Source organism: Nothobranchius furzeri, chromosome 16, assembly GCF_043380555.1.
Source record: "Nothobranchius furzeri strain GRZ-AD chromosome 16, NfurGRZ-RIMD1, whole genome shotgun sequence".
NCBI classification, from domain to species: Eukaryota; Metazoa; Chordata; class Actinopteri; order Cyprinodontiformes; family Nothobranchiidae; genus Nothobranchius; species Nothobranchius furzeri.
The window spans coordinates 28,219,438-28,363,616 of NC_091756.1; the positions used below are offsets into that span (position 1 = coordinate 28,219,438).

Sequence of the window (144,179 nt, forward strand, 5' to 3'; positions counted from 1 at the left end):
CCAACATCTGTGTGTGCTTGAGTGTGTGTCGGGTCAGCGAGGTTCCGTCTGGGCGGTAATGTGAAACCGAAATAAAACACTCAGCCATCAGCACATTCCTACGGGCCTCGGCTTTCTTCTGGCTAGAGGAGAAAAGACAGAAAGAAGCAACTAGCTGTAAACATGGCATCATGTTCATGCAGTTGTCCGAACGCCGGTCCGTTATCTCCTCCAGCTCTCATCAGAATTGTAAAAGCAGTTAAGGGTCAAGTGTTGTTTTCGTTTACATATAATGATGTCTTGAGGAGGTTTGCTTTGGGTCTTGTCTGCTTCAGGATGGTGGTTGAACGGCGGAATTTGACTTTCCACAAATACTGTCTGAATATTTGCAAACCAGAGCAGAAGCAGCTGAAAAGCAGTTATTGTTGTGCGGTTGGAAGACCATAAAGCAGTTATTTATAACCCCGTGCAGCGAGGCTTTTGTTTGCGCAAATGAATTTGAAAGTAGAAAGAAAATGTTGAATTGGCTGTCATTTTGAGATGACTTTGGGAAAAGACCTAGATTCTTTCAAAAAGCCACAAAGTTTAGCAAGTTGGCCTCAGCAGACCCAACATAGCTGCTGAGTTTACTCTAGTCAGAAGTCTTTAAAGGTGTGGTTGACTGAAAATCTATTTTTTAATGATTATTTCTGATTATAATCAGCCACGCTGAACATGAACATGCAATGCTAGGATTTGAAAATCCTCACATATCTATGTCTCACTGCGAATTTGCATGGCCTCTCCCTTCTCAGCTTGTGCCCACCCACAGGAAGGCTTTAAAATTTTGTATTATTTTTTTTTGCAGTGAGGAGAGAGACCGGAGAGTGACTTGGTTATAGAAACGTAGCAACATGGCTGAATGCGTTCTGTTAGCCAATCAGAAGTGAAGAGTGTGCATATCATTAATAATGAGTAATCCTGCTGTTTTCAGCCCACCTCTGAGCAAGCAAGCTTCTGCATCTCAGAACAGGAGCATCATAGCTTTTTAAAAATGACTCCTAAGGCATTCATTTACACTTGAGAACACTGCAAATGTATTAAATAAATGAGTAAACCACCCCTTTAACCTTCTCTATAAATACCTATGACAGGCCTGCTTTATCTGAACTATGTTGATTTGAAGAATTGTGAAGGTTAATGTTAAATGAAGTCCACTATCTAAACATTTCATTGAAATTGTAGCTGAGCCAACAGATGAACAGAGGTTGGTTGAGGAGAGGGTGCTGAGGGAGAGGCCCAGCTGCTGTTATTCCTGTATTTCTGCTTTCGTAAGCTCACTCCCTGGTGTCTGCTTAAGAACAGACTGCCTCATTTTCTCCATTCTTGTCTCCACTTTTTTCTGATTCAGCCAGCTTCTTTCATAATCCCACATCCTCTCATGCCCTTCATGCAGAAAATGCAGACTCCACACTAATTATTTTGCTGGAACTACTCATGATGGCTATTCTAGCTGTATCAAATTCATTACCAACCACAGGAGAAGACTGAATCCTCTCCAAGCACGTGTGTTTTATATGCTCTAAGCTAAGAAAAGAACCCCCTGGTTTGATGGTAGAGTGACATCCTTGGAGCAGGAGGGACCTACCTGGACACACCTGAGTGAACTATATTGACCAAGGTTGTCCTTGTCAAAAATGTAGCTCATAATAACAAAACAATGGAAACTGGTGCATTTGGGAAATGTCACTTGAAAGCTCAGACTCTTCCAAAACAGGGATGTTGAGTTGAGTATGTAAATGGTGGTCAATAGGTGCTGCATATTTGTCTCTGTAGCTGCATAAAGGCTGAAGTACACTAGCTTTTTACATTTTGTACATTTACTTCATACACACCGAGTGCCAACATTCTCCTGTGGAAAGCACACCGAATTGCCTCTGTTTATGAAATGTGCTGCATTAATAAAACTGCCTTGCCTTGCCTTTATATAGTCACTGTCATAAGACCATTGTTTTATTTAGGCATTGTTTTCTTAGACAAACAATGTCAACAAAGTTGTTGACCATTACACCATTGCAGATCACACTGGTGCTCCACAGGGACTTATCCTTAGTCCTCTCCATTATATAAAAGCTCAGCAAAGGAATTCTGGCTTTCATACTAAAGTTTGTTGACATTGCTGTTGGTCTCCTCTTTAACAATAATGGCTATGGAAAGAAATTGATGATTTGTGCAACACAACAACCACAGCCTTGTTGTAGCAATGACGGAAAAGATGGTAGTGGACCTTTTAAAGAGAGCTCACACCCCTCTACCCTCACCTATGCAGGCAGAGCCGTAGAGCCAGTGGAATAAACTAAATACTAGGGTCACAAACACAAACAGAATCATTAAAAAGGCTCAATGGCAACCTTATTTTTTTAAAAGGCTGAATATTGCTGACCTCTGTATTGCTGCCCTTTTACTACTAGAGCGCCCTCCTGCTCAATGCCAGAACACTGGTACTTCTTAACTTCGGTCCTGCTGATGTCGTGTGTCAGTTTTGTTCTTCCTTAAATCAAAGCAATCAAAACAAAAACACTCCAGTTACTGCAGGAGAAGCTTAGGGATCTATCTTTATTGATGTTGTTTAACCAAAACAAAACAATAACTAAAAAAATAAAAAATAAAAAAAATAAACCAAAGTCATGTCAGCCAACAATAGAAAGTTCCAAACCATTTTTAAAAGAAATTTGCTTTAGTATTGCCATTAATTCGGTTCATGTTAAAACTTACCTCAGAATTACAAATAAACACAAAGGACGTTTGTTTCCTTCAGTGTCTTTAACTCATTCACTGCCAATGACGACTAAAGTCGTCATTTGCATTTTTTTTACTGTGTGGGCATCGGAACGAGCCCCCGCACAGTGAAAACAAATATCTCAGCTCTAAAGCCGATCTTCATCCGCGTACGTCACACGTCACGTGATCAGGAAGCAGAAAATCCATGTGTTAGGAGATCGTTTTGGGCCGCTGCTGCAAAAAAAGTGAGGCGCGAACCGGAAAAGCTTCTGCCGATCACAATTCAACAGAGGTGGAAAGAGTACTAAAATTTCCTACTTAATTACGAGTACCAATACTTTGATAATTTTTTACTCAATTACAAGTAAAAGTACTTGCCTAAATTTTTACTCAAGTAAAAGTAAAAAGTATCGTAAACAAAATGTACTCAAAGTAAAAGTTACTTAGTTACATTTTTGTCAGCGTAAGGATGGCTACATCTAAGTAGTGCTAAATCACAATGCCAGTTCACAATTCGCTTGTGTGTGTGCGCGCACACACACACTCAAACACGCACGGCTTGAAGGAGGGATTTCTATCCAATCAGTGAGAACAGGACGTGCACATTGATTGGACAAGGTTTTTTTAGGATGGTAAGTTTCAATTGTGATTCAAATTATTCTTTATTTTGAGAAAAAGTAATTTTTTTAGATGCCATCAGCATGTGAGGTATCTCAATGTCCTCATGACAAAACTCTAACATGAGACTGTGCTCTAACCTGTCACATAACAAGCCAAATGCAGTCAAACATTTCAGATGGACCGTATGACAGCTGCTAACGTTGGCCCTGCCTTACTTTACCTCTACATTACAGTTCCTTTATCCATGTCCATCCTAGAGCTCCTCTCTGACATTCATGCTTATTTAGAGCAGCTGATTTTTAAAGTTAGCAGAGTTCATCCTTGGTTGTGGGTTCACTCACTCATTTAACCCTTCACCACTGAAATCAGTTTGTTCATTCCAATCTTCCTAAATAATCCTCCAATCATCCAACTGGAAGCCTTAAGGGTCCCGCAACGTCCATCCTGTCAGAACAGGTCTTGGGAGCCCAGGTGTTACTAGAACTAACGGTGTCTCCTCACCAGCGTGAGCCTCCAAACTGTGAAGGTTGGTTTCCAAACATGAACTTTGAATTCATGCATTTATCTCCTCTTGTAACACTTTAACATGTTTTAAAAGGCTTGTATCATGATAAGTTACACCTCCCAGACCAAAGATAAGATGAAACATTATCATAAACACTATTAAGACGTCATTATGTATGAAATGTTATTTTCCTGAGCCATCACTGCAGCCAAGATATAAGATGCATGGATTTGATGAAACCATGCTGTCTCATACAGTCCTATATGTGTAACACACACACACACACACACACACACACACACACACACACACACACACACACACACACACACACACACACACTGCAGCATGCTAGAATAATGTGAATGACTAATTTAACTACATTGAATTGCTTTAGTAATAATTGAATCTCTTATTCTGGAGTAAAATAAAGAAACAAGCTAAATCATCACATCTGTGGCATCAAGGAGCATCTTCTGAGTTCAAACACAGGGATGGAGCACAATGTTTACACCTGAACAGCATCAGGATGTTTTAACTCACAGAGGCCTGCAGGTCTTCTGTTTTATGAGCAAAGCGCTGAGAAACCGCCTGTTATGAGCGCTAAACAGTATTTTGCCGCTGCCGTGCGGAGCGGTAGGGAAACACATTTCAAACACGGAACCGAGTCTCGCTACCGAACCGAGCAGAATTCTGATGACGTCACACTGGTGCGCGAAGGTGCAGGTTCCAACCCACAGGAGAGGAGGGAGAGAGGAGGCAAACAGCGAGTTGATCGACTGAACTGATGTCTTTGAGCAAAAGTGTACACCCCCCCCGGTTTAGACGTGGCGCTCGTGCAGGTGTCTCTTTCCATTTCGACGCTGCTTCACGTAATATTTTTAATTCATTAAGCCTATAATTTATTTTTACTCAGTAACGGATATGATTTAAAATGTAGCGAATTACAATTCTTTTTAAAAAACTTACTCAAGTAAAAGTAAAAGTACAGATTTTAAAAACGAATTAAAAAGTATAAACATACAAAAAAGCTACTCAATTACAGTAAAGTGAGTAAATGTAATTCGTTACTTTCCACCTCTGCAATTCAACAACGGATTATGAAAGAACGGATAACGCTCGAAACGTGCGGATTCTTCCTGATGTAAGAGGTGAGTCTACCCTTTGTTTTGGTAGTTTTGGCATGGACATCATCCTAGCGCGCAACATTCTGTGACTCTTAAAAAACAGTAAAAATGGTGAGAAACGCTGGCAGCAAATGAGTTAAAAACAATTATTACTTAAAATAAAAAAGCATGTGATGCAAAACTGCACCCTTTAAGTGTAGAAAAAAAACATTAAGAAGGCACTCAGTATATGAACAATACCAGCATTTCACCACATTTTAATCAACATTTTATTTGTATTCTTACAAAGTGAATTCTAACTGGCTGCATGGTTTTTACAGTGTAGCTGAGACGAGCAGTTATGCTGGTAGGACTTCTATGGTTTTTACATGTTTAGCTGTAGAGTCTACACTCTGCACACAGCGTTCACATCAGTGCGTGAACACCTTGTCGATTCTCAGGTACTCTCCTTTATTCCATTGGCGAGTACAATAAATTATATACTCTTAGAACTGCCCTGCAGTTGCAATGTGGTTTGTGATATTGCGGAAATCCTGACATACACACAAGGTCTCCAAAAGACAGTATCAGGATTGTGTAAAAAGTAAAACATGAGACTTGAACCTGATTCCTGGATGCTAGAAAATATGAGTTTCAACCTCCAGTTTCTAAAAATAAAAGTACAACTCAATACACACATTAGATGCTCAACAATCTATGTTTGCAGATACAACCCCCCCCCCCCCCCCCAAAAACATTACACACAGCGGGGAGAATAAATATTTGACTCATCAGCATTTTCATCAGTAAGGGTTTAGTGAGCCATTGACAAAATGTCCACCACATGTCAATATCAACCTAGATATTTAATTTATGCAAATACATCTAAACATTTAAGTCCATTCATTGACTTATTTGTAATAAAGTGAAAAGACACAGGGAAAAATATTAAACGTATGAAGATAACAAAGTGCAAAAGAGAAAACCAGGAGATCACCTGAAATCTGCCAGTATTGAGAGAGAAACCCCGCCCCTATCAGTAGTAACTGATATCAGCTGCTTTAGTCCTAATTGATGTCTTATAAAGGCTTCTCGTTACCCAGGAAGCATACAGAAAATACTTCATGATGGGTTAAAGCAAACTCTAAGCAATGCTCTGAACCGCCATGGCATCCATGCACACTCACTACACAAGACTCCATTATTGAACAAAAAGCATGTTGAGGCTTGTTTACAGTTCGTAAAACAGCATTTGGAGTAGCCTGTGGATTACTGGGAGACTATAGTATGGTCAGATGAAACCAAAAAGGACCGTTTTGGCTGTATCCTACACACAACACTGCCCACCACCCCAATAACTCCATACCAACAGTTACGTTTGGGGGTGGAAGCATCATGGTGTGGGGGTGCTTTTCACCAAGGGGTCCTGGCAGACTTCATATTATTGAAGGCAGGATGAACAGAAATGTACCGGGACTTTCTGGATAAGAATCTGCTGCCATCTACCAGGAAGATGAAAATGAAGAGAGAGTAGACATTTCAGCAAGACAATGATCCCAAACACAAGACCAAGGAAACAAAAAGAAAGAAATCAAGAAAAAAATCAAGTTGCTTGAATGGCCCAGTCAGTCACCTGACCTAAATCCCATAGAAATCTATGGAGAACTGAAGATCAACGTTTATAAAAGAGGCCCAAGAAACTTTAAAGATTTAAAGAGCGTTTGTGTGGAAGAATGGTCCAGAATCAGTCCTGAGCAACGCGGATGACTGGTTTCTCCTCACAAGAGGCGTGTAGAAGCCGTAATCACCAACAAAGGCTTTTCTACAAAGTATTTAATAAAGTGTGTTCAGTACTTAATGCCTGTGTCATTTCACTATAATGACTCAACTTGTGTACTTAAATGCTCTGATGTCTTTGTATGAATTTAATTTTTGGCTTGATGACAACATCTGGTGTAAATTTAGTCAATTGTCCACTTAGAAATACCCTTAGTGATAAAAATCCAGATGAGTCAAATACTTCTTCTCCCTGCTGTACTACTGTAATTTAAGGCCCTGCCAGCATTTATCTGGATGTTGTTGCAGTACAGGTCTGTCATGAAAAGAGGAGCTAAACCAAAGGACAAAGCCCTCAATGAACTAATCGCCTTACACTCCAGCCCTTACCTATGATCTGTGAGGGCCAACAGAATTAGATTGTGAGTACAAACATCTGAAAAGCGTTTTCTTCACTCTCGGTCTGGACAACCCTTCTAGAAGTGGGGAAGGGGCTCAGACTAGAGTATTTTCTCAAAACATGGAACCAGTTCAGGTGGTTTGGTTAGTATATCTTCTGAACACCTTCTAAGAGAGACACGATGCATCATGTTGCAGAGCCAAGACTCACTGAAGAGATTATACCTCATTGCCGGCCAGAGGAAGTCCCCCAGAGGAGCAGGAGAAGAAGATCCTGCTCTTTGTCAGATTGTGCTGTTCCAGATATGCATTAGAAGATGGCTGAACACAAGATGTAAATATTTATCCAAGCTAATTATCCTCTTTCATTGAGAATTTCAGCATCCGTGTTAGAAATATGTGGATGGATCTTTTTTATTTAAAAGTGTGGTTCACTGAAAACCAATTTTTAAAATATTTCTGATTATAATCAGTCACTCAGAGATTTCATGCAGACGGAACATGAAAAAGTCTCCTACACCTATCTCCTGCATTAGCTTCTGATAGAAAATAGACAGTAAAACTCTAGGATTAGAACATCCTGTTAGAACTACGTCACACTGTCACTTAACATTCATGGACTCACCCATCTTGACTCACAACAAAGAAGGTTGTTGTTGGTTTAGCACCCAGGAAACAGCAGAGAACATCTCAGCTAGTAGAAGCTAACTGTTAGCATTAACAACTCCACCACACAGCAGAACTCCTCCAGGCTTGTGTTATTAGTGGATATAAAACGTCAATGTTGCAAAACAAATGGAGTCAGTGGGAGAGTTGTGTTGCCGTTATCCAATCAGAGGAAAGATGTCCAAATATCAGGAAATAAGACTCCAAATCCTGTCGTCTGAAGCTCAGCTCTGATCTGGCAATCTGCTAGTTCCTGAAACTGGTGCACCAGAGCTTTGTTTCCCCAGAGTACGACTTACAAGGCATTTGCCCCTACTAAAGACACTGCAAATGTATCGTAAAACGAGTGATCCACACTTTTAAAATAAGAAACAAATATTTGTATAAAAAACAAAGTAGTGGTGACAGGGCCAAAATTTAACTACAAGCAAAGGCAAAAAGAAAAAACATCCAGAAACCCATTAAAAACATCACACCAGTAAAAATGTCCTCCATTTGACTCTGCTCCCAATGCTCCACACATCAAACCCTCTAATATAACTGCATTATTATTGTTGTAATTATTAATTGAGATTTATTGGTTCAATTTGCTGCTCAGCACCAAGTAAAGAATAAATGTATGTTTCTACCAACAGAACATTAATCAAAGCCATTCTGATGTTTAACACAGCAAAACCTACTCTTCTCACGCCAGTAACAATGACCTAGCTTAGTAGTTTCATACATGCGTTGCTGTCCAGCAACAACCCTCTGAGTTATGACAAAAACAAAAGCAGCATTTACAGAGTCAGACTAACCCAGTCTGTTGGAGTTTGTTACCAGGTTAAACTACAGATGCTTTAAAAAAAATTCTGATTTTTGAGGATTTGCTGTTTACGTTTAGATATGCACAATAACAGAACTCACAAAGTTCTGTTACATTTAACAAGGAGATATTCAAACATCTGCATGTGGTGGCAGACAACATCTTATGACCACAGCCTTCAGAATCAAACTGGTCAAGTAGGGAGGAGGGTGGGTAATATCAATGTGATATGAGAGTGGGCGCACTGGGACGGAGGGAGAGGGCTAGTCTTTTGGATCAGAGTTGAAGGGTGGGTGGAGGACGAGATGGCGGAGGACAGGTAAGTCCAGGGGGTGTACGGGATGGTGGTGGTCCTGGTGGGAGTTGGCCCATTGGGGGTGACCTGGGAGGAAGAGTTAAGGACGTGGGATGGTAGTCAGGGGCTGGTGGTGAAGGAGCGTTGTTGGGGCTGCGAGGTGGAGGCTTGGTTGTTGCTGACTCATCTTTTATTCTTGTGAAGTTGATGCATCGACCCTGCAGGGACAGAGAGAAATCTGGTGTAATAAAGGTAGAGCACGTCAAGCTTGGTCACCTTGGGTTTAGCGGTGGCCAACTTCATCGCTGCCATCATCAGCCTTTAGTGATAGATGATAATGACCCGTACTTACAGCACCTTTCAGAGCCAGAGGACTCCAAAGCGCTTTACCCCACAGTTACACACACACACACACACACACACACACTCACACACACACACACACACACACACACACACACACACACACACACACACACACACACACACACACACACACACACACACACACACACACACACACACACACACACACACACACACACACACGCACACGTTGATGGTGATGAGCTGCATTGTAGCCACAGCTGCCCTGGGTCACACTGACACAGCCGAGGCTGCCGAGCCCAGGCACCACCAGCATGTGAGGTGGGTCGAGTGTCTTGCACAAGGGCACAACAACAGCATTCTCTGCTAGGAGCTGGGGTTGATCCCACAACCCTGTGATTACTGAACAACCCGCTCCACCTCCTGAGCTTCTGCTGAACTAGTGGCACCAAAGGGAGTATAAGATGTTTCCTTAGCATCTTGTTCTGCTGGACGGTTACACAGAACATCTGCTGTCCCTTTCCAGGTCTTAGAACCACAAAGCAACCTTCTGTCACTTCCTAATGTGGTGGCTAAGAGGCACTACAGCAGCAGGTTGACTTAGAGGTAAAGTGCTCCTGAACTGCAGCTAAACAGCCAATCAGCCTAACTCTAACCCTAAAATGGGAAACATTTCCCACCCCAGTACTTTTTCACTGCCTCAGACTGTTGGGCCAAATTGTTACAGGTGTTTACTGATGTTGATGATTCAGGCTTCGGCAAATGGTTCATATTGTGTTTGTAAAACTGCAGAATGCCCTCTTGACCTGACAGCAGACTTCGTTAGGATGCTGATATGACCAAATCAAATAAGCTATGCAGGGATGCAGTTTTCCACTAATCACTGGATCTCCTCTATGGAAGGTTCAAGTTCTCTCTATGGAGTGAAGATGCTTAGAAGGAACTGGATTTAAAGTTTTTCACCTGCAGCATTCAACGTCTTCAGTTTGGTTTGGTATTCAGAAATGGAGGATCATCTCAGATCTATTGTTGCAGCTTGAGAACACAATATAAATAATTTAGGATGTTTAGTTTATAGTGGGTTTGTGATTTCACATCTAAAGGTTTTGATCTTTTTCTTTAACCAGGCTGTTGTGAGACCTGTTGGTTTGATCCGTTCAGAAACGTATCTTTAGATTCTTGATATATTTTTCTTTCCAGATTAGATGCAGATTTGGGACACATGTATCTCTTCAGCCCTGCGGCTTCATTTCAAGGCTCTGGTTTAAACGTCTGAAAGTTGTTTCTGGATTACAGAAAGCCACATTTGCTGGTTTCTTCTCACTGACATCCTCCACTGACTGCAGTCTTCCCAAAGTCGTAAAGTTGTCTGGGCCTGGGCAAATCCATGTCTTGAGAATGAGACATGGTTGGTGGAGACAGACCCTGCTAGGTATGACCTCATCTCCTTCTGCCAGCTAACGATCTCCCTAGAGAGGTTTGTGTTTGAATGAAAGCATTAAAAAAAAAAACCCACAAGGAAACAGTTTTGCTTCATACTGTGATGTCAGACGTGTGGTTTGGTGACACACAATCTCATAATGGCTAACAACTTTTTGAAAGGTAGACACATGAAACTAATTTCTTATTACTTTTATTGTCTAAGTGAGAAGGTAACTAACCCCTAAACCTAATAACTGGCTGTAACAACTGTTTGTGATGACTAATAGTTTCTGACATCACTGTGGAGGAAGTCTGTCCCACTCTGCTTTAAAAATGATCTTTTTTCAGCTACATAGGAGGGGTTTCCAGCATGAACGGCCTATTTAAGGTCAAAGGTCAAACATTCTGCCTCAGGATGTTCTGTAGGACAGCAGAATCCTCCATCAGTTAGAGTGAGTGGTCCAGGTCCTGAAGCAGCAGAGCAGCCCAGATCATCACACTACCACTACCATGTCTGACCATTGTTTTACTGTTAGTTTGACTCCAGATGGAACGGGACACACACCTTCCAGTCATTGACTGTTCGGTCATAAAGGCAGTGCCTATAGATCGTGGGAAATAACTACTTTTTAATGTTCTAGTAGCCTTAAAAATCATAAAAATATATCATTTCTGCTAAATGACAGATCTTTGTGTTGCTTTTCTTCAGCAGATGTTTTGTCCTCAGATCTACCTCTTGGACTATTAGTTATTGCATTACTTGGTTCTTTTTTTAACACAACGCAAGAGTTGTTTTTGCTTTTTTTGCTGATGCTTCGGCTAACACTGTAGCCGTCCTTAGAGCTTTGCCGCTGTTGGCGGCGTCACTTCCTTCTCCGTTTAATCAGTGGGCGCTCTCCTCACTGATGACACAGTCCCATACGTGATCCAATGTGCAGACCCCATCTGATTTGAGCCGTAACCAAGTGAGGGCTGTAGAGCTCTAGATGCTGTTTTGGGTTCCTGCATTTCAGACAAGTTTCTTTTGAAGTGGTATAATCAGGTCTGGGTGTTCATTCTGAATGATCTGGTTTAGGCGCTAACTCAGGGTTTATTATGGAGGATAATCACTAAGGACCATATGGGTTAGGATAGCTTCTATGTCTTAATACACCTCATTTGATAACTACAATTTATACTTACTCAGGTGATCTGATAATGAAACTCATCTTTTTGCTTACAGACTGTAGACTCTTGAGCATTAGATCTGAAACGTGGGGTTCATCTGTTAGAACAAGAGACAAGTTAAAACCCTGCCAGTAAGCTACAAGCATGAGAGCTGTGGATCTGGTGTTTAATGAGAAGCAGCTGTGAGACAGGAACCGGCCCGACAGCCAGCCAGAAACAGGTACAAGCTAACAGGTCATTTCCAGTGAGTAATCGTCACTAACGACATCACAGTTTCCTTTTAACCCGGGTACAAAAACTCTGGCTTTTCTAACCCTGAAGCGGATTATTATAAACTACAACATGAACTCCAAAGGATCTAGATATACTTTGCTAAAGCTTCAGTAAGAAAGCGCTAATTCCTAGTTTAGGATTGGATTTCCCCTCAGTGTACTGCTCAATAAGCCAGCTCATACGTTCAGTCTAGTTACGTGTGTTTTACAAGCCTTGGCTTCAGGCTGAAGGGTTTAAAATATCTTTGTGAATTCAGAAAAAGTCCTGGTAACACTTTACAATAAGGGTCCCTTTATTAATGTTATTTAGTGCATTATTAAGCATTAATAATCAAAAAGTCCCTTTATTAATGTTACCATTATTGTTAAGTATGAACTGTCCTGTATTGTTAAGTATGAACTGTAGAACAAAGGTGGGGTTTGGGTTCTGCTTAGTAATGCGTTACATAACTTTAAGCTTTAAGTTAAGCAGTTGTTAACACTTTATTATTGTATAATAGCTTATTATTGCTTACTAATGCACTAAGTAATGTTAATAAAAGGACCCTTATTGTAAACTGTTACCAAAGTCCCGATGTTTTTCCCCGTTCTGGGAGCGTCAGCGGCGTGGAACATCACTGCTTCAAATTGAATCCATTACAGTCTCTGGGGTGATTCAAACCAGCCGCATTGCAGAAATTCTCAGGCGTCCCAGTAGCGGCGCAACGCTAAAGGTAGGGTCAGGTTCTATTTTTGCAACGAGTCGCTTTTGGGACACGAACATTTCTACAGACAAGATAGGGCTAGACAGGAAATTACACACGGTCTCAGTGTAAAACCTCTGGTAATTTTCAAAATAAGACTTGCATCAATGCCATTTAATATACACTTAACAAAAATATAAACACAACACCTTTGTTTCTGCTCCGATTTTTCACGAAATGGACTTAAAGATCTAAAATTCATTCCAGATACACAATATTACCATTTCTCCCAAACATGGTTCACAAATCAGTCTAAATGTGCGATAGTGAGCACCTGTGCTTTGCTGAGATAATCCATCCCACCTCACAGATGTGCCACATCAAGATGCTGATCTGACATCATGAGTAGTGCACAGGTGTACCTTATACTGCCCACAATAAAAGTCCACCTTGGAATGTGCAGTTTTTTTGCTTTATTGGGGGTCTGGGGACTCAAAACCGGTCAGTATCTGGTGTGACCACCATTTGCCTCATGCAGTGCAACACATCTTCTTCGCATAGAGTTTATCAGATTGTCAATTGTGGCCTGAGGAATGTTGGTCCACTCCTCTTCAATGGCTCTGCGGCGTTGTTGGATATTAGTGGGAACTGGTACACACTGTCGTATATGCCGGTCAAGAACATCTCAAACATGCTCAACGGGTGACATGTCCGTTGAGTGTGCTGGCCATGCAAGAACTGGGACATTTTCAGCTTCCAAGAATTATGTACAGATCCTTGCAACATGGGGCCGTGCATTATCTTGCTGAAACATGAGGTGATGTACATGGATGTACGGCACAACAATGGGCCTCAGGATCTCATCACGGTATCTCTGTGCATTCAAAATGCCATCAATAAAATGCACCTGTGTTCTTCGTCCATAACAAATGCCTGCCCATACCATAACCCCACCACCACCATGGGCCACTTGATCCACAACATTGACGTCGGCAAAGCGCTCACCCACACGATGCCACACACCCTGTCTGCCATCTGCCCTGAACAATGTAAACCGAGATTCATCCATGAAGAGAACACCTCTTCAACGTGCCAGATGCCATCGAATGTGAGCATTTGCCCACTCAAGTCTGTTACGGTGAAGACCCCAATGAGGACGACGAGCATGCAGTTGAGCTTCCCAGAGACGATTTCTGACGGTTTGTGCAGAAATTGTTTGGTTATGCAAACCAATTGTTTCAGCAGCTGTCTGAGTGGCTGGTCTCAGACAATCTTGGAGGTGAATCTGCTGGATGTGGAGGTCCTGGGCTGGTGTGGTTACACGTCATCTGCGGTTGTGCGGCCGGTTGGATGTACTGCCATATTCTCTGAAACGCCTTTGGAGACGGCTTATGGTGGAGAAATGAACATTCAATGCACGAGCAACACATCTGGTTGACATTCCTGCTGTCAGCATGCCAACTGCACGCTCCCTAAATGCTTGTGGCATCTGTGGCATTTTGCTGTGAGACAAAACTGCACATTCCAGGGTGGCCTTTTATTGTGGGCAGTATAAGGTACACCTGTGCACTACTCATGGTTTCAGATCAGCATCTTGATGTGGCACACCTGTGAGGTGGGATGGATTATCTCAGCAAAGCAGAAGTCCTCACTATCACACATTTAGACTGATTTGTGAACAATGTTTGAGAGAAATGGTAATATTGTGTATCTGGAATGAATTTTAGATCTTTAAGTCCATCTCATGAAAAATCGGAGCAGAAACAAAGGTGTTGCGTTTATATTTTTGTTAAGTGTACATGTACATCAATACAAGTGAAATAATGACTTATTTACTCCCAGTATCGTTCGAGAAGTCCAGCAGTGTGTTTTTCATGGCTTTACTTCCCAGCAGCCAATAAAAAAACCCAAGATTATGTCATTTTTCAGCTCAGCACTTCATCAGTCACTTATTTAAGGCCATCTTGTGGTTTCTTGCTTAGTTTACTAACGAGAAACAGCACAACGTAGAGATGATCAATCATAATGCCAGTTTCCCAGAACATAATACCTGTTTTTGAAAAGAAAGACCAATCCCTTACAAGTATTCTCAGATGAATAGATGAAAAACAGTCCTTGTGAACATGTGACCTATCCTTAGATGGATTTCTAAAGATGAAAACAGGGCTGTGGAAGCAGATCATGATCGCAGAGACTTCTGACTAACTGAATCCTGCCATCCACTGGAAGTCCTTCATGGCCAGCAGCCAGAGTAGCAACTACTACAGAAGACAGGAGGAGGAAGATAAATAAGAGTAACTTACGTGGTCACCAGGCTGGGGTCTCATCAGAGAAACCTGGTCATACCCACGGCGAAACAGAGCCCAGATGGCATCCAGTTTACCCTGAACAGGATAGGAGAGGAAAGGTTTCCAAACTGGGATCTGTCTCCTCACCAAACAGATAGCTCTGGTTTCGTTGCATCGACACAAATGTTTTTCAGTCGAGGCCAAGAATCTAGATCAGCAGCTGTTTCTGCTCACGTCTTCCTACTTTTATGAAAGATTGGGGATTAATCAGGAAGAAAACTTGTAACATGTTTGCAGCTTATTAAGATGAAACCCTGAATATTTCTAACAATAAACCAGAGCTATGAAACCGTTATGGTGGAAGTGAATTACTGTTTCTGTGTGAAAGGTCAGTGAGCTGTGTGTTTCAGACATGATGCCTACACAACTAATTCCACAAAATCAAGGCCAAAAAAGGCATTAATCCATGAAAACCTGCTCCACCTGTTTGTTTTAATGCTGCTGATTAAAAATAACTGTGAGTTTGGATGTTTGTAGCTGTTTACCTGGATAGGTGTGTACCACTTCCTGTTTTGAGGAGGCCTCCTGCTGTGAGGTTTCTTGGGTTTGGGTTCGTAGGGTTCATACTCCTGTTCCGGCATCTTCACCACAGCATTCTTTGGCTTCTCCAGCTTAGCCCCCTCCTCGGTCGAGCCCTTCCCCCCCCAACGCACCTGCACACGGCAGATGACGCAGGAGTTCAAATGTGTGGATTTCAGTCTGTTCATCAGTTAGGGTAATTTTCTCACCTCCATTCTCTTGATTCCTCCTATTCCCCTTCCTCCATAATACGAAGCATCCACAGTTGGCCACTTTTTCTTTGGCAGCCCGTCATCATCATCTGACTCCTAAACACCCCCCCCACACACACCCACACACAAATTTTGACCCCTTTCTTAATTTTGTGACGCAAACTCTCAGTTTTCAGAACGTAATCGACTGGAGAATAGACTCCGTTAGTTTACATTTGAAATGGAATTAATGTTAAATTGTGAAAAGGTGTGATTGTGTGTGTGTTGGCTCACCGGTTCAGGTGGGGGAGGGGGAGGTGGCTCTTTGATCACCTGTTAATGAATTAGAGACAAGATCTTCACCTGTCAGAGTAACTATGAAAGTGGGCCTGAGCTCATTATTTCAATACATCTGCAGGGCTCTCTAGTACGAATGAATGCCTTGTGAGTCGTTCTCTGTAGAAAAACAGCTCTGGCGCTCCTGTTTCAGGAGGTAGGAGCTTGTCGGAGGAGAGGGGGAGAAAAACGGCAGGACTACAAGTCTTTTTTCTGTCAGCGGCTATGCGAGAATTAGGTGTAGACCATTTTCATGTTCAGCCTGCATCTGAAGCTCATTGTGAACGATCATATTTTAAAAAGAATAAAGTGGTGGCAGTCTCCCTGGGGTCTCCGCACTCAGGGGGAGATCTCTGGGGCTCGGATCTCCTCCATCTGCCGTGGGTCTTTGGGGGCAGATCTGTGGCCCCTCACACTCACTATTGAGCACTCCTGTAGAGAAACTTTACATAAACAAGTGTGTGTATGCACACAGGTGCTCTCACAAGTATGGACGTGGACATTTTTGACACATAACTTCAGGCTGTGGTTGGCACTAAATGCACTATGAGATTTTATTGTGTGCTTCTCAGCAACAATTCTTACAGTATATAGTATATCCTCATGCAGTTGTTGCAGCGATATTTTAGTTCTGTAGAATTTTTTGTGTGTGTTTTCTCTCTCTCTCTCTCTCTCTCTCTCTCTCTCTCTCTCTCTCTCTCTCTCGCTCTCTCTCTCTCTGCAGATCTAGAAGCAGATTCTTGTACATCCTTTATTGTTTATTTTTGTGACCCCCCCCCCCCCCCCACCTCTTCCTTTCCTCTCCCCTCTTTCTCTTTCATTTCTGTCTCCGTGTCCTTTGGGATTAGCGGTGCTCCTGGAACGGTACGTCCCCTCACGCTCTCTGCGCTCCTCTGATCAGGGCCTGCTAGTTGTCTCTCGCACTAGGCGTCGGACTCGTGGAGACCGGGCTTTTTTATTTCTAGCGCCGTCACTCTGGAACCAGCTCCCACAGTCAATTAGGCAGTCTACCTTTTTTGCCGGTCTTTAAGAGTCACCTGAAAACCCATTTTTTCCGTTTAGCATTTCCTGAACATGCTTGAAGTTGGCTTACTTTTATGTAGTTTTGATTTTTTTGCTTTTAATTCAGTTGTTTTATGTTCAATGCTTCAGTTTCTTTTATCATGATTGTATTTTGTTCTTCAGCACCTTGGCTTCCTGTAATGGGCGAGGAATGCGCTAGATAAATAAAGCCTTGAGTGATTAAAAAGAACCCAAAATATTTCTAATAAAGTGTTGATATCAGGCTGAGTCTTTACTGCTCCGCCTGTGAAAGTAAAACCGTACAGATTGTCTTCAGCACTCAGACGTTGCTTTAAAAAAGAAAAAGAACAAGTGAAAAATGCTTTCTCAAAGAACCTCTACTAACCACTAACAAGAAATAAGTTTACTCTGACGAAGATACTTACGAAATGTTCGTATGCACCTCTGATCAAACTTTTCAGCTGAGTAGTGCTTGAGATGTGTTTCTGTATAAAAGTTTTAACGTTTTCATGTCTTAACCCTTTACAAAAGTTACAGAATATCTTTAGCCGTTAGCTCATCAGTCCCAAAATAATCGTTGTCCCCTGACAGAGGCTGCTCAAAACTCGAACCACAAAGTTAAAATGGGCGTTACCTAAAACTTCTACACAGAAACACCTCAGAATGGCAGAAAATACTTCTGAACAACTCAAGCTTTCTTGCAGCTAGGGTTAGTATTTTCATCAGACAGTTGCTAACAGTTTTTGCTAACTAGTAGCATTTATCAGAGGTGTGGACTTGAGTCACATGACGTGGACTCGAGTCAGACTCAAGTCATTATTTTAATGACTTCTGACTTGACTTGATAAAATCTGTAAAGACTTACGACTTGACTCGGACTTGAATGCCAATGACTTGCAACTTGAATCGACTTGCATCTGTTGACTTGGTGATGACTTGAGCATATTTTATGTTTTAGCACAAAAGTGGCACGACATGGACAAAAATCAAACCCAGAAGTTGCACTTCCTGCTTGTTTGAGCAAATAAATGAAGCTTTAAGAAGCTTTATTTCTGGAATTTATTTATTATCATTGTTATTAAATTGAAGTTGGACAGATGACTTGATTATGACTTGAAAATTCAAAGTTAAGGACTTGAACTTGACTTGGACTTCCACATCATTGACTTTGGACTCGACTTGGACTTGGTTGTCTTTGACTTGGACTTGACTTGAGAATTGATTGGAAAGACTTGTGACTTGCAAAGCAGTGACCTGGTCACACCTCTGGCATTTATGTTGCTAAGGTAATGACAAATAAATGACTGCTATCTGAAAGTCTACATTTTTATAGCGAATGAAGCTAACGCTTTGTCAACCTCTTTTGTGTTAGATAGTTAATCAGACTGGGGAAGCGATCTACGCTGCAACATTGGACCATCAATCGACCTCTCCAGCCATAGACAAAAGGAAGAGACGTGCTGGTAAAAATGTGTATAAACGACCACCCCAGTCGCTGTTTGGTAGGTTTGAGCTGGTTTACAAGCAGAAATTTGCTTTAAACAACTCCTGTTGTGAGAAGAAGAGAATATTCCCGCATCCTCTAAACCAGGGGTGGGGAACCCTGGTCCATCGAGGGCCGCTATCCAGCATATTTTAGTTTCAACCCTGCATCATCACACCTGATTTCAATCAGCAGATGATCAACATGCTTCTACAGAGCTTGCTGAGCTGCAGAACAGGTGAATCAACTACTGAATCAGAAGTGTTGGAGCAAAGTCATGCAGGATACCGGCCCCCAAGGACCAGGGTTCCCCATGCCTGCTCTAAACTGAAACTATTTAGAACTTCAGCAATCTTCACTTCAGCAAACATTTCCTCAACATGCTCATGCTAGTATGTAGTTGAGATGATGCTTCTGTAAATCTGTGGTGAATCACATGATCATGACGATTGGCCCTAACTGCCTGAAACTCAGAACCCTGATGCTTTTATTTCCCTGGTTGGTGAAATCACCATCGTTAAGAACTAATTAGTTTTTTATTCCAGATCAGAGACTCAGAGCTGGACCACAAACTGGTTTCTGCCCTCAAAACCAGAACGTGTGGAGCTCTAGTTTGAACCCTCCACTCTAAAGTTGTTGCGAGTTTCTTACCACAGTGCAGCACAGAGGCCAGAACCACCACATGAAGAGAAGGACCAGCAAAAGGAACAACACCAGCAATGTTATCAGGAGTATGGTCCCATCAAACTGGAAAATTAAAGACACAAACACAGTAATTAACCACCTCTAAACTGGGAAGGACTTCACTTTGAACCCATCAGTGCCAGAACAGCAGGGCTGCTCCACTTTTACAGTAGCCTCAACTTTTCAGTTCTAAAACACTTTTCACTGCTGCTTTGTTTAAAAGCTGCTGTCTGGAGTTTTCCCTTTCAGGAATTATGTATGATTTTTCAGAAGTACGTAAAAGCGATTGTCTCATCTGTGATAAAATGTAGGGAATACGTCTTTTTTTTATTTTATTTTTGCTAAGCCCGCCCCCGTCCCGTAAAGCTCCATGCAATATGAACCGAGCGCCAGTCAGAACTAACCAGTAGCGTTAGAGTACTGCTAGATGTCAATCGTTCAGTTTCCAGTGATTCCTTGGAGAGTTTCAGTAAGCGGTTCATGAGATATTTTCCTCGTCTTTGTTTATCATTTCTTCCAGGGTGGTGCTCCCCCTATCTAGCCACGCTCCTGAACAGACATTCCCCATCACGCGCTCTGCGCTCCTCTGACCAAGGCCTGCTCGCTGTCCCTCGGTCTAGGTGTCGTACTCGCGGGGACCGGGCTTTCTCAGTCCTAGCACCGTCACTCTGGAACCAGTTGCCACCCTCAGTTAGGCTGTCCCCATCTCTGCCAGTCTTCAAGAGTCGCCTAAAAACCCACCTCCTCCGCTTGGCGTTTCCTGAACATGTTTGATTCGGCTCTCTTTTATGTTGATTTTATCTCACAGTTTTCATTGGTTCACTTTTTCCCTTGTTTTACACATTTGTATTCTACTATAATGTTTCACCTTTTTTTGGAATTTGTAATCTGTAATTTGAAATGCTTTTATTTTCTGATTTATTCACTTTCTTTAACTTTGTACTGTACCTTGTTCAGCGCCTTGGGCTTCCTGACAGGGTTGCGGAAGGCGCTTTATAAATAAAGCTTTGATTTGATTTTGATTTGATTTGAGATACTTCCCTCAAACTAGCGAGCATTTCCCAATCTTAGTGAAGACAGAGAAAACACTGCAGCCTGATGTCTTTGGTTGATCCCTGCAGCGCTGCGGGTTCTTATTTGTTTTGATGTAAATCCTGTAACATTTCCGTCTGCTAACAATTTTCTCTCCAAAATGAGGCAGGGGGTCTCCGGGCTGAGTGTGGTCCACATTTACCAACAACAGATGGAGACAGCATGCGGTGATGACCGTCCCTTCCTCTCTGTCATGGAGGGGATCTGTCTAAACTCAGTGGTGGGCTCAACACTCAGGAATCCTTTTGACATCTTCCTATCAACAAGGGGGTAACACTAGAGGTAATCAGCCAGAACATGACAATTATTTAGACGTAGTTTTATAAAAGCTGACTGTCCCAGCATGTCTTTGGCAGTGTTTGGTGTTTGATGATGAGCCACTTGTAAGACATTATAGGACTTCTGACTGTAGATGATTACATTTAGTGACAAGAAGCAGCTAACTGCAGTAATATGTTCAGTTAGGAACTATATACATCACAAACAACAACACAGCAGTTTGAGGTTTTTCATGAATGTTGAACATAAAGAGAATATTTCTAATTGGTCGCCTCGCTGTATGTTCCTCCAGATGTATTTTAGTTTGGTTAGTAGATTTAAATGATGAGGAAATACGTGTTTTAAATCACATCAAAGCTCCTACAAACGCAACCGTCTCTGAGTGAAGACAGAAACTAACAATCAGGAATGAAAGCACAAGAACCACTGAGATATCTCCTGGTCATGAACTCCCGACTGTTAACTCGGTGGGAGACTTTCTGATAGGAACGTGGCTCCTGAGAAGGGGAATGAGATACAAGGGTCACCAAACAGAGTAAAACAGCAGGTTTCCAGGAAACGGGAGAAGGCTGAAATGGATTCTGATTCTTGAAAAGAAGGGAGAAACGTTTCTACTCACACATTCAGTGGTGGTGATGTGGACATTGCTGCTGATGAAAGAGAGACCATCGTTCATGCTCACTTGGAGATAAATCACCCTGAAACAACAGGACACACACACACACACACACACACACACACACACACACACACACACACACACACACACACACACACACACACACATACACACACACACACACACACACACACACACACACACACACACACACACACACACAGGGTTATTATGTTTAACATGTTGGATTGGTTTATTATAGATATTATAGATTAAAGATAATTACAGAAAAGGTTGATTTACCTGCAACGTTTCGTTTGCGGCTGCAAACATCACCAGTCTGATGCATCAGCCTGATGATGTTTGCAGCCGCAAACGAAACGTTGCAGGTAAATCAACCTTTTCTGTGTTTTAAAAAGACCTGAAAGATGGAATTTGAAACTCAACACAGTAAGAACACACCAAAGATGTATAAAGATAATTAGCTTGAACGATTTTCAAATGAATCATTCTAATCTGCAGCCATGCCCTCTTTTATCTGATCTGAGTCTTTGCAGCAGCTGAAATCTTCCACTCACCAGCGGACGTGTTGTCTAAGATGATTCAGCTACTCGTGTGTGTTGTATTTACAAGCCCCAGTTCCCTTGTAATGGACCAAGCTGAACCCAAATGAACCAAATACACAAGTTTTCCAGTGAAAAGGACCAGAACTACCCAGAGGTGTAACTGAAAAATCCTGGAAGCAGGAACAAGATTTTATGCTTCTTGTCCTCTTTTTTGTCTGCAGACCATCGACACAAGCTTCTATCCCAGCCCTGTTTCTAACCACACCTACAGTTGTCTCACCTCCCCTCTGTAATGTCCAGCAATGGTCAGTTTTTAAGTACAGTTTGACCCTTCAATATCTGGTCGACATGGAGACACGGGTCTGCATGTGTTTCCTTTAATCTGCTGGATCCGGCGTCCCATCAGCTGGAGCTCAGAGTCTTTCTGCAGCTCTGAACACATGATAACGTGTTGTCAACAATCATGTTCCCTCCTCAAGGCCTCAAGCTTCCCTTATTGTTCCACAGGACTCTTCATGCCTCTGAATAAGTGAACGCTGACACAGACAAACCTGTTCCTTCAGAACAATTCAGCTACTCATATATATATATATATATATATGTATATATATATATATATATATATATATATATATATATATATATATATATATATATATATATATGTATGGTTTGTTCAGGTTTCAGGTTTCTGTGACCTTGAGGGTTTCTTGTTTTTTACTCCCTGCTGGGAGTTATGTGCCCTATGAACACATATGGTCACAGACATGAAAGAGCAGGCTAGCTGCTGCACAGCTTTGATCAGGCAAATCCAGGCAACAGAACAGCTGTAAGACATGAACGAAAGACTGACAGGCCATGAAAAGGAGTTTGTGAGTAACAGAGAAATAAAAGACAGATACTCAGAGCAACACAGCAGATGGGCAGAAAAGAGAAGCTGAGGTCGGTAAAAGAAAAGGAGCCAGAGAAAGGAGAAAATGTAATAAGAGAATCAAAGATGCTTTGTGAATTATCATATAAAAATTAAAGCCTTTATTAAGTCCAGGTTGTTAAAACCTTTCACCGTTTGCAGAGTCGTTTGCTCTCATTCTGCACCTCTGCCAGCCCAAACACTAGCTGCAAACGTGAGTAATGACGGCCACAGAATCATCAATAAACTCAGTCCTCCTCTTCGGTGTGGGTAAAGTCTTTAACACCTTGTGTTCTGTGGACCACGGCCCCTCTCTTCCCATGAGGACCTCGTTTGTGGGTTGTTGATGTTGGCTTATGGTTGGTATTTAAAGAGAACAAGCTGCCAGCTGACAAAGAGCACTTCTGGTTTCACTGTAAATGTGTCACTGTTATGTGGTGAACTTGAACCGGCTGACATGTCAGGCAACTTCCCCTCACATTATTCTGAGGAAAAATGCTGAGTTATCCCCTCTACAAGCATTACTAGCATATCGTCATAAAGAAAAGGAGCATTCTCAGCAAAAGATTCAGATAAAACTACTTTTATCTTTGATGTGTATAAAATGTTTATTCAATACATTTGCAGTGGCCTCTAGTAGGCCTTGAAAGTTGTTCTAGGGGGAAAATATACCAGTGCAGCATTTTCAGGAACGAGTAGTGACCCACATCACAGCTGAGCTTCAGACGGCAGGTTTTGGAGTCTCATTTCCGGATATTTGGACATTCTTGCCCCTGATTGGATAACAGCAATGCGACTCCATCACTGAGTTGCAATGTTGATGTTTTATCTCCACAAATAACACAAGCCTGGAGGAACTTCCGCCATGTGGTAACGTTGCTAATGCTAATGGTTAGCTTCTACTAGTCTACTGGATGTTCTCTGCGACGTTTCCTGGACGTTAAACCAACAACAGCCTTCCCTGTCACGAGTCAAGATGGGTGACAGTTTGGTGACAGTGTGATGTAGATCTGTCAGGCTTTTCAAACCCTAGAGTTTTACCGTCTATTTTCTATCAGAAGCCAAAGCCGGAGATAGGTGTAGGAGACCATTTTCATGTTCAGCCTGCATGAAGAACCCACCAATTATAATCAGAAATAATCATAATGATTTTCCAGTGAACCGCACCTTTATCCCTCACAGATCGACTCACAAGGCATTCATTCTTACTAGAGACCACTGCAAATGTGTTGAAAAAAAAAAAGACCGATCTTGATCTTTGAAGCTAACATGTTACAAAATGTGTAATGTTCAAAGCATTGGCGGTCCTAGGGGTGGGACAACAGGGGCCTTGACCCCTGAAGTGCCCTTGTCCCGTGACTAATCTCTCCTTTGGTCGATGATCAAATTATAGGTGGATTTATTTCTAAATCCAAACACCAGTGGTGCTAATGAGCCATACAGGAATTTGGATGTTTATTTCCCCCACAGACTGACTTTAAACTGATACTATTTATGGTTTAAAAAAAAACAACGCTGACATTTCTTAAAGACTGTGTGTGTTTGTATTTTGTTTATGTGCAGTAAAAATGTCATGTAAAATTACTTTAAAGCACTTTAAAACTGAAGATTGTGCGAAAGGAAGCAAGACTAATATGGTGGCCCCTTGATTATCCCATAGTCAGAAAAATCCTAGATCCGCCACTGGTATGTTATTGGGGTGGCTTTGAGCGACTAACACACCAAATGTAAAACTGCCACATTGACACCATGCCAGGGTGCACTGAAGAAGTATTTAATGCAAAAGGAGGTACAACAAAGTATTGGGTGTTTCTTTGAAATCTGTCATGTTTCCTGAAATGTTCTGCAAACAAACACAAGCAAAAACATTTAAAATAAATACTACATTTGAGATTTTGAGTGGAAAAATTAATAATTATCCTCCCGTTTGCTTTAAAATGCACGCGTGTGTGTGAGTGTGTGCGTGTGCGGGCTTCTTTGGCAAAAAGAAGATGATTGAAAGATTTTTCAAAAGATTTCCATTAATGAGTTCAATTAGTTTTAAGTCAATGCACCGTCCTTCTGCTTTAGGTTGCCATGGTTTCCACCGTTTTCAGAGGGTAACGATTTGGTCTTTAACTGGTAAATGCTCCACCAGGTTTTCCAGCGATCATGCAGCCATTTTGGCAGAGAAGACCTCTTTCTGCGGCTGGAACTTTTAATGATGTGAGACTGTTTCAGGGCTGTTTCACCGTTGAGCTGATGTAGTGCTTTGATTATTCTCAGTGAAACCCTCTTTCCAGATGAGCACTTTTACTTGGTCTGATCTTTTTTCATGAAAACATTTTGGACTATTGAAGCTTCATAAAGATTCCTCTAACATGTATGTTCTAAACAGCAGGGGCAGAGTCCTGATTCGCTGGTGTCTAACTCGTGGCTCATCACCAGTGCACGCGCTGGCACAGCTACAAAGACCCTATATCTGACTTGGGGTGTAGGAAAAGAGGAATGCGGCCCAAGATAGGGTCATAAAATCAGTTAACGTATGGCAGGTTTCTTCCACACGTGAACACATCCATGTGATTCTTTGACTTTATGTAAGGAATATTTGACCCTGAACTTGAAATGTGAGGAATCATATCGATAAATGATGAAGTAATAAAAATAGGAGCACTTACTTTCCAACTTCATCGATGACAGGGGCTGTGCACAGTAAAAATGTGTTTTCCACACCAGACGGCTTTTCATCTGATGGATAGAAGAAACAACACATCTTAATTCTTCTCATTCACAGTCAGGACTTGGTGAAAAAGGTTGGATTTTAATATATTGTAAACACTTTTTGTCTAACAAACAAGGCTGGGTGTAAAGCACTGCTGTTGCTTAAAACAGTGTTTTAAACTCATCCCTTTTATATTTTAATCTGGTTTCTGGAACAAGACGAGCCTGTGAAGAGAAACTATCTCCCTACACAGCGACCCTCAACAGAAACCCACTTTTTGTACTTATCAGATGGAGACTTGGTATCATAGTAACTTGAAATGCTAAAGAAATCATAATTAAATGAAGCAGCTAAACGTAGCCTTTCTTGAGTGTCCAAATTCTGCCCTCAAAAAAGTCGCCACCAAAAAAAAAGTCACACACTCTAATATTTCGTTGGACCGCCTTCAGCTTTGATTACGACACACATTCTCCGTGGCGTTGTTTCGATAAGCCTCTGCAGCACCACCAGATTTATTTCCATCCAGTGTTGCATTCATGTTTCACCAAGATCTTGCATTGATGATGGTAGAGTCTGACTGCTGCACAAAGCCTTCTCCAGCACATCCCAAAGATCCTCAATGGAGTTGAGGTCTGGACTCTGTGGTGGTCAATCCATGTGTGAAAATGGTGTCTCATGCTCCCTGAACCACTCTTTCAGTTTCTGAGCCTGATACATCCTGGCATTGTCGTCCTGGAATATGACCGTGCCATCAGGAGGATGGAATAACCTGGTCATTCAGGATATTCAGGTAGTCAGCTGACCTCATTCTTGGAGAACATCCTGTTGCTGGACCTAGACCTGACCAACTGCAGCAACCCCAGATCATAGCACTGCCTCCACAGGCTTGTACAGTAGGCACTAGACATGATGTGTGCATCACTTTATCGGCCTCTCTTCTTACCCTGATGCACCATCAGTCTGGAACAGAGTCCATCTGGACTCATCAGACCAGTTTTTAATAATGCATTGGACAGTTCTTAACCCAGTTTTAGTCATTTCTGCATCTCCTTAGAGGTTTTCTCTGCTTGATGCAAATGATCTGACCCTTCTCACACAGACTAACATCTTTTTCATGACCACCAGATGTGTTTTTCTACATGGTTGTTTAGGAAACGAGAAGCAGCTGATTAAACCAGTAACTTGTTGCAGCTGAAAGATGATCACTCATGTAGTAATTATCCAATAGGAGGCTTCTACCTATTTGCTTAGTTAAATCCAGGTGGAGACTTTTCTTGGCCGGGCGTGGTAAAAGAACTTTTGCACCATATTTTAGTTTGGAACTTCTACACAGAAACACACCTGAAAATGTCTTTAACGATGCATGGAGAAGCCCTAAATATTGAAGTAACGTAGCACCTATCCTCACCAGTAGTTCCCTGACAAACCTTTCTGAGTGCCTCCGTGTTAACGTCTTTTCTTCTTATTGTAGAATGAAGCACAGACAGAAACTGTGATACAGGCCTACTCACTGACTGTGATGGTGTCGTTGATTTTGAAACTGCAGAGCACCTGGTCGATGTTTCTAGCATGGAGAAATCCATTCCCTCTGACCACCACCTGAAAGGATTCTGCTCACACACACACACACACGAGCATGCATGTGCACACGCACGCGCACACGCACACGCATGCACGCACGCACAAACACACACACACACACACACATGTGCATTATTATCCTTGATACTTAAGATCAAGCCTTTAAACTTCCTTTTTTTACTATTGTCCACCAACCAAAGGCTAAAACTGCACTAAAGGGTTTCTACGTGACATTTCACCTCCTATAAGTGGAGCCATTTCATTCCCTTAAAGCAGCCTGCCATATCATTCCCATTTAAGTGTCCTGTCCCATTAGACTTCCGCTAAGCGACCTGGATGCCCACATATATGCACATTCATATCTGGATTTGTCATAAAAAAGAAGCAAACCTAAGCACCTCCTAATGAAATGAACACATTTTAGGAAATTATGGAATGATGGCTTTCATGTTGATGACTCAGCAGGGACCCATTTTGATGAAAAGAGTGTTTTTCCCAGTTACTCACCTCCTGCACAGACACTTGAGGGCTCTGCTGCCAAAATTTCAATGCAGGATTTCTTGATGATCTGATGCAGGTAAACACAGCTGTGATTACACAATTCAGTCAGCTTAGGAGAATGTAACTACACTGTTATGGTTGGGAAAAGGAAAAATCCAATATAGCCCTTGTTTGTTGAGCGGTGTGGCAAAGAAGAGGACAACATGTGGCTCAAGGACCAATGATTGTCAAAGTCAGTGATGCTGATGGTCAATTCCCATAAAGTTCACAGAAACCAGACAGCTGCACTCTCGTGTGATTTGATTGCACAAAATAAAATAAAATAAAAAACTGACTACAAAGCTTGCCTAATAAATTCCTGTCATGGAATGCGTGAGAGCAAAATGTGCTACGTTTGTTAAAATCTCTACTTTCTGCCCAGACTCTAACAGGACGATGTTATTGGTCATCAATGTATGAAAACTAAAAGCTAAAACTAAATATATATTTTTAAGTGCTGCAGAATAAATTCCTCCCAACCAGTGGTGGATTTAGCAATTTGGGGGCCCAAGGCGAACACAGACATGTGGCCCCCTTACACTAAATTTTCAACAATTTTATCTTTTACTGGACTAGTGAAACTCTCCCCTCTTCTGACATGAGTTATTTTCCCTTTATATTAGTCCTCCTCTTTTTCCTGTCTTTGCCTCCCTTTGAGTGCCTTCAATATTTGCTCTGCTGTCTTCTTCCTGTCAGTGCTCCTGTGCTTTTGCCTTTGTTTTTTTTTCTATTTTCCTTTTTGGTCTGTTTTCTTTCCTTTAAACATTTTCCATTGTCTTTCCTTTCTGTTTCCTTTTGATGTTTACATAGAAAAACAACGTCACTTTTGGAAGTGAAGATAAAAGTTTTTTAAAGCAAGCTGCTTCTTTCTCTTATTGGAGCCACTAGGATAACTCCATGTCATGCTTCATGTTTTGACTACCGCTTCGAGTTTGTTACGAACGCTCCCGCCTCTCTTCTTCTTCTTCTGCTTTCTCTTCTTCTTCTTATTTGTGGTCTTATGGAACTTAGCAAACAACTATTTGGTGCATTACTGCCACCAACTGTATTGGACTGGAATGACTACCAATCACTTCCTGTTTGTGCATCCAGTCCTAAAGGAATGGTCCATTGTGGCATTAACAGAGGGGTGCCGGCGGTCAGGGCTAGGGGGGCCCCCACATAAGGAGGCCCCAGGCAGCTGCCGACCTATGCCTAATGGTAAAACCGCCACTGCTCCCAACCTTAAAGAGCTTGGTATGTAACTTGTAAAATCTTATTTTTCAGCCAGAATAAACAAACTCATAAAAACAATCAGCTCTTTTATTTACCAATGCTTAAAATTAAAAAAGCAAGAAGTAGCAGTGGGAGAACTGGATGTCTTCATCCTGACTAAACGTTTCACACAGGAGAACAGCAGTGATTGTGTGTGACCTGATGCGTATAACATGTCTGGCTCTGTTTGCTGTGAGCTGACGTGAACTCTGAATACTCTTGTGTGTTCCACGAGTCCAGAAAACACACAGGTACAGTTCTGTGGGCCAAAGCTTCTTCTGCACACTAATACTGTAAATACCTACTTTATGTGGAGGCTTAGACTCTTACTAGAAAAAAGGTTTACTTTTTGGGGTAGTTGGATGAATATAGCTGTTTGTGTAATTTACCGAATCGATGACTCCTCTTAGGGCGTGGAAGCCTCCCAGCACCGGAAACACGTGCTCCACGGTGTCTGCAATGGTCGCCAGCTGAAGACAAAGACATACAGGAAGGAGAGAAAAGGCTAAAAGTTAATCTCAACAAAATTCCTCATGAGTTCCTGGTTTCCTTTCAACAGTCGATACAGGCTCTAACACATTCAGTGGTTGGACACCAGCCACACGCATGTAATGACTGTTTGCCTGTAAAAATGTCAGGAATAGTTCTGAGCTGTTGATCTCCTTACTGCTCTTAGAGTGACACGTTTCTATACGAGGCCACTTCTCCATGGCAAAGCCTTCCAACTTATCTAGACTTTGTGTTCTTCGAGCATGAACTTTCACCTAAAGCTTGCACAGATCTGCCATAGATTGTCAATGGCATTGAGGTCTGGGCTCTGTGGGCATCACTCCTAGCCTAGAACTCTAAACAGACCATAGAAGAAGCAACAGGAGTTTTCCTGCATGTCTATCTACTCAGGCTCTGTCGGGAGACTTGGAAAGAAAAAAATGAATGCAAGTCAATGGGGCTAAAAGCTATTTTCTAATCCACTTTACCTGAATTGCACATTTGTTTCACTTCAATTTAAATGAAAACTAATAATGGGTGTTTCAACCACACCTGTCACGTACTTTGAGATGTATCCGCTTGTAAAAGTTCGTAATTAGCACGACTACGAATCAGACATCTGGTCGTCGCATACAGGTGCTGGCCAGTAAATTAGAATATCATCAAAAGGTTGAAAATATTTCAGTAATTCCATTCAAAACGTGAAACTTGTACATTATATTCATGCAATGCACACAGACCAATGTATTTCCAATGTTCATTACATTTAAATTTGATATTCATAAGTGACAACTAATGAAAACTCCAAATTTGGTATCTCAAAAAATTAGAATATTCTGAAAAGGCTGAATATAGAAGACACCTGCTGCCACTCTAATCAGCTGATTTACTCAAAACACCTGCAAAGGCCTTTAAAAGGTCCCTCAGTCTTGTTTTGAAGGCACCACAATCATGGGGAAGACTTCTGACTTAACAGCTGTCCAAAAGACAATCATTGACACCTTGCACAAGAAGGGCAAGACACAAAAGGTGATTGCTAAAGAAGCTGGCTGTTCGCAGAGCTCTGTGTCCAAGCACATTAACAGACAGGCGAAGGGACGGAAAAAATGTGGTAGAAAAAAGTGTACAAGCTCTAGGGATAACCGCACCCTGCAGAGAATTGTGATGACAAACCCATTCAAAAATGTGGGGGAGATCCACAAAGAGTGGACTGCAGCTGGAGTCAGCGCTTCAAGAACCACCACGAGGAGACTCATGAAAGACATGGGATTCAGGTGTCGCATTCCGTGTGTCAAGCCACTCTTGAACAAGAAACAGCGCAAGAAGCGTCTCGCCTGGGCCAAGGACAAAAAGGACTGGACTGATGCTGAGTGGTCCAAAGTTATGTTTTCTGATGAAAGCAAGTTCTGCATTTCCTTTGGAAATCAAGGACCCAGAGTCTGGAGGAAGAGCGGAGAAGCACAGAATCCACGTTGCATGACGTCCAGTGTAAAGTTTCCACCGTCAGTGATGGTGTGGGGTGCCATGTCATCTGCCGGTGTTGGCCCACTCTGTTTCCTGAGGTCCAGGGTCAATGCAGCCGTCTACCAGGAAGTTTTAGAGCACTTCATGCTTCCTGCTGCTGACCAACTTTATGGGGATGCAGACTTCACCTTTCAACAGGACTTGGCACCTGCACACAGTGCCAAAACCACCAGCACCTGGTTCAAGGACCATGGTATCCCTGTCCTTGATTGGCCAGCAAACTCGCCTGACCTTAACCCCATAGAAAATCTATGGGGTATTGTGAAACGGAGGATGCAATACGCTAGACCCAACAATGCAGAGGAGCTGAAGACGACTATCAGAGCAACCTGGGCTCTCATAACACCTGAGCAGTGCCACAGACTGATTGAGTCCATGCCACGCCGCATTACTGCAGTTATTGAGGCAAAAGGAGCCCCGACTAAGTATTGAGTGCTATACATGCACATTCTTTTCATGTTCATTCTTTTCAGTTGGCCAACATTAGAGAAACAAACATTTTTTCATTGGCCTTTAGAATATTCTAATTTTCTGAGATACCAGATTTGATGTTTTCATTGGTTGTCACCTATAAATATCAAAATTAAACGTAATAAACATCGGAAATACATTGGTCTGTGTGCATTGCATGAATATAATGTACAAGTTTCACGTTTTGAATGGAATTACTGAAATATTTTCAACCTTTTGATGATATTCTAATTTACTGGCCAGCACCTGTATATGATGTCACCCCAGAGTCCCCTCTCCCCTAGCGTAGCTGCTACTTACCACATGGTGAACTTTATTGTGGTTCTTTCCTCCTGCAGGAAGGATTTAAAGTTTGCGGAACTTAAAGCCGTTTTTTTCTCTGCTTTTCTCCGTGTCTGGTTTCATGATGTCAATTTGGCAATGCACATTTGTAGTCCTGGATGTATTTTTGCACAAATCCTAAAATCACTTTTCCCCGCTTTCACAGTAAGCACTTTAGTGGTGTCAGAATGTGTCTATTATCGGACGTCCTATGTGAAATCCATGGCTCATAACAAACGAGGCTAGAAAATTGTGTTTTTAACTAGCATTCATTTTTTCGTTCTTCTGGGGTCCCATGATCCGGAAGTAGATGGGCGTGACTTATGGCACTTTCACACAAGCATCAGCTCCACTTCGCATGGACTGGGTTGGGAGTGTTCTTATTTAGGTAGCCTTGGATTTTCCCGTGCACAACAGGACGTCTTTTCAGCCCTCTTCCTGATGCCTGGAGCCGAACAGGGCCGACACACCCACTGCCGGCTGATTGGCTGGCTCAAAATCAGCATACCATTAGGGCGAGCCTCTGATTGGGAGATAGAATCAGCCCGCAGGGGCTTCTGGTTTGAGCAATTTATTATCATTCTGGATGCTGTGGAGTTGAAGAGCCTCTGACTGAAGCCATTTTTATCTGTCTCTTACTGCTATGAGGAGCACACACACACACACGCACGCACACACACACACACACACACACACACACACACACACACACACACACACACACACACACACACACACACACACACACACACACACACACACTGAGGCTCTGTGCAGCAGGGACATTTTTGGATGCAGACGGCACACGGAACAGAACCAGAACCGCTCAGATTCTTGCTGCAGCACAGCGAATGTTTTATAAAGGTAATCCAAGGAAGTTCTAAATTGCACACGGCCACTTCTGCCTTTGATTTTCTCGTTTTGCACTTTGAACATTGGCACTAGACTAAAGGCTTGTTAGCTAAAAAGTTAGCTTAATGGAGTTGCCTGATCCTATAAGGCAGGCTCAAATTAAGCTCTAGCACTAATGACAGTTATCCTCGTTTGAATGCAGTGAAACGCCCAGCTGTGCCTCTGCGCTGTGAACCTGTTTCCAGCTTCACAGATGACAACCTAAGTAACGTTACTTACGAAGCTAACAGCCCAGATGAAGCCATCCAAAATCTGCAGCATCGGGGTTTCAAGGCAGCGGAGTCCCAGGAACGCGCTAACGCCACATCTCTACTGGACCAGCTGGAGGGAACATTAACATGGCAACACTTCCGGCTTCAGAGATGCTCACGTTTCTTTTAATCATATAGATTTTACACCTACTACACCACTATAGTCAGTCGGTCTTGTAATGTTTTTAGCAACCATGACTCAATCCTGACTGCGGCAACCTAGATAGGCTCTAAATAAATCTGCAGGAGAGGAATTTTAAAACCTGGAAATCATTTCCCTCTGAAAATACAGAAGTAATTCTCTTCTCCAGCATACTTGGTTTGTGTCAGCGGCGCCATTCCCTCTCATCTGCCTCATTGCAGCGGCGGGCCCCTCCCTAGCCCGAACACAGGTGCCACTGGTCCCTCCACTGCCGGCAGGCAAGGTGGGCTGAGTGTCGTTTTTCAAGGACACAACAGCAGCGTTCGACTTTGCAAGGAGTCAGTGAAGTCTCAGTGTCTTTTAGGTATTTTCCATTCGTACAAATGAGTAGATGTGGTTTGGTTTGTTTTCACAAACAAAAGTCTTTAGACTTGGTTACCTGTGTCTCGTTGAAATCTTTGACACCAACACAGTACACAATAGCTCCTAGAGATCTGGCCTCCTCTGCCTGTTGGCAGATGAAGCCATGTGAGTACCAGACAACCATATTTAATGAGGTCAAACCAAGACAACTGGGTAATCTGGTTGAGTTTCCTACCTGTTGTTGTGCACTAATTAGCTGCTCGTCCTGGAGTTCTCCATCTGTCAGAGCAATGATCACACTGGCTGTGCCTGGAAAACAAGGAGCTGTAAGCCCAAAGTGCAGTCTGCGAGGAAAGTAATCAGACAGGAAGGTGCTTACCAAAGTTCTCCTTATGAATCTGTTCATTTGCCTTAAAGAGAAAATAGTTTTTTTTAATTATCAGAAGAAATTAAAATATGTGCAATATGCTTTATCTCATTAAAATGTGAGCTCACACTCTGCAGCCCAAGGCCCATAAATGTGTCTCCACCAGGTTTCTCTTTCTTCAGAGCATTCAGACCTTTTTTGATGTTCACTCTGCAGAACAGATACAGGTAAGGCTTGATCCAGATCTATAAGTATTTAATTAGTGTAAATCAAAACACAGCTTTTCCAGGACGAGGAAACAGTGAAGTAGAGTTAATCACATTGAAGGGATAAAATACTCCTCTTAACAATCAAACCCAGCCTGGAGTACCTGTTCTCTGTCAGTTTCATGATGGTAGTAGATCTGGCGTTGAATGTTATGAAGGACATCCTCAACATGGGACTGGAAAGAAAAAGGAAAAACACTTATATCACTTTAAAATAAGGTAAAAATCATGATGAGGAATATTTATTACATTGTGGTCTGAGCTGTGTTTATTTCCCAAATTCAGGTGAAAACAAACCACCATGCTGTGGTGTGGCTTGCTAAACATGAGCACACACTCACCGAGCAACAATTTAGGCTCCAATTAACCTGACATGAATTCATGAGTTATGAACAAATGTATACTAAGATTTCCAACATATTTTATTTTTAAAGCACAACATTTCTTTTGCAATTGTTTCCTGATTATGTGAAGTAGGACTGGGCAATTTATCGTTATCGAAATTTCTGACTCTTATTGAGATAATTTTTTCCATGTCAACACAGACGATGACAAAAACTTTAAAGGTGTGTGTAGGTTGGCAATGTTCATATGCCTTTAAGAAGCTGTACCAACTTGAATTACGTAAAAATGTGACTCAATGTAAAACTTGTGACAGCCCCATCTAGTGGACAACTTTTGTTTCTGCGCATACCTGTAGTTATCATCCATTTATCGCTATCGAGGTGAAATCCTCAATATATCTTGATATTGATTTCAGGCCATATCGCCCAGCCCTAATGTGAAGCCTAAAATATCTGGAGTTCACATTTTAAGAAGACTCAAGTAAATTTTTTCTCCAATGCTATAAAAGTGGAGAAGAGCTGCTATGGAAGCCTGCATGTCCAAACAGGAAGTCAGCACTCATTCCACTGGAAACAGAGATGTGTGGACAAACCTCACTGAATGCTGCACCACGCAGCATGTGGGGGTCACATTTAAAATAATGGAGGCCGCTGATGTGTTTTGGCATTATTCTCCCAAATGAGAGCAATTCTGCAAATTTCCTGATTTAACCTCATTCTGTGCATCATTCAGATGGCACGGACATGGTTGCAAAACAGAATGTGACAAATGATTTTGAACCAGCATGCAGAACTTGGACCTGCTTTGCGTGACAGCAGCACAAAGTCTCAGAATCCTCAGATGTGGATTATGTTTATATATCAGTGAACTCTGCTGAGAAAGGTTTACACACATGTTCAAGTATCTGAGAACAAAGTGTTTTTGTTTGCGGGAGATAGTACCATGAGAATTGTTTATTTGTTGCAAGAACACAGTATGAACAGATCTGCAGACCACAAAGCTCCAGGTGTTTAACATAAAAGTAATGCAACAAGAGAAAATCTGTATTGTGAGGTTTCAAATGCAGAAGTTATAATGAGGTATTGGGGAGGAAGATTAGAGGGTTTTGTATGAGCTTGTGTGGGTGCTAGGTTTGGTTTTTCCATACTGAGCCATGCATGCAATGACACTAAGCTTGTTTGGTTGTTGTGTCCTTTGGATGAACCCGCTTTTGTTTGAGAGTGCTGTTGGGTTTGAAGTTTATTAGAATGTTTTGTTTGGAGAAACTTCTTCAGCGTTTCTCAGACAAAAACTGGTTCATCTAAAGGACAAAACACCCAAGCAAAGGGATGGTGGGGCAGGAGTTAAGGCAGTTCTGAAGGTAAAAGCAGGACCAAACTAGCAGGTGTACCTAATAAAATGACCAGTGAGTGCATATTATATTGCAAACATATTTATGAAGGACCTCTTACCTTTTAAATTTCTCGGCTAAATTCTCCACAAAGTAATATATTTCATCCCAGTGATCTCTCACACTGCCAGACCTGAAACAAAAACAATAAAAATGTCACAAACAAAACTATACAAATCACCCTGACATGCGGTGTCCCACAAGGCTCGAGTCTTGGACCGCTGCTTTTCAATCTCTACATGCTTCCACTGAGCCAGGTCATAAACAATAACAACATCGCCTATCATAGTTATGCAGATGACACCCAGATCTACGTATCTCTATCGCCTAATGAATCTGGTCCCCTAGACTCTGTTCGTGCCTAGAGCAAGTTAATGACTGGATGCAATCAAGTTTCCTCCAGTTAAACAAAGACAAGACTGAAGTTAATGTCTTTGGAAATAAGAAGGATGGGATGCAAGTTACTTTTCAACTTAGCTCCAAAGGAATGAAGACAAAGTCTCCGGTTAGAAATCTTGGTGATACCACTGATTCAGACTTGAGCTTCACTGGTCACATCTCCATCAGTTAACCAGACTCAAAGGTCTCATGTCAAAACAAGACAAACTATGTTATGTTTATTTATTTGGCAGACGCTTTTATCCAAAGCGACTTACAATTTATAACCTATAGGCCATGTTGTGACCTGTGGGGGAAACTGGAGTACCCGGAGGAAACCCAAGCATGCATGGGGAGAACACGCAACTCCACGCAGAAAGGCCGCAGTCGAGTTTCGAACCTGCAACCTTCGTGCTGCAAGGCAACAGTGCTAACAACGGCGCCGCCATGCAGCCAAACTAATGAATGTGTTCATCTCCAGCAGGCTGGACTATTGCAATGGTCTTCTAACTGGTCTTCCCATAAAAGCTGTAAAGCAACTGCAGCTTGTTCAGAATGCTGCTGCTAGAGTCTTAACAAGAACCAAAAGATCCGAGCACATCACTCCTGTTCTTAAATCTCTACACTGGTTACCAGTAAACTACATCATCGACTTCAAAGTGCTTTTACCAGTCTATAAATGTCTCAATGGCATGGGGTTAAAGTACATCTCCTTCCAGTATATACGCCCAGCAGGGCTCTCAGATCCTTGGTAAACAGTCAGCTGGTAGAACCTCGGGTCAGAACCAAACAGGGTGAAGCTGCTTTTAGCTACCATGCTGCACACAGATGGAATCAGCTTCATCATGACCTCAAATGTGCTCCAACTCCAGAAACTTTTAAAACTAAGTTATAAACCTTCATTTATTCATCAGCCTTTGAATAAATGTTTCTTGTGCTGCACCTTCTGCACTGTAACTGCTACCCGTTGACTATGCCTTTTACCTGTTTGTTAAATCTGAAATTAATGTCTTCATTTATTTTCTTGCTTCTGTAAAGCACTTTGAATTGCCTTTGTGTTTGAAATGTGCTATACAAATAAAACTGCCTTGCCTAATGTAATCCTCTGGAGGCAGGCGTTGCAGATTTGCAACGTTAAAACCTACCTACCTGGCTACTCCACATACGTATTTCATGAGCATTTTTTAACTCAGAAGTACCCCTGAAGGACTTAGTTGTTCCTCCTTTTATCAAAACTTATTTTGAGCCTGAGAGGGTTAAATCATTTCCTTACTGCATATTTCTGAGCTGCACCAGATTTGTTAAGCAAGAGCTCACCTAAACATCTCTAATCTGTCTAGCAGCCACAGGCAGCACACACTGAGCTCCATATGTTAAAGCATTCAGGCTTTAAAATTGCAACCATGTCAGCCAAGAACAACCAGGGGGTCAAAGCTTCCCGTAGAACAAGCTGTTCCAGTGAAACCCAACAGTTAAACTTCTGACTTCACTTTAAAATGGTGTCATAGAGCTTCACAGCAAAGAGCTAGCTCAGAAAAAATATTAAAGCTGGATTTTAATTAGATTTCCTTAGCATGTTTCACTTCTAGAGCACCAAGCAGTCTGCATTGCTGTAAGAACAGTAAACCTTTAAAATAGTAGTGGTGTAGTTTAGCACCTTTCTTTAGTCTAAAAAGACCCTGAGGGTGTGCAAATAGGCCCCAGTCTCCCCAGGAGAGCTTCTATAAAACTGAAGCGTTATAAAACATCTCCCCGAGGAGCGTCCTTCATCTTCTCTGTCCAGGCAGCTTTCTGAGCCATATAGGGATAGCTCAGGTCTTTGAACTGGGCTTCAGAGGAGACTTTGTATACAATTATGATCTGTTGTAGGTAGCTCTTTGAACCACCTCAGTTGGAGTAGTTCAAGCAAATTATTGGTATAGCACCTTCTTAGGGTTCTACAGACCCCCAAGGCACTTTACAACACAATCAGCCATTCACACATTCACACACTGGTGGGGATGAGCTACGGTGTAGCTACAGCTGCCCTGGGGTGCACTGACAGAAGCCAGGCCTGCTGAGCACTGGCGCCACCGGTCCCTCTGACCACCACTGCAGGCAAGGTGGGTTAAGTGTCTTGCCCAAGGACACAACGGCAGCATTGTCTGGTGGGAGCTGGGATTGAACCTGCAACCTTCTGATTACTGGACTCTACCTCCTGGGCTATTGCTGTTTCAAAGAGGACAGCTCCTGTCAAAAACAATCTCAAACATTTCTACGTGGATAATGCTAATGCTACTTTATAAAACATTTCCATGGTTACTTATTACTGCCCCCCAAAAAAATGACACTTCTGTCAGTAGTGCCCCAGTTTGCTCCAGAAGGGCTAACTATTAGTTAGCTGCTGCTAATAATCAAGGTACTCATCTGGGTGTGTTGCACAGGGGCACTGCGTAACCATAGCAACAACATCGACTGCTGAAAGAGGTACAAACACACCAGTCAACAGATGATAATCACAGCAGTGATGGTTAACTACAGGTCACGTTCCGTGTCCTTGTCTCCTGTGCCCCTTCACGTTTCCCCTCCTTGTTGCGTCATTCATTTTGATTAGGTATTCTAATTATCCCCTGCCTTTCAGTGTATTCAGTTCCATAACTTTAGGCAAGGCAAGGCAGCTTTATTTACATAGCACATTTCAAACACAGGGACAATTCAATGTGCTTTACAATTAGCATTAAACGACACAACAAACACGAGAACACAAATTAAAAATATGCACAGATAAAATGATAATTTAGAGCTAAAAGGATAACACAGAATTATGGTTGAGCAGTTACATCAGAGATTACGGTGGAGACAATGCAGCATACGAAACAATTCATTTAAAGGCTGATGAGTACGTTAGGGTTTTTAGTTTTGTTTTAAACAACACTAGGGTTGGGGCAGATCTGAGGTCCAGGAGTAGCTGATTCCATATGTGAGCAGAATAGTAGTTTAAAGCATCTTCACCTTGCTTGGTTCTGACCCGAGGTTCTACTAGCTGATTATTTCCTAAGGATCTCAGAGCCCTATTGGGCGTATATACAGGAATGAGATCGGACACGTATTTTGGTCCCATGCCGTAGAGTGATTTATAAACTAGTAGGAGCACTTTGAAATCTATTCTGTAGTTTACTGGTAACCAGTGTAGAGATGTAAGAACAGGAATGATGTGCTCCATTCTTTTAGTTCTTGTTAAGACTCTAGCAGCAGCATTCTGAATGAGCTGCAGTTGCTTCACAGCTTTTTTGGGAAGACCAGTTAGGAGACCATTGCAGAAGTCCAGCCAACTAGAAATAAAAGCATGAATACATTTCTCTAAGTCTGGTCTGGACATGAGACCTCTGACTCTTGATATCTGATGAAGGTGTTAAAACACTAATTTAGTTATAGCCTTAGTCTTTGTCTTTATTCCCCTGGAGTCCAGCTAAGCAATAACATCCATCCTAACCTTCTTATTGCCAAAGACAGTAAGGTCATAAGCATTTTGAGCATTCTGGATTTTGTTTTGACGCTCCAGAATAAACGGATTACTTATTTTTTCAACTACTCGCTCCCTTTGTTGTTCTGGGTATCTGCACTTTGGGTTCAGCTTCCTCTAAATGTGACACTACATATCTGTCCTTCCACCTAATCTTTATCTATAGAAGATGGAAAATTCGCCCACTAAATTAGCCTTGGACATGCATCCCACCTATGGTAAAGGACTGTCTTAATCCAGAAAGTCTGATTAAACAGTTCGATGTCGAAACTAAACATACTTCAAGTTTATATTTCATTAAATTCAGAACATTTATTTCATGCAAAACCCACTACTAGATGATAGTTAAAAGAACTAGTTAAATAAAAAAATTGTTAAAAAACCTTGGATAAAAATGTGCTTGCCAATAACTAATCAAATACTTAATTACCATCAATGTAACGATTTATAAAATGACTAAAGCTGATAAATATAATGTGTTACAATCATGTTAACCATCACCTAACCATGAGATTTTATCATGCATTAACACATCGGCACTGTTGCTCACTGGCTCTGAACACAGAGGATCCCTAGGGAACAGCAGGGCTGAGATCTTCATCACTGTTGGTTGGGATGAAGGTCATCCCACGTTTTAACCAAGGCGATAATTGTGGGCGGGGCTAAGATAGGTATACAGCGCTGAAATAAACAGGAACTAAAATGAAACTTTTTACATGGACATTTTTCTATTAAATCTCCTCTAAGTTTGATAAAATGAAATTTATAAAGTTTCACACAGCTGCAGTGTGTGGGAGGTCCTGTTGTGTACACAGTGGGTACGGAAGTATTCAGAACCCCGACATTTTTCACTCTTTGTTATATTGCAGCCGTTTGCTCAAATCAATTAAATTCATTATTTTCCTCATTAATGTACACACAGCACCCCATACTGACAGAAAAACAGAATTTTTAAAATTTCTGTGGATTTATTCAAAAATATATTCAGACCCTTTGCTGTGACACCTTCATTGGAGTCCAGCTATGTTTGATTACACTGACTGGACACACACCTGTCTATTTAAGACCTTACAGCTCACTATCCATGCCAGAGCAAATGAGAATTATGAGGTCAAAGGAACTGCCTGAAGAGCTCAGAGTCAGAATTGTGGCACAGATCTGGCCAAAATTACAAGAACATCTCTGCTGCACTTAAGGTTCCTAAGAGCACAGTGGTCTCCATAATCCTTAAATGAAAGACATTTGGGATGACCAGAACCTTAGAGCAGACTGTCCGACCTAACTGAGGGTATTTTGTAATAAGTCTGCATACATTTCTAATCTTCTGTGTTCTTCTGTCAATATGGGGTGCTGTGTGTTCATTAATGAGGAACATTAATGATTTTAGCAAATGTCTACAACATCACAGAAAATTTGACATGAATACTTTCCGTACCCACTGTAGTTTTTGAACATCCTGAACAGGATTTGTCATTGTTTTTGGCTGTTGTAATAAACATTTATTTGCATAAAGCACACTAATAAAAAATATATGGTTTATTATGAGTAGATGCATATTTATAATCTGAGATGAAGCATAATAATAAGTAACTTATGTAACTCATGCAAATAATGCGATTAAAACATTTAATCGATTCACAGCCCTAAAAATTCACGCAACTGTATTTTTTAGTAAGTATGCAAGTAAACTCGTCTAGATTACTGTAACACACTCTTCATGTTTTAACAAAAAAGCCCTAGACCCGCCTTCAGTTGGTCCAAAACTCTGCAGCGAGGCTCCTAACTGGAGCAAACAGAAGAGCTCACATCACTCCTATTCTGATGTCTCTACACTGGTTACCCATTACCTTTAGAATCCTCACTCTACATGGTCAAGCTCCTCCGTATATCACTGAACTGTTAAAGCCTTATGCTCCAACCTGAGCCCCAGGTCCACACACCAGAACCTTCTAGAAGTTCCAAAGACCAGATACAAAAGTCGAGGTGATCGCTCCTTCCACACTGTTGCACCTCGACTTTGATCTTCCTTTATCCTTACGTATACTGACAGTGTGGACACTATTAAAAAACAGCAAAAGGCCCTTTTATTCAAAGCTGCTGCTGCTTTTACCTAAACCTTTTATTTTCTTATTTTTAACTTTAATTTGTAATCATCTTTCATTAGTTTAACTTTATTTTTTCGGATGTTGATCTATTTCTGTTTTTAGATCATTACGTTTTATTTAGTTTTGATCTATATAATTAAAAATTACTTACTAATTTTACTAACTTAACATTTTCAAAACTGGTCTTGGCACCACACAAACTAGCCATTAGCTTGTCAATCCGGTCAAAACTTCTAATTGAGGTCATTCATTAAACACCATTCTGTTCATTCTTTGGTAAAATAGCCTGATCTTAGTGGATTAGAGCAGTGTTCTCCAACCCTGCTCTAAGTGATTACAAATGTGGGCTGAACGATCTATCGTTTTCAAACCGAAATTGCAACCTCAGAAAACACGATTTCGGGATCGTCAAAGCTGCGGTTTTTGGCTGAGCAACTAACAGACCCAAGATCAGCTGTGTAACACCACGACTCTCCCCCATACTGGTGTGCAAGCATGTCACTCTTAATTTGTGCCCCTCACTGACTGCTGTGTTAGGGGAGTTGTCATGTGTCACTATGAGTGACGCAAACCAATTAGCTGCTCCGCCTACTCGTTCTCTTGTGCGGCACGTTCTCAGCAAGTAAACAACACAGAATTCTTGTCCACACGGCAATCTTCAAAGCGAGCACGTTGGTCATTTGGGAGAATTTTGGGTTTGAGACTGCAGACGTGCAACAAAACAGGTACTGTGCAGAACCTGTCGCGCTAAAGTTGCAACTTTAACTGGAAACATAACAAACTTATACCGGCACCTGAAAAATCATCACCAGCATTTGCACGAGGCATGCATAGGAAAATCGCAATTCCTGACAAATAAATCGCAATTCAATCTTTTCCTAAAATCGATCAGCCCTATTAGAAATGCTGATTAACTAAACAACAGTTACTTAGAGGATGCTGCTGTCCTCACAGCACGGGCCAAACATCCACATCACCAAGGAGAACAGTCCAGTGAGGCTGACGGAGCAAAAACCAGAAAAAGCTCAAGAAAATCCTCTCAATACAAATAGGATGAGCTACATAAACAGAGACCTTTACCAAAGCCTTGCACTTAGATGCAAAGTTCTGACATGAAGTTTCAGCAATAGTCAAGTTTATGTGCAAGTTGTTAGATTATAGCAACAACAGAATAGGAGCAGATAGTGAGTTGTGGACTGCAGCTTTAGCTGTGTAGAGGATCAGTTTAGAGTATTTATTTAACATGAGGTGAATCTGAGGACTCCTTCCTTTGGTTTTCAGCTGCTTTATCTTGATTTCTGAACCACAGTGCTTCATGTTTGCGTTGGAATGGCTCGATTGTCTGAGGTGGCTTGCAGTCATGGGACCGAAGCCGAACTTTGCAGTTTCACTCACCTGTCTAAACAAGGTTGGGAGAGGAAGTGGTCCATTTCATTCTGTGATTCTGGATTAAAAAAACATTTAACTCCCTTAAAATTTCCTTGATCTAATTTTAATGATTTGAGCTGAGCCCTAAAGTCAGCGGTCTGAGGTTTACATGCACAAAGGAAATATCTGAGGGATGTCACAAACTGCTGAGAAAGCAAGGAAAACCCAACGGCAACACAAGGTTATGTAAGTGACTTCTCACTGAGAACCAGATATATTTGATCAAGTCAAAGACAAAAAGCTTGATATTTTGAAGAAGCCCGGTCTGGACTGTTCTAACCACGATGACCGACACCCCATTTCCAAAGTTCCGTTCAAATCTAAGGATCAGGAGAAAATTGTACATACACAAATTATGGCCCACATAGAAATTCATTATTATATGTGTTTCAATGTGCTTTCAGACCACACAGTAGCACAGAATCTTCATAGTACTGGATGATATCTTAGTTGGGTCTGTGTCTCATGTACTGCTGCTATTAGATCTTTCAGCAGCTTTTGACACAGTCAGCCACCATGTCCTGTTAGATCGACTTGAGTCTTGGGTTGGTCTGTCGGGCACTGCTCCTGACTGGTTCTGCTTCTTCCTGGCAGATCTTTCAGCGTGCAGATTGGTGCCTGTTCCCCATGCTGTCGTCTGTTAAATTGGGGCGTGCCACAAAGTTTTGTCCTTGGGCCCCTCCTCTTTTCCATTTATCTTCTCACTTTGGGAAAATATTTTGATAGGCACGGTATCAGTTACCATGTCTACGCTGATGACTGCCAGATTTATTTGGCTATGAATAGACCAAACATGGACTTATAAATCTCTGTCTGTCAGATGTGAAAAGGTGGTGTAACGTGAGGAAGTGTGGGTTTTCTGTCACAAAGGTGGTGTTGGACTCAGCTGGGTCAAAGCTGGGTCGTTGAGAACTTTCACCCACAGATTAAGACCTGAACGCCAGCGAGTCTGGGAGGAAATCATAACATCTGCCACCTGCAGCTTCGTGCCAGAAGATGTTGTTCCCACAGAAGATGTTGTTCCCATAAAAGTAGTCATAACATAACACGTCTTAAAACTTTGTTTCTTGATTTTAATGTTAGAATAACCATTATTATTTTGCTCATTATAAATGTGTTTTAATCAAATGAATGGTTCTTATGCTTTGGGTAATTATAATGGATTAATGAATCCACACTTAATTAGATAATGTTTGAGGATGTTTGTTACTGACCTTCAGACACACTCAAGCACACAAACACTCACACACACCCACACACAGATTCTCACAGTAAACTCCAAAACACATTTGCTGACGCACACGTTTGTTTTGAGAAGAGAAAGGCCTTTGGTAAATTTCAGTCTTATGATTTCAGTTCGTGCTTGACAACGAAAGAGAGAGGACGTGTGAACAACCGCTAACGGGGGAACGGAGCCCACCGGCTCAATTCCCCCCCCCCCCCCCCCCCCCCCCCCTCACGCTGTTCCTGTCAGCCAGATAGGACAGCTGAATCGCAACTTCTAATGCAGACTCATACAGAGTCTTTGATTTCTGAGTGAACTAAACGCTTTACCATCAACGTGTACCGAGGGCAACTCTGGACCGGTTCCGTTCGACACCTACGTCTCCCCTGTCAGCCGTTGGTGTCATCTGGATGAACCATCACCATCCTCCACGGCCCGGATCCGAAAGAGGGTCCACAAGAGTTCGGTGAGACAGAGCACGGTGTTTAGCGTTTGATGCAGTTCTCTGATAAGACCTAAGTTTATCCAAACCATCACTTCACTCAGACACCTGTTCTTCCTGAAGCAAAATCAGACTCACACACGCATTCATATCACAACATTCTCAATCTTCATAAATTCACCACAAGGTCTATTTGATCATATCAACTGTTAAAGATTGTCCCACAAGTTGCCAATGTTGATTGTTATTTCCTGTTTGTCAATTTCAAAATCATTAGTTTAATTTGAAGAATTAAAACTTTTAATTGTCAAACTGGTTTCCTCATTGAACTGAAACACAGACACACAGATATTATCGCCAGTTTATCGATGAAAACAACCTTTGAGTCTTCTTAACAATATAAAATTTGGTTATTGATTTATTACAAATTAATATTCCGAATTAATACGTAGCATGGTTCCTCTTTCATAAAAGAGCATAAAACCACAACGCTACAATATGGCTGAGCAAGCCAGTTTCTCCTACAGTGGTAAGCTGCAAGCTTCCTAAAGCTGAATGAGTCAAAGACTTAGTGTATTCTTGTTGATCCCCAAATTCTCCTTTGCTGCTGTGTTGTTCCAAACCTTCAAAATGTAGGTCTCAAGCAGTGTCACCAGCCTTGAGGTAAAATTTGATTAATATGGTTGTTAAATATTGTTTCTTTAAATTACGCTGTCTAACATGCCTGACTCCAATTCTGGTGGTCTCATTTGGGATCTGTTATGCATGCCGTTACTAGACTACTAGACTATGCAAATTAAATTCTCATTGCCACTCCTGTTTGAGGCCTGAGTCGTCTGCAGATTGTGCAGAAAGCCGCAGCATGATTCTCGATGAACACAAATAGACGCAGTCATATCACTCTGATTCTGGCGCACCTCCATTGGCTTCCCATCACCTTCAGTGTGAGATTTAATGTACTGCTTGTTGTGTTTAAGGCTTTGAATAGTCTCGCACCCTCCTATTTGTTGGACCTGCTCACACCATTGCATTTATTGACTGTTTTTATCTGTTTTGTAATATTCTCGCATTGTTTTTATGACAATGTCATGTGCAGCACTTTGGTCGGCTTTCATGCTGTTTTTTATATGTGCTATAGAAATAAAATGGTATGGTATGATATTAGATAACAGCAAAAGATAGACAACAAAATATTAAATTAGATATTTTTCTGTTACAAATATAAGTAACTATGCCAGAGTTTTAAACATAAATAATCTTTAATAGAAAGCTGTTTTGTTTTGTTTTGTTTTCTGGTGAAAGAGTATAGTATAGTAGTATAGTAGTATAGTAATAAGCGTGTCCTCCTTTGGAAATATGTTTTATGTCATCTTAAAGCTGAGTTCACTTGGTAATTAGCAACAAATGGACAAATTACAGCATTGTTGTGTTTACAACTGGTTGTGCATCCTTCAAGTTGGCAGATGAGTACCAAAGGTGGCTGTAAATAAGGTCAACACGTTTTTAGAGAAACTATGTGGATTGTATTTGAATGTTCCTGGTAGTTTGCCCTCAATGCCTCTAACTGGCTGATGGCATGTGGGAAAATGCTCCTCTGGTGTGAAATCATAGCCCCTCTGTGCCATTCTCACGGGTAAAAGTGTCAAAAACTAAACCAAAGAAATCCCAAAGAACCCTCTCTCTGCTCCGCTGCGTAGGCCGCCTGCCATTCCAGCTGGGCCGACTCACACCACCCCAGCCTGCAGCCAATGACAGAGCTGGGATTCAACACAGCGGGCACTCGGATTTGTTTGCTTAAAACCGCTAACCTACTTTTACAGCATTTACAGAAATCAAAGTCTTTAGGGGATGGCTGCTAAAGCTAGTGTTGTGTATCTATTGAACCTAAAGGAAAACCTGCTCCAGACGTGTGTAAAAGAATGTCTTTTCATCTTTAGCTGAACTGAATCTGCCCTCTGTGACTCACTTTTTATGAAAGCGAAGAAGTAAACACGATGAATATTAATCCAGTTGTTTTTGAATTGTTTTCATTGAAATGTTCGATTTTACCAACGTTTTCCTGCAGTAAACAGCTGGAAGAGGACAAACAGCAGGAGCATCATTCCACAGCCAGCACCGTGTCCAGACTGGAGCTGAACTTTCCGCTGACTGGACTGGATTCAGGCAGCGTGATTCAGAGTTCAAACACCATGCTAACATGTGGCTACATGAAGAGAAATACCAGGAGAGAATAAAAAAAAAGCCAAAATAGATGTTGAGAGAAAGAATGCCACGCGATAGCAGGTAAAACCAAAAAAAAAAAAAAATGGATTTGCTAGTTCATTAAAAGGATAAAAAGAGTCAGAATTGGACTTCAGTCAGAAGCCCACGTGATCAAATGATCAATAAACTAAACACTCTTGGTTTCATTTATTGATCGTTACACCGACTTCATGTGGTTTTCATTGAGATTGAACAGTGATTGTGCTTGGCTCCAGGACTTTAATACACATAAAACATCTCGTTAGAAAATTAAACATTTAAAACCACAAATGAAGCTTCCGTCGGGCATCGAGCATAGCATCAAGTGATGCCCTGAACACTAGATTGTGTAATATGACCAGGGATGAGTGGGGTGAAAGTCCATGAGTCTAGAAATCTAAACAAACTTTAGAAGAAGCAAAAGATTTTGCTTTGCAGGTTGATCTAGCCACGCTCCATTGTAACCTCGGCAGGTCTACCGTTGACCCTAAACAATTTTAGGTCGGGCCAATCTCAGCACTCTACATTTGTAGCGATGTTGGGCAAGCTTAGTGCCAGAGCTGCGGAGAAAAACAACAAATATGGTGTCGGGTATGAAACAACTTGGTACGATTTAGACTTGAGCTTTTCTTAGACATGAGCGGATAAAGGTACTTAAGTCCTTTGTTTTGACTAAAATAACGTAAGGTGATCAGTAAACAGCGTGCCGCTGGAAAAGTCTGTCAAACCAAACCGCAGCTATCCATGCTGAGTAGTGCTGTTGGGAATACAGCCAAAGGCAGTAGACTGACAATTAGTGGGACTTTTATTGATCTTTGTGAAGAACTCTGTGGTTTTTCTTTCTCTGATAAGCGCTAAATAAAATCTAAGACTATTTTAGGAATAGTGATTTTAAGCTTGCAGCAATTCCCTTTACTCTTGACCCTACTTTAACTAGCTGTTAGCTTATCGATATGGACTAGTGTTCAAAGGCTTTCTTACAAAAACATTTTAATTTTTCGAGACATTTCCATCACTTCTAAAGGAAATGTCTCGTTAAAATTTCAATACTTTTCAGCAGCAAGCTGTTGGTTCTTGCACATGACTTAGTTCCTTTAGTCAAAAACTAGTTCCTGGCACTTGAAGGGAATCTCTTCAGTGACTTGATTTGAGTGGTTTAGGCCTGTGATTGGATGCTGTATGTCTAATATTTCATAAATATTTCTGTGAAACCAAAACGCTACAAAAACCAAGCCCAAGATGTCCTAGTGTCACTTCAGCAGCCATACATTCATTGGCCACCATCTTTACCCTTTGCACGCCAGCCTCTCGTATAAACCCTCAGACAGCACGGCCATGAATCTTCGAGCCACAGTTTGACGTCATCTTCCCAAGTCTGCAGTAAATACCTATTAATAAACCAAAAGCATCTTTTGGTCATGTCAAGATTTGTTTATCCTTCTCCATCCCCCACTCCTTTTCAATCCATCGTCTCTACACCACAAACCACAACCTCAGCGGGGTGTTTTGTTTAGTACTAATTAGAAAATAAGCATGTTAACACATATTAAGCTTAGCGGGTAAACAGGTCTGCTAATCATCACCAAGTTGGTTTTGTCATTATGAGAAATGAACTATTCACGAAGACACCAGCATGGCATTGAAGTTGGTATTTAAAAAACTGCGTTGCCTATTATTTAAAGCAATACTTTGCTTATGTTTTAGACGCATTTGCAGTGGCTTCTAGTAGGAATGAACACTGTGTAAGTCCTGCATTTTTGGTTTTGTTTCAGGAACTTGAAGTGAGCCACATGAGAGGAGAGCTTCAGATGGCAGGATGTGGAATCAGACATTTGGACACGCCACCTCTGATTAGCTAACAGCAACGCGACTTTACCACTGTCTGTTTGCTCTGCAATGCCGGCGATTTGTCTCCATAAATAACACAAGTCTGTTAAATTACATTCAAAGATCCACGAGTCCGGCGTTGTCGACTCGTCTCCTGGCTCCGTGTCAACAACAGCGGACTCGCGGATCTTTGACCGCGGAGGAACAGCAAAGCCCAATAGCCTCCGCTATCCTCGGTCAGGTATGTAGCTCTAGTTTTGTTACCCAGCACCCACACCAACACGTTCAAACCATCTTAGACCAAGCAGTGTTATGGTAAACGCACAGAATTTCCCCTCATTCAACCAGCAAACTATTAGCGAGAAAAGTGTGGCTGAGCGACTCAAAATTGAAGCAGTGTCAACCAAAAGAGATGCTGTGCTTCTGTGGTTTCCCTCAGAGATCCACTAATGACCAGCACGACTACAGCCTCACATTAGAGCCGATGCGGCTGCCCCAGGAATCGGGAACAGCCAGCCGAGTGCTCTAGCAACTGTTCCCGTGCAGGAGACAGGAGAAGCACCCGCTCAAGTTTCTTATCCAGCCCCACTAACATGTTTGACCAAGCAGTTAAATGACACAGTATTCCCCCCATTCAGGCAGCACAATAAAGTACAGAAATACATTTTACTTACTGATAAAAAGAATCAGAAACTGCTTGGATGATCTGTTTGTGCAGTCAATAACCACAGCTTGCCCGCTGTGTCCAAATAATTTCAGACAAACACACAGAAGACAACACTAAAGTTCAGAGAGTCGAAATGGCCGAACATCTATTAACGTGAGGCCCAGGCTGAGGCCGCTCTCCGGAGCTAGCTCTGAAGTCACGTGCCTCTGATGCTCATTATTTATTCAGAATTTTAAGCATTAAACCTAAAATGTTTTTTGAACCAGGCTGTAAACATGTTTGTTTCTGCTGTGAAATTGCTATTTTTAACATGGGAGTCAATGAGGATTTGCTCACTTCTGGTGCTAGCCCCTAGTGGATGAGGATAGAACTGCAACTTTTGCCACTTCCGTGTTGGCTTCAGGTCTGAGAGCCTAGGGGTGTTTCTCAATGCCAAGGAACCTCGCCTTGATGTCTTGGCCCCGCCCTGGTTGCTTAGGAGATACGTCATCGGGAGCCACCAAGACGTGTTCCAGTGTTTATGTTCTACCGAGGCGTGTGTTCTCCGTTTGTTAGCCGTTTAGCTAGCTGAGCGAGGATACACGGGAGGTGTCTTGTAGCCTAGCCTTGGTCAAAATTACCCAGAATACACTGCTGTATTTCCAAAAGGATGGTGGATCAGATGCCGGCAGCTACTTTGCGGGCAAAATTCAAGTTTAAAAGTAAGTCAGCTAATTAAAAATGTTTTTTTTTATAGATCCAGAGGAGTTATCTATAGTTGGTTACTTGCTTAGTAGTTGCAGCTTCGGTGGCTAGCGGGTAGTAACTCACTTATATTTTTAATTTAATAAATATATACACAGTTTAAAAGGTTAAAGGCTCCTTATATATTTTTACTGAAACAAATACATATAAAATATAACGTTATCTCCCGTGTCACGTGACGTTACGTGACCGCCGTGGAAGCCGCAGTCACGTGATGCAAGTCTGTTCCATTTAACTGTTTTCTTTGACCAAGGAAGGACAGTGTCCTCGTAAGCAAGACGCCTGGCCTCGCAAGACATCACTTCGCAAGACCAGGTGCCTTGACATTGAGAAACACCATAGGGTTCCCCCTTGGTTTGATCGTCGGGGGATTAGCAGTTAGCATCAGCATTTCCAATGATTTTGGACAGAATTTTGCCTTAAATATTAAAGTTACCTTAGTAAAACTTTATGAGAGGCTTGCAGGTTATAGAAGCGGGTATTTTTAGGGTTCAAAGGTTTTACCGTGTCCCATAAACAAGCTCAGACCTGAGGAACTGGGATGTGTTATGGCTCCAGGGAGACTGAGACATGTTTTTAATGATCTCCTTTGTAAAGTCCACATGTTAGTGTCATGTTAGTCACCCCCTTCAGAGTGGACACCAAAATACTGCAGAGTACTAATTACAGCATCAAACATTGTGGACAAAAATAAATGTTTCTTTATTTGCACCATGTGTCAGAGAAAATGCCAAATGCAACCCATCTGTTTTTTCTTCTTCTTAGAATTAAATACCAAGAAAAGTTCAAACAGTACAGCAAGAAGGATTATCAGGATTTTGAGGAACAATTTTATCATAAAGCCAGCTGGATGGGATGGTCTAGTTCTCCTGATCAAACTAAGCAGAGGAATATAAATTTTTTCTTTCACTTGGCCTCAGAGAGGAAATGCGAAATCAGGCTTTTAAAAGGTGCTGCGTGCAACATTTTCCTCTCCAAATTAGGACCACATTTTCCATAAACACTGTTGCTTCCTGTGCTCTCGTTCCCTGCTCCCCATTCCAGGAGTTGCTCCAGCAGAGTGAGAATGAGGAGGAGATTCGGTACAGGGATCAACTGAGACTGCAGGTAAAAATTTTCTCCAGGTAAAACAAAAGAGCAGCAAACTTTTCTCTGAATGTACTTGACTCTACCGTGACCAAACACTCAAAAAATAAAAATACATGAAAGACTTAGTGAAGATGCGTGTTATCCTCTTTCATGAGGTCTAGCTGTTTTTGGTAAAATCTTCAACATTACATGAGATCTAGTGTCATGTTGGTACTTGGAGACCACGTTATGGCCCAATCCCAGTACTCGCACTTCCACACTTGTGCCCTTCAGTTGCGCAATCCAGGGGTCAGAGTGAGTGTCTCAGTTCTCAAGTGCGGATGTTGATCACACCCCTTTCGCACCCTTGATCCGCACTTCACCCAAGTCCGCTTCGATGGTTGCAGGTTCAATGGCTCCAGGCAGAGAATTCTGCTGTTGTGTCCTTGGGCCAGGCACTTAACCCACCTTACTTGTTAGTGGTTGTCGGAGGGACTGGTGGTGCCTGTGCTCATCATTCTCGCCTCTGTCAGTGTTCCTCAGACTCATCACTAGCAGTGTGAATATGAGTGTGAATGGTTGAATGATACACTGTAGTGTAAAGCGCTTTGGAGTCCTCTGACTTTGAAAAGCGCTATACAAGTGTGGGTCATTTATCATTATCAGTTGAAATGGGCTTAAAATTAAAAGTATAAAAAAAACCTTGTTTTATTTTATCACATAAGTTATGAAACAAAGAAAAAATAATCAGTTGCTTTTTCACTTTCTGATGGTCAGTTTGAAATAGGACTGCTTCCAAAAAACTTCTTAATAAACTCAATATAATTTATCACTCAGCAATCCTTTCACTACTCATCATTGGGATCTGTACTCACTCGTTAACAGTGGTGGGCAGTCAGGGCCAGCAATGCCTTCTCTGCTGGCCTAAACATACTCAGAAGCGTAAATGTATTTTTTTTTCCTTTGGTAATTATTTAAAAAAAAAATGTTTACTGGTCTATTTTCTTTATAACCTATTATAACCACTTGGCTGCACTGCTTCCAGTGTTAAAATACCAAGGCTGGGTGTTATCCAATCAGATTTAAGCTAGCTTGTGTTTTCAGGCAGATTAAGTCTGCTCTAGGCCTTCAGAATCAGTCGAGAAGCCCACTGTCCGCTGTAAGTGAACGGAGACGGGCCAGTTGCGACAGCCAATCAGCTCACGAGTCAGCTTGGCCCGGGCCAGCTAGCTGGCCTCACGCAAAAGTTGACATGAACGCATCCTGTGATTGGATAAGCAGTAGTTAGAACTTTTCTAGCGGCATGAAGCAAAATATCAAAACTAAACACAGAGATTTGTATCTATAGGCAGCTATCGGTGTATTTTTGAACACATGATGGCTGAAAGAGGAGAAGGGACCGACTTGGTGGCAGATTAATTTGCCGCACCATTTTCGAGACGGACCTTTCAAGAAAAAATGGATCTTGTGAGAACAGGTTGTCTGACTCCAACGCTAGCTGGCTTGTCCCAGCAGGGGAAAGGATTTGTTCGTCATTTTCAGGCAAGCAACTATGAACGGTACCCACGGCTAACAGCTTCAGAGAACCGCTGCAGGTATTCTGCTGGGAATGCCTGTTGCTCGCATCAGATGGATTTGGTAGCATTAAAGCGAGTTAAAACGTACGCCAGAAACACGACCGGGCAGACACGTCTTTCAGCATTAGCCTCCATGTCCGTAGAAAAGGATCTATTCATGGACCTGAAGCGCACAGATAAACTGTACAGAGCCATTGAGGTTTTCCTCAGGAAAGAAAGAAGGATGGATTTTATTTTCTAATGAGCAGGAGAGGAGGAGATCCATGCTGGACATTTATGTTGGTGAGTAGAAACATTTTATTAGTATTTTTTTAATGTTTTGTCATTTTATTTTGTTAATAATCAATAAATGGTAACGAAATAAAATGGCAAAATGAAATTATTCTGTGTTCTGTTTCTATGCAATTTATATTGTGAATGACGTGGTGTGTGCAGCTGCGCCAACATGTTCAATTGTTTCGCGGTACAATTTTCTCCAAAACAAATGCAAATAATGTGTTTGCTTTACTTATTTATTTTATTGTCTCATCTCTTAAACCCGTCTTTCATTTCTGAGATTTGACGGTATCCGTGGTCAGCTTCCTACTCTCAACTGGGAATGCGAGTTTGATTTTAAAGACTCTGGAAATTATGTGTCTTGACCAGCCACTGGTGTGTGTGTGTGTGTGTGTGTGTGTGTGTGTGTGTGTGTGTGTGTGTGTGTGTGTGTGAGGTTTCTCCAGCTGTGATGTCCTATTGATGATATTTTAGGTGTATTAAATTAGATTGGACTGAATAGGAAATCACTGAAGGCCCAGGGGTGGAACGCACCGCCCGCCACTGCTCGTTAACTGGTCATCACTCCATTCCTGCAGGATGTTACATTGGTATCAGTTTATATACGAAACAATCATCGGTAGAACCCCGTCCTATCTTCGCTCATTACTCATCACTTCTAACAACCAGCGCAATTTACGTTCCAGTAACTTCATCTCTTCATGCATTCCATTTTCTACCTTCAATAATTCATTGCAATCAATAGTTTCTGATCAATGTCCCTGCTTCTGAGTACGTAACGATTGTCTTTTTTAATTACTTGTACACATTATATATGAGAACAGTCCTTTGTCTTTGTGTCTGACTGTTTTATCTTGTTTGTTTTATTTTATCTGTTTTTCTTTGACGTGTCTGTTGTTGCTGCTTCTTGCCAGATCGTCACTGTAAACGAGAATGAGTTCTCAATTGACTCATCTGGTTAAATAAAGGTCAAACAAACAAACAAACAAACAAACAAACAAACAAACAAACAGCAAGCAAACAAACAAACAAACAAACAACTAACTAACTAACTAACTAACTAACTAACTAACTAACTAACTAACTAACTAACTAACTAACTAACTAACTAAAAATAGAAATAAAGAATGATCAGCTGTATCTGTTATGGTTGACTCTCAGCTACTATAACACCACATTTCCATATTTGTGAATAATTATGGTTATTTTTGTGCTCACTAAATTACGCTAAGTACGTTGATTAGCTGTATCTTGAATGGAGCTGACTTTACTGGTTAAGCAGCTGTAATGAATAATAATAAAAACAGATATTTGCAAATATTGGCAAATATTCTAAAGCTCCTTTTGTTGGTGGGTGATAAAATAATTAAGTGGCCCGCACTAACAGATCAATAAGACCAGAATTAGTTTTGTTCTGCTCACTACTAAACTTAATAATTTAAAGACGTAGGTATTGTGTGTGTTGAGATGAATGAAGAAACTGATCAGTGTGTGAACCCTGTAGGTATGAGAGGACTGTTAGTCATGTGATTATACAGCATCTGACATTGTTTTCCTATATTAAAGGTTCAGAGTCATACGGACTTGTTAGGGTAGTACCGGGTTGCAAATGTATCTGCCTGGATGATCTGTCAAGACCGAAAGAGACAAGAATAATCTCATTTGCTGATTTCAGAACACTTTTAGTCTTGTTGTTCCTCACCAGCATCGCAGCTCCGGCGGCGCGCTATGTCTGCCCAACATCTGTCTACAAATATAGAGTGCTATGATTGGTCAGACCAGAAATTGATCTGGCCAATGATAGACCTGCTGAGGCTACAATGGAGAGTGGCTAGACTGACACGCAGAGCTACATGTTTCGATACATCAACAGTTTTCCTAGATTTCCTGGCTACCACAATAGCTGAGTGGAATGACTTGATTTGTAATTAAAAAGAAAAAAGTAAAACTCATTCAATTGAGATTCCATTTTTTCATTTTACCTGCTTAACAATACAATATATAGGGAATACTGTAATAAACCCTACAAAGTATTTAGGGTTTGAAAGATATCTGTAAATGTTTGTATAGATGTGTGACAGATAAATGGCATTTAATGTTTGCTTTAAAGTGACAGTGTGTATTGTTCCTGACGATAGGGGGCAGTAGATACCTGAGTTGTTGCAAGCAAGCTGTATTTTTGTGTTGTAGTAAGACTTAAGCAACGGATGCCCAGCAGGGTCAAAAAGCCCTGGGGAGTGCAAACTTCAGCAAATAGACTCGCTTTCATCACTGGCAATGAGTAAAGAGGTAAATGTGTAAAACAACAACGTTTATGAATGGTGAAAGTTTTGTAGTCGCTTGTTACAAATCAGTAAATGCATTTTGTCCTCATGGGCTCCCGTAGAAGGAAACATGGCATCTAATATAGCGTCGCCCAGAGACTTAGATCCACTCCCATGTATTTTAGACCTGATTTTTATGGTTACATGTTACAAAGCTGCCAATATTTTTCAACAACTGGGCATCATTTCATTAATTTTCAACAATATTGTGATGGATATTTCCAGAGATAAATGATAAAAATTACACATTGTCCCTTTAAACCAAGAAAAATTCCCAAATTTCTTGGATTTAAAGGAAAACGGCCTGGATTTGTATTGGTTCTAAGGTTCTACAACCCCCCAAGGCGCTTCACAACACGATCAGTCATTCACCCATTCACACGCTGATGGGGATGAGCCACAGCTGCCCTGGGGCGCATTGACAGGCAAGGCCTGCCAAACGCAGGCGCCACCAGCCCCTCCGACCATCACCGGCAGGCAAGGTGGATTAAGTGTCTTGCTCAAGGACACAACAGCAGAAATCTTAGGTCGAAGCTGGGATGAAACCTGCAACATTTCGAATACTGGACAAACAGCTCTACATCCTGAGCTAATACCATACTGCTGGATCTGTGTTTTTCTTGGTCTAGAGACTAAATGTATTTCCCTTTATCAGCATTAGGAATAAGATCTGGGCCTCTGTTTGCTTTGGTAATGAACACCACTCTTGAAATGCAGTTGCAGGCTGTAAGCCATCCTTCTTTAGATAATGGAGGGCCCAGACCTTTTAAGCATTGTCATTGGACATATTTGGATTTTAGTGATCATAATGATAAGTTGGTTTACAGGAGTTAGGAAAGCACCTCTGGACTCTAAAATCAATGTAAAACATCAGGCACAAGGTAAATGATGGAAAAAACAAGTCATGGAAAATGGCAAGTAGCGTGTTTTTCTTCCAGTTGCAGAAGTCCAGTACTGTCACATAACCACAACATTTTTTCCTATGTGTGGGCGTACAGAGTAGAGAAAATGGGCAAAGAGTAGTCACTCTGCAAACAAGATTCTTTAAAATAAAATAAAAACCTTTTAGGCTTCAAAGGATTGTCTTTTTCTGCCAAATGAGCGACCAAATAGCTGATAACATCAACCCGGACAGAGCCAGATGTCAGTACAGGCCTTTACGTAATCCCTACAGTGTTTTGCTGCATCAGCAAACTGACCTCAGGTCAGCCGGCGTCATGTAAGGCACGCGTGTGCAAATCCAGCGACGCAGTTAGCTAACATTTATTTTAGTAATGAAGGAGTTTTCTCTTCTCATGGAAAAAAAAGTGAAGCTCAAGCTTGCATGCAAATGATTAAACTATTAAAAATAAACTTTTGTCACAGAACTGAGCAGATTAAATATTATTATTTTCTATTTTACCGGGATTTGGTGGGTAACAAGTTGCAGCTAAGGCTAGCTCAAATCCCTTTTCTTCAATCAAGAGTTTTTATTTGGTTTGCCTTCCGTTTGCCTTTACTTTAATTAAAAATAAACAGAAGTGACGATAGCTCACGTGAAAAACAACTTAAATAGAAATTTGAAGTTTATAAGTGAATGATTTGATCGCTTTTCTTCTACTTAGGATGTCTTTGTTCTCAAATGGCACCAAGCTGGTTTCACTTACTTATCAAGCACAAAATACAGGTCAAACGCTCCGTGACAGGAGCTCTCCTCCTCCTCTTCTTCATCCCTCGGCTCCGGCTCCGCTCGCAAGGCTGAAGAAGCAAATAAAAGTAATCCAACCAGAACCAGAAGCAGACGCATGGTGTCCAGAACAAATCTGGCTGTATTTTCTCTTCTGGAGGAAAGGATATTTCCTTTGTGGATAACAAAACCTTCTCTTTCTGTCCTTTTTTTTTTTACATCCCAATGATACTTAGAAGAAACAGAAGAGTGTCTTTGACATAAATCTCAGTTTAAAGCCATGATCTAGCCGATGAAAGCGGGAGAGAATTTCTAAATGATGTCTTGGTTGTCTCAGTTTGCTCTCAGCAGGAAAAAGTAATTAGTAAAAAAAGAAAATCCGATAGACTGAATGGGTATGTGTGTTTGGAGAGAGAAGCCTCCTTAGAGCTGGGTTTGTTCTTTAAAAGTTTGGAGCATCTGCAGAGCGCTGGTAGAACTGGGAGTCCAGTGGGACACATTTGACTGAAGTGGAGCAGGTTTCATGTTTCATCCTGAGGAGGAGAGAGACAGGAGGGAAAAGAGCCCATTTTGCACCTCCTCCACCTCCCGATGCATTTCATGAGGAATTAGTCAAAGATGAGCTTGATAACATCACATCCTTTTCATGTGAATCAGCATTGCCAGCACCATTAAGTATACTTAACACAAGTGAGTTAGGTCATTTAGAGAATATTAGCGCAGTGGGTTGAGTCTCTGGTTCAGTGGGCTGCAGAGTGTCTCAGTGCTTTTTGTGGACAATGTCCTGTTCTCACTGATCCAAGACCTGGTTTGCTGCTGAGGGTGACACAAAGTATCTCCAAGTTTCAGGCCATGGTGTTCAACTGGAAAAGGCTGGACCGCTAAATTAGGTTTTGCTCTAGGTGGAGGAGTTTAGATATTTATGTTGATGAGTGACAATGGAAAAGGAGATTGATAGGTGAGTTTGACTAGTGTCTGTTGTCATGATGATGATGATGATCATGGATGGATGGATGTTTCTTATCCAAGTGACAGTGTTGTTCAGCCGGAGGAGCATCAAGTAGAACTCTGCACATAAGGTCCCTTTCACACTGGATGACTTACCTCACACTCGACAACGTCCAAGGCCAATTACAGTGTGGCTTAAATGCAGCAAATTTGATAAACAAAAACAAAAGCAAATTGCTTCGTTTTCTTGCAAAGACTGTAATGGTACCTTCTGGTTGGCTATGAGTCTCCACCTCAAGGGAAGGAGTTCAGTTATCTTGGTGTCTTGTTCTTGCCTGACTCACTGCAGCCAGGGTCTCTTGTTTCCCAACTGACTGGGAGCAGAAGGCTCTGTAGAGATTTGTTGCATTCTCTGTGGACATTGCTTTGCGACATGACCATCATTTTGGCACTTGAAGCATATAGGCTTACCGTCAGGAGTAAATCGAGGAACTGTTTTGCTCTTAGTTTGTGTCGGACTACTAGTAGTCTTGTTCTGAGTCTTAAGCTCCTTCACAGCTTTAGTAAGTTCAGTGATCACTTTATCTTGCTCAGCAAGCACTTTAAGGACATCATCAAATGAAACTGAGTTCTCACTTTCATTGCATCCTCAAAAGACATCTGTTTTTTTTCTTTTGAGGATGCAATGAAAACGCTTAGCGAACAGGGAGAAATTACTAATCCCACTAAAGCAAGTGAGAACTCAGTTTCATTTGATGATGTCCTTAAAGTGCTTGCTGAGCAAGGTAAAGTGATCACTGAACTTACTAAAGCTGTGAAGGAGCTTAAGACTCAGAACAAGACTACTAAAACAGTCCCCCGATTTACTCCTGACGGTAAGCCTATATGCTTCAAGTGCCAAAATGATGGTCATGTTGCAAAGCAATGTCCACAGAGAAGGCAACAAATCTCTACAGAGCCTTCTGCTCCCAGTCAGTTGGGAAACAAGAGACCCTGGCTGCAGTGAGTCGGGCAATGCAGGGTGACGTCATAGACTCGTCTGAACCTGAGATCACACGTGAGCAAATAATTGAGCGAGCTATAGGAAAATGTCCTGTAGTCGATCTAAAACTGGGCGGCGTAAAAGCTCATTGTTTACTTGACACTGGGAGTCAAGTTAGTACCATAACAAATGAGTTTTTCAGAAAAAACTTAGGTGGTGACAGGAACATGCTATCTACCTCTAGTTGGCTAAAAATAGCTGCTGCAAATGGACTTGGCATTCCCTTTCAGGGTTATGTTGAACTGGAAGTTGAAACTATGGGCTTGAAAATCCCAAATTGTGGTTTCTTGGTTTTGAAACCAGCTAATCCTGTTGTGTCTGAAGCATGCATAATTGGTATGAATGTTATCCGCAGATGCAGCCAGCTGGTGACCACAGAGTTTGACAACACGTTGGGAGGGTCCTTAGACTGGAGGACAGCTTTCCAACAGATGCAGGTTTGCTGCGTCGAGAGGAAGGCCACAGTTAGGGTCGCAGGCAGGGATAAAGTACGCATTCCTGCATCTTCAGTATCCACTGTACTGGGTAAAGGTCACACCAAAACCTCAGGTACTGCCTCTCCATTAATCATAACACCAGTGAACACTTCTCTGCCACCGGGTTTAGTACTTACCCCAACTCTTGTCACAAACACCAGCCACGTGATTCCTCTTCAGGTGGTTAATCTTGCTTCAGAGGATCTGTGGTTGTGCCCCAGAACAAGACTAGGCATAATTTCAAATACTGACTGTCGAAAGTGAGAAAACATGCCAGGTAAATTTTCAACGCATTTCTGCAGATGTTGAACAGGTTTCAGTTGATTCCGAAACAGAACAGAACAATGGTGAGGTGCATGCCATTTTGGACCAACTTGACATAGGAGGTACTCAGGAAGAGCGAGTTGCTCTCTGCACTTTGATTTCTCGTTACATTGATGTATTTGCCGATGATGACGAAAATCTGGGATACACAGACAAGGTGAAGCATGAGATCATGTTGGTGGATGACGTACCCGTTATCCAACCATACCGGCATGTACCTCCTAACCAGTACCAAGAAGTACAAGAACATATTTCCAAACTTTTGAAAAAGGGAGTCATATAGGAAAGTGCAAGTGCTTACGCCTCCCCAGTTGTGGTAGTCCGTAAGAGGCACGGCAGCATACGGTTATGTGTAGACTATCGAAAACTAAATCTAAAAACAAGGAAAGATGCATTCCCATTGCCTCGCATTGATGAGAGTTTTGATGCTTTAAAAAGTGCCAAATACTTCTCTACCATTGATCTGGCAAGCGGGTATCACCAAGTAGCCATGGATGAAAAGGATAGACATAAGACTGCTTTCACAACGCCTTTTGGGTCGTTTGAGTATGTTCGCATGCCCATGGGAGTATGTAACGACCCTGCGACATTTCAAAGGTTGATGCAGGCCACCATGAGCGATTTGATATTTGATATCATGTTAGTCTACCTCGACGACATTTTGGTGTACTCACCAACATTTGAGTCCCATTTGAAAAGGCTGGAAATAGTCTTTAACTGTATGAAGTGCACAGGATTAAAGGTGAAGTGGGAGAAATGTCATTTTTTGCAGAAGGAAGTTAAATTCCTCAGACATCAGATCTCTGCAGGTGGTATCGCAACTGACCCAACCAAAATAGAGGCGATCAAGGACTGGCCTGTGCCTGCCACCTATAAAGAACTTCTGTCATTTCTAGGCCTTTATAGCAACCACAGAAAGTACCGTAAATCCTCTAATATTAGGCTGTATTTAATTAACTGCCGGATATCATATTTTGGCTGGTGTCGGAGTCGGCGGAGGTGAATAATGGCCGTTTTTTTTATTGTGGCCGGGTGGAATGTGGTAACAAGCAAGTACCACAGGAAGGGCGGTTGTGTCATCCATCTCACTTTTGATTTGCCAGTGATAGACCGCAAGGGTAACTTTAACCGTGCGAAGACGAAGAGGAGGCGAAAATTTGATATCAAGTTCAAAGAGAACATGTTGATTATGCTGCAGAACACTCTGGGGAGCAGTAGGGGTTGTATGAACTAGTCACTAGTCGACTTCACCGCTCTATAGTGACTTTTTATGCCTGTCATCGACTAGTCGCTGTCACGTGATAATTACCGGCAAGATGCAGTCCACGGAAAAGACAGCAGCCTGCTGTCAGCAGGTGACAAGCTCCTGCGCGTCGGGAGGCAACGCGCTGTGCCAGAGCGTCGGTACTGACACCCGCCATAAAACGGACATTTGACCGAATTGTGACCTTTACCCTCTTGCAATTTAACCTTCCCCTCACCCCCATCCTAATCTTAACCAGCTTGCGCATGCAAAGCTCTGATTGTTGACACGCTCCAGACGTCTGCGTCCTGAGCACGGCCACAGTAACATTATCAAATCAGGTGACGCCACCTCAAAAACTAATTTAACACGTGGTCATTCATGTCAGCTCATTTCCTTTTATGTTTTCTGTCTTTTATTTGTGCCTGATGCGTTTCGCTGCTGTGGATCGGGGCGCATCACCTGTTTTGTCCTCGGTGACGCACTTAACTGATGTGACCGGCGAGCACTCTGCTGTTTTTGCGGTCGGTAGATCTTTTAGAACTGCAGTTCAAAGGTAACTCATGAGGTGAATATATATGAACCCAGGTAGCTGTCATGTCTCGTGGTGTGTGTTTAACCCAAGACATGCAGTAATCTGACTCGACGAGCAGGTAGGATGAAATTAAAGTCTTTATTTATTAACTGGAACAAAAGGTGCACAGGGAAGTCCTGTGGAGAGGGTGAGCAGTAGCTCGAGTCCATAAACGTTCGGGGAGAACGAGGTGAGGAAGCCGAGGTGAGCTCAAGTCAGTCCAGGGGTGATCAGGAAACAGGTTAGACAGCGGAAGGGATCCAACCAGGCACAGCGGAGGAGGATGGGACGTGGTGTGAATGTCCAGTAGTAAAACAGCAAGTTGAGGCAGGTTGAATGAGATGCTGGAGAGAACAAACAACATCCAGATTTCAGGGTAATCCAAAGAGTAATCAGAGCGGTCCAAGTTCAATAATCCAAAATATCCTATATTCGAGTGATGAGTTCACAAAACAAGAGTGAGTGGCTGGGACTACCTATACAGGAGGAATCATCCGGCGTAATGAGGTGTCACCATCCTCCTTTTATACCCGCGTCCCTGATTGGAGATGTTCTGCAGCTGCGGCCCCCTCCGCGGTCACCTGTGGAAAATCAGTCAGATAGAGTGAGATGGGGGTGATGTCACTCACCTCGGCTCAGGAACATCACAGTAGCAGTTTTTCTTTAGGATTGTGAGGAGATGCAGGAAGATAAACAGGCAGGACAGAAAAATAGTCAAATAGAAACAAGTTTGTTTTTGTACCTGGTGGTTGCAACAAACAGACACCACTGAAGGTAATCAGAAGTGAGGAACAGAAAATGAAATAATTACTTTAATGTTTAGAGCAGCAGGAACTCTGAGAGGCTGCAGGCGCATCAGTGAGTTTGCGGCCACTGCACAGGGGGAGGGGGGAGAGGGCTGAAGCAGAAACTACCGTTGTTAAAAGAAATGTGTTTAACTTTGAAAATGTGGGCGCAATTTTAATTGTCAAAAACTCCAGCGAACCATTAGTTCATTTTGCTCAAATAGAAATTGAGGCCTGCCTCTAATTCTGGTCCTCCTTCCAATAAAGGCCTGGAGCTTGATGAGCTTGAGTCAAATACAGGCCCGGGCCTGTATTAGAGGATTTACGGTATGTTAAACATTTTTCAAAGATTGCAGCCCCACTACATGACCTTGTAAATCAGTGTCATGGTGTTATTAATGCAGCAAAAACTAATCAAAAACTAAGTGGGACACCAACAGTCTGAATGCATTTGACACACTGAAAAATCGACTGGTGATCGCACCTGTTTTAGGGTATGCAGATTTCACGTGTCCATTTATTTTGGAAACAGATGCTAGTGGTCAGGGTTTAGGAGCCGTCTTGTGTCAGCAGCAGGGTGACAAAAAGCGAGTCATTGGGTTTGCAAGCAGGCGACTAAGAAATGCAGAAATTAATAACTGAACACAAGTTAGGGTTCTGTGCTCAGTGACTGAGGTGAGTGCCTCACAAGTGTGTGTGCAACCAAACGTGGTGAAAAGGAGCACGTCTACTTTCTCCAGACCTGGCAAAGCTTTGCCATTGACCATTTGGAGCCAGAAACGGGAAGGGCAAGTCCTGATAAAATGTTCTTTCAAGACCAAATCTGCTTGAAGGTCAACCAGCAGCATCTGACAACGCCAGCTTTTCCTCGTTTAAAGTGCTGTGTGACTTCCTCTGAGAAGCTCCTGACGTCTGTGATGAGAAATGGGCTGTGAAGGAACATGGCGAGCTGTTGCCCGACACTGACGTTGTCTAAAAGGATTACTGAAATAAAAAGTATTATTGTTTCATATTACTATTAGTATTATTTTTATTATTGCCTTGGGGGTAGTAGGATTCTAGATGGTGCTATATAAATACAGACATTTTACATCATCATTAAACATTTGTGAAAAGCAATTGTGATGCAAAGATAACCATATTTTAATGTAAAAGAATCCTATTCCTATATTTCTGCCACTGTTACTCGTGACTCATTGAACAAAAAGGTTTTATGAGATTTTCTAGATGTTTCTAATATCTTTCTCTTCTGGACAGAGATGTCTGGTTTGTACTGAACCTCTTTTATTAAAACTTTTAGAAGTCTTTGGCATTATGCTTCTTGTACTCTAACAAGGCAGATCAACCCCCCTTGTGAAGAAAGGTTTGCACCCAACACCTCCATCCACAGCTGAATCCAAAAGCCTTCATCAGTTTGATCCCCTTTAGTCTTTCAGCTCATTTTACAAACTCATATATAAACGGTTTGATTACAAAACTACTCCTACAGTTATGTCGTAATCGTTCAAAATGTTGTATTTCAAAACACTTTGTTGATTACCTCCTGCAATAATTTATCTCCACAGTGAGACAAGAGCCCTCTGCTCCGTTTTCAAGCAGTGGAACACAAAGCTGGTTGTGTAAGAGGCTAAGAGACACCAAATGTTGCTTGTTACGATGATCTGAAACAGCTTTGCCCAAAAATAATTAAGGAAATGATTTTCATCTGTCGGATGCCTCTTGAGATGAACAAAAATGCTAAAATCACTTTTGTTTTTATTCTTTTATTGTGTCTCTCCACTGGAATTGATACAACCCAAGTCGGTCTACATGACATGAAGCTCACTGCATAATGAACATGCAGCGTCTGACATCAGTAATGAGGACATCACGTACGTGATGAAGCAGGTACATCTCCTGCTCCATGATGAAGCAGGTTAACGTGCAGAATATCTAACATGATGCGGGGAACGCTTACTATAATTTAGCCTCTTTTACAAGTAGATTTGGTATAAAGACACAGCTTTCTGAGATTGATCTTCATTCATCTTCAGGGCCTTTAATTTCCAAAAGTTGAAACGGAAAACACACTAAAAACTGCTGTTTTACATAATAAACATAAGAAGGCCTAAATACTGAAAGAATTAACAACAGATTACACTTTGTACTCAGCTAGATTGTTCTCAGTCAAACTCACAAGACCCTCAGACTGCCAAAGCAAACATGAAATCTGATTAGTTCAGGACTTAGTTCACTGCTGCCCTGAGAAGTGCTTGGTGAGGATGCCCTTCGCAACCTCCAGGGCAGCATCAGCTGAGGTGGAAATGTGGGGGGTAACACCAGTTTTCTCCCAGCCCGGCCCAAGTGTAGTGTCTGAGTGGACTGTAGGGATGGCGAGGAAGATGCCGCTTTCACCAACAGGAAAGACCTTTGGTGGGTGGGAAGCCCCAGCAGTGGTCTCTCCAACTATCATGGCTCGTCCAAGCCTTTTCATGATGTAAACAAACTCCTCCGCTGCACCGGCTGTAGCTTTGCCGGTCAGAATGATGAGGCTCTTCCTGGAGCCGTACCTTGTGCCTGGAGAAAGGTTAAGAGAAAGAGCTGTTGGAGAGCTCAGCAGCCAGTGAGCCTGAGTATGTAAGTACAAATTTGGTGAAATGGATGAAATACGGGAGGGACTGAAAGTGGCGTGCAAGCCTCACCAGTGAGCTCTGGTAAGGTTAGCAGTTCAGTGGTGGTTCCAGACACTCTGTCATAGAGCTTGTCCAGCAGAACCTGCTTGTCTCCATCAAAGAAGTAGGAGCAGAATCCAGCGATGGCTGTTGTTGGTCCACCAATGTTGTTCCTACAAGGCCAAAGAAGACTAACCACTGTTAAAAACCACCCAGTACACTTACATTTGGATTGTGCTTTTCAAATTCAAGGAACTCCAAAGCCATTTACACCACAATTACACTACAACATTCACAGGCTGCTGATGAGCTACACTGTAGCCACAGCTGCCATACACAGACAGAAGCAAGATTTCCACACAATCAGTGCCACCAGCCCCTCTGACCACCACCAGAAGGCAAGAAGGAAGTTGTGTGTTGCCAGAGGACGTCACAACTGTGATGGGTGAAGCCCGGGTTTGAACAGCAACTCACCGATTACAGGGTGAATGCTTACCCCAGAGCCACTGTCTGCCCACACACACAAACCCACAATAAACACTAACTATACTTAGAGGGGACAACTACAATTAGATGTTAATTAAAAAAGACATCTTCATTGAGGTATTGATTATTCAGAACCTATAGAGGTAAGGATAATCACAATTCTCTAGTATCACATGGTCTGAGAAGCTATAGTGGCTTTTTTGTGTCATGATTGTGCCTTCTTCTGGACCCAAAGTGGTGGTGATGGATGCCAAGATCTGATTAGAAATTAGAAATAACTTTAATATTGAATATAAAAAAGCTGACTAGGCAGAAGGAAACAGAACTCGAAGATGCTGGGCATGAGGAGAACACTAGGTGGGAGAGCCTTGAAGGCCACTCTCGTGGTCTGCCTGTATTTGTTTCTGTTCTGTTTTGATTCTGATTCTAATTCTGATTAAATAAAAAGTTGCTAATGCTAACGTTAGCTTCTACTAGTGGAGAAATTTTCTGCTGTTTCCTGGAAGCAAAAACAACAAACAGCCTTCCATGTCACGAGTCAGGATGGCTGAGTGAACGTTCGGTGACAGTGTGACGTAGATCTGTTAGAGTATGTTCATGTTCAGCCTGCATGGAAAACTCAGAGTGACAGATTAAAATCAGAAATAATGATTGAAAATGTTTTTAAGATTACCCACCTGAGATCAACAATCATAGCCTTTGTGTTGAGAATTTTGCTCCAGATGTGCTCGACTATGACCTGAGCGAGGGGCTTGACCTCCTCAAAGTCTCCAAACATGTCAAAACGCAGGTAGCCAATGCTGTCGTCAAACACATCAGTGTGGAAAGAGACTTTGATCAGGTCGATGTACATCTCTGGAGTGTAATTCTGTAGACAGAACACAATCTGAGCAGACATAGCAAACGTGTCTTAAATACAAATAGACATTTTTACTAAACGGATCATTTACACATAAAAGTTTACTATGTCAAGTTCTGCAATCTGTTTTATAGTTATTTTTATCATAACTTTATTTCAATCTTCCTGTTGTGTTACTTCTCGATAAACCTAATGTCCTTTTGCAATGATAAAGTAACTTTATCACCAAGGGTCTTACCACTGGTGGGAGAGGTGAAATGTTGCTGGTGCTCTTCAGGCCCTTGTCTCCAGAAAGGGTCAAAAGGTCTTCAGACAGCTTCGTCTCCAAACCTTCTTTGGAGGCAACCATCCTGAACTCCCCCTTTGTCAGGAGCTCTTTCAGTTTTTCTGCAACATTGGCACCGACGTTCTCAAAAGCGTAGTTGTTAGCAATCAGAGTGGCTGATTCTTCTATAATGGCTGGAACTTGAGCACGGAGGTTGATAATCTTGATTGCGGTGGCGAGAGCATCCTCTGCATTGACGTTCACATCTGGTGTCACGCCTGTGAGCTCCCAGCTAGAGCCTGTTATGGGGTTGATGGACTTGGCAGTTGGCATGGTGATGTAGAAGTCAGTGTCACCCACTTTGAATGTACTAACTTTTACTGAACCTCCAGCGGTCTTCTCACCTACAATGGTTGCTCTCTTCAGGTTCTTGAGGCAGTAAGCAACATCCTCAGCGATACCCTTAGTGTTTTTGCTGGTGAGGATAATTAGAGGCTTGGTTATGCTGTACCTCTGACCCAGAAGGCTGGAAATGGAAAACAGCTCGGTTGTGGTGTTTGAGGGACGGTCGTAAATGGTGTCGATGTGAATCTGAGGCTCTGCTTCAATGAAGTAAGACACAATATAAGAAATACCTGTGATGTCCCCGCTGCTGGTGTAGCGTAGATCAAAGATGAGGGCTGAGGTGGGCAAGATTTTATTCCAGATTAGGTCTACGAGCAAAGGGCCAACCTTGTCTGCAGCTTCCTCTCCGAGGATGTTGTCAATTCTCAGGTAGCCAATGTTGCCCTCCAGGAGATCTAGCTTGATAGCTGTCTGGAGGACAGCAACAAGCTGCTCAGGTGGCAGAGGAGGAATCTGTGGGGGGACAACAGGAACATAGTCTGGCTCATAAGTGACCTTCAGTCGTGAGTCACTGGTTGTAGTTTGGACTCCATCGCTCAAGACGCTGGCTAACTGTTCACCATCTGGGATGTTGAGGACCTCTGTGTTGCTTGAGGCTGCTTCAATATCCTCCTTCATCCCCACCAGCTTCTCTGGTAAGCAGTAATTGTCCATGACAATTTGTGCCATTTCCACAATAAGACTGGGTGGAAATGTGGCCTGCAAAAAGGAAACATTCCCTAAAGCTAGCAGAGAGGCTACAAGGAAAAAAAACTTTGCCATTTTTATCAGTTCTATCCAACAAGAAGTCTATGGACTTGAAGAGGAAGTTAGTGAGGCAAACCTCCTTCTCCACAGAGGTTCTTCGACAAATGGTACAATTTTGGCTGCGAGGTTTCTGATAACTTGTACATAAGAGGATTTAGTCCACAATAAACCTCTAATCACATTATCCCGAGTGTTTCTGTTACAACCTGTTGGGAGTAGCAACAATAGGGTGTTAGTAGAGATTCTAGTCTTTACGCAAAGGAGTCTGGGCAGTTTTTCAAGTTTCCTGTGCCAGATAAACTTATAAAAACTTATATAAAAAGTTTCATAAGTGAGATGTGTCCAGATGGGGGTTAAATAAGATCAAATAAATATTGCTGCTTAGTACGTGTGCCAACTCTATGTTCAACTAAGAGTTTTGAACATGTCAAATGAAGTTAATGGGTTTTAAGATGAAAACTGATCCAAATGTACAAATTTACAGGGGTATTCCACCCCAAAGGGACATTGAAGCTGTTTTTACAGGACCATAGCCTTTGCAAAACGGGATTTGCTGCGGCTCCCTGGGGAGGATTTTGGCATTTATAGTAGCAAAGCTGACGCTAGATAAACTGCCATCAGACACCTCTCAAACCAAGACGGGATAAAGGGAGGTCGCTTGGCGGCCCCCCCGCATGTGACGTACAGGGTCGCGCATTCAGCGTAAGAAGGAAGACACGTCAGACTGATGAAATTTCTTTTTCAGGACCTGTAGCTTTGATGTGACCTGCTTTTTGTCCCACTTCACACCCTGTTCAGCCAGTGTTTTCATCACTCTGTCTCGAACAGTTGGCTGTCTCTCACCATCCCCGTAAAAAGGCAACTAATCTGCTTGTCCGCTCGCACGGCCAAAAGCTCCATGGTCTACGCGTCCGTCCAGTTTGCCATGTTGTAGGTGGTTGAAAGATACTAGTGAGAGGCCATGCTTATCTGTGTTTATATCCCTTCCGGCCGGCACTCTGCGCGCAGTATCCGTCACTAACCACCCTCTTTTGCGGGGGGTGGGGGGGTGGGTGGGTGGGGGGGGGGGCTCCCACAGTGGGTCCAAAGGGATTAGCGGGGCTGACACGCGTTTAGACATCAGAGGCAAGGGGCTCCTGCGGCAATATTACTACGAGGCTAAGCGCATCAGAATCAAATTTTATCACCTTTCCCTTTTGCTCCTTGCCACATTTACGAGACCCACAAATTTGGATTTATCACTCTGTAATGATGCGAAGGTCTGTCTAATAAAAGAGGCTTTCGTCTGTTGCTACATTTCCCAGAGTTGCATAAGTGGGAAAGCATTTTGTAAGCAGCCCAGTCATTCTCCTGGTCTGTCAGTGCTTTGTTAGCTTTAGCTTAGCATAAACAATGGAAGTGAATGGTAACAACTAGCACCACTATGAGCAGCTACTGCAAGGCGTAAGGACAAGTTGCAAGGGGTGTGAGGTTGGTCAGACTTGTCACTTTTACGTTTACTGCATACATTTACAACATTTCACACTAATGACAGTAAATGGCGAGTGTGGCGGTGCCAAGCCCCCATAATTCGGGTCTGGATATGAAGCAAAACAGGAAGTGACAACAACTGCAGTTCCACACTCATCCGCTGGGGGCTGGTGTCAGAAGTTAGCAAATCCTCATTGATTCCCATGTTAAAAATACCAATTTCACAGCAGAAATAAACATGTTAATTCCAGAATATCTAAAATTAGGATGGGAGGCAGATCTTTTAGTTATCAGGCTCCTCTCCTGTGAAACCAGCTCCCAGCCTTAGTCCGTGAGGCAGACACCTTGTCTACTTTTAAGACTAGGCTTAAAACTTTTTTATTTGATAGGGCCTATGGCTAAAATCTGATGTTAGCCTTGATCTGGACAAGTGGGGGAGTAGAGGGAGGTGGAGTGTACATTTGGCAAAGACAACTCTCCCTTGCCCTGCCTCCAACATGCCTCCATCTAAAACGGCAAGGTTATCCAGAGTTATCTCTGTAGTTATGCTGCTATAGGCTTAGACTGCTGGAGGACATACTGACCACTTTTCACACTCTACTGCTTTCTTCTACAATCTGCTTTTTAACTGTATTATTTTCTGCAATTTCAGCTGCTAACTTTATTTTCTCTCTAAGTGTTTTTCTCCCCAGAAGAAGCTACATTGATGTTCTGCTGAGCTGTGGTGGACTCATGGAGGGGGCCATCGTCTAGCACACTGCTGCTAACCACTACACATTCTCCCTCTCCTGATAATAACTTTTTGCTTTCCTTGACGTTGGATGTGCTACTACTAGTTTATCCGTTTAATTATAGATTCACTGGGATAAATACAATAAAGTTTATCTCTCACCAAATAGAATATTTACTAAGAAATCACAATGTAACCATAGAAACACTACTTTGTGTGTGTGTGTGTGTGTGTGTGTGTGTGTGTGTGTGTGCGCATGTGTGTGTGTGTGTGTGTGTGTGTGTGTGTATGTGTGTGTGTGCCTGCTCTGTCTTCTCGATCCCCAGTGAGTCGTGGTGGATGGCTGCTTATACTGAGCCAGGATTCTCTGGAGGTTTCTTCCTGTTAAAAGGGAGTTTTGCTCTCCACTGTCGCTATGTGCTTGCTTAGTATGAGGATTGCTGGAAAGTCACTGACACTAGTCAGTGACTTGATGCAATTTGCTGGGTTCCTTATACAGGAAACATTTTTTATGATTGGCTTAATGAACTGACCTGAATTGGAATGCTTATTATGTGAAATGCCTTGAGATGACTCTTGTCGTGATTTGGCGCTATATAAATAAAATTGAATTGAATTGAAGTTTACAGCCTGGTTCAAAAACATGTTTTAGGTTTGATAGATCTAGTTTACACTCATGACAATTCTGAGGGGGGTGACATTTTTGTCACTCTTCTGTTTAAGTGTATTAAAAGCCTAAAATTCTGTATAGTTAATGAGCATCAGACTCACGAGACCCCAGAGCTAGCTCCGGGAAAAGGCTTCAGCCTGAGCCTCGGCCTTGCCTGAAAACTGTTCTGCCATTTTCAGTCTCTCAACTTAGACCATCAGTTGTAGCGTTTGTGTATTCTTTTTTTGGATATTATTTGTGCAATTGTTGGACAAAATGACTTGCTGTGGCATTAATTGCACTAATAGAGCGTCCAATGAGTCTCCACTTCCTTTTCTTCGGTAAGTAAAATTATATTTATGTATTTTAGGTCACTGCTGCTCTTGCGCTAGCTGAGCTTAGATTTTAACATGTACTGTTTAACCATGAAATTTAAATGTAACACAATGCTGCACTTTAGAAAATGGGTTGAAGTATAACGTTGGTGGAGCTGGGTTCCAACTACCGGCTTGTGGAGCTCTCGGGAGACCGATGTTTTCCACCCGGTTCTCCCCTCCCCGCTGCTCGGCGCATCTCTGTCTGATCGCGGCTTCTGTCTGCTGCGCAAGCTGCTGGCTTGTGGAGCTCTCGGATGGAAACCGATGTTTTCCACCCGGTTCTCTCCAGCGGTAGCTCTGCCTTCTTTTTCATATGAAATGCTAGCTGTTACCAGTCACTTACATTTCTTATGCTAAGCTAAAGCAAACAGATTATGGCCAGATTGAGAGAACGACTGGGCTGGTTACAACAAACTTTTTCTAACTTATCTAACTCTGGGGAATATGGCAACAGACTGAATTTCACTTAGGGGTTAAATATCCCTTTAGGCTCAGCTATTGTAAAAACAATCTATTATTTTACCAGGTGACTCGTTAGAAGTCAAACAACACTTTACATTAAGTTTGGAGTCATGAATGACTTTATTGTTTCCATTACTGTACACATTGAGAATCAGTGGTTCGGTTGAGTAGTGAGGAAAATGCAGGATCCAGTTTAATTTGTTTGGCAAGAGCAGTCTCTGCTGGTAAGTTCTTTTGTCAGGGAACACATAAGATTTGCCCCTTGGACAGCAGGCTGGATAAAAGTGAAATGAAAATCAAAAACAAACGTTTCCCACATGACAATGACAAGTGAAGTAATCATTCAAAATATGTGGAAATGACCATGTGATAATACAACAACTATTTATTTGGCTTTACGCCACCCCTTAATGGCCCAAAATGTTTGTATTTACAACTCTACATAATAAAGTTATGGATTAAAAAAAGGGGTAACTGATTTACTTTTTCTCTCTTCTTCAATTTGCATTACTAAAGATCAAAGGTTGTTTTGTAATTAAATCACCAATAGTGGTATTACAGTTTATTTCGATTGCTAAAACTCAAAAAGCAAAAATGAGGCATAATTTTCACAACCTCTACTTCTGTTCCCAATTGCTTGGCTCAGTTGATCACTACTTAAGATTTCCTTATCATATTAGAACTCTGATCTTCCTCATTTACACGCTGATGTCAATTTCACATTACCTTGCTGTCAAAACACAACACACAATTTTCAGGTTTACAAACACTTCTCACATAAATTCTCAAAGCTTCAATCAACAACACACAAATATTCAATCAATCAATCAATCAAATTTATTTATAAAGCGCTTTTCAAACAAAGTGTGATTCAAAGCGCTTTACAAAATGACCCCAGATTCCCATAATAGGTTAAAAACATTAACAGACATATGCAAGCACACGCACACACACACAGACTCACACACACACACACACGCACACACACACACAAGTAAAAATTATATTAGGCTGAGTCCAGATGAGCCAAGTATGGTAACGCAAGGAAACGCCATCAGAGGAGCCGTCTGTCCCGGCAGCATCAGGTCTTCCACACTAAGTCAGGGCGCTCAGTGGAGGGGGGGCATAGACCCCCACCTATAGAGCGCCCAGGAAGCTACAGTCGACCACCGCTCCCGGGGCAGAGGGCCTCTACAGAGGAAAATACTGGATTAAAATGAGTAAAAATGTAATAAAAGAGCTAATATAAATGACAAAAATTAGAAAATAAGTAATAAATAAAATGATATAGACAGTAAAATAATAATTTAAATAATAAAACTGTGCTAAAATATAATCATATAGAACATGCAACGCAAGTAATAAAATATAATCATGTAAAACGAGAAATAAAACTGTAGAAAATATTTAGATAAAAGCTAACCTAAAAAGATGGGTCTTGAGTCTTGACTTAAAAACATGAACGTTCTCTGCGGCCCTCCAAACTTTCATGTCTGGCGAGCAATTTGCAATCAGGGACTGCAGCATAAAAGTAAGTTTCCACAGGGCTACCCAGGTGTATGAGTGGTTTCAGGACCACCCACGGTTTTCCATTTTATACCTTCCACCTTATTCCCCCTTCCTCAATCCCATCGAGGAGTTTTTCTCCACCTGGAGGTGGAAGGTGTACGAAAGGAATTCAGAGAGCCAGGTTCCACTTCTTCAAGCCATGGAGGAGGCTTGTAGGGATGTGGCCTTTGAGGCCTGTCAGGGCTTCAGGAGGCACTCAACGCGGTACTTCCAGCGCTGTTTGGACCAGGAGGATGTTGATGAGGCCCTCTGGGCAGACAGAGACCGGAGGCATGATGCCCCATGATTATGCTTGAATGGGAGAGGGGGTGGAGGTGGTTACTGTAACTGTAAAAATAAAATGTTTTGTATCAAAATTTGTGTGATGTCTAATGTTTGTCTCAGGGAAAAGTGGGCACTGTCATACATTCAGTGTGTAACTCATTGGGTTCCATTTAGACAATTGTGTTTTCTGTTTTGCTCGTCAGTGTTCTTTCCATGCTTGGTAGTGTTCACCCAAAGGCTACTTGTGTTTAAGCAATGAATGCTATGTGTGCGTCATGTGAAAATGTGGCTGTGTTTACCAAATGAAAACATGTGTTCCATTTTGGGAACATGTTACGATATGTGATCGCAGGGTTTTGTTGCAAAGGGAAGCCACGGTTTAGGAATTTGTGTGTTACGTTTGGGGTTTTGTGTGTGCAGTTTTGAAAGGAACGTACAGTTTTGAAAGACGCTTTTTAGCAATCGAAAAAAACTGTAAGCTAATTAGTAGTCATTTATGAATATAGGGCAGCAGTAGCTCAGGAGGTAGAGCGCGTTGTCCAGTAATCAGAAGGTTGCAAGTTCCATCCCGGCTCCGACCAAAGAATTCTACTGTTGTGTCATTGGGCAAGACACATAACCCATCTTGCATGCTGGTGGTGGTCGGAGGGACCGGTGGTGCCTGTTTATGGCAGGCCACACCTCTGTCAGTGTGCCCCAGAGCAGCTGTGGCTACAATATCACCAGGGTGTGAATGTGTGTGTGAAAGGATGAATGATACACTGTAGTGTAAAGTGCTTTGGAGTCCTCTGACTCAGAAATACAAGTGCGGGTTATTCATCACTTATCATTTCAGCAATTGACCCCAAACATAAGGCCAAGACCAACAATTTAGTTTCAAAGAAAGACAATGAACTTGAAGGGCCAGTCAGTCACCTGACCTAAATCCCATAAAACATTTATGGAGAGAACTGTAGATTAAAATTCATAAAAGAGGCCAAAGATTTAAAGAGCGTTTGTGTGGAAGAGTGGGACAGAATCAGTCCTGAGCAACGCAAACGACTGGTCTCTCCATACAAGAGGAGTGTAGAAGCTGTAATCTTCTACAAACAATACAAAGTCTTAAATAAAGCGTATTCAATACATATTTTCTGTGTCATTTAACTTTATTATGACTCAGCTTATATTAAAATGTTCTGATGTCTTTGTATGAATTCAAGCTATCCTTTATCTGATAAAGAACCTCCAGTTGTTGGCTCTCCAATAATTACGGCTCAATTCATTGTGCGAACAAACACTTCGGCTGCTGGCCCAGTCGTATAACTTATCAGGATGTAAAGGTTTTTGGAGGATCCATATCTTTGGCCCTTTATGTGAGATGATGTGGTGACTTCAGTCAAAGTGTTTGTGGTGCGGTCTAAAATTGTGTAAAGATGTTGTAGAGGCTTAGCGTCAAAGAAATGGGTGCACAAGAGAGGAATTGCACTCCAATATCCACCGGTGTTGTACCTCATATCAATCACAAGGGAATCTGTGTTTGCAATCTTGTTCCAGATTAATTTTACGAGTTATGGCCCAATGGCTCTCACCAATTCAATGCCTGGCATCAGATCAAATCATAGATAGCCAATGTTACCGGGAAAAAGCTCAGTCTTAAACAAAGCATCGGTCATGTATCCAGCTTCTTCTACTGTGGGAATGTTGGGAACATTGTAAAACGATTCAGGTTCAACATCACAGTAGAAGACATGAAGGTGGTGGTCACCTGAACTCTCACCGAGATCTGCTGTCAACTGATATGCCAATGATTCAAAATCAACCACTGACATAATATAATCCCTTTGTATGTTTACTTAACAGCCTCTGACTAACATTTAGTGCCACTTCCTGAATTGCATAGTACTTCTCTAAGAGTTCCCCGACTGCTTCTATGATGGACCCAATGCCTATGTGGAACTTTACAATTTCATGCACATGGTCCATAGCTTCCTCTGCTAACACAATGGCTTCTGGGACCACACCTCCTTTTAGCCAGAATTCCCCATTGTTATCTATGAAATTTATGAAAGGGATGGTTATGGCAATTGCTGTCTTTTCTATTTGAAAGGTCTTTGAGTGCATGAGCTTACCAGAAGTAATTTCCCCAATGACAGTCCCACAATTTAAAGATTGTACCAAGTAAGCAAGCTCCTCTCCAGTGCTTGCAGTGGAGTAGCTGGTCAACGCTTAAACACCACAATTGGAGTCATAGGCAGGGCATGTAATTGTTGGCAGGGATTGATGTTCTGTTGTCCTGTTCTGAATTTGGTCATATCTGGTAAAAAAAAATGAAACTTCTGGGAACAGTCATGTAGATAAGATAGTAAGAGTTCCAAAGCATTAGAGGATCCACCAGTGTATAGCGTAGATCGATAATCAAATCAAATCAAACTTTATTTATGTAGCACTTAATCATACAATGAATGTAACTCAAAGTGCTTAACAAATTATAAAGGCCCCGCGTACCCACATTCCCTCCCATCCCCAGAATTTAAAAACAGTCTGATAATAAAAACCCCTTCACAACACTCATCCTCTGGCGCGCGCGCACACACACACACACACACACACACACACACACACACACACACACACACACACACACACACACACACACAGACACACACACACACACACACACACACACACACACACACACACACACACACACACACACACACATACACACACACACACACACACACGCACGCGCGCGCGCTCACTCGCACACACACACACACACACACACACACACACACACACACACACACACACACACACACACACATACACACACACACACACACATGGAAAAAGCACAATGGACTGAGTTCAGATGAACCAGACCAGCTAAGCCATCAGGGAAGCCATCCACCCCGACAGCAGCAGATCCACAGCAGGGAACCCACGGCAGGGAGGGCGGAGACCCCCCACCTCCACCTAGGCACACCTGGAAAGCACCCAGGCCACCACAGCCGACCACCGCCCCCGGGGCAGAGGGCTCCCACAGAGGAAACACTGGAAAAAGGTTAAATTAAGGTTAAAGTATAAAATAATAAGAGCTAAAATGAAAATTGTAATATAAAAAGTAATGTAGACATTAAAATAATGTCAATCATAAATCTATGGTTTAAAAAAATATGTATAAATAAATAAAAACTCTGTTTAAAAAAATACCATCCATCCATTTTCTGAACCCACTTGTCCACGTAGGGTCGCGGGGAGGCTGGTGCCTATCTCCAGCGGTCAATGGGCAATCAGGCGGGGTACATCCAGGACAGAGAGCCAGTCCATCGCAGAAAAAAGAATACATAAAATAAATACATAAATTGATGAATAAATAACCTAATTAATTAATTTATTTATTTATTGAAAAAGTGATAGTAATCAGTTAAAAGCTAAGGTAAAAAGATGGGTCTTGAGCCTGTTTCTAAAACATGAACGTTCTCTGCGGCTCTGAGGTCCCCTGGCAGCTCGTTCCAGCAGCGAGGACCGTAGTACTGGAAGGACGCTTCACCGTGAATATGAGTCCTGACTTTAGGGATGACAAGGTTATCAGTGTCTTTGAGGGGGTTCCCATACAGTTTGAGCTATGAGTTCCTCTAGTTTGGCCATTGCAGATGTCTCAGCTAATTTGTCAAAATGTAGATAATCAGTATTGCCTGGGAGAACTATCACTTTAAACACTGTATCGGTGTAAGCCTTTAATAATCCAAGATTGTCAGGTACGTTGTACAACTGAGGGTCCTCCTCTGCAGTGGTATCATTTTCTTGCACGTTTGATGATCAGTCATGGATCTTCAAAGACACTCTGGAGGTTCTGACTGAGTCTGACCACTAGATCCTCCTCAGATCCAACAGAAAACCAGTCCGTTGTTTGCAAATGTTGCAAACTTTTGGAATGGCATTCTTTACAGCAAGAAGCGATTTGGCTTTTCAAACAGCTTCCTTGGCCATTACACTTCCCAGCTCTGGCCTAACAAAGCTGGGTTAACAGATCTTGCCACAGGAACTGTTATACAGAAGCCTGTTTGAGCAATTCTAATCTTTAAGACTTTTACTGACCCACCGGCAGACCTTTCTCCAACTGTGATGGCCCTCTTGAGGTTTTTCAGAGTGTATGCTACTGTCTCAGCAGCTCCTACTGTACGTCTACTGGTCAGAACGATAACATCCTTCTTCTTTCCATATCATTTCCCTGTTATTGCTGTTATGGTCCACAGCTCCCTGGTTGTGTTTGAGGGCCTGTCATATATAGTGTCAATATGAATGAGAGGCTCAGGATCCATGATATATGAGATCACAAAAGGAACTCCAGAAAGTTCTCCAGCGGCACTGTACCTCAAATCAAAGATTAGAGAGGATGTCTGCGCAATTTGATTCCAGATGTTGTCCTGCAGCACAGCGGCCACCATTGTTACTGTCTTATCTCCAAAGATCCAGTCTATCCGTAAATATCCAGTGTTGTTTTCCAAGATGTCGACCCTAAAAGAGTTTCTCACCAGCAGGATCAGTTGTTCTTTAGGGAGCGATGACATTATCGGAGGCATGACCGGGATGAAATTGGGCTCATATGACACCGTCAGTCATGGACCATTCAAGGCTCCTTGTTCTCCAGCTGTGAGGACTGCTGCCAGTATCTTCCTGTTTCTAATCTGCAGGATTTCTTCACTGTTGATGGCTTGTTGGCTGGCTTCCTGCACCCCAAACAAATTTTCAGGAAGACAGTAGTTTTCTTGAAGAATCTTGACCATTTCTAAAACCAGAGCTGGCTGAAAGGATGGGTTGACAGATAAGAGAACAGAGGAGAAGCATCCCCAGCAGTGGTGGGGGATGTGTTGCCCCACCGTCAACATCTTCAGAAGAAGTGAAGCACACTGACATCCTTTTTTCCTACTCAGGGAAATTTTATTTATCTGTGTTGGGAGAGAAACAAAGAAAATGTCATTGTCATACTTTTTTGGGGGGGGGGGGGGGGGGGGGGGGGGGGCAGCAACATCCACATAAGATGTTTTTGTCCTTTAAACCTTTAATTGCTTTATGTTTACTGAGTCAGTCAGCACACAATAGCAGGCAGAATAATGTTTGAAAAAGGAATTACTCCTTAATTTGATGTTTGCATCATTTGCCAAAAGTCTTGAAGTACCCCCGCAATTAAACTCAGAGCTAGAATTGAATACGATTCTAGAGGACAAAAAAAAGGAAATCTCACTCCTTTACCTCCTCATTGTTTTTGGGCTAGAAAACTAATTTAAGGTGTATTTTGGTGTTCCAAGAACCTGGTGTGGTCGTGTCTGGATCGCTCCATGGGTGACGTAATAACAGTCTGAGGAAGTGCACCAAATCCTTCTTAAACACACATTCAGGATGAGATTTAGTTGGAAAATAAAAGCAGCAAGAATGTAGAAACAAGAGGCTTTACGGGAAGTTTTTGTTCTTTTTTCTTTTTAATCTGGGCTGATTTGTTCCTGATTTGTGACCTCCTGGGTTTTACTTTGACCTCTCTCTTAGCTCATTTGTTGAAGCAGTTCTGTGTGCTAACATTAGTATAGAGAAACGATTCATGACATTTTTCTTCTCGGGCAACATGTGACCAGCTTACCCCTCTTTCTAAATGGGGCTTAGCCTCTTAGTACAAATTCACTTAATGCAGCTTTAGACTATTCATCCAGTCCAGGGTCATGGGGGGCTGGTTCCTACATCAGCATGCATAAACTATCAGTAGTCCACAGTAATGTCTACAGGTAAAACTCAAACATTAGAATATGGTTCAAAAGTTCATTCATGCCACTAATTCAACTTAAAGGTGGAACTAATACGAGACAGACTCATTACACGCAAATCCAGATATTTCAGCCTTTGTTTGCTATAATTGTGATGATTATGGTCTTGCTGATTTCCACGCTATACGAGCTCAATGCTGGTTACCCCCTCATCACTTGTTTAGTGGACTCACCTGCCCCTTGGTAACCTATGTCTTCCTGGTTATCCATTTATGCTCCCTGTTTTCACTTGTCTTCTGTCAGATCATTGTACTGTAGTGTCTTCACCATGTTACGTTGCTCCTGTTTGTCTCATCCTACTTGCCGTTATTCACTGAAGCCAGTTTTTTATACCTGATCTGCTGTCTCTGTCTCCTGGTCCAGATCCACCACACATGGGTTCACCACCATCTCCACCTGAGCGTGGAGCTAAAGGTGGAGAAGTGTTGTCTAAGCTTGAATGATTTCGATTTCTAATCATGTTTGTATAGTCCAGGGGTGTCAAATATGCTGCCCGCGGGCCAGATCCGGCCCGCAAGCGGGTTAAATCCGGCCCGCAAGATGGTTGTGTAAACTTTATTTTCATACTTTACAATGTAGAGGGAAAATAAACTTATCTTTGTGAGCAAGTTTCCTCTGTAATGAGTATAAATAAAACAAAGCTGCGCTCAAGGCTCACACAAGAACTTGAATCCCATCCTGAAGTTGGCCGCCACTCAGGATGTGACTTGATATGGATGTGCTGGTGAAAGCCAAAAGATGTAAAGTAAAGTGAGTCAAATATACTTTAAGTGCTGCATGAAACTGATCTAGCCATGTGATCTGTAAGCTCTTTGAATCACTAAGGAATGTTTTTTTATTTGTTGATTTTTTTTTTCAAATTTTCAAATACACTTCAGGTGTTATACTTGTACTACACTGTCCTCAGGCTCCAGCCTTGTTTTATATTGATTGTATTAAAACAAAGAAAACAATCTGAAGTTTTTTTTTATTTACCGGTCCGGCCCACTTGGGACTAGATTTCCCTCAATGTGGCCCCTGAGCTAAAATGAGTTTGACACCCCTGGTATAGTCAAATCACTTTTATCTGGGGGCACATGACTTGGCAATTGCTATTTTTTGGGTATGAAGCAGAAAAGTTAGGGAGCCATAGGTATAGGGAGCCTAAGTCACGCCCATCTACTTCTGGACCATGATTCCCGGAAGAACGAAAAAATGAATGAAAGTCAATGGGGCAAAAACCGCTATTTTCTAATTTTGCTTGTTTTGTGCCATGGATGTCCGTGAATTTTAAAGACACATTTTGATACCAAGAACGCACTTCTTTTCAAACTGGGAAACGCTATTTTAAGTTTTGTGTGAAAATAAGTCCAGGACTACAAATGCGCTTCACGAAAGTGACGCCATCAAACCAAACACGAAGAAAACTGAGAGTAAAGGGCTTTAAGTTCAGCAAACTTCCTACAGGAGGAAAAAACCACCATAAATCTGGTCATTTGGTAGGTAGCAGCTACTTTGGGGAAAGGAGATTATGGAAAGGAGATCATGGTGATGGCTATTTGTAGTTTGTAGTCATGGTAATTACAAACTGTTACACTTTACTATTATTTCTTATTACTAATTATTTTTCACTTGTTAATAACAAAAGAAAAACAACTACATTCCATGTCAATACTTCATTAACCTTTTGTTGGCAGTGACAGAGGTCAAACGTTTCTGTAAGTCTTCACAAGGTTTTCAAACACTGTTGCTGGTATTTTGGTCCATTCCTCCATGCAGATCTCCTCTAGAGCGGTGATATTTTGGAGCTGTCGCTGGGCAACATGGACTTTCAACTCTCTCCAAAGATTTTCTATAAGGTTGAGATCTGGAGACTCAGTATTTAGCAGACCCTCCTTTTGCAGAAATAACAGCCTCTGAATACATCCTATAGCTTCCAAAGAGAGTCTGGATTCTGGCTGAAGGTATTTTGCACCATTCTTCTTTACAAAACATCTCTAGTTCATTTATGAGATGTTAATAATATTCAGGTCTGGGACTGAGATGGCCATTCCAGAACGTTCTGCCTGTTCCTCTGCATGAATGCTTTATTAGATGTTGAGCAGTGTTTAGGGTCGTTGTCTTGTTGACAGATCCAGCCCCGGTGCAGCTTCACCTTTGTCACTGATTCCTGGACATTGGTCTCCAGAATCTGCTGATATTGAGAGGAGTCCATGCATTCCTCAACTTTAACAAGATTTCCAGTCCCTGCACTGGTCACACAGCCCACAGCATGATGTGACCACCACCATGTTTTACTGTAGGTAGCAGGTGTTAATCTTGGAATGCTGTGTTCTTGTTCCTCCATGCATAACACCCCTTGTTATGCCCAGATAACTCAGTTCTAGTTTCATCAGCCCACAGCACCTCATTCCAGAATGAAGCTGCTTGTCCAGATGTGCTTTAGCAGACCTCAAGCAGCTCTGTTACTCCCGTGGGAGGAGAAAAGGCTTCCTCTGCATCACTGTCACACACAGCATCTCCTTGTGTAAAGTGCACCAAATAGTTGAACGGTGCACAGTGACTCCATCTGCAGCAAGATGATGTTGTAGGTCCTTGGTGCTGGTCTGTGGGTTCACTCTGACTGTTCTCACCATTCTTTGCTCTGAGATTTTCCTGGTCTGCCACTTGGAGCCTTAACTTGAACTGTGCCTGTGGTCTTCCATTTCCTCAATATGTTCCTAACTGTGGAAACAGACAGCTGAAATCTCTGAGACAGATTTCTGTCTCCTTCCCCTAAACCTTGATGGAGAACAATCTTTGTTTTCAGGTCATTGAGAGTTGTTCTGAGACCCCATTTTGCTGCTCTTCAGAGAATATTCAGAGGAGGAAACGTTACAATTGCCCACTTAAATACTCTTTGTCATGACTGGATTCACATGTGTATGGAGGACATTTTTATTGTAACAACCAACGATTTATACAGGACGGCTGCCCAAACTTTCATATCCCACTGTATTTAGGAATATTGTACATTTATGGGCCTTTAATACCTGGGAATATACAATATTTTGGAACAGTTAGGTCCTTTTTTAATAATCCAAGAGGGTACATCAATAGAAATCATTATGACCCTTGTGACCTTTAAATGCCAGTAAACCGCCCTTCTTCAAATCTCTTTTAAACCTTTGTTGATTTGTTTCACTCAATGTAATCTGTGCATATGTAATTTATTACTCCTAAAATTAAAACTAAAAAATGGAGATACTGATTTATATTCATACAGTACAAATCACAAACAAAATCCATCCATCCATCCATCCATCCATCAATCCATCCATCCATCCATCCATCCATCCATCCATCCATCCATCCATCCATCCATCCATCCATCCATCCATCCACTCATCCATCCATCCATCCATCCATCCATCCATCCATCCATCTATCCATCCATCCATCCATCCATCCATCCATCCATCCATCTATCCATCCATCCATCCATCCATCCATCCATCCACTTATCTGGAGACGAGTCGTGGGGGCAGCAGCCTATGCAAGAGGCCCACACTTCCCTCTCCAGCCACTTGGGCCAGCTCCTCAGGGGGAATCCCAAGGTGTTCCCTGGCAACCTGAGAGACATAGTCCAACATGTCCTGGGTCCTCCTTTAGGTCTCCTCCCGGTTGGACGTGCCCTGAAAACCTCACCAGAGAGGCATTCGCGCAAGCCACCTTGACTGGCTCCTTCTTCAAAATACAAAAGGCAGTTTCACATCTGGGCCAGCACAGAACAAGCTGAATAGTGTCTGTCCGGGTCCCACACTGGTAGAGTTTGTTCACACTTCTCTGGAATAGGAAAATCTCTGAGCATGTGGGCGGAGCAAAAGATGTGCGGAAAAGTCCGTGGTGTCTCCCTTAAACGGCAGCCGTGCAGCTCAAGGTTGCCTCTCTCTCTCTCTCTCTCTCTCTCTCTCTGTGTGTGTGTGTGTGTGTGTGCTCCTCACAGCAGTGAGACGGAGAGACAGAGAGCTGCAGCTTCAGTCAGAGGTGACATTTTTTCCCAGTTTCCAGAATGATAATGACTCGTGCATTGATTCGAGCAGACTGCCTTGGCATGAGGGCTGCAAACCCGACGGATTGAGCAAGGAAAATACAAGACTGCCTTGATGTGAACACTTTAAAAGCTTCCCAGTGAAAGCTTCCCAGTCTAGTCCATGCTGGCCCAGATGTGAAACGGCCAAAAAACTCACAAAATAATTTGTCTCCTCGTCTTCTCATGTCAAGCAAAAATAAACAATTATTAATAAAACAAATTTATTTAAATAATTTTCTGTACCAGAGTAATTCATTGTAGTAATTGTCTTTGAATGTTGATTTAAATAGTTGATCATATGTGTAATGGGAGTTCAATGATTTGGTTATATGCCATTATGACATTAGGTACCTATTCTATTCTATTCTATTCTATTCTATTCTATTCTATTCTATTCTATTCTATTCTATTCTATATACAATACATTTAGCATTGGCAAAAGTTAGATGAAATAGGGGAATGGGAGGGAGAACAGTGGCAGTCACTGGAGTCAAACGACCACCCCATAACCAGAGGGTTGCAGGTTCAAGCCCCACTCAATGTGTCACAGTTGTGTCCTTGGGCAAGACACTTAACCCTCCTTACCTGATTGTGTGGCAGCTTAGCCTCTGTCAGTGGGCCCTAGGAGAGCTGTGGCCACCATGTAGCCCATCGGTGTGTGAATGTGTGTGTACATGGGTAAATGACTGTTGTGTGGACTCTAGAAGTCGTATAAATAAAGGACATTTACCAGATAAAGAGACATCAGGCCTTCTTTGGACTTGAGATCTCTCAAAACAGCTAATCTTTTAAAAATGTTATAAAAAATCTGATCCAATGTGAAAAATAAAAGTTATAATGAGGATTTTAAAATCTGATCCCTTTCAGACATTGTACTGGTCCCATCAAGTGTCTGCCATTTCTTTTATGCCAGTGGATTCAGACCATTTCAATCAATCAATCAAAGCTACTTTAGTAATTGCAGAGGGAAATTAGTAATTCTCTTATCCAACAGGACAGCGTTTCCCAGGACTAGTGGGGTTAATCATGCAAAAACAAACCAAAAATAACAGAAAATGAAAGCATTACACAAAATTTACAAATGTACATATTTAGCACTTTATTTATATTATTGTCACATAATATATTATTAACAATTTTTATACATTTTCATAATAGAGAAAACAAGTAAACAATAAAAGTCAAAGGTAATTTAAAAGATGATTTTATACTCTCTGTGTGTCCAGGTACTACTTAGATCCATGACCCGGGGGTTTGGGACTTCGACTCTACCCTATTGAGTTAGATGTTTGCCATCTTGATCTGTTTGGAATCAAAGTTAGACAAGAACACAGAGCAGTAAAGCAACCATCAATACAGAAATGAATCGGACAAATTACAAATCAACAATTGTTTTTACTTGGTGGCTTTGTTAGAGATATTAAATAAATAATTATGAATCAAAAACTCATTAAGAGGATTTTAACTTTATGACCTTAAAAGTCTGCCATCTGTACTTTTAGTTGGCAGAAATGAGCTTCTACACATTTTTAACCAGGCTCTCTGACTACCTACAGCCACACTCGGCCACCTGCATCTCTTCATACAGGTATCTTATAGTGAGGCGTCCATTTTCCTGATACATGACTGTGATTGGGTCTAGTTTGATGGGGACGCAGCACGCCATGTTGGCCTTCTTGGGGTCTCTGAGGTTCATCAGAGCCTGGATGAGGGCATGCTTTGATGGAGTAGATTCATCGGTCAGTGGGTGGTAGCAAAGTCCTCGACACTCATAGGCATCGTACTCCGGAGGGGCCACAATCCAGCTGTCCCAGCCAATGTCTTTAAAGTTGACTTTGAGTGAGGTTCGGCGGCAGTATTCCATGGTTGCCTTCCTCTTTACCCTTCGTGATTGAGGACCTTCAGGAATATCGTTTGAATGTTGATTTTCTCTGCTCCAGCTGGCCTCTATGTGAAGGAGGGTTTCCTCCTCATGAAAGATCATCTCTTTAAGCTCCTTCTTTGTCTCCCTCCTCCTGCTACCAGCGTCATCAGAGAAGACTATTAAAGCAGCTGAGGCATTATCTCCAGCAGATCTGCTCATTTGTAAACAGCTGTGAGTCTCATTTACTTTATCAGAGGAGCTGCAGTCCATCGTATCCACCACTACATCAAAAACAGAAACACCCTGGCCTGACTTCATCCAGCTCTGGACTGCTGTGGTCACATCAAAGGATGACCAGGTGCTCTGCGGCACCAACAACTCCTTGCCATCCAGCAGATGTGTTAAATTGTTGCTACTGGCTCCATAGACTTTAACAGTGGCTTTGAAACTCTGGGAGGTGACCTTTGACCTGACATCAGGGAAGAAGAGGAGCTGGAGTTCAGCTGTGATAATTTTCTCATGGTTGGGAATGCTGACGTTGAACTCCAGCTGGTGTTTTGACCTTGTGCCATTAGACACAGATAGAATATCTGTTGAAGACAAAACAAAAAGATGAAATTCAGTTTGTGAAACGTGTGTTGTCGTTATCACAGCTGAAATGTTCTTGTTTGCAAATTATTTAGAGATATATATATAGATAGATAGATAGATAGATAGATAGATAGATAGATAGATAGATAGATAGATAGATAGATAGATGATAGATAGATAGATAGATAGATAGATAGATAGATAGATAGATAGATAGATAGATGATAGATGATAGATAGATAGATAGATAGATAGATAGATAGATAGATAGATAGATAGATAGATAGATAGATAGATAGATAGATAGATAGATAGATAGATAGATAGATAGATAGATGATAGATAATAGATAGATAGATAGATAGATAGATAGATAGATAGATAGATAGATAGATAGATAGATAGATAGATAGATAGATAGATTGATAGATAGATTGATAGATAGATAGATTGATAGATAGATAGATAGATAGATAGATAGATAGATAGATAGATAGATAGATAGATAGATAGATAGATAGATAGATAGATGATAGATAGATAGATAGATAGATAGATAGATAGATAGATAGATAGATAGATAGATAGATAGATAGATAGATAGATAGATAGATAGATAGATAGATAGATAGATAGATAGATAGATAGATAGATAGATAGATGATAGATAGATAGATAGATAGATAGATAGATAGATAGATAGATAGATAGATAGATAGATAGATAGATAGAGAGAGAGAGAGAGAGAGAGAGAGAGAGAGAGAGAGAGACTATTTTCTCAGAAGTATCTGCAGCTCTTAAAGGGTGAAGAACAACGTCACTTCCCAAATGAAACATTTGTATGACACATTTTTCATCAGTTTTGTGCCTTTCTCGCCATCTAGTGGTGCGGTGGAGGTGTTTCAGCATTTTATTAAAATGAATTGGATGAAAATATTTATGTAAATGGAGAAAATATGTGGTCCTGTGGAGTAAAGTAGGCAGACCTAAGAATGCTCCTAAACACTAAAACCTCCAAGTGCCAAACCCTGTTCTAGAAAGCCTCATAAACTGACACCATCTGAATGTTAGAAAAATGTCTCATAAACCACAAGATGGATTTTATTAAAGGTCTCAGAAAGGTTTTGCTGGGTGTACAGTCTCTCATTAACTGTGGGCATCAACCCAATTCAAGATGGCCACCATGGCTGATTAACTAACAAACCAGTTAGTAATCAAAGATGCCTTTACATGTAAAAATGACAGGTACAAACAACAATGTAATGGTTAAGAGACATTTATAACACAGTGAGAATGAACATCTGATTGATTGAAGAGCATCTCGCTCTCACGGTATCTGCCGGAAAAAAACTCTGACCCTCAAACACACACTCACACACACACACACACACACACACACACACACACACACACACACACACACACACACACACACACACACACACACACACACACACACACACACACACACACACACACACACTGTAACAATTCATTATACATACAATAAGTACATCACTGTTTTAATTCCTTCTTGTCACAAGGGAAGCACACATTTATTTAATCCTCCAATGTAAATTATATTTTGCCTTTTATTGACAGCTTTTATGACTTAATGTACAAAAATATGTAAATAAATATATATTTTCTACAGAAGGAGTCAAATTATCTTGTGATGTTATCTGCTCAGGACAAGCCAGGATACCTAGGCTCAAGAAATAAGTTATATTACAATCCATCATATTTATTAAAATACACAAATTACACCATCACTTTCCTTCAAACCTATCAAAAACATTTTTCTTTACGTACCCTGGACCATGAAGCTTCGTATGACATCAAACTGAGGGACCACCGATCTGTTCGAGGCGTATTTGTTGTACAGCTCAACCATGAACTGGGGGGGTGAGATCCTACTGCACTCCTGTGGAACATCTGACAGGTTGAGCTGCCTCAGAAAACCTTCCTTCATTGTCCCCAAGATGCTTTCCATTCTGGACTCAGCGTCCTCTTCCTCCAGAAGGTCCTCAGACAACTGTTGGTAGAATTTCTCCAGTTCCTTTTTCTGAACGTGGTTACTGAAAGGCTTACAGGTGCAGGAGTCACCACAAACCACCAGAGTCAAACACAGCTGGAACCAGACAGCTGATGAAGTCTTCATTTTGAGACGTCACAAAGCACCGAGTTAAGTTTACCTCCTGAAAACTGAATTTTTGGTGGTAAGATTTAAAAATGAAGATCCTAAGTGTACGAATCACAGCCCTGATGTCCGCTCCCATGCTCCAAGAGTAAACAGGGAGACTTGTGTCAACCAAAATAGTAGCTCGGTCATGCTTATCGCTGTCGTTGAAGCCTTTTTTAAGGCTTTGTTATCATTAGAAGACGGGTTGCTAATGAAGACACTGTAAACACTTGACAGCGATAATGAGGGAGACCCTGGAGAAAGTGGGGCATCTCACAAAAGTGTTTCCACATTCCCAGTTTAAGGGGGAAACTGAGGCCTCAAAGGCTCATTGACAAGATAGGATATTGGCTAGGAGATCCAACAGCATTTAGATAAAGCTCACTAACTAATAATAAATAAGGAAATCTGAGGGCAGGAACTTTAGCACTGAGGTGAAGAGCAACATGGAGCGTGTTACTGAACAGCTTTGTGGAGTTAAACATCATCAGACACTGAAACCAAAACAGTAATCAGCCTTTCAGATTTGTCCATCAGGACAAATGTGTGTGTGTGTGTGTGTGTGTGTGTGTGTGTGTGTGTGTTGTTGCAGTTTGGTCTAAAGTTTCAAGAAATTGACTCAGAAAACTGGTGTTCTAATGAAGACATGTGAGGTCCCGGATAGATGATTAGTTAGCTGGACTGTACCTTGCATTCCTTTAGCTAATATGTTCCCAGGATTCCAGCCAATCCCAGAATTTAATTTCCCACTCATACAGCCAGGTACCTGCTGGGGTTCATAAAATGTGGGTCTTTCAGGCTCTTGTGGGGTTAGTCAGTGATGAAAGGAAACAAAAACAGCAAATAGTTGAGGTAAACATTAAAAAAACAAAGAGAAATGAGGAGAGAAAGCTGCAGAGAAACTCTGGTCACTGTTTCACTTGGCCTGTGTGGCAGCTTTTCTAGGAATTTCGAGCCAAAAGTTTCACACCCGGATATAAAATGTTATCAAATCAGCACTTAATTTAGGAAATCTATTTATTTATTTTTGTCTAAAGATGTGGTTAACTTGTTTAATCAATCAATTGGCAGTGGTCTCTTGTATGAATGCCTTGTAAGTCATACTCTGGGGAAAAAAGCACTGGTGTGCCTGTTTCAGGAAATCACAGTGAGCCACATCAGAGGAGGAAGTAGCTCCAGATGACAGGATTTGGAGTCTTATTTCAAGCACGTTGAATTGCCTCTGTGTATGAAAATTGCTATGTAAATAAAGCTGCCTTGTCTTATTTTCAACATCTTGCCACTGATTGGATAACAGCACTCAGACTTTACCACCCGACTCTTTACTCTGCAACGTTGATGTTTTATCTCCACAAATAGCACAAGCTGGAAGGCTGTTGTGTGGTAGAGTTGCTAATGCTAACGGTTAGCTTCTACTAGCTGAGAGGTTTGTTGCTGTTCCTGCACGCTAAACCAACAACAGCCTTTCCCGTCGAGCGTAAGGATGGGTGAGTCCAGGAATGTTAGGTGACAGTGTGACGTAGATCTGTCAGGCTTTTCTAATCCTAGAGTTTCACTTTATATCAGAAGCTAATGCAGGAGATAGGTGTAGGAGGCTATTTTCATGTTCAGCCTGCATGAAAAACTCTGATTGACCGACTCTAATCAGGAATAATTATGACAATGTATTATTTTCAGTTAACCACACCTTTAACACAGTGCTTGAAGTGGAAAAAAAGTGCCGGTACTCCCCTTAGGAAAATGTTGCTGGTGTGTGTGTGTGTAAGGTGGAAACTTTACTACTTTGTGTAGATAGATAGATAGATAGATAGATAGATAGATAGATAGATAGATAGATAGATAGATAGATAGATAGATAGATAGATAGATAGATAGATAGATAGATAGATAGATAGATAGATAGATAGATAGATAGATAGATAGATGGCCAGCCTGTTAATTAGGCTTGTGTCAAAAATAACTTACTCAGTGTTAAAGTTTGTTCATTTAAAACATGACTTTCAGATGCAAAACGGTCAAGTATTTGTCATTTATTTCAAAAATATCATTTCAGCTTTATTATTACATTTTGTTCCCATTAAAACTTTTCAACAGCCGTGTTTATATGTACAATTCAGCTGTTCTTTCTGACCATATTGAGCAAAAACATGTCATTACAGCTTATGTTCACATACTCATTAGTGGATTCATTTGTGGAAGTTTTTACTTCAATTATATGGTTATTACTGTACACATCACTAATTATACATGTCTGTCAGAGAGCCCATGTTTATGAAGAGTAAACTCCACAGCAGCCATGTTTGCTTCATTCCACATTCTGGATTTCCTCCAAATATGACCAAATGCCCAGTAGGTGGCAGCAGTGCATTGGTTCTACCCTATGCTGTAATAGTCCTACTGCTTGGCATTCTTGAACCTTCAACATAAAATCAAATGCAAGCTTTTGAGAGAATGTATGAGCAAACTACTGCTAATGTTTTGGTTGAACTTCAAGGAACAAAGACAATGGTGATGATTGGAGCATCGCTTGGTTGGTGTCACACTAAAACTTGACGAAAAGTCAACAAAGCGTGTCTACCAGGGTGGATACCATCAGCTTGACCAACCTTGAGATCTGGAAATGACAGAAAATAGAAAAAAAATGTCGAAATCCAGTTCAAACAACTAATTTGACGAACCATTTGATCCTTTCCTGAGGAGTCTGAGCGGATTCATTAAGCAGGTCCGTGTACATTTTGACCAAGGAAAACCGTTATTACCCTTCTCAGATGAAATGCGTAATAATCCTTTTTAAGCATTGTTTAATAAAAAAATTAAGACAAAAGCGTTTCATGCCTGTTTGCCTGAAGACTACTGGAGGCAGGCACCAGCCCCCCATGAGCCTGCATGGACAAGCAGGTATAGAAAACGGATGGATGGCTTTTCGTATCAATCTAAGGTGTGTGATCTCCCAGCTGGAGTTCTGTTTTGAATCTTCAACGTCCAGCCGGTCAACACAAAGAACTGCAAACACACGTTTGCTTAGGTGAACGTCCTGAGACTCTTTGAAAGAAGGCAGAAAATGAGTGAAAACAGATCGGATAATACAAGTCGACTATACAATCTGTTAGAAAAGCTTAAGGCAACCGGACATGTCATAAACGAAAACAAGTCAAAAGTTCAGAATAAACCTGTTCAGACTTTCTCAGTCGGTTCTCAGTGTGTCTCGCCACACCTCTTCCTCCCCTGACATGTGCCTCCATGCTGCTTCATGCTCCTCCTGAGTCTACATAACTGGTCATCCTCATTGTCTCTACTAGTCCGTTTCCGGCGGCTTGCACAGCCCTACCGACAAGCGCATGAGTCAACAGACATTCCAGGGTAGACCTTCAGCATCAGGTTCCTGTCTGGATCCAGAAAGAGAACACTGAGGGGGCTCATCTTGTCAGGAACACAGCACGGTTCTGGGACACCAGGGACGATACCAACAGCTCTGACGATGCTCTGGATGGTGGCGTGATTGGAGGGTTGCGCCACCTGAAGGAGTGGAGAGAAAGCGATTTTTAGCACAAATATCAATATCTAGCTTTTATATGTTCAAAAATAATTAAAAATATTAAAATATACTATAATATGGAAGGCTCACTTTGGGAATGGGGAATCCACAGGTTCCGGAGCAGTAGTATGCCTCAAAAGACTTTGGTGCCAACACCCATTCGCTCCAGCCAATGTCTGCAAAGTCCACCCTGAGGTAGCGTCTAGAGCAAACCCTGGGTTCGCTCCACTGTCTCCTTCGGGCCTTTTTCATTGTCCTCTCGTCAAAGCTCAGAACTTTGGGCTTACTCGTGCCCTCGCCACTCAGCTGGCCACGTGTCCTCCCGGTTTTCACTGCAGCTTTAGTTTTATCTGGGAAGTATGTGTTCTGCCACAGTTCATGGTTTTTCAGGGTGCTGAAGTGAATCTCTGGGATGTCATTGGTTTGGATCTGGAGGTGGAGTTCCCTCCGGATCCTTGAAGATGCAGAAGAGGTAGAAATGTCCTCCCCAACAGGGAATGGTCCGTACCTCTGGAGTGACATGGCGACACTGTTTGGCTCGTCTATAGCTTGATCATCAGCGTATACCAAGATGTACGGCAGGCTTTCTGCAGAGAGGCGTTCTTTGCTGAGAAGGCCCTTTTGCTGCACCTGTGAAGCTTCAAACCCTGGATCAAACTCCGCCATGATCACAAGCTGTTTCCCAGTCCTGGCCTGTTTAACCACTGATGTTACATCCCTGGTTTGCCAAGAACTTTTCTTGAAATGTGCAAGGGTTATGTTTCCAAAAGCAGAGTTTGTGGAGGATCCATAGAAAATAATCTGTGAGGTATGCCGGAGACCACTGGCGAGGTGGTGAGGTCTTCGGAAACGCCACTGTCTCTGGTGGTGGCGGGGCCGTTTGTAGAGAAAGTGGAAAGAGGCAGAGAGCACAATCTCAGAGCTTTGGATGGAGGACAGGTTGAACTGAAAAAGCTCTTTTCCGTGTAAGACTCCTGAAAGGAATCACAGGATACATCAAAATAAACAAAAACATGTACGTGTGGAATTCCTGGATGAAAACAGACACCATCTTCTCTTTGGTGTTTTCCTGAATGTCACTTAAAACACCTACCTGTTGTCACTTTCCACGCATATTTTGTTGAGCAGTTGCTAAAATGCAAGAATGACCATCAGGTTTGAATGAAATCAAAAACTGCATCCCAAAGATGTCAGGCACAATCTGTTGCTCAACACATTTGATCACAGCAGCATGGAAAACATTAGGCGCTGCACGGTTAAGTGCCCGGCTCATGCATGACTTAAAAACCTCATCCCTGATAGCTATACTCTTGAAGTTCAGCCTCGTCTCCTGCACTTCCACCACAGCCTGAAAGACAAACACCGGGCCGGTCTAGAAGGTCTCCTTCTCTCTCTGTCAGGCATATGGAAGTACTTAATGGAGAACGAGCTCCTCTGATGCGTTTTCTGCAGTGCAGCCGGTGTCTGGCTGTGATAATAGGCGCTTGTCTTTGTCTAACACCTAGGCTGTTACAGCTACTGGGGAGCTAACAGTGTTGGACTCTTTAGCTTTTATAATCACAACACTGACAGAGAGCACCGAGGTGAAGATGTTCAGCCCAAAGGGAAGCACCGTCTGTCTTGTGGCTGACGCTACACCTGCACTCAAAAATACAGAGCTGGCTTTATGTTCAGCATTATTCCCACTGTAAGAGTTAGATCTGAAACTACAGTATTTACAAGGTGGGGATTCAAATAAAACATAAAAAGTAAGATATTGTAAGCCATATTCTGCATTTTAAGAGTTAGATTAATCACATTTAGCATTTTAACAGCAACAGTTAGCCACATTCAGCAATTCGCTCCACTGTGGATCTAGGTTCTCTCTGTGTATTTATTAATGAGCCATACACACAAACTCACACAATCATATTTAACATGTTAACAGTATCCTTTTATGCTGTATTTGCATGTTAGAAGCTACGTTTGGTCACATTTTGCTTCTTGTGACAATCAAAATGGGGTGTGACATTTTTAAAGTATCCTCTTTACACCATTTATTCAGGAATTTTTTATGTCATGCCTAAAAAACATAATTAAAAAAAAGTCTAAATTAATATTTACTACCAAATATGGATGGGATGGAAGGATCGGGGTTTTCTCTGTATATTAATACATGATCTGCAGTAAAACCAACTCACACAAGCTAACCGTCAAAGACACTATGGGATGTAAGGTAGGAGATCCTTTTATCTCACACTTTGTCCTGAATCAGACCGCTTTACCTGTTATCTAAATATTTAAATGAAAACACCACGTTTTTATTTGTTTAAATCTGAATTCATATTTAGTTTAGCTTGTACATGTCATTCTTAAGGTGGGGGTTTTAAATATTTTAATACTACATACTTAATGCTTAAATAGCTGCTAAATTTTAAATATCATTTGGTGCATCTCGCACAAAAAACAAACATGAAGCACCGGAAGAATGGTCCACTTTTGCTGAAAAGATTCAAATCATGAATGAATGTTTGCAACTTTTCAGATCTGAAGTTTAAACATGCAGATGCATCATTTTATCTGTTCATTCCTGAACTGAATCAATAAAATGTTCGACTTGCTCATCGTGTCATCCCAGCACATCTGGTTACTAACAAATGAGGCTGCTGACTGGACGCAGTGGTTCCAGTCAGTCCAGTAGAATATGAACTCACTCGGGACAGCTTTGAAGCTCCTCACGGTGTTTCCCTGCATCCGGCTCTGCGGTTCTTTACTGTACCTCTCATATACTTTAAACATGTTGACGGAGACCACGTCCCGGCTCGCGCTCTCGTGCGCAAGGACGCGCTGATCCACAGCCGGCTGCGCCTCAGCACCACCTTGACGCACGGCTCCGACGTCGTAACCTTCAGGTGCGAGGCGAGCCCAGCCGCACTGAAGCAACAACAGCAGACATAGGATGTGATGAAGCAGGCCCGGCATGGTTGGTGACCTGGAGTTGAAGTCCAGCCAAAAGGAAACAGGAGAAACTAAAAAATACAACTAACAAAACAAACGAGACGCTTCCTGTACTGCACGTTGGTGCTTCCAAAAGACTGGGTCTAGGTCGGTCCACAGCAGCTTCTACAATGGGAGGAGAGTCCGATCAGACTGCTGGATGACTGATGGTGACGCTTCAGAGCGCACAGCCAACGGGAGGCAGGCGGTTACTCTAAGCATCGACCTGCTGCGGAGTCTGGAGCTTCTCGGCACAGGAACATTTATTCAACTTATGTGGCTCCAACATTTAGATCATGTCTCCAACAAGTTCTAAAACTGTTTCAAACTTCACAATACATCACATAAATATAAAATATAAATATGAAAAAAGCATAAATTGAGCTAATTTAGGTGGTTTATTTTCCTTAAATATTGTGGCACTTTAATTATAAGTATCTGAGGTGACAATGTGGATTGATGCTGCATCGTGCTGCGTTGGTGCTTGGCTTCTCTCGCTTTCTGCATGTGTATTTACCTGTACTTTGTGATAATTAGTTTTCATTTTACTTTTATCTAAGAGCACCAGGCTAAAGCCTAAAGTTGACAGATCATTTGCTGCTGTGGCCCCAGACTCTGGAGCTCTCTCCCTCTGAGCCTGAGATCAGTGGACTCAGTGAACTCCTTTAAAAAACAGCTGAAGACTCACTTGTTCAAGCTGGTTTTGGTGTGACCTTCATCACCACCCTCCACTTCTTCCGCCTTTGCCCGCGATCCACTGATTTCCTTCTTTCCTATTCATTTTCTCTCTCCCTTTCCTTACAATATTATTTTTGAATCACAAATTATCTTATTTTTTCTTATTTTAAACATATTTTTAATCATTTTTTGCACTATTTTTCATACTTAAATAAAAAAAATTGTGAAGGGCCTCATGATTTTTATCTTGAAATGCACATTCTATTCTATTCTATTCTATTCTATTCTATTCTATTCTATTCTATTCTATTCATTTATCCAACCAGATACGTTGATTGAGAACTCTCTCATTTAAAACAACGATCTGGCCAAGAGACGGCAGCAACAGACACATAGTTAGCTTTACATCAAAGAAAAACTGGTAAGATAAAAATATATACAAGACAAAAATAAGATAAAGCAATTAGACATAAAGACAAAGGACTGTTCTCATATATAATATGTACAAGCAATCAAAACAAACCTAAAACAAATTTTAAGTACTCAGAAGCACATTCATCTGAAACTACTGATTGCAATGACTTATTGAAGGTAGATAATGGAATGTAGGTAGTGAGCTTCAGTGATTTTTGCAGCTCATTCCAGTCGTTGGAAGCAGCAAACTGGAATGACGAGCGGCTAAAAGAGGTGCAAGCTTTGGGAATTACCATAGAGATTAAGTTACTGGAATGTAAATTGTGTTGGTTGTTGGAAGTGATGAGTAATGGGTGGAGATATGTTCTACCAATAATTGTTTTGTATTCAAACCGATACCAATTTAACATCCTGTGGGAATGGAGTGATGGCCAGTTAATGAGTGAGTACATATCGTAATGATGAGTAGTGAAAGGGACACCAATAACCAAGCGGATTGCCGAGTGATGAATGACTTGAAGTTTATGAAGAAGTCTTTTGGAAGCAGTCCTATAAATGTCACCGTAATCTAAGATGGGAAGGATTGTCATTTTGACCAAGGTTGCTTTGCAGAAGGAGTAAAGGATGACCTGCTGGGGTAAAGAAACCCAGTTCTTGACATGACTTTAGAAAGTAATTAATTAATATTGATTTTCTAATGAACGTGTGATGTCAAGCCCGATACCCAGATACTTATAGGCACTGACAAGTTGTAGTTCTGTACCATCCAGGGAAACAATACTAGGGTAAAAAGTTGATTGCGGTAAGTTACGGTTGAAGATCATGAACTTTGTTTTACTTGTGTTTGAAGATGAAGGTTGGAGAAGGTGTGTTGAAGACAATTAAAGTTGTGCTGCAAGGAGGACAAAGCTGCTGCAAGGAGGACAAAGTTGCATTCAAGGAAGAACTGCATGCATATAAAATGGTTTCATCCGCATATAAATGTATACGAGAACTGTCAACAGTATGAACAATGTTATTAATGTAGATTTTGAATAAGGTTGGGCCTAGTATTGACCCTTGAGGAATGCCCATAGATAGAGGTAGATGAGCAGATTGGTCTACAGAGTCAACAAACTCAGCCACTCTATAATACTTATTCTCAAGGGCACATATGATGTCATTTAGCACTTTAAGTGTTGCAGAGACACATCCATGACCAGCTCTAAAGACGGAGTGTATGGGGTAATAATACTGCTGGATTCAAAGATAGTGAGTTAGTGGTTTGTTGACTAACTTTTCAATGAGAAAACTTTTCAAAGAGATAGGCATAACAGCTTAGGTCCAAATGATCTCCCCCTTTAAAAGTGGAGTAGCAGGTGCAAATTTCCATTCCTGCAGAAATGCACCAGTTTGTATGGACAGATTAAATAGATGGGTAATAGGTACAGCAACAACACGTGCTGCTATTTTCAGAAAGAAAGGGTCAAGAGTATCCAGTCTGGCTGATTTATGAGGATCTAACCAGAGTAAATCATCAAGTACCTCATTTATATGAAACAGTTTAATGGAGAAACAGGAACTGGTTGTGGAGAGGGAATCATTGCATATATTCTATTCTATTCTATTCGAATGTGCAAAACTTCTGTTTTTGTTCAACCAACCACATTTAGTGTTAATATGTTGTTGTGTATGTGCTGCAATTCATTAGATTGCAAAGGAGCTCTGGGTTGTGGTGAAAGGACCCAAAAGCAGGTTAACTGGAGGTGTTTTCAAGAACAAGCTGGATTCTTTAATTATTTAACCAAAGCAAACAGTCGCCATGGCAACATGAACAGTGTCTGACAATGGTTGGAGGGAAACAAGAGGTAGAAACACAGGAAAACGGATTAGATCATTCAACACCTGGTCTAATCTCTAAAAAACAGTCATGCGGTGAGAGAGTATTGTGGCATACTCAGCTTTGTTTGATAAAAATCAGCAGTGTCGAGAGCTTCCTTTTGATGGCAAGTAAAGCTTCTTCTTAAATGCTGTTTTATCTTATTGATCTCTGATTTGTGAGATAATGTGAGACACACAACATCTCAAGCAGGATTTATAAACACCAGCTGGGGAGTTTAAAAGAGCTGACAATGTTTATTAGTTCCATTCAAACTGTTTCCTCTGAAACCCTCAGCTGTGAATATTGTGGCATTTTGACACACTTTAACTCTATGACTAGTAATGATGCTGATAACTCATGACTTGGTACAATCGAATAGATAGCCTCTTGCTGAGTATATACATATATATATATGTATATAAACCAAAGCAGCTAACTTCTGGTTACTGGTTTGGCAGAGGTTTCCCGTGAGACAAGGGTCTTCTGCCTTCCTGGGTCACACAGCCATTAAAATAGCTCAGGTCTAAAGGGGATCACAAGGTGCTCTTTGACACCACTGTGTCCTACATCAGAGATAAAAGACAGTGTTGGGACCAGGATCCTCTTCAAGGCAAAAAGAGTGTCTTGTTCGGAGTCCAGATAGCATCAGTCTCCTCCCAAGGAGTGATCAGGACCTGTTATCACTCAGCAAGAGGCTATCTATTCGATTGTAATAGGATAAGAAAAACAAATGTTGCTCTTGTGATGTTTCTTTTGATGATTTTCTGCATTTGTTTGCGGTTTCGAAATAAACTGACAAGATTTAAGAGGCTTTATCAAGTCAGAAGGACCGTCACTTCCCCAGAACAAAACCAAAGCATTATTCACTGAATCAGACACTGTAAGACCCACAATTGTTGGAATAAAAAGGGCTTTCTGCCAGAAATTAGGCTAAACGTTGCCAAGGCTGGATTACCAGTCAGCCTCTGAGGATTTGGTGCCCTGAAAGTAGCTTGATGTTATAAAAGTGTAAAGGAAAATTCTGAAGGATGAGGTCAGTGAAGATGAATGTGAGTTGATATCAGAGACTCAGATCCTGTCTACGACCAACTGCTGGGATGTGGTTATTTAAACAAATAATCACTGATCTTTACCTGGTGGTTTTAGGTGCTTAAATTGAAGGATGTCAGTGAACAGCCCTATGGTTCAGGCCTAATAACGGTGGATGGACCTGAGAGTTATTTATGATACTTCACTAAGGAGTGAGAATTTTGTGGAAGGTTGAATATTTTATTCATTCATACAACCAACAAACTTTAATTTTCTTTAAATGTTTACCTTTTGACATTTAAAAATCAGCATTTTAAGGAAATATTTTGCCAATTCTGAACAGGGTTTATGTGTAAAAGTTTAAAATGATTACTTTTTTTACAAACTACTGAAAAAGTTCTGGCATGATGGCACTTATGGGCTAACTTCAAGCCGAACAGCATAAAACTTCATAAAGGAGGGAGGTTTGATATGTGCCATTTTTATATCTATATCTGATATAACTCTAACTCTAAATGTCCGATAATAAAATAAAACGATAAATGTGAGTCACCCACTATTTTAGGTAACATCACAAATCCTCCTGTCATGCATAAACATTCATCTTTCTGCAACTACGGTACTTCAATCCAAAGTTAGGACAAACAATAATATGTCAAAAACTTTACCTCAGATGTGTCTTATTTTGACAAGTTACTGAAGAGTTTGATGTGCATGGCATGTAACAGTTGTGTCATTAAAATATGAAAAACTTATACCGATAACTTCCAGTATTAGATAGATAGATAGATAGATAGATAGATAGATAGATAGATAGATAGATAGATAGATAGATGATAGATAGATAGATAGATAGATAGATAGATAGATAGATAGATAGATAGATAGATAGATAGATAGATAGATAGATAGATAGATATATAGATAGATGATAGATAGATAGATAGATAGATAGATAGATAGATAGATAGATAGATAGATAGATAGATAGATAGATCGATGATAGATAGATAGATCGATGATAGATAGATAGATAGATAGATAGATAGATAGATAGATAGATAGATAGATAGATAGATAGATAGATAGATAGATCGATGATAGATAGATAGATCGATGATAGATGATAGATAGATAGATAGATGATAGATAGATAGATAGATAGATAGATAGATAGATAGATAGATAGATAGATAGATAGATAGATAGATAGATAGATAGATAGATAGATAGATAGATAGATAGATCGATGATAGATAGATAGATCGATGATAGATGATAGATAGATAGATGATAGATAGATAGATAGATAGATAGATAGATAGATAGATAGATAGATAGATAGATAGATAGATAGATAGATAGATAGATAGATAGATAGATAGATCGATGATAGATAGATAGATCGATGATAGATAGATAGATAGATAGATAGATAGATAGATAGATAGATAGATAGATAGATAGATAGACAGATAGATAGATAGATAGATAGATAGATAGATAGATAGATAGATAGATAGATAGATAGATAGATAGATAGATAGATAGATAGATCGATGATAGATAGATAGATCGATGATAGATAGATAGATAGATAGATAGATGATAGATAGATAGATAGATAGATCGATAGATAGATGATAGATAGATAGATAGATGATAGATGATAGATAGATAGATAGATAGATAGATAGATAGATAGATAGATAGATAGATAGATAGATAGATAGATAGATAGATAGATAGATAGATAGATAGATAGATAGATAGATAGATAGATAGATAGATAAATAGATAGATAGATAGATCGATGATAGATAGATAGATCGATGATAGATGATAGATAGATAGATAGATGATAGATAGATGATAGATAGATAGATAGATAGATAGATAGATAGATAGATAGATAGATAGATAGATAGATCGATGATAGATAGATAGATAGATAGATAGATAGATAGATAGATAGATAGATAGATAGATAGATAGATAGATAGATAGATAGACAGATAGATAGATAGATCGATGATAGATAGATAGATCGATGATAGATAGATAGATAGATAGATAGATAGATAGATAGACAGATAGATAGATAGATAGATAGATAGATAGATAGATAGATAGATAGATAGATAGATAGATAGATAGATAGATAGATAGATAGATAGATAGATAGATCGATGATAGATAGATAGATAGATGATAGATAGATAGATAGATAGATAGATAGATAGATAGATAGATAGATAGATAGATAGATAGATAGATAGATCGATGATAGATAGATAGATCGATGATAGATAGATAGATAGATAGATAGATAGATAGATAGATAGATAGATAGATAGATAGATAGATAGATCGATGATAGATAGATAGATCGATGATAGATAGATAGATAGATAGATAGATAGATAGATAGATAGATAGATAGATAGATAGATAGATAGATAGACAGATAGATAGATAGATAGATAGATAGATAGATAGATCGATAGATAGATGATAGATAGATAGATAGATGATAGATAGATAGATAGATAGATAGATAGATGATAGATAGATAGATAGATAGATAGATAGATAGATAGATAGATAGATAGATAGATAGATAGATAGATAGATAGATAGATAGATAGATAGATAGATAGATAGATAGATCGATGATAAATGATAGATAGATAGATAGATGATAGATAGATAGATAGATAGATAGATAGATAGATAGATAGATAGATAGATAGATAGATAGATAGATAGATAGATAGATAGATAGATAGATAGATAGATAGATAGATCGATGATAGATAGATAGATAGATCGATGATAGATAGATAGATAGATAGATAGATAGACAGATAGATAGATAGATAGATAGATAGATAGATAGATCGATGATAGATAGATAGATAGAAAGATGATAGATAGATAGATAGATAGATAGATAGATAGATAGATAGATAGATAGATGATAGATAGATAGATGATAGATAGATAGATAGATAGATAGATAGATAGATAGATAGATAGATAGATAGATGATAGATAGATAGATAGATAGATAGATAGATAGATAGATAGATAGATGATAGATAGATAGATAGATAGATAGATAGATAGATAGATAGATAGATAGATAGATAGATAGATAGATAGATAGATAGATAGATAGATAGATAGATAGATAGATGATAGATAGATAGATGATAGATAGATAGATAGATAGATAGATAGATAGATAGATAGATAGATAGATAGATAGATAGATAGATAGATAGATAGATAGATGATAGATAGATAGATAGATAGATAGATAGATAGATAGATAGATAGATAGATGATAGATAGATAGATAGATAGATAGATAGATAGATAGATAGATAAACTTTATTGTCCACCTCGAATTGAGGCAGAAATCCACCTTTGACATGGCTCACCTTACAATACAATCCATGTCGCATTCACACAAATACATAAAAGACAATTAAAAGGTATTAGAATGTTATCATTGTAAAAAAATAAAACTAAGAATTCAAAATTGTAATTGCGGTGGGAACAAATGATTTCTTACAGACACCTTTCTTGGCCAATGGAACTCTGAACCTCCTTCCTGATGGAAGTAACTGAAAATGTGGGTTCATGGATGGGTTGAGTCTGCACTGATCAGGGTAGACTTCCTGTGCGCTGCTCGCTCGTGAAGAACAGAAAGTGGGATCTGAGGTGAACCTGTAATGTTGCTGCCTAATTTAACAATACAAGAGAGTTGTGTTTTGTTTTTAACTGTAAGAAAGCTATACCAAGCTGTAATATTCAAAGTTAGAATGGATTCAATCAGTGATTTATATACAATTGTTAGGATGTCCTTGTTCACACTGAGTGCTCTTAGCTTCCTCAGCAGGTGGAGTCTTTGCAGCACTTTCTTGTAGACACCGTTGCTGTGATTTGCAAAGGACAGGTGGTCATCAGTTTCTGTTCCCAGATACCGGAATGACTGAACCTGCTCCACAGGCTGACCCTGTATGCTGAGGGGTTTGAACAGGGACGTGTCTGCCTCACTGACAGCCCCACAGCACATTTCTGTAGTTTTTGAGATATTCAGCCCCAGGTGAAAGTCCAGATTGCTGACCGCCTGCTGATATCTAGACAGGTCCTCCGATGTCTTCACTGATGCCACCAGTGCCATGTCGTCTGCATACTTGTACAGGGTCTTTCTCTCACTATGGCACCGGATGTTGTTTGTGTAGACTGAGAAAAGCACTGGAGACAAAACACAGCCTTGTGGCAGTCCAATGCTAATGACAATTTTCGTTGATTTAAATCCTCTTTAAAACACTTGTTGTGGCCTGTCTTTCAAAAAGTTGTGGATCCATAAAAGCAGCGTTGTGTGGAGATGGAGATCTGAAAGCTGTTCCAGCAAAAGATTGGTGTCTACTGTATTAAATGCAGAAGAAAAATCCATGAATAAGATTCTTGTGTATGGTTGTGTAGAGCCCATGTGTTTAGTGACAGCATTTAGAAGTGTGAGACTTGCATCCTCTACACCACGTTTTGCCTTGTAAGCAAATTGTAGGGGATCCAGCTGGTCTGAGATAAATTTTGTCAAGTGTCCTCCTACTACCCTTTCCATGCACTTGCACAGAACTGATGTAAGGTCCACAGCTCTAATGTTCCCCAGTTCTTTTTCATAAGCTTTCTCAGGGATCGGAATTATCACAGATTCTTTCCATTGCTCTGGAACGCAGCCGAAGTCCAGAAGGAGCTGGAAGAGTCTGGTGAGTACCCCACCTAGCTGGGTGGAGCATTCTTTCAGAACCCTGCCATGGAGCCCATCAGGGCCAGAGCTCTTGTATGGGTTGATGCAGCGCAGGATGGTGGTGACGTCCTCCTCGCTGATGGTCAGTGCTGGTTCAGTGAGGCTGTGGGTGGGGGGTGGGGGGGCAGGTGGAAAGAGGGCAAACGCCGTTGAAGCGGGCAAAAAAGACGTTCAGCTGTTCTGCCAACGAGATGGAGACATGGCAGTTGACTTGCGGGGTCTTGGTTTATGTTATCAGCTGATCATAATATCAGACATCCTTAACATTAAACCAAAATCAGTTAATGCAACATTTTTTAATTAACCTTACCCCCAACACTTTTACATGACATTATTATTTACATGACATTCTATTTATTAACCAGTGTGCGATGTTAGATTAAAAGTCCTAATATATTTTACCCACACACAATAATAGTGATTTTGGTCATCATGATAATTAAACATATTTGAATAAATGCATATTTATACAGGGGGCAAGCAAGATAGGACGAATATGAATGAAGAAAAGTCAAAACCTGGAAAAGAAATGTTGTTACTTTATTTTTTCAGCTGAGGCAATGCACCACTCAGTTACATGAAGAGGGTGAGGCTTGCAACTAGGGCTGCAACAAACAATTATTTGGATTATTGAGGAATCGGATGGGGTCTCGAATTGTTTAAATGGATTAAACTGAAACGTTTACATAAAATCAAATCAAACTTTATTTACAAAGTGCTTGTCACACAAAACATTTAACTCTAAGTGCTTTACATGTTAAAAAGACCCCACATATCCCACAAATGTCATTAAACTTAATTAGCTAATTTAAAACTGCTAGGGAAAATTTGTTTCTCTCCTTAGTTTTTTTTACTTTAAGAACAAAACATGATTAGAAAACAGTTCAACAGCATGCAAAACAACATGCATCACCTAAATATATCCATAATTAAACTATGATCAGTAAAACTTTATGCATTTCATTAACATGTTCAGTAGTAAGCTACTGGAAATGCTATCAACATGTAATTTCTACTGCAAAAAGTGTAATGGTGACATTTATTATGTATGGTTTGGCAATCACATGCTACAGTGGCTTGCCATAATCCTGAAGCGGTGTTTAGCCGAGCAGACTCGAACCTGACAGTAGTTCTGCTCCGTAGCGCTGCAGACAGCTGCGCAGTAACAGAGTTGTCTTTGCTTCCGCTTGTAGAGTTTAGATGTTCTTAGTTTCACAAACATCGTGTTTTTTCAGAATCCCACTTGATCGTGAGCCTGCAACCTGTTAGCATTAGCTAATCTGCCTGTAGTTGCGCTTTTGATCAAACCAAACCGTTTCCACTCTTTGCTGGTTTCTGTTTTCCGCCACACCACCTAGATTAGCACACTGTGCACCAGGAAGCAACATACTGTCCTAAGTGTGTCGTTCCTCATCAATCAAAACACCGGCTTTCTCTCTCGTTCTGATCTGCCTCGGTCTCTCTGTTGTCTCTTACACATGAGCTGTGCACATTGACTTTTAAAGAGGGACTGCACACCATCAGAAAATGTAACTCCATCCCTGATCAAGATTTGAAAAATGCCATGACAGTGGGCGTTGCGAGGAGGCACAGAGTAGCATGGCCAAGTGTGGGGAATTTCCTTCCTGGGAGGGAGGGGGAGTGGGAGGAGACTGTACCAATGACGTGAAATAGTTCCAGCTCTAGTCAATCACAAGTTTAAAATGCAGTAGCTGCTGTTCTGCCAGAGGGGGAAGCACTAAGGCATTTTTAGACCTAGATTCTAGATTTAACCCTCCCACTGTCCTAATGGGTGTGACCCCCGTGAGGAAAGTTGACCATTGAGCAGGGTTGATGGTTTATCCCTTGGGTCCATGTGACAGGGGTGAGGAGTGAGCATCACCTCACCCCTGCCACGTGGACCTCAAGGGATAAACCATCAATCCTGCTCAATGGTCAACTTTCCTCACGGAGTCACACATAAAGACAGTGGGAGGGTTAATCAAGCACAGAAACAGAAAGATTGCATTTGTAAAAACCCAATTATACAGTTAATTTGCAAAAAAAGTAATTATGGGGTTTAGTTACTCTTTAAAGAAAGGTTGTGCTACACAAAAAAAAGTTGCACAACACAACGAATCAATGACAGACTGCGTTGGCAACGATTTTATCGATTTGTAGTTGCAGCCCTACTTACAATGTGTACCAGAACTAGCCATTAGCCTATCAATTGTGCCACATTTATAATATGATTTATTTATAGCATTCACACAAAACTATATGGCTCAAAATCTCCTCTGCTTCATCCAGTAACCTAAAACGATTCCACTTTGACATCAAAGGTCATCTGGTGAAGCAAGTTGGATCACTAAAACTATCATGTAATCTAATCTTTTAAACACACAACCACTCAAGTCATGACGCATGCCTTCCTACACTAAACACACAGCTAACATTCTGCTTCTCTTTCCTAGACTTTGATAGAAAGTACAAAACCCATAGCTTGTTTTAACTGAACATTTGTCGCTGATGTTTTGGCATTTTTCATGATCAAGCCTCACCACCGGCCAGAATAACCAAGCTTCGTGTTGGCTCTTCGCCTCTGGGCCAGCGCTACTGCAGCACGGTGATTAGCCACCACATCAAAGGTAATTTAAACCTCACTGAGTATTTGGCACTCCCCCACCATTAACAGCTTGTGAAGAATAAAGCAAAAAGAAGGGCATTTAGAAGGACATGGCTTCTAATTCATTGAATTGAAATGTGCTAAGTCCAATGAATATAAGTTCTCAGTGATCATAAAGTCACCTCATTATTGTGGATTTGGTGGCTGAGATCAAAAGCCTATGTTCCGGCTCTATCCCACACACATTAGCTCGCTTAAATCAAGAAGCAAGGAGAGAGGAATTAGAGGTGTTCACACACTGGAACAAGCCAGAGCCTATGGCAGCCAGAACCTTTTTTAAATAATTAACTGGGTTTCGGCAAGAAACCTACTTTTTAAAGCCAAATCAGTTCCAGGAAAAGTCAAACTTTTTTTTTTAAAGAAACTGAACTTCTACTGTTGTTCTTATAATACCTCTCATCTCATGAACTTTCCCCTCAAAAGTGTGGCATTCTGAACATTTCCAGTGACTCACCATGCCCTGGAGGAAAATCTATAGCATCTTTACAAACTGACCAATGTTCTCTTTGGGAATTGTGTTGTTAGATTAGTGTCCCTTCATTATTTGTCCATAAAATCCATGGACACACAGTTGTGAAGTTTTTCAACATTAAAACTGTCCCGGAAAAAGTTTTATTTACAATTAGAAGCAGATCTTTGAGCCTCTATGAAGCATACAAAATGTTGCTGGGGCTCAAAATAGCCCAGGAGCCCTGTGTAACGGAATGAAATGACTGTATTCCACCTAAAAGTCATTTCCCCCTCTCCTCAGCAAGAACTAATCTGCATGAGATATTGCTCAAGGTCTCATGCATTTGCCTCTAAACAGTTTCCTTTCCAGCCCCAGAGAAGAATGAAGACAAAGGAATCATTCTTTTTAATAAATCAAAGAACTCTATTTTTAATAAAGCTAATCAAACAAAGTGTTAGTCAATAATAAAATGTGAACCAATTTGTGAAATGAAAATATTAATTACTTGATATTATAATCCTACAGAATATAATAAGTTATATAACTTTAAATGTTTCCACTAGAGACTGATCACACGTAGCGTTAAGACATGACACATTGCTTTTACTGATCCAATCAGAATCTGCCAGATCTGACTTGGAGGCGTGGTTTTGGTGGTGCTTAGTAAATCTGTCCTCTTTTGATTCGACCATAAACCAAAACATCCGAAGTATAAAACTATGCCCACGTCATCTTTAACGCCAGTTCTAAGCATTCTAGAGAAATTGTTGGAGTGGCCAATCCGTAACTTTACTCTTCAGCCGAAAGAACCAACGACAAGCTGGATAAAATCTGTTGCTGTTCCAACTGCTGCAATGGTTCCTTTCAGAATAAAAGCTGAACCATCACGACCCCGTTTGGGGTCTTGCTAGATGCCAATAAACTATCGAGACCCGGAAGTATCTCAAAGGCTGGACTGGTCGGCGGCCGCGGCTGCTCTACAGGCTTCGGCTCCAGAAAAGTCCAAGCTGAACCTCTACACCTCCTGATCTAGACGGGGACTTCCAAAAGGATACGTAGACCGACAGGATGGCGTCTTATGTGTTTATGAATCTCCGAATCAAAGCTTAGCGTGAAGACATCACCTTCACTCCCATCAGAACTAATCGTTTCTCCGGATTTGCTGGTTCTTAACAACATTCCACATCACACCATTCTCCATCTCACTTCACCTTAGTTACACCATACATTTAGTGTTTAAAATTAGTCTAGATTTAATTTGTTCAGTAATAAATCTTTAAACTTTTAAAACTTGACTCTCTTTCTTTTGTCTCTGAGTTAATTCGAAGTGGTTACATAATCCCTGCAATAAAAAGTTCCAGTCTTCTGGTTAAAAGTACCCAAAGATCCATAAGATTGATTTAATATTTATTATAGAATCTCATGTCTTATGGTTCATTAAATAGATGTAAAATGAACCCTTTACACCTGATAAATGTGCAAAGAAAACCATGTGAATTAGCCCCATAATGAAAAGAAAGGATTTCCCCGCCCACGTGGCCAGGACATGCATATTAAAAGATGAGCTGCCTGTTGATTGGTCGTATTACGCCTATGCATTTATGACTGCTTCAGACTAGTAACTCTGTGTGTGTGTGAGATCAGTCCTGGGGGGGTACAGAGGAGGAAGGGAATATTGGGCTGGCCCATATCCTGAATTGTGTAAGGGTTAGGGTGATGTCGGTTATGGACCTGATTAAAATTTCAGGAGCTGATGTTTAACTGAGAAGCATCCTCAGTAAATGATCCTGGAAACAGTAAACTCATATCTGCGTTAAATCATTCACTGCCATTGATGACTAAAGTCGTCATTTTAAATCCAACCGTTTACTGCCAATGCCACTTGCATTTTTTTTTACTGTGTGGGTGTCGGAACGAGCCCCCGCACTGTGAGAACAAGCATCTCAACTCTAAAGCCGATCTTCATCCGCGTACGTCACACGCCACGTGATCAGGAAGCAGAAAATACATGTGCTAGGAGATCGTTTTGGGCCGCTGCTGTAAAAAAAAAGTGAGGCGCGAACCAGAAAAGCGTCTGCCGATCACAATTCGACAACGGATTATGAAAGAATGGATAAAGATCGAAACGCGCGGATTCTTCCTGATGTAAGAGGCGAGTCTCCGCTTTGTTTTGGTCGTTTTGGCGTCGACATCATCCTAGCGTGCAATGTTCTGTGACTCTTAAACAGTAAAAACAGTGAGAAACGCTGGCAGCGAATGAGTTAATAGCTCGTTAACACCAATCCCTTAAATCCAATTTGTTGTTTTTTTTAACACACAATAAACGCACAACTTCCAAACTTTTGGACATCTCTCGTGATTTAGTTAGAACAAATTTCCAATCGCAGCTGTTTTTCTCATTCAAAACGCACATTTTGAGCAACACTCTCCCTGTCTATCTGTCTTTCTCTCCTCATTAGGTTGGGAAACACTGGTGTAAATGACTGAAAACTAGTGGGTGACTGCAGTGAGCGGTGAGCAAGGGTTTGCAGACGAACGTGGAAGAGGGGAAGTACCGAACCAGACTGTAACTCAAGCCATGAATCTATTCATCATTTATCCAAAGTCTAGATATTCCCACTACATCGGTACTCTCACATTCTCATCCAACAAGGCCACTTGAAGTGGCTACGGCTAGCATTAGCGTTAGCTCTGCCTAGCATTGTTCTGCAGTTAGCATTACCATGACCAGCGTTTATATGACGCTGAAGTGGGTTGGAGCATGCAGTTGGAAGGAGGTGTGGCTTTTATATTGGGTAATAAACCAGCTTTCCTCAGAACAACCCATTTCTCTCTCATCCTTTCACGTTAGCTAATTTACATAGAAAGCAGCTTGAACACGGCTCTTACTCTTGGGTATGCTACATTTGACCAATCAAGCAGCTTTTTTATTCGACAAGGTAAATGTGTCTTTTGATTCTCCTGTTCCTTTAAATCAAAATTACAAACAAATCTCAACGAAAACGTTGACATTTAAAAAGTAACCAAGAAAACAGAAACTATGTGAATCAACAGAATCTAGGAACCTGGAAAAAACCAAACCAACTTACACGGCTGTCCTTGAAACATAAACTGGAACCAGCCATTAGTACGTGTTATTTTGTTCAGTTCAAATGCATGTCAGTGGTTTGCACCACACCATACGATGGGCGATGCTGGTTAGGGTTAAAACCCTATTCATTAAAAAAGTGACCCATTCTATTCAGGTGTTGACGATCCAAGTATATATACATGTCATGTTCTGTGTCCCTGTGGTCCCCAGCCCCCTCCAGTTCTCCCTCCAGGTGTCCCCTCAGATTCTGTGCCCCCCTTTTGGTCCCCAGCTTCTTCAGGTTTCCCTTTAGTCACTTCACTTATCATTAGTTTGTTTATCTTTAGTCTTTGTTCTACAGTGTTTAAAGTTCAGGTTATTTTAGCAGCTTTGGTTTAAGATTTAGATATGGGTTTCTCCCCTGCTTATTTCTGCTCCTTCCCTCAGTTCATTAGTTTCACCTGTGCTCAGTTCCCCACGCACCTGCTCCTCGTCTCCTATCACCCAGCCCTGTGTATATAACCCTGTGTGTGGTGCTCAGAGTTTGTCGGTCCATTGCCAGCGTTGTTTTGTCTGTCACGGTGTTCTCCTGTTCTTGCTCATGAGTGAGCTTCTGTTTTGCCTTTTTGTCAACGCTTTTGCCTTTGGATTTTTGCCCAGCCTCCTTTAATAAAAGGACTTTATTTTCTTAAACCTCTTCTGCCTCGAGTCGTTCTGGTGTTCTGCCTCTTGGGCCCTGAACTCCTGCGCCACACGTGACAATTCACTTTTATATGTTCAAATATAATTTTTATCAAGGTTTGGTATGTGGCAGCATGATGGAGGAGTTCTCACTATTTCTATGGTCTGTGAACTCGATAAGTCTTTTTGTTTGACAATATTTTGTACTCATCCTCTATCCTTACACTGCTTTTCATTGTTTACATGCTAACATAGTTCTACAGTGCTATAAGACTTTATCATGTTTACTTTAGCTACACCGTAAGTCAGAGATGGAGAATTATAACATCAACAAGTCATCTCCATGCCACGCTTCTCAGTTCACCAACTCAACCCGGTTATTTCAATCAGAACAGCGAATGGACGAGAGGGTGCTCGCTGCAGAACTACAAAGGCGGAGCTGCACCATAAGGTGGAGCTGCACCAGAGTCAACCCCGCCCATTCACGCAAACTCAGCCTAGCCCACTGACTTCCGTTTTTGTTTTCAACTTTATCGCAAACTGACCTGACCCACATGAATTACGGCTGTTACTAGTTTACAGTCGTTAATGCTATGTTCTGTGCTCCAATTAAACAAGATAAATATAACTTGCTACATGACAAAGTCTGAATATATCCCGAAATAAAAAGGTTTCTCGTAGCGAATATCTGCCCACAGCCGCTCTAACAAACGTCCTGTACAACAGCATATACCCACTCCCTGTGGGTTCTGGTAGTCTAGTGGCAAGATCGTCTGACTTATGTTTTGCTTTCCCCTCAGCTGATGCTGGTTCGATTCTCGGTGGGGTCGGCAACAATCTGTTCAGCCAGCTGAAACATTTAATTTGTTCATATTTTTGTTGTAATGTTCATTTTCAGCAAAATATTTATGTCTCTACAAGTTCTTTGAATTTGGTCGTTCCTAAACAGCATTTTAGTTGAAACTCTGCTCACAGATGGACTCACACTGGCTAAATAAACGAATGAATAAATAAAAAAAACACATTAGTCATTATATGTTAAACGGTATACCGATAAATTGTTGTAATCATAGTACTGGCAAGTGTAGCTAGAAATGAGGAAAAGAGATTATAGAATATTTCCACTGCTGAGAGGCGAACCTGCACAAAACTGCATGTCAACCTGACACCATCACCACTACACCACCACATCTGATAAGCAATAGGTGGCGTTACGTTTTATTATCTTATTTGGTGTGTCTTTGTAGATGGGATGTATGATTTTTCTGGCGGTGTCTCAGTAGAAGTCATTTCAGAAATAATTTGTCAGAAAATTCACAGAATATCCAGATTTGAGAACCAAGACCAGACCCGCTTTGGGGGAGGAGACCAAATTGAAGCTGAGATGGGAAGAAAATGCATGAATGAGGCCAAAAATGGCTTTGGCGTGTTTCTTATGAGGAAATGACAATATAACATGATTAAAAGTTCCAAAAGTTAGATTTTTAATTATATGGAACCTTTACAAAAACTGTTCAATTCACTTCTCAACTCCCTCCTCAATCTTGCATTTTTAGCTATAACACCCTCTTTGGTTCCAGAATGCTATAAAGTCTGACAACTGGAAGGAATTGGACTGACTCCGATAGAATGGGCGGGGCTGATTCTGGAATGGGCGGGGCTGACTCTGGTGCAGCTCCACCTTCTGGTGCAGCTCCGCCTTTGTGGTTCTGCAGCGAGCACCACTTGGAATTTTAAGTGTAACTCCCCAGATATGCGCTCATTCACAGATTATTGGCCTGGAGTCCTCATCAGGACAGGGGAGTAGGAGAGACGAGCCCACCATGCTTCTTTTGGCATGAGACTCCATCCTTCATCTCCCCCCAATTTCCTTCTCTTGACTTGTTTTTATACTGCTGGCTGCAGCTGAATGACCATTCATGCTCACTGATGCTGGATGTGGATGTGCGAGTGTGTGAGCGTCTGAAGAGCATGACATCCTTTCATTTCATGTCTGCCAAACCACACACACACACACACACACACACACACACACACACACACACACACACACACACACACACACACACACACACACACACACACACACACACACACACACACACACACACACACATCTCAGTGTCTCTCTCGGTTTTTATTGTCGTAATTCCTTGCCAGCCAAAGCAGGAATGTCTGCTGAAGTCAGCGTGAAAATCGTGTGCATGATAAATCTATACTGGCAAAAATCCTGCAGTTTGTCAGAGTTTATGGGGAAAAATACAAGCAGAGTGAAACAACACCTAAAGTGTGTGTACCACTTGTATGGTTGTTTCTTACAGCTGTGATCAAATAAAATATGCAACATCTGACCTAAGAATAAATGTTATTTTTAGGACAATGGTTCAGATCTTTTTAAAAGTGTGGCTCACTAAATGACCATCCATCCATTATCGTTGGCTTGTCCGAGGTTGGGCTGCGGTGGCAGCAGCCTAAACAGAGGACCCAGACTTCTCATTCCCCAGCTACTTGGGTCAGCTCCTCCGGGGGAATCCCAAGGCGGTCCCTGGACAGGTGAGAGACATCGTCCCTACAGCGTGTCCTGGGTCTTCTTTTAGGTCTCCTCCCGGTTGGACGTGCCCGGAAAACCTCACCAGGGAGGCGTCCAGGAGGCATCCTAACTAGATGGCTGAGCCACCTCAACTGGCTCCTCTTGATGTGGAGGAGCAGCAGGTCTACTCCAAGCCCCTCCTGGATGACCGATCTTCTCACCCTATCTCTAAGGGAGAGCCCAGCCACTCTGCGGAGAAAACTCATTTCAGCCACCTGTGTCCGTGATCTCTTCTGTCGGTCACTACCCAAAGCTCATGACCATAGGTGAGGGTTGGAACGACTGACCGGTAAATCGAGAGCTTCGCCTTCCAGCTCAGCCCTCGCCCATGTTGACTCGTGACAGAGAAGGCTGTCGCTGTTTCATCACCAAGAAAACAGCAGAGAACATCTCGCTAGTAGAAGCTGACACTGAGGTGATTCCTGACTGTCTTGTGCTTTTTTTATGTGCTTGAGAGTGTTTATAAATCTCTGATGTCACATTCCATCATTTTGAAGTACTTCATAATAACGAGGTGTACTCAGCTGCTCTAAAACAAAGAAAGAACAGTGAGGTAAAAAAAAACAAATAAAAGAAAGGTGAACTGGAGAGCTTCCAGTTCCAGGTGAACATCCTGATCCAAGCTGAGACTCTCGCCAGTCTTCTGCACATGTTTCTAGCGTTGCATTAATGTGTCACCAGGATCTTGTGTTGATGATGGTAGAATATGACCGCTGCACAAAGCCTTCTCCAGCACATCCCAAAGATTCTCAATGGAGTTAAGGCCTGGACTCTGTGGTGGCCAATCCCAGAACCACGATGAGCCAGATGAATCCTGGCATTGTCATCTTGGAATATGTCTGTGCCATCAAGAAGATGGAATAACCTGATCATTCAGGATATTCAGGTAGTCAGCTGACCTCATTCTTCAAGCACTTCTAGCACTGCCCCCGCAGGCTTGTACAGTAGGCACTAGGCTTGATGGGTGCATCACTCCATCTGCCTCTCTTTTTACCCTGATGTACCATCACTCTGGAACAGGGTCCATCTGGACTCATCAGACCAGTTTTTAATAATGCGGTGGACAGTTCTTAACCCAGTTTTAGTCGTTTCTGCATAGGGTTGGGTATTGTTTGATTTTGAACGATTCCGATTCCAATTCCTCGTTTCGATTCCGGTTCCTATCGATTCTCGATTCCGATTCTTTGAAGACATGACATGTTTTACATGAGACAGCTAACCACAGGTCCTACTTGATGAAATAATCTTAACTTCAACATGAATTTTAATTCTATGAACAATAACATCACCTTCATTTAGACAAAAACATGTTTTGAAGAAAAAAAGAAAAAGACTTGCAGCACAACCAGTGTGTTTGTTTCTGTCCACAACCAAAGTCTGGAAGAAGCCTCTGGGATGAGAGGCTAAATGTCTCCAACATATCCAGAAACGCCCAGCTGTTTCCAGCTAAAACTCTCAGCATGATCATGTCCAGGATGACTGAGAACTGCACCTCCATGCTGCAGCAGCATTCAGTCAGAACAGAAACTTAAATGTAGTTGCTGCCAGTAACAATCTAACAGTTTTAAACATTAAAACTCAACAGAAATAGTTGAGAAAAGAAATTAAAATGTTCACAACTTTGTGTATGATTTATTATTATTGTTGTTATTATTATTATTTATTGTGGCAGAAGCTGGTGTGGTCCACCACAGAGAAGCTTCTCTAGCATGATGACTTTAATTATTCTACAGGTTATTGTTCAGCCTTCTGACGCTCCGTGTGTGTTTTTATTTCTGCAGTGAGACAAACTCACCTCACACCATCCAGAGTTTGTTCTTTAAAGCTTCTATTAAATCCACCGTGTTGACGTATTTTAACAAGTTTCCTCTATGCTGCAGGAGTTAAAGTTTACATCGTAATGTAAACGAGTAAAAGTTCGGCAGACGCGTTTGTTTATATCCGGGTGGGGGGAGGGGGGACTCGGTGCTGCAGACACACAGCTGGTGTGATCAGCTCTGAAAAGCATTGATCACAATTTGCAGATCACGTTTATTTTTCACGGAGATCGGCCGCGGATTCCTCTTCCGTCGGCATTCTAGGAATCAAAATTAGGAATCGAAATAACAAACGTTGAGCGATTCCGGGAAAAATTAACAGTTGGAACCGGTTCCAATCGATGCTCGATTCTCGATGCCCAACCCTATTTCTGCATCTCCTTAGATGTTTTCTCCGTTTGATGCCAAAGATCTGACCCTCCTCGCACAGGCTAACATATTTTCCACGACCACCAGATGTGTCTTTCCACATGGTTGTCATGGTCCATGTTGAGCTGCCTGCCTGTAATCCTGTTTTCTCTGAGCCTTGTCTGCAGGTGGGCGTGTCTGAGAGCTACCAGCTGCAGCTGATCCTGTCATCAAGGCCCAAGAGATTTAAGGGGCAGTGTGACACTACACCACGCCGGATGATTACTCAGTTTGGGTAGCTCTGGCCTCTAACCTGTCTCAATCCTGTGTACTTTGCTAGATCTGGTGAATTTTGCTAGATAGCTTGCCTCCTCTCCTCCAGGTTACGCTCCACACTCCATCATCTCCATACCAGCTTGGATTCCTGCACTCCTGATCACACTGCCTCATCCCCTGGCCGCCCGCTCTCAGCCACTCACCTGCCCTCCTCAGCCTCTGCTCCTACATAATCTCTGGATTAAACAGTTTCTGCGCCTTCTGGATCTCCTCCGCTCACCCGGACCTGGCCAAAGCCCTCCCCGTGTCTATTACTATGGCGCGGTATGGGGGCCAAAATTCAGACTACTGCCCAACAGCAGGAGGCTATAGAAGTTCCGAAGCAAACTACTGATCTGATTAATGATAAGCTGGCGCCGGTAACTGAGAGGCTGGCACTGCTTACTGAGAAGTAGCACCTTTACCGGCGTCACTACTAGATATGCTAGGGACTAGCTTCCCTCGGCTGGTCATTGACTGGATCTCACACTCCCTCTGCTGTCTATTAGCATGGATAGGCTAGCGTTAGCCTGGACGGGCTGGTGTTAGCATTGGAGAGGCTGACCATTAGCATGGATAGGCTGGCGTTAGCATCGGAGAGGCTGGCCACTAGCTGGATTTCCTACCTCCTCGACGGACCATTAGCATGGATAGGCTGGCGTTAGCATCGGAGAGGCTGGCCACTAGCAAGTCTCGGAGAGTCACTTACTCTATAAGATGCAGGGTTTTTTTGTTTTGTTTTAACTTTTATTAAACGTATGACATACGGCAAGACCTGCAATCACAGTTGCTTCTTTGACAGAAGACAACAGTAAGTTTAGTGCAACAAAACTATTGTTCCCCTAAGGGAAATGATTATCAGACACATTTTACATATATAGTTTTAATAAAGATAACATCACAATTTTAATAATTACTAACCTGTAATTCAATACAAAGGATTTGAAATCCAGAGATGAAAAGTACATATTAGTTAGCTCTGGCTTTTTCTCTGATATGTGCAAGAAAACCAAACTATTTAAAATGAAAACGCCATCAATTAATAGAATGGAGTTAACGCAGCACCTGATCAATGCTAACAGGCTGTCAGCTTTACAATATGCTTAAAGTTAATCTGTATAACAGTGTGTTCTCTCAAAGAAGCAACTGTGATTGCAGGTCTCGCCGTATGTCATACGTTTAATAAAAGTTAAAACAAAACAAAACAAAACAAAAAAAAAACCCGCATCTTATAGAGTAAGTGACTCTCCGAGACATGCTAGTGGCCAGCCTCTCCGATGCTAACGCCAGCCTATCCATGCTAATGGTCCGTCGAGGAGGTAGGAAATCCAGCTAATGGCCAGCCTCTCCGATGCTAACGCCAGCCTATCCATGCTAATGGTCAGCCTCTCCAATGCTAACACCAGCCCGTCCAGGCTAACGCTAGCCTATCCATGCTAATAGACAGCAGAGGGAGTGTGAGATCCAGTCAATGACCAGCCGAGGGATGCTAGTCCCTAGCATATCTAGTAGTGACGCCGGTAAAGGTGCTACTTCTCAGTAAGCAGCGCCAGCCTCTCAGTTACCGGTGCCAGCTTATCATTAATCAGATCAGTAGTTTGCTTCGGAACTTCTATAACCTCCTGCTGCTGGGCAGTAGTCTGAATTTTGGCCCCCATACCGCGCCATATATTACCACCACCAGAAAACAAATCTCGCTCTGGAATCCTGCTACCTGCGCAAGCGTCCTCTGTTCCCATTACTCCTTTAGTTCCTCATTTAAAATAAAATCCTTTTTTACACTTGCCTGTTTCTGCAATTGACTCTGCATGTCGTGGGTCAAAAAATTGCCACCCAACATGACAATAGTTGTTTAAGAAACGAGAAGCAGCTCATTGCACCAGTTGGGGTTTAATAACTTGTTGCAGCTGAAAGATGATCACCCATGCAGTAATTATCCAATAGGAGGTTCCTACCTATTTGTTCAGTTAAATCCAGGTGGAAACTTTTGATTTAGCGAGGCAGTGTAAATAAGCACATACAGTGAAACTTAATATTTAACAAAATGCATCATTTGAACGGCTACGATGATTAAGAAATCATTTCATAATAAAGACAGAAACACTGTACATTGCTGCACTCAGACCAGCCATTAGCTCTGTAGGATTATTATGGCTTCTGAGAACAGTTCCACAGTCTTTAGCGTTTGAGAACCTCTCTTAGGTCTGTTCCTCCTTGAAGAAGCAGAGCTGAAATAAAGCGAGGATTGTTATGTCCACTCCCCAGCTGCACATTTAGGCCTAGTCCACACGTAGCCGTTAAAAAAAACAAACGAATATCCGCCCCTCCAAAAACTTGCATCCACACCACCTCGTTTTTAAAAAAAAACTGTCCACATGTACCCGAATAAATACTTTGTCAAGGACATGCCAGACCTGTAGGCGGCAGTACTTCCCCCGTTCTTAACCTCGTCCTTCGTCTGTGGTCTTCCGCAAGGAGCAGTAATTCTGCTTGCAAAAACAAACAAGCAAAAAGCGCTTTGACAATTGATAAAGCGAGTGCAGCTCTGAGGGCATCCATGCTGTCGGCTAGTGTAAACACAGGTCGCACACGTGATGTCAGCATTTTTTTGTCGCGGAAAGTGACGTTGCAAACCTTAAAACTCTGGTTTTGTCTGTCCACACGCAGACACCCAAAAGAGAGAAAACGCAGATCTTCTCTTTGGCTGGAATTTTTAAAAAGATCCGTTTTTGTGTGAAAAAACTCAGTTTTCGTGTGGATGACAGGCCAAAACGTAGAAAAATATCTACGTTTTGGCAGATCCCCGGCTATGTGTGGACAGGTTCTTAGACTAGCCCAAACACCCAAAGAAAAACATCAGCTGCTTTAGTTAGGATAAGGACTTTTACTCCTTTTGGAGCCCTTTATAGTTTTCTTATTGATCCATTAAAGCTGCAAAGGCAAGTTTGGAAATCAAATTAGCACAAAACTTTACTTTCATGCCTCTTAACAACGTTCTGACATAGTTTAAATATATTGTGTTGATAAAAACTAATAATGACAGTAAGGTGGCTTTCTCACATTTGTCTAAAAAACTTCCTGGGAAGGAAGAATCCAAGATAAAAGAGGGAAGGAATATGTACCTTATGTGGTGAACACGGCCGGACAGAAGAAAGATTATTATTGGTTACAAAATGGAGCCAAAAAAGTGATTAAACACAACAGCTCCTAAATCTAGTCAGAGCTGATCGCTGTTTCTCCAGGCTGAGATTGATCAAAGACTTTTCTAAGATGGTTTAACTTTTCACAGAAGATCCCTTCAGAAGATATGAACTATTCCTTAACAGCATGGTTAGTTAAACTTCCTTAATCCTTAAATCTTACTGAAACGTGTACTCAACTGTGAAAAAACACACAAGCATAAGAATTCATAAAAACATGGATATCAGAAGGTTACGTTAATAACAGCTTAATGTTTTTGTTTTGATATTATTACATCAGATTCTGAATCAAATTGCCCAAAATGATTAAAGTGTGTGTTATTGGCATGGGAGTTAGAAGTTTAGCTGAAGCTGTTTAAGGGGTCATCGATAACATGATCCTGACCGTTTTACATAAACTCACTCAGAAGCTCTGAACTACTTCCCTAAAAAGAGAAAGGAACACAATTTGCCAGACAAAACTCAGGGAACATTTACCATGAACCCAACTAAAGGAGCCCTCCTTAGTTCTCAGAAGGCTCTCTCAGGGTCTTCTTTGTCCTGGACCTGCGGTGGATGTCGGCTTGACCCTGTCAAAGCCACACATGAACACTCGCTCATTCATCATCCGACTGCAGACAACAAGGCTGATGACTAACCACCGTAATGAGTCGCTCTCGGCTGTGTAAGGCCCTCTCTCCTGAGATCCAACTGCCATGTGTAGAATTCAAAACCACAAGAACCCCAACAAGCTCCACGCTGCACCACCCCCACGTGGCTGATTGCAGGCAGCAATCAGCAGGATGGATTTCAGACACAACACACATTTCCTCAAGCCGGCCCTTCAGGAAAACATTTTTGTGGCTTGTTTTCTGCTGTCTCTCACATTGTCTGATCTGCTGGTTGATGCTCTACACTGGAAACCAGGAGATAGATTGGTTTTAAATGGGGCCATTTTGGTAATAAATGGGTGAGGAAATTTAGTTTGACAGAAAGAAAATGCAAGTTTTGTTTCCTGTTTTGAGGAAATTATTGCGTAATTATGAGAAAAAACAAGTCAAGAAGCTATTTTTGCTACGACCAAACTTGATCTAAACCCAGAACCAGAGTGAGACAGACGAGACTGAACATCTCATTCTCCTCTGCTGGCCTGCAGCCTTTCTCCAGTTGTCCTGGCTGGTTGTCCGCACTGGATTCAGTCTGAGAACAATCTCCCATGATGTGTTTGTCAGTGACTTAAAAATAAACACTCATCTCAAATTGCACTTATTATACACATCTCAAGCTTCTGGACCAGCTGGATAAAAAAGTAAAATAAAATAAAAATAAAACAGCCATGGTTGCAAAAGTTATTTCTGCCAATACGATTGGTTTGCAGTGCAATCATCGTAACCACCTCCACACTAAACAAGGGTTTGTAAAATGTGAAACTCGGGGAGGCTTAAACAGACAGCTAGAACAAAACAAGAAAAGAAAAGCAACACTGAATATGCAGGAACTATATTTCTGCTCTCTGACCAACCCATTCAATGACTATTTCCCCAGTTTGTGGTTGTTTTTTATGTAAAATGTGTACATAAAGGATAGTTCCTGACCGGCCTCTGCTTAGAGAAATAGCTCACATTAGACCTGACTGATGAGCTAACGGCCAGTCAGAGCACAGTACAGCAAACTGCTTCCATTTTAAAACTGCTTCACCATAGTAGTATTTCATTAATCTTTATTCTAAACTAAACTGTGTGGTCATTCACACCAGGGATCTTATCGTTAACGAAAACTAATAAAAAACCAAAAACCAATTCTTTAACTGAAATAAAAATGAAAACAAATATTGTTTTCAAATAAGATCAGTGAGTTTTTCCAGTGTGCCTGACTAATGTGGTTCCTTGTTTTCCAGTTCATGAGGAATGCCTTCTAGGCAATCGTTAACACTGTGAAGGTTGAATATGGAACAACTGAATAAAAAGCAATAATTTTAAAAATAATTCCTCCGTGTGGCGTACAGAGGTGCGCAGAATGAAAATACATTCTTTCCTTTAAAATATTTATTTTAATAAAAAATTTCAAATATTTATTTCAACGGGCACAACACTGGGTTTATGTTTTTTTCTACAAGGTCAAGTCAAGCAGATGCTTCTGAGCCCAGGAGATGTGGTTAGTTAGACTCATCTGCCTTGTCCAGATATTGACCCATCTCCAGACTTCCTTTTATTTCCTAAAGTACTAAAGAAGGTAATTTACCCTTAGTTGACTGAGTATTTGATGGTAATGACATTTAGGAAATATTCCAGTCTGGTTTTAAGCCAGTCCACAGTTCAGAATTGGCAATGCTTCTTAATTTTATGACATTTTATCGACTGCATTCGATACTGTTGATCGTGCTCTCCTGATTTCCAGGATGGAACACTTTGTGGGTGTTCGCGGAGTGGTGCTGGATTGGTTTGTGTCGTACCTGGCTGACAGAACCTTTAGTGTCTCATTGGGGGATTTTACTTCCTCTAATGCTTCATTCTCTTGCAGGGTTTCCCAGGGTTCTGTGTTGGGCCCATTATTGTTTTCACTGTATCTGCTACTTACTTCTTGGTTTGATTTTTAAGAAACATGGGCGTCATTTTCACTGCTATGCAGATGATACCCAGGTGTACGTGCCTTTTAAGAGGGGCCACAATCATGCTTTGCGGTCTCTTTTAGATGGTCTCGTTGAGGTTAGGCAATGGATGTTCTCTAACTTCCTTCTTTTTAATGATAAAAGGACAGAGGTTGTAGTTTTTGGTCCAAGTACTTTGTCTAGGGTGGGTGCAGTGGACTTCGGTCAGCTTGCCCCATTCTTGAAACTGAGTGTGACATCCCTGGGTGCTGTACTGGTTGGGGATCTTGTCTTGGACAGGCAGATCAGTGCGGTGACTAAATCTAGTTTTCAGCAACTAAGAAGGATCGCCAAGGCAAAGACCTTGCTGTTGAAAAAGGATTTTGAAACAGTAATTCATGCCTTTTTTACATAAAGACTTGGTTACTGTTATTCTTTGTACCTTGGTGTTTCACAATCCCCCCTAACGTCTTCAGTTGGCGCAGAATGCTGCTGCACGGCTGCTCACTGGGACGAAAAAGATGGGGCATACTCCTGTCCTGGCCTCACTGCACTGGCTGCCTGTTCATTTTAGAATCCAGTACAAGGTGCTTTTATGGGCTTTTAAATATTTGCATGGCCTTGCTCCAGATGACTCCGCTGAGCTACTGGTTTTTTACTCCCCTGCATGGTCTCTGAGGTCGGCTGATAGGATGCACCTGGAAGTCCCCAAAACAAGACGTAAGCTCAGAGATGACAGGGCTTTCTCTAGCGGCCCCAGGCTCTGGAATGCTCTGCCTTTGAGAATTAGGTCGGCCTGTTCACCGTCTGGTTTAAAATCTCTTTTGAAAACCCATTTTTATGAATTGGCTTTGAACTCAACATGAGAGTCTTTTTAGTGTTAGTCCTGAAGCTTCAGTTTTGATGTATTTTTATGTTGTGTATTATTATAATTTTTTTTAATGTCTGTGAAGCACTTTGGTCAGTTTTATACTTTTGTAAGATGCTATACAAATAAAGCTGCCTTGCCTTGCCAATCATCAGAGATCAAGCTAGTCTCTCTGCGCCACGGCACCGTTCGACCAATCAGCATGGGTCTGTGATGCGTCAAATATTGGTGTGTATGCAGAACTGGAAAACTACCTTTCTGGAGCTCTGTCTGTCCTTCTGTTTACATTCAGATCTCTAGAACTAATGATGTTAAGTACATGAAACTCTCATCATAAGGTTGGTTGACCAGTTGAACTAAATAAGGATATAAGGAGCCTAAGTCTCCTCCCCTTCCAGTTGGCTCATGGCTATTTTCTAATCTGCTTTGCCTTACGCCCTGAATCACATATATGTTGTACTTCAGTTTAAAGGAAAATTAATGAACCGTGTTTCGACTATGTCTTTCATGTACTTTGAAAGTTATTAGCATGAAAAATTCATAATTAAAATGACTACAAATACGACGTCACTGTAGACCTCAGGGCTGCAGAGAAGGTTCATGTCTTTAGGAGCACACTCAAAACTCACATTTTTAGTTTAGCTGTTAGTAGAATATTATTTTTTAAAGCCTGGATGGAGGTGGATATCCCTGCCTCACCTCCTCCAGGTGCCTTGTGTCAGTGCCCTGGCGGCTGCCAGTACAGCTGGCGTTTCCTTATCTGGCTCATCTGTAGTCGCGCCCATGTCCTTTTTTTACGAGTGTCTGCGCATTGGGGTTGAGTTAGGGGTAAGTGGGCGGGGTATAAATATTATTTTAGATCAGTTTCACACAAACTGCAGAATCTAAACAAGTGTAGGGCCATTTCTGTCTTAAGCAAGCAGCAAATTCTAACATTTAGGATAAATACAGTGTTCCTGCACCTTTGTTCCTGTGTGTTATTAAAGGGTCTGATTTTTATAGAAAGACCCCCCTGTTGTTTATGCCGATGGTGAGTTGAGGAAAAGGGAGAGCTGCTCTCCATCCTCGCTACCATACATCACTTCAAACACTACCTACGGGAAGAGGCCATTTTCCCATCATCCCTCAGTCAGTGAGGCTGTAACTTTCCACATTAATGGACCAAATGGACTGACAACTGGCACCAGCCACCCTTCATCTTCCTCTCTGCTCTAGCTTTATTACTCTTTGTTTGCTTTATTTTTTCATCATTTCCTTTTTCACATTCTGCTTATGGCTCTCTCTCTCTCTCTCTCTCTCTCTCTCTCTCTCTCTCTCTCTCTCTCTCCCTCTCACACTTTGTCTCGGTCCGGTTTTCATCATTTTGGCCCTGTTGTCCGTAAATCATTTGTCATCTCACGGTGACGTACTCTGGCCCTGCTGAGGCCGCCTGTCGTGTGATTTAGCCTCAAGTTGATTTTCGTGCAGAGTGATACTTTGCGTGTCAGTGCCTCTTGTCAGTTGCATACAGTTTGGACACAGTGAGTTATCCAGGCAGTTTTGGACTTTTTATTCTGTTTTCATGCAAAAGAATGGGATTACGCTGGTGCATTACTGACTGCAGTTTTTCTGGCCAAGCGTGTTGTTTTCCTTGGCTGATGGCTTAAGGACTGTTGAAACAGGCCCTTTTCTCATGCCTATAAATGGGCTCTTTTCATGAATCCACAAGGGAATGCTTGCATTCTGAAGAGGATACATCAATCCTTCATGTCACAGGCCCAAGGATTTGCAGTCCACATTCACACTCCATCATATTAGTGCTAATACATTACGGCGAGCTCACTGTATATGAATTGTCATGGTATTTATCAAAAAGGCTTGCCAAAGCGCTGCAGACAGAAAAAAAAACTGGAGTGGTGATGAGAGGTTAGTGAATTGCTTCCTGTCTCTGAGGGCTGATGACTGAAGGAGGGAAGGAGGAAGGGAGTGACAGCGCAGATAACCAGGAAGTTAGGGAAACCAGAAGAGTGATGGACAAAACACAAGGCAGTACAATGTATTACAGTTGTTCCCTGTAATTATCTTTAATGTAATATGTATATATACATATATATTTTTTACACACACACACACACACACACACACACACACACACACACACACACACACACACACACACACACACACACACACACACACACACACACACACACACACACACACACACACACACACACACACACACACACACACAATTCTATCTTCTATTTTAATTCTATTCCATTGAATTCAGCTTTCACCGGCCATGAGATGCAACCAGGGCCTGCAGCTTAGATGTTCCACATCTGAGGTGTTGGGTGGCTCTTAAAAAAAACGTTGTGTATGAAATCACTCGCAACTGCTGCAGAGAGGCATTGACCTTGAGGTCAAAAGAGAGGATGGTCTCAAAATACTTGTTCACCCGATTGGCCTTATCGAGTGAACGACCAGGACGTTTTTTAGCCTTTATTAACTTTATTATTTATAAACGTAGACAAATCAGAATTTGACACGTTTAAATGGGTGTTCAGAAAGTCACTCCTTCACTCAGATACTCAGAGGGTTTATCTCTTAATGTGAAGTGAAAATGTTCTTATTCATATATGTGAAGTGAATGTTAAAACATTGATTCAGAGGTGTGACCACACTGAGATTAAACATTTAAACAACAGACACTGATCTGGTGTAGTTTAAGACCTGAAATGAATCATTGTGGAAAAATATTCATTTGAACACATCGTTGATTGATGCACACATTATACTTTGGGATTTTAACATCTTGTTCATTCAACACATTTGATTATATCAACCTATAAAGTTGTAAAGTCTTTTACGATTCAAGGAAGATGAATTTTATTCAGAGTGAAAGTGCAGAAAGTCTTCCGCATGGGCCTTGAGTTCCAGCCATCGGCATATATACTGAACAATTCGTGCCCATAGGCTCCAATTATACATTTTTTTGCCAAAATGGGAGGTGCACGGCCACCCGCCATTTTGACAGTGTCACAGGTTCCATCACACCCAGACAATTCCAAAAATGGGAAAAGACATGGAGCTGAGGGTGGGGCTGTAAGGCTGGGATCAAATGACGACACCCGTCAAACTGAAGCGATGTAGCTACAAGCTAACCCAAAGCTAACGCCGAGGTGGGAGCTAAGCTAACGGAGGTAGCTACTGAGCTACAACCAGAGTTAACTGTGCACAACACCGGAGCTCCTGAGTCAGAGATGCGCCGGGCTGACCGCTGGGCAGTGCTGGACTGACCATAGGGCATAGCGGGCAACTGCCCGCTGGGCCGACCCTTTCATCTTTTATGGGCCGGTGTCTGTTTTTTTTTTTTTTTTTTTTTTTTTTTTCCTGGCCTCTAGTTGTTGCGGACAACTTGCCCGCGCCGCCCCACGCGACGCCTCGTAAAAGTTGGTGGATTGGCCAATTGGTAATAATACACTCTGGGCTGGACCAATAGCCAGAGGTCTGATGCACCCGCCAGTTGTTTGTGAATCTCAGTAAACAGACAGACGAGCTTAACAAAATGGAGAACAAAAAACGGAAAGGAGGAGCGGAGAAAATTCGACTAAAAAAGAAACTGGCCCTTCAGGCTGATGCTGGCACATGTGTTAAAATCTCACAGTTGTTTGGTAGTGAAGGTTCAAGTAAAATCAATTTAGGAAGTGATGGAGCCTCAGCCCAGCGACAGGTTGGAGAAGAAAAGAGGGAGGAGGAAGAGAAACCCGAGCCGGTGTTGTGCCATAAATTGACTCGCTGCCAAAAAATGATTAGCCACCGCGGGATCGCGCACGGTTAGGCAATTGCATTTCTAGACAAAATTCCCCAGGATTTCGCCCTAAAACTCAGCATATCTAGCAATATGGACATTCAGAAAGCAAAGATAACCTCTTCCGGTACTTAAACAGATGTTTATCGCGGATATTAGTGTGGCAGTGTTTGTGGCACCCTGCGCGGGAGCACGAGGACGTGCTTGTGGAAAGAGGGAGGAAGATGTGGCAGTGTGAGCATCCACAATGTCCCGATAGATTATGCGCCCTGGCTGCTTGGCTAAGGAGATGTCCCTTTGGCTGACTGGTTAGAGCGTGTGACTTTCACCCGGGAGTTTGGGGATCGAAACCCGCCCGGGCACTCCTTTCTGCACCTTGCCACATTAGTTTTTCCAGTTCGGAAGTTGTTTTAAGTGTTGCTATTTGTCTTAAACGTTCACAATGAGGATATATTAATCCTTTTTGCAATATTTGCGATTGAAAGATGGTTTGTGCCACAAACTTTGTGGTAAGAACTGGCTTTCTTTATGTTACAGCCTTGATACAAAAAAAAAATAAATAAACAATGTAAAATGGCACCCTGTATTGAATGTAAACGTTGTATAAATGGAAATAAACAATTCTCCAGCGATTTAATTTTTCCCCCTTCCTTTCTTTAGTCCACTTGACATGGAGCCACAGTTAACTAGTTTGGGGCACATTTTTACTTGAAAAAAAGTATTTAAACTGATCAAGCTTTGGCTTTACAATGACACTGTGTAGGTTGCTATTCATTACGTTGCTCTATTTAAAAGTAACAAGATAAAAGCACTTCAGCACATAAAATCAAGATTGTCACGTGCCAAATAGACTACACCCTCCCGTTTACCTATAAGAAATGCCTCAAAATATCTTTAAATTCTTTATTGATGATTTAATTGTAGACAACTAAAATGGCATTTTACTTGCCAAAAAGTGATTGAATCGCTAAGATTTTCATGGAGGCTAAAATTGACCAAATAAGGATTTTATGTATTATCTGTTGACGTTACTGTACTCATACTGCCTACTGTGTCATCAAAAACACCCCAAAAATGGCAACAAAAAAAAAAAAAAAAAGAAGATAATTTCCCTTGCCAATAATTGATTACAGTGTCCTGGTCACCTGTAAAGGGTTACATTTACCTAAATATTACTTTATTTATTATCTCTTGATGTTATTAGTGCCATCACAGGATGCCGGTGTCTTTCACATTCATAAACACCTCAAAAATGGCAACAAATGATCATTTCCCTTGCCAAAAATTGATTACAGTGTCCTGGTCACGTGTAAAGGATTAAATTGACCTAAATATTACCTTATTTATTATCTCTTGATGTTATTAGTGCCATCACAGGATGCTGGGTGTCTTTCACATTCATAAACACCTCAAAAATGGCAACAAATGATCATTTCCCTTGCCAAAAATTGATTACAGTGTCCTGGTCACGTGTAAAGGGTTAAATTGACCTAAATATTACCTTATTTATTATCTCTTGATGTTATTAGTGCCATCACAGGATGCTGGGTGTCTTCCACATTCATAAACACAGAGTCCTGGTCACCCATAAAGGCTTAAATTGGCATAAATATTACTTCATGTATTATGATGCTGGGTGTGTTCCACAATCATATTCGAATAAACGTGAAAATATTCTGTCCGAATATCTGTTTCTTGTTATAAATATAACAGCTAGAAGGATTTACAGTTAAAATAGGAGAAACACGTGACTCCCCAGGAAGGGTCGTAACACCACTTGCCTCATGCACATAAGTGAACAAAACAAAGCAGCATGGAGACACTCCGTCTCCAACCACCTCTCAGGCAGCAGCCTGCACTCCCAAGTTCTACACATCACCAGAACATAAACAACCGCAACACAATAAAAGTAGTGTTATACAAAATGGAAGGCCTGTAGTGTTTATTCTCTTACAGTAACAACTTATCAATTTTTTGGAGGAATTTATTTGAGAATTTTTTGGTTTTTATTAATTGTGCAATAGAAAAGTAATCGCTAGATTAATCATCTAAATAGTCATTAGAATAGTCGACTATTCGATAAAATAATCGTCAGAATAATCATTTTAAAAATAATCAGTTACCCCCAACCCTACTTTTTAGAATACCAGGATAGGAAGGATGGTGTAGGTTTACGTTTATTAGATTGATACATAAATACTACCAATAAGAAAGTGTACGTTGGTGTGTGTCAGAAACAGCATAAGGCTTAATGTCTTTTCAAAAAAAAACAGGTGATGGGCCGGTCTCCAGTCAAAATGCCCGGGCTGAATTTTTGTCCCAGTCCAGCCCTGCCGCTGGGTAAAACCGGGTGGAACACAGAGGTCTCCCGAGAGCTCCACAAGCTCCACACTTAAAGAAAATAGTGACAAAAAAAAATTCACCCCCCTCAGAGTTGCCATGAGTGTAAACTAGACATATTAAACCTAAAACATGTTTTGGAACCAGGCTGTAAACATGTTTATTTCTGCTGTGAAATTGGTATTTTTAACATGGGAGTCAGTGAGGATTTGCTCGCTTCTGACACCAGCCCCCAGCGGATGAGGATGGAACTGCTATTTTTGTCACTTCTGCATTGGCTTCATTTTCATACCAGTAATATGGGGGCTTGGTTCCAGCACTTACTATGGCTATTTTATTTGCAAGGTCATAGGTCCTTGCTTTTCTTGTTTGAAGGCCAGAAAGATGTAATGCATCCCTGGATGTGTGACGCAGTTTGTGTCTGGAAATTAAAATAAAATTTCTGGTCATTTTTTGTATAAATACTTGACCTTTTAGTACGCCACACACGCACACGCACACACACACACACACACACACACACACACACACACACACACACACACACACACACACACACACACACACACATACACACACACACACACACACACACACACACACACACACACACACACACACACACACACACACACACACACACACACACACACACACACACACACACACACACACATATATACATATATGTGTGTGTGTGTATATATATGTATGTATATATATATATATATATATATATATATATATATGTCTATATATATATACATACATATATATGTATAAATATATATATATATATATATATATATATATATTTATACATATATATGTATGTATATATATATATATATATATATATATATATATATATATATATATATATATATATATATATATATATATGTATGCATAAATAGGGTTCAACAGGTGGATTGGTGATGCATCTGCATTGATGAAGGTGTTGTACTGGTCTGTCCTGGTGATTTACCAGTTGATCTACGTTCCAACCCTCACCTATGAGCTTTGGGTAGTGACTGAAATGAGTTTTCTCCACTGGGTGGCTGGGCTCTCCCTTAGAGATAAGGTGAAAAGCTTGGCCATCCGGGAGGGGCTCGGAGTAGACCCGCTGCTCCTCCATGTCAAGAGGAGCCAGTTGAGGTGGCTTGCGCATCTGGTCAGGATGCCTCCTGGATGCCTCCCAGGTAAAAATTTTCCAGGTACGTCCAACCGGGAGGAGGCCTTAAGGGAGACTGACACGCTGGAGGGACTATGTCTCTCAGCTGGCCAGGGAACGCCTTAGGATTCCCTCGGAGGAGCTGGCCCAGGTGGCTAGGGAGAGGGAAGTCTGGGCCTCTCTGCTTGGGCTGCTGTCGCTGCGACTCGACCCCGAATAAATGGAAGAGAATGGATGGGTGATTGCGTTCAAAATCCCAATTTCTGTCCCTAAACAGTAGATCGTTCAGCCCTAATGCAAAGTCTACAAAACTGTAAAAACAGTTTAAAAGAAATCTGTGCAGATGGTTTATAAACTGAGAGAACAATTTTCCAGTGAAGCTGTTTATTTTTGCAGGTGGCACTAGGAGAGTTCGGTGGAGAGGACACACCAAATGTGTACAGCATGTCAATGGAAAAAGCCTTCGTTTGGCCTCAGCTTTGTAAATGAACACAAACACTCTAAAGGAAATTGTACTTGGGCTGTCGTTTCTCTTGGAAACTTACACTATTCCTTTCAGTGTTGACACGGTTATTTTTGCATCATAAGGGACACAGGTTCAGTCTCCACACCATAAAATGTAAAACCCAGTCACAAAAGTCAAGATGCGTGAAGCTGAATGTAGTGTGCAGCACATCAGCAGCTGTCTTTGTCTGCTGCTGCCCCATTAAATCCACCACTTATCCTTATTTATGGAGACAGGTAGAGGTGGCTGAGAAAAACATCAGAAATGACAGAATGTGAATATCAGATATCAGCGCCGAAGGAACGCTTCGAGGGCAAAACCAACATCCGCGTGGAAATGACCCCGGGGCACCTCTTCATCAGATGTCCAGCATAAATCTCCAAACCCAACATCTGAGGAAATAACTGAGAAGGATGCAGGTAACACGGATGCTTGTGATTTGCCAGCAAGATTGATTTTCAGGAATGCATGCCAGTAAAAAGATTTGGTTATTGAGTTTAAATGAAGGGGAAGGGACAAACTTAGAGAAACCCACAAGGGTGGAAAGTCAAAGTAGAATTGAGGGGAAAATATAAAAACAGCAAAAAAGACAGATGCAGCTAAGTACAGAGGAAGACAGACACCAGATTTACTCCGTCTCATCAGTCAGAGGCTCATGAGTGACATCAACTAAAGGGAAAAGCAACAGCAGTTCCCGCTGCGCTCTGCTTTATTTCACTGTGAAGTTTTATGCGTGGAAACATAACAAGGCACGAAGCCAAACGGCTCGACCGTTGAACGAAAGGAAAAAAAGAATCTGAGCTCTGTGAGACAAAAGACTTCTGTTGTTGCTGAATCAATGTTAATTTTTACCTTGGCGGACCCCTGCCTCGAGGAAGCCTGTGGTAAAGAAAAGAAAATGAGCGAGGCAGGTTTTCCCCCCTCAATCGCCGTTTCAGATCCTTGGTTGTTTTTTATGCAAACCTTGTGGTCAGGCTTTAAAGTTTTGGGTTTCACCTCGGACTCCACGCACACCCGCAGCCCTCCCAACACAAATGGCTCTCAGTCAGTGGAGAACGGATGTAGCGACAGCCATGAATAAGAGCAAAGGCTTTGACTGAAGACGTCACCGCTTACAAACATTTGCCCTGCATTTTCTCTTCAGATATAGTTCGCTTATCTGTGCAAGAAAGGTTCAATTTTATTTGTGCATCATTGGTTCAAACTCTTGTTTCTCATGTGCAAACACAGAAAAATCATTTGTCATATTAACGAGACGTTTATACCAAAATATCACTTTACAAAGTAAGCAGACATAAAATAAAGAAGGACAATAAAAGTCCAAAGATGGGAAAAAGATCATAGTTCAAACACTATTTTACTGGAATAAAAAGCATTACTGAAAAATCCTCCAAGATAAGAAAATTCCATCCTTTGCTAATGTTAAAAGACAATATTATTGCAAGCCTTGCTGGACTGTGTTACTTTCTTTTGTGAGGCTATGAGCCCGTTGGAGAAGCAGCAGGTTTAGATGCCAGGTCAAGATGAGAAACAGGTGAAAGCTCCCTCCTGGTCACACTGTCTGGACTCCAGCAGGCATCACGCTCAACGCATTCACATTTGGGTCAATATTTTATAAGCTGAATTTAGATTATCAGCAGGATCGAAAATGTACTAAAGAAACTCAGATCAGTTCAGCTTTAAGTTTAAATGACTTCAAGTGACTGTGCTAAGAAGGTTTTACCTAAGAGCCATCGATCTCGCTTTACAGGAACTGTATACTTGAAAGCCAAGTCTGGACTTGATTGGGAGGTGAGCTGAAAGGCAGCCAATTTGTCATCATTTGGGTGACAACTTGTGTGACTGACACGCTCCCTCGGTGACCTCCTTTTGTGCTTTGAACTGATAACACACTTGAATGTGTGTAACTGCGTGCAAGAAGGAGAAAAGAGAAAAATGACAACCAAGAGGGAAACGGGAGACGTTAAAGAGAAAAGCAGAGGGCTCTGGGTTCACATTTCCAACCTCACGTCATGAATTCTTCTGAGGACTTTGATATTTCAAAAGGTCTTTGTTGATTGCGGTGACTTAGACTCACTTATCAGTATGTTTAGGGTTACTTTAGACAGAAAGACAAAGGTGCAAGAGCTAAGCAATATTTCACTACTCCTCCAAACTCCCCATTTCCAGCCTTTGGGGAGGGGAAACTATTTGATTGATTAAATCCCAGATTTATCAGATGTGGAAGGACCCTTTGGCTGTTTCAGTTTTTTTATCCCCACTAATTGGGTTCCAGTGCTAAACTAAAACCAGAGTTTCCACAGCACCAGCTCTTTCTGGTTTCCCTGCCCTGATGGTAAATCAGAACCAACTCTTTGCTGTGCCAGAGCAAACTAACACTTTGATTGAGGGTTGGAGGTGGGCTCAAGGAGACCAAGGACCTATCTTCAAGTTAATTTCCCTTTGACTTTTTTTTAACTTTAAAGCTGTTATAACAAATCTGCAAACAAGCAATTTTTTTAAATGCAAACATGGTCATGGAACACTCAGCCCTCCCCTCAGGAATCTTCCCTGAAACGCTTCTGCTGTGACTGCAGACCCACATTGCCAGAGGAAACAAGATAGTGCAAGACAACATGCAAACTCCATGCAGAAAGATCCCAGGCCAGGAAGCGAACCAGGACCTTCTTGCTACAAGGCAACTGCTCTAACCACTGTGCCACTAACCCTAACCCATTGCAAAAGATTAAAACTATTATAAATAAGGCAAAACAAAATTAAATCTATAAGAATAAACCCACATATGTTTGCAAGTAATTCAGTGACACAATAAATAGTAAGCCTTGTAACCATAAACGTAAATTACAATCAGGTCAGGCTGTCCAAACTAATTTTACTGATGTGTTGGACAACAAAGGAGCCCTTCTTACAGCTGTCCCAAATTAAACTTTGATGGCTGAGAGGTGTTGAGAGGGAGCAGAGTGCAACACAACTGCTCTTAGAGCACAGAGCCAGTGTGCCCACAAAACCTGCCAGCCAAGGTGTAATAACCTTAAAATGACTTAGTAATTTGCTCGTATTTTATTTTGGCACAACTCACCTTCATTTATGATCTGTTTTAATCCACAGAGCAAAGTGGAGAGGAGCCGATGTTAGTGTGTAAGTAGGAATAATCCCTCCTGCGTGTCCTGGGTCTTATGTTTATGTTTATTCATTTAGCTGACGCTTTTATCCAAAGCGACTTACAATTTATATAACCTATAGGGCATGTCGTGATCTGTGGGGGAAACCGGAGTACCCGGAGGAAACCCACGCATGCATGGGGAGAATACGCAACTCCACGCAGAAAGGCCGCGCCGAGCTGAGTTTCAAACCTGCAACCTTCGTGCTGCGAGGCAACAGTGCAAACCACTGCACCACCATGCAGCCCATGGGTCTTCCTTTAGGTCTTCACCCAGTTGGATGTGCCCAGAAAATCTCACCAGGGAGGTGTCCGGGAGGCATCCTGACCAGTAGTCTGAGCCACCTCGACTGGCTCCTCTTGATGTGGAGGAGGATCGGGTCTATTCCGAGCCCCTCCTGGATGATCGAGCTTCTCACCCTATCTCTAAGGGGGAACCCAGCTACCCTGTGGAGAAAACTAATTTTGGCCGCTTGTATCTGTGATCTCGTTCTTTGGGTCACTCACTACTCATAGCTCGTGACAATAGGTGAGGGTAGGAACGTAGATGAACTGGTAAATCGAGAGCCGGGCGAAGATGTGATTCATCAAGAGAATAGCTGTTGTTTTCGCCATGTCATTAGGTGCTGGTAGACATTCAACACACTTGGTGAATGCACAGGTCATGGTCAAGATGTATTTATTACCCCTGCTGGACCTGGTCAGAGGCCCCACCCAATCGAATTGCAAGTCCGACCACGGTGTTGACAGTCCCTTTCTCTGTAGGGGAGCTCTGTGTGCGGGGTTGAACGGCTGAAACTGACAACAAACCAAACAATGCTGGACGTGATCTGAGATGTTGCAACACATCCCTGGCCAATAAGCAACATGGCTCAGGGCACTGAACGTGGCTTTGACACCTTTGTGTCTGGCAGAGGGAGAGTCATGAGCTTGCGTGATCGTGCCCCCCCTTAGTGACTGTGGCGCCATGAGGAAAGGCGGCAAAGGAGGCTTGGAGGCGTGCATTGGCAACCCTTCAGCCATTCTCAACGTGACCTGAACACGAAAGAGCTCAGGAACGGAGTCAAGCTCGGCAGAAGATGGCAGATGAGTTGTAGGATCAGAAAGGTACAGGATCATCCTGCTTATAGCAGGGTCCTGGGACTGAAGACTGACAAGATCGTTACCAGAAAAGACAAGTTGAACGGACACAACACCCTCGGATGGTTTGGAGGTGGACGTGTTAGCGGCCTGAGCTCGAGTCACGACACACACACGGGGTGGGTCAGACCGAGAAGACACATCCTCAGGAAGCCACAAGGGGTTGAAGACCCATGGAGTACCATTGGCCGCACCTTGTTTGGCAAGAGAGTCTGCAAGGTTGTTCAGATCCTTATCAGTTCCGGGTGCACGAGAATGTCCTTTGACTTTACGCCAATAAATGTGCATGTCATGTGACGTCACTAGGGCGTCACAAGCCATGAAGAGGTCCTGATGTTTAACGGGCTTCTGGTTAGAGGTTAGGAGCCCGCTACTCTTCCAAGAAGGTAGATGACAAATGAAACTGATACGCGCGTAGTCCGGGTCAGTGCAAATCACCAGCTCACGGACACCACGGTCCACAGCAAGTTGGAGTACTATCAAGATCCCAGCCACTTCTGCAAACTGTGAGGTCTTAGGACCCAACCAGTAACATTGGGAGTCCTTCTGGTCAGCGTTCAACCAGACAACACCCACGCCTGACCTAGGCGCAGTACCGTGTCGAAAAGAACTGCCATCAAAAAAAAAAAAAAAGAAAGAAAAGAACTGCCATCGACGTACACGGTTGGCAAGTCCGAGAGACTGATCGAAGTATTGGTGGTTGGGGTTTAGAAGACTATGAGGAGGGCTAGCTGGAGTGACTGATGTGACAACGTCGTCTGAGCAGTGTTGGCACGCAGCCAAACCCATGCCAAGAGGGCTACGGCGGTTCTGGGCGTAGCGTACCTCGATGTCGAAGTTTTGAAGAGTCAGCAGCCATGACGCAATTCGCGCATTGGTCACCACACCATCTCTGATGCGCTGACTGTTAAGGAAGGTCACTGGCTGGTGCTGAGTTTCATTGATGATTTTCTGTCCACCGATGCAGCTAGAAAAGTGTTTCACCGCCCCCATGGTGGAAAGCAAAGCTTTTTCACAGCCAGAGTACTTTAACTCAGGGCCGGACAAGAGCTTACTAGCATAGGCTACGACACGCCTGTCGCGGTCATATACTTGGTAGAGACCGGCACTCAAACAGTGAGATGAAAAACCGACCTCAAGGTGGAACTCCTTGTCACAATCGGGGAGCGCCAAGCACAGAGCTGAGCATAACGCAGCCTTCAGGTCATCCATGGCCTGTTGCTGCTGCTCAGTCCACTCGAAAGGCACGTCCTTCTTCAGTAGGTTAGTCAGAGGTCTCGCTATCTCAGCGTAGTAATCTACGAACTGGCACGAGTAGTTGCACACCCCTAGGAAGCTCAGAAGTTCGGAGACATTCGTAGGAGGTGTGATGGTGGCCACGCCTTGAATTCTGCCTAGTTGAGGCTGCACTCCCCGTGGTCCCACAAGGAGGCCAACAAGCTGAACCTGTGACTGGCAACACTGAATTTTGGTGAGAGAAATCTTTGCACCAGCAGCTATGAGCTGATCCATGGCGTGGTCCAGCTCGGACAGGTGGTCATCCAAGGTACGCTTACGAACAAGAATGCCGTCGACATAGATGAGGGTACCTCGCTCTCGAGCATCAGGGCAGGTTTTGTCCAAGAAGATGTGGAACTCAGCTGGTGAGTTGGAATAACCAAAGGACACCGAGTGAAGGTGTACTGGTGGTTGGCAAAGGAGATGGCTAGTTTGTGTTGGTCAGATTTATGGACAGGAATTGTCCAGAATCCTGAAGCAATGTCAAGGGTGGAGAAGTATTTAGCATCTTTCACTTTTGGGAGTTCTTGTTCCAGGCGCGACTTTGACCACCTAGACAAGGGAACCTGTTTGTTTAGTTGCTTGTAGTCATTGGTTAGTCGCCACTTACCATTAGACTTCTTTACTGGCCACAAGCTGAGTAGGTGCTGTTGCAGGGTCGGATGATCCCTTTAGCCAAGAGGCTTTCAATGATTTCCTGGACTGGTCCATGGAACGCCAGGGGAATCTTGTATTGATGCACAAAAGTTGGCACCGCATGTGGCAGTGTTGGAATCCTGACTTCATGGATAGTGGTTAGACCACAGTCCAAGGAGTCGAGTGAAAGAAAATCTTTGTATTTTAACAAAAGTTGTCGTAGTTTGTCTCGCTCAACATCGTTGGTAAGAACATCTGCTTGGTCCACGACCTGTTCAAACTGAGAGAAAACATCAGAGGGAATCTCTGATGGCTTTGAGCTCGGCAGTGAGCATGCGGTTTCCCCATGCTCAGGGTCACCTACCGCAAGGCAGTGTGAGTCGGGGAAAGAAGGCAGAGTGAACGGCAGAGGCTTTCTAACACCTGCCCTCAGTTCCCCTTCTTCAAGATTGATAAAAGCTTCAAAATGCTTCAAAAGATCGACGCCAATGAGCAAAGGCATGGTTCCATTCTCACAGATGTACACGGGGTGTGTCAAGCTCATGGGACCGATCGTGAATTGGAGCTGAGTCTTGGAAGACAAGAGCACTGTAGAAGGAGAGAAAACACGGATAGTTAATGCACAGGGAATCAGTTCTGGAGGGCGTACGCCTCCATCTACATCTGTTACAGTGTTAATAAAGAAACAATAAGCTGAAATAACTGGAACTGGGTGTACTTCTACTGTATGCTATAGATCTATGGAAGCATCATGTCACGTGCCGGGGTGAGTACTCCTCTCATTTTCCCATTTTTGAGTTGTGTGTTTCAGGAGAGGAAGGCTCCAGCTGCAGCTGATTTGCAATCAGCGGGTCTGGCTACAAAAGGAGGATGGAGAACAGTCCTCGACGCCAGATGATTACTACAGCTTGGTAGTTTCCTGCCCTCTTGCGACTCTTGGATTTAATGCTCTAGTGTTTCTAGGATTTTTTGTGAACCTTTGGATCTTTTCCCTGTGCTTACCCGTTACCAGGTTTTGGAACGCTTTTGGACTTCTGTGACTTCTCTGGATTATGTCTTTGGATTTCTGCGACTCCTCAGGATTACTCACCTGTGCCCCATAGAATTTCTGGACGCAGCTCTCACTGGTCTCCATTCCTCCTGGCCGGCTCGCTCTCCTGCTCTCCTCTCGCTCCTTCTCCTGGACACCCCACTTGCATTCACCCCGGCACCCAACCTACCCTCCCTCATTCCTACGCTCCCCTGCTCCCAGTAAGTCTATTCTCTGCACCTACCAAGTTTAGACTTACCTTCCTGGACTCACCTGTATCTGCTCTCCCCTCCTCAGACACTGCGCTCCCGTTCTCGATCTCCACTGGGCTTTTCCAGTGCACCTTCATTTCCCATTTCAAAGTAAAGATTCTTTTTTTAACCATAAGATCTGTGAGTGTGATTCTGCATGTCTTGGGTTAAATGCACTCCCCAAACCCTGTCACATCACCGTTTTTATTTCTGATTACTTTCATATTTATCCTTTTATCAAGTGTGTGACATTGTTAGTGGTTTCTTATTTCTTTTCTGCAGCTTTAGTTTATTTGCGGTTAACCCTAACCCATGCACTTTTTACCCACATACAACTTCTGCCCCATCAGCATCTGAATCAGTCATAAATACAACGTGCTGTTCATATTGCTGCGAAAAACTTGAGTTGATGATTTAAACAAATCTGAAGTTGATTATGAGACATAATGAGTTGTTTGCTTTCAAGATTATTGTTTTTTTTCTTCCATTTTACAAGAAATTGGTTGATACCCAGGAAGCTAGGCAGGTACACGGACGCATGCACTGTGAGGGCTGAAAAATTACATGGCCTCAAACGGTTTTTGGCACAAAGCATGGAATGAAAGATTAGCCCCCCTGGGAGAGAATTTAAAAGATCCAACCTCTTTAACAGTGCTGGCTTCAGGACAACTGCTGAAGCAAACAAGATGTAAGAAAAGGTTCTTTCTCTAAAGCTGAACCTTTTTTTCCTGTAACAAACGTAAACAATCATCATGAGAGCTGCAGAGATTCCCACCTAATGAAGTTACATCCCAGAATCTCCTGAGTTTGGTGCAGAAATGTGAAGAAGAGGGGGATAAAGTTCAGGTTTAGACTTTTGAAAATATGGATTATTATACAACTTTTTGAAAGGGATAGTTCAGATTTGTTATAGAATTGGGGTTCTGTGGCCCATGCCACAGCCTGTTTCAGTCTAAGCATTGTTTTCAATTAATTGAATGCTCAGAAAATGTTTAGAAACGCTGTCATTTATTTTTGTTGCGTGTAACTTTGTTTGATAGAAAGTTGTCACAATTAAAAAAAACAATGTCTGCAATCCTAAAAAAACAATGTGTAAAAGCCACTGTTTATGTTTGATATTTCTTTTGAGAACATGTGAAAAGAGGATATTGGCGAAGCAATCCTCCATCTTAAAAAAGCCCTCCCACCCACTGCATTCCACAGTTGAGACCATGTACAGCTCCTTCAGTGGCAGACTGAGACATCCCAGATGTAAAATACGAATTTGAATCAGAGATGTAGGGCTTAAAAATGGGATTTCACCTGGTTCAACCCTGGATTTACATAGATTTGAATGAAACACTCAGAATGTAAACAGGGCGACGATGGCTAAGGGGTTTAGTGCCCGCTTCTTAATTGGACGGTTGCAGGTTCAAGCTCCACTCAGTATGTTGCTGTCGTTGTGTCCTTGTGCAAAACACTTAACCCATATTCCCTGCTGGTGCTGGTCGGAGTAGCCGCCTGTGCTTGGCAGCCCCGCCTCTGTCAGTGCGCCCCAGGACAGCTGTGGCTACATTGTATCTCATCATAACAAGTGTATGAAACTGTGTGTGTGTGTGTGTGTTGTAACATCCAGAAAGGGCCAATTTTGACCTATATATATTGACTTGCATAGTGACCGGTCACCTACAGACATAATTCCACTATCTAGGTGGATTTGCTATTCTAACTTCTAACACCCAGAAGATTCTGCAGTGCTTGTTGACAGTCCATGAAGACAAGACTGTCAAACTTATCTCGCACTGCTGGATTCCACACTCTGAATGAAAAGTGAACTTTTACAACTCATAAGTTAAATAATCATTAATAATCATATGGTTGAATGAACTGGATGTTACATGAATAATCTGTGCCTAATTCAGTGAAATTGAAATGAATATTATTCTTTCAATGATCCATTTATGTCTTATGATCAGTAATGTTTGATGTAACAAATTAATCATTGTCTACACTCATGCACAATGTTCATTGGATGCAAAATAAGGTTAAGGTCATCTCACATGAAGTTTAAAGATTCTTTATTTAAAGATTTTGAACAGCTTGTGTCTGGAAGGTGTGGTTTCTGAGGGATGCTTGGTAAAGCCTACAAACATGTCAAATTCTTATTCGCAGAAATGATAACAAGTGGATTATTAAAACTAGAGTCACTTCCCGAGTTATTCAGTTTCGAGTTGAACTCCAAAGTGGTCAATTCGGAACCAGCCTCCTTGAGACACTTCTCTCTTTGACACATAGTCAAACCTGTTGGCACACTGCCAGCTGACACAGCCATGCAGCTCCATCAGTCTTAGATGCAATGAACCTTCATGTCTGTTGTGACCGGGAGACATCTCAAGACCAGACTGGCCGTACTGCGGTTATTCTACGAACTTCGGTGCCTTGAGGTCCACCAGACTTCCTGACATTCCGGATCTGACCGGGGGTCTCCAATCAGGGTTTGTAGGCACAACAGATTGCGTCTGATGTTGTTTTATCAATAATCAAATCTCTAGTTTATAGGAGACCAAAATTCTTTTACACCCAGAATTCACAATCTCTTTCAGATACAAAGGTTCTGATGCACACCTACTTTACATCACACCACCTACACATCACATTCCATCACCTCATAGCCACTCCATCACATATTATTATTCATAGCTTGTCATGTATTATCATTAGTTTAGAAAATAATAAAATTCCTTTTTTCTATATACTTAACATTGTCTGAATTCATACGAAGTGCGTTTATGGTCCCTGAACAAGCAAAGAATCCTAAACTCTTCTGGTTAAAAATTCAAAGATCAATCAGGTTGATGTTTCATTTTTATATGGAATCATCACATCTTATTGGTCATAATTAAATTTGCAGTCATTACGCTATAAAGTGTGACGCTTCAGTGTGAATGACTGATTACAATGTAAATTGCCTTGGGGGTTCTGGGACTCTAGAAAGCGCTACATTAATACAGATGAAATCAAGCTCAAAAGGACTGCAATGGCTAATCAGCCTGGCCGAACACCAAAATGGCTACAATTCATTAAGTTTTGTAAACACTGGGCAACATTTTTGGTTAGTCGTTAGCTGAGTCATTCACAAAATGCTTGGGACTCACTGACCATCACCATCAAAGTGTGGCCTTAGTTATCAATACATCTCTGTAAGGCCAAGAATCACTTTTACAGTTTGAAATAGTGAACAGGTGCTTAGATAAGTCTGTCAAGTTTTGTAGGGGTTAGACCCAAGGTGCAGGTGAATCAAAAAAGTTTAATAAACGAGAAGCTGAAGAGGTGGCAACATGCAAAAATACACAGACAAAACCAGGGCACGGTGATAGGGATAATAACAGGAAGATCTGGCAACCAGTGAATGAAACGTGAGACAGTCATTACAAAATGAGAATAGGCAAGCTGATGATCTAATGAAAAGTTATGCTGGGGAGATGAAGAACAGAAGAAATGCCACCACCATTGCATCTAAACCAGTAGAACAACTTACATTAGAATCCTGCTTAAGGTTGAGTTCCCTTTACTGGTGGCATTTTCTCCATGTGGTGAATTTTACTACAGCTAATAATGAGCTGTTATTTGGTATATACTGGTATAAATGTTTTACATTTGAAGGCGTTACATGGTATGGTGTTAAACAGAGGTTCTTTGTTAGCAGACAGAAACATTCTCCTGGTGCGATCACTGCAGGATGCCGGCTTCATAGTAAACATAGACAAGCTAGACATTGCCCTCCTATGGATGTTTAAAACTCAGGGAAAAAGGCCAGTCAAAATTCACACACATTTAATGAGGGGTGTCTCACACACTGGGCTGCCCCTGATGCCTGGAGACGTGGGAGAGAAGAATGTGGAGCTAGGTGTGTGTGTGTGTGTCAGCGTTTAATGACGTGTTTGAAGGTGTGAAAAAAAAAACACTTTGCTAAGCCACTACACTTTCTCAAGACCTATAAACACATTAAGCTACCTGTCATCATTCTGAATGACGTAAACCCGGCCTAGTAAAGAATGTGAAAATTGTGAAGAATGACAAAGCACAATTTTAAATAATAAAAATCAAAATCAACTTTCTTTAACTAATCCCAATTGTAAAATACTCTTGTAGTAATTGAAACTGAGAAAATATCAGCATTCTGATATATAAACTGTAAAGAAGTGTAGAAAACACCTGGATCAGCTGAAATGTTAAGGCTGCTGCCAGTGGCTCATTGTCATAACACAAGCCTGGTGGAGTTCTGCTGTGTAGTGGAGTTGCTAATGCTAACAGTTAGCTTCTACCAGCCAAGATGTTCTCTGCTGTTTCCTGGACGATAAACCAACAACAACCTTTTCCAGCGAGAGTCAAGATGGGTGAGTCCATGAATGTTAATTGACAATGTGACAGATCTGTCAGGCTTTTCTAATCCTAGAGTTTCACTGTTCATTTTCTATCAGAAGTTAATGCAGGAGATAGGTGTAGCAATTTCATGTAGCCAAAAATGGCCCCTCCCTGGGCTGCCACCTTACCATTGTCAGGATCTGCTCCAACCCCTTTGACTCTTGGTCTCGTTTACCCCTAATTAGATGTTTATTGGACTCACCTGCCCCTTGTTTTCCTACCCATGTGTTTCTGATTATCCTTGTGTATTTATATCCCCTGCATTGCACTTGTCCTTTGTCAGATCATTGCTGTGTTTTCACCCTGTTACGTAGCTCCTGTTGTATCATCCTACCTGCCATTATTCAAGGGGCGACTGTGGCACAGGAGTTAAGTGCTCGCCCCGTAATCGAAAGATTGCAGGTTCGAGCCTCGCTCAGTCTGTCGCTGTCGATGTGTCCTTGGGCAAGACACTTAACCCAAGTTTCCTGCTGATGGTGGTCGGAGGGACCGGTGGCGCCAGTGCTCGGCAGCCTCGCCTCTGTCAGTGCGCCCTAGGGCAGCTGTGGCTACATTGTAGCTCATCCCCACCAGTGTGTGAATGTGTGTGTGAATGGGTGAATGACTGATTGTGTTGTAAAGCGCCTTGAGGGGTTCCAGGACTCTAGAAGGCGCTATATCAAATACAGGCCATTTGCCATTTTGCCATTCATTAAATTCTTTTTTTTTTTACCTGAGCAGCCATTTCTGCCTCCTGGTCCAACTCCACCACACATGGGTCCACCACCATCAACACTGCACCGTGACAACCGTGTCGGAGGGGTTTGAGTGTCCCAATAATACTAGAAGCAAAGTTTTCTGAGGCTTTCTGTCTTTGGTAGGGTAACCAACAGTCCTGAGCGATCAGACAAATTTCAGCCCAAACAACCCCTAAGATAATGTCAGTAAATGGAAACAGTGTTACCTCACCCGGAGGTGGGTCACCGGGGCTCCCATCAGACACCAAGCCTGCAGGGATGGGGGTAGACATTTTGCTGGGGTGGGGTTAGGTTGGTGCTTCGTGGGGCTCTGCGATACTGCTGCTTTGGGCCCTGGCTAGATGGGCTGGGGTCTCCATGTCCTGGCTGGCATTTTGGGAATGGAGGTGCCTATTGGGGCCAGTGGAGGAGTTGGCTCCCTGGAGGGCTTAGGCCAAAGTGGCCATTCCTCCCCATCCCCATACATTTTCTTCCTCCTGCTCCCTCTCATCATCACACAAACATGCACATAGGACCTTGGGGGGTGAGCAAGTCAGGGGGTGTGGGTATGGATCCCATTTCCGTAGTCCTGTGGCAGCCTGTCCCCCAATTTTATTTGCACATTAAACACTTCCACCGACATTTCACGCAAACACACACTCAACGGCATTTGGCAGGGGGGTCTTTCAGCCTCACCCTGAGTGCCGGGGCCCACTTCTAATTTTAAGCTGCACTGACACAGAGGGTTGTGGGAGGAAGTGGTGCTGTGTGGTGACATCAACTGGCATAGGCCATACGATGCCTGCGCAGTCCGCTGCCCCAGCCATGGAATACACCTCATCAACACACATCAACACTGTATCGGAGCCGGCGGAGGGAGACTAGGGGTCTTAGCACACCTCTGTTGTCGCTTGGCTTCCCAGGGCTACAGGCTAGGAGTGGGAACTGGCTGTCTGGTTGGGGTCTGGGGTGGCGGGTTGCTTTGCTCAGCATTGATTGTGGTTTGTGCTTATGCACCAAACCATAGTACATATTACCAACCCTTTTTGAAGTTCTTTAAGTGGGCGCTGATGAACACTCCTTCTGGTGACTCCATCATTCTGCTGGGGGACTTTAACACTCAAGTGGGCAACGACAGTGAGACCTGGAGAGGTGCGGTTGGGAGGAACGGCCCCCGATCTGAATTCGAGCAATCCATTTCGTCACTGGTGTCCTTTTCACTACTCATCATTGTGATCTGTACTCACTCATTAACTGGCCATCACTCCATTCTTGCAGGATGTTACATTGGTATCAGTTGCATACAAAACCATCATAGGTAGAACACCGTCATATCTCCGCTCATTACTCATCACTTCCAACAACCAGCGTAATTTACGTAACTTAATCTCTATGGTAGATCCCAAAGCTTGCATCTCTTTTAGCCACTCCTCATTCCAGTTTGCTGTTTCCAACGACTGGAATGAGCTGCAAAAATCACTGAAGCTCACTACCTACATTCCATTATCTACCTTCAATGATTCATTGCAATCAATAGTTTCAGATGAATGTGCTTCTGAGTACTTAAATATTGTTTTAAGTTTGTTTTGATTGCTTCTACATATTATATATGAGAACAGTCCTTTGTCTTTATGTCTAATTGCTTTATCTTATTTTTGTCTTGTATATATTTATTTATCTTACCTGTTTGTCTTTGATGTAAAGCTAACTATGTGTCGGTTGCTGCCGCCTCTTGGCCAGATCGTCGTTGTAAATGAGAAGGAGTTCTCAATCAACTTATCTGGTTGAATAAAGGTTAAATAAATAAATAAAAATAAAAATCCCCAAGGCT

General features: G+C 41.8%; 5 protein-coding genes across 5 annotated transcripts; all 5 read right to left on the reverse strand.

Annotated features, from left to right (window-relative positions):
• Positions 1 to 8,675: 8,675 nt before the first annotated feature.
• On the reverse strand, positions 8,676 to 57,492 carry antxr1c (ANTXR cell adhesion molecule 1c). Its single transcript, XM_015963629.3, has 18 exons — positions 57,201 to 57,492; positions 35,812 to 35,883; positions 34,120 to 34,191; positions 33,878 to 33,959; positions 33,762 to 33,792; positions 33,618 to 33,691; positions 33,459 to 33,527; positions 29,299 to 29,379; positions 27,623 to 27,683; positions 27,046 to 27,144; positions 25,491 to 25,560; positions 21,358 to 21,436; positions 19,335 to 19,430; positions 16,136 to 16,174; positions 15,860 to 15,958; positions 15,617 to 15,784; positions 15,087 to 15,167; positions 8,676 to 9,130 (listed from the first exon to the last, which is right to left on the reverse strand). Exons 1-18 carry the CDS (start codon positions 57,338 to 57,340, stop codon positions 8,894 to 8,896), a joined length of 1,650 nt encoding a protein of 549 aa, XP_015819115.1. The 5' UTR covers positions 57,341 to 57,492; the 3' UTR covers positions 8,676 to 8,893.
• A 7,132-nt stretch (positions 57,493 to 64,624) lies between these two features.
• Positions 64,625 to 68,142, reverse strand: rbp3 (retinol binding protein 3). Its single transcript, XM_015963628.3, has 4 exons — positions 66,847 to 68,142; positions 66,427 to 66,617; positions 65,294 to 65,436; positions 64,625 to 65,168 (listed from the first exon to the last, which is right to left on the reverse strand). The coding sequence occupies exons 1-4, from the start codon at positions 68,038 to 68,040 to the stop codon at positions 64,843 to 64,845; spliced, it is 1,854 nt and encodes a 617-aa protein (XP_015819114.1). The 5' UTR covers positions 68,041 to 68,142; the 3' UTR covers positions 64,625 to 64,842.
• Positions 68,143 to 74,799: 6,657 nt separating this feature from the next.
• irbpl (interphotoreceptor retinoid-binding protein like) lies at positions 74,800 to 81,673 on the reverse strand. Its single transcript, XM_070545302.1, is given in 13 exon segments — positions 74,800 to 75,354; positions 75,356 to 75,850; positions 75,853 to 75,921; positions 77,089 to 77,136; positions 77,138 to 77,342; positions 77,344 to 77,458; positions 77,461 to 77,523; positions 77,526 to 78,420; positions 78,711 to 78,748; positions 78,844 to 78,913; positions 79,681 to 79,755; positions 81,057 to 81,221; positions 81,482 to 81,673. Coding segments are annotated over 13 exon segments (2,985 nt in total).
• Positions 81,674 to 84,486: 2,813 nt separating this feature from the next.
• On the reverse strand, positions 84,487 to 88,172 carry gdf2 (growth differentiation factor 2). Its single transcript, XM_015963627.3, has 2 exons — positions 87,666 to 88,172; positions 84,487 to 85,852 (listed from the first exon to the last, which is right to left on the reverse strand). The coding sequence occupies exons 1-2, from the start codon at positions 88,012 to 88,014 to the stop codon at positions 84,945 to 84,947; spliced, it is 1,257 nt and encodes a 418-aa protein (XP_015819113.1). The 5' UTR covers positions 88,015 to 88,172; the 3' UTR covers positions 84,487 to 84,944.
• Positions 88,173 to 91,228: 3,056 nt separating this feature from the next.
• Positions 91,229 to 94,673, reverse strand: LOC107388206 (growth/differentiation factor 10). Its single transcript, XM_015963626.3, has 3 exons — positions 94,264 to 94,673; positions 91,661 to 92,544; positions 91,229 to 91,551 (listed from the first exon to the last, which is right to left on the reverse strand). Exons 1-3 carry the CDS (start codon positions 94,529 to 94,531, stop codon positions 91,360 to 91,362), a joined length of 1,344 nt encoding a protein of 447 aa, XP_015819112.1. The 5' UTR covers positions 94,532 to 94,673; the 3' UTR covers positions 91,229 to 91,359.
• Positions 94,674 to 144,179: the final 49,506 nt, after the last annotated feature.

Coding starts and splice junctions, on each gene's coding strand:
- antxr1c (XM_015963629.3), bottom strand. CDS start 57,340: ATGCGTCTGCTTCTGGTTCTGGTTGGATTACTTTTATTTGCTTCTTCA. Junction 33,692..33,761: donor GATTCATAAGGAGAACTTTG/GTAAGCACCTTC, acceptor CTTGTTTTCCAG/GCACAGCCAGTGTGATCATT. Junction 15,785..15,859: donor GAGGAATCAAGAGAATGGAG/GTGAGAAAATTA, acceptor TGCCGTGTGCAG/GTGCGTTGGGGGGGGAAGGG.
- rbp3 (XM_015963628.3), bottom strand. CDS start 68,040: ATGGCAAAGTTTTTTTTCCTTGTAGCCTCTCTGCTAGCTTTAGGGAAT. Junction 66,618..66,846: donor TTTCACCTCTCCCACCAGTG/GTAAGACCCTTG, acceptor TTCTGTCTACAG/AATTACACTCCAGAGATGTA. Junction 65,437..66,426: donor GCTATGATTGTTGATCTCAG/GTGGGTAATCTT, acceptor TTGGCCTTGTAG/GAACAACATTGGTGGACCAA.
- gdf2 (XM_015963627.3), bottom strand. CDS start 88,014: ATGAAGACTTCATCAGCTGTCTGGTTCCAGCTGTGTTTGACTCTGGTG. Junction 85,853..87,665: donor ACGAAGCTTCATGGTCCAGG/GTACGTAAAGAA, acceptor TGTCTTCAACAG/ATATTCTATCTGTGTCTAAT.
- LOC107388206 (XM_015963626.3), bottom strand. CDS start 94,531: ATGCCGGGCCTGCTTCATCACATCCTATGTCTGCTGTTGTTGCTTCAG. Junction 92,545..94,263: donor GAGCTTCAAAGCTGTCCCGA/GTGAGTTCATAT, acceptor GATTCCTTTCAG/GAGTCTTACACGGAAAAGAG. Junction 91,552..91,660: donor GTGGATTCCCCATTCCCAAA/GTGAGCCTTCCA, acceptor CCACTCCTTCAG/GTGGCGCAACCCTCCAATCA.